The sequence below is a fragment of the Vidua chalybeata genome, chromosome 1, assembly GCF_026979565.1.
Source record: "Vidua chalybeata isolate OUT-0048 chromosome 1, bVidCha1 merged haplotype, whole genome shotgun sequence".
In the NCBI taxonomy this organism is placed as follows: domain Eukaryota; kingdom Metazoa; phylum Chordata; class Aves; order Passeriformes; family Viduidae; genus Vidua; species Vidua chalybeata.
This window is the reverse complement of record NC_071530.1, coordinates 20,179,918-20,294,881: the sequence shown is the minus strand read 5'-3', so window position 1 is coordinate 20,294,881 and position 114,964 is coordinate 20,179,918. Positions and strand designations below refer to the sequence as shown.

Genomic DNA, 114,964 nt, shown 5'->3' with positions numbered 1-114,964 from the left:
GTCCAGGAACTCATTTTCTCTGGCTCTGCTCTCTTTCTTCTAGCTATTTCCTTGCTTTGTTCCTACTGCTGTTTCCATTTTTAATGCACAGTTGTTTAAGCATGTTTTTTCAAGGATCAGTACCTCTAATGGTTTTTTATGCCAAATGATGTGGCTCGTGACAGAAAGCTCTTGACTGACTGATTAACGCTACTAAGGATCATGTTTCAGTTATATGGAGGAGTGATGCCAGGTAGAAATTTATGTGAAACAGACAGTGAAAAGCCAAGAGAGCCTGACTGGAACCCCAGCCTCACTGTGCTGGCTGTTGAGCAAACACCAAACAGGTGCAGTCCCACCTAAAAGAAGCTCAGTCCTCTTCTGGGCCCTGCACAATCTTAAAGTGGTATCTGTACACTGAGTCGTTCTTCCAGATAACCTTTATTCCCATGCACATATGCAAAGGTATGGTTGCAAAGAAGATAAAAATAGAGGGGATGTCTCATTTCTGGTTCTTTGCCATACTTATAAAGCACATCTACTCAAAAGTGTCAAGGAGGGAATCCAGCTACTGAAGCCTGGATAGTTCTGAGCTCATTCATTCATTTATTTTTCCTGAAATCCAGCATTATCTCTGAGTTGGAGAGAATTAAAAATGCCATGCTTGTTAATAGCTGGCAGTAGATGTAGGTGCTTCTGTGTCAGTTCTGCTCTCCTGTCCAAGCAGGTACAGAAGAAATAAAGAAGGTTCCAAATAAGAAGCTGTACTCTGAAGATGAAGCTGCTTAGCCTGCTCATTTTAGAAAAAGTGTAAGTTAAGAAGACTTGAGAGATTTTCAGAAGAGGGGAAAATTTAAGCTGCATGGCTTACAGTATTTCCTATTTCAAGACAATGGAATTGAAGCAAATTTCCCATTAAAAAGATTAATATAGTAGCAGTAGCATTTACAGCACAGGAAATCATTGCAGTTCCATGTCATGAGCAGATGAGCACTGATACTTTATACACAAACTATAACAGAAGTTTTTGAATAGAAGGTAGAGCAACAAACAAATTTAAACACTTTAAACAATATCTAATTAACATAAGATCAAATGGAAAGCTTTTACTTAGGAACAGAGACAAGTAAAATATGCTTCTCTATTTGACTGGAAAAAAATAAATGTATCTTACTGGAAATGAGTCATGTTCATATGGACACACTCTAATTTTATATTTTACATATTCTGATCCTTCACCAAATCTTTCAATCATTTTCTACTACTGACTGCTATTCATATTGGGTTGGTCAGGTGCCTTAAAATCAAACTGTTGCTCTTGTGATGTCTTACTTTGTCTTCCAAGTAGATGACACTACTTAGGGGAGGTCTCAGGCTGTATTTTGCATACATACATACATATACATACATACATACATATATATATATATATATATATTCATTCACAGAGTAATTGTGTTCTTGCTTTTCTGAAATATACTTACTGTAAAAACAAGGAAAATAATTCCTTGAAAAACAAGATGATGAATAGTATGGACAAGAGAATATGAATAGAAAAGCAAATAAATGTTTTAACGGATCCCTAATAGTTTATATCTATAATCCTCTGATGCCGCCACAATTTCTTACATTTGATCAGGTGGTTTAGAAAAATGAAAGGAAAAAATCATTCATTATATAGCATGAAAATAGAAAAATAGAAAGGTTGTTCCCTTTTTTTTTTTTTAGGCCAGAATGTTCCAGCTGAGGTTTAGAGTGTTTTTTTTTGAAAGAAATAAATTATTATAGCTTGGAAACTGTGATTGTCCTACATGTGGGGATTCTGAATGGAAGTCTTATATCAAGTTGTAGCAGGCTAAATGATCACAAAATTAATTTCATATTTTAATATAAGTGTTTTTTTGAAAATGAATGTAGGGAAGCATCCAGTTGAATCCAGATGGCCTCAACCATCCATTTCTGTGAGCACCTGAGGAATGACTTGATGGCAAAATTCAATAGTGTGTAAGGTTTTGTCTCTTCACATTGCTGTGCTTCTTGATACACTTGTGTTTAATTCTCGTTTCCCCTTTTCTCTGGAAGTTTGGACTTCAGAAGAAAGGTGGTGAATCTGCACACTGTGAGTGTAACTTCCTGCCTGGGAGCAGAGACTGCCAGAGGAACAATGCTGACTCAACACAAACCCCAGCAACTTTTGTTCCTCGCCACTTTTAAAACGTCAGGCTGTGCCTTGCCAAATGGCAGATCCTGGAACAGTTCTTCGCAGTCCTCTGGTTTTCTTTCCCGCTTTGTGGGCTGTGATGCAATCTGCTCAAACACACAAACACTGAGGTAAAGCTGAGTTTTACTCTTGTTCAGCCTCTCTCAACATATTATCAATACCAGTCCCTCACCAACCACTGATCTTTGTTCAGAACAGAACCAGTTTCTTTTTCTCTGTTGTAATTATCCTTGTTACACCCTGGTAGATTTGGATATACTGAGGTGTTTTATACAGCAGAACCACAAGCCATATTTGTCTTGCTCCTGAACAAGGAAGGAAGGAAAGTTGGAAAACTGAGGTTGCATGTTCAAACACTCTGGTGTTGGGGAGTACCAGAATGCTTGACTGCAGCCATCCTTACATATGGATCATAACTTACTGAGTAATTGGATTCTGTTGAGCTGCCCTCATTTCTTCCACATTGCTCAGGTCTCAGTATGCTTTTCAGGCTCTCTTCTTTGCATGGCTTTGCTGTAGCTGTGTCTGCTGGCCTTGAGGTCCCACGGCTCTCCCTCACTGTTGTGGCTTTGTTCTACTCCAATTCCCTGCATATGTTTTCAGATCCAGTCGTTCGTCTACATCTGAGTCAGAGTAATAGAAGCAAAATCCCAAAACTTCATGTGGGTGTCCAGGGTTTTCACCACCTGCAACAGCAGCAATTTTGCTGCAGATGCAATATTGGGGAAGGTATGCCATAACAGCCTCTCCTGGAGGTATGGGAAATGAAATTTTTCAAAGTCCATGTGCAAAAACTGATGCAAAGCTTCCACCAGAGTCCCTTTTCTTGTCCCTGTGCTCTAAGTTTTTTGAGCTCTTTAAACTATCATGGAGAAAGCTTTATCAAAGTAAACATCAGAATTTTGTCAGAATGCCTGTAGGGTGTACACTTTATGGGGTGCAAATTTTTGCAGACGAGTGGCATGAAAAATGAGGCAGTATTCCTCATCAGTTTAGTTTTCCTCACTAGCAATAATTGAAAATACAGTATTTTCCAGTTATATGTTTTTTTCTTCCTAGAATTGTGTGTTTTCTTTCCCAATTTTTTTCAGCTGTTGCTGTCAGTTGGGTAATTATTCCTGCATATAGTCAAGAATGGAGCAAAAGAAAGAATAGGTGTCTCATGAAGAATGCAGATCTGACTTTCTACAGCTTTTTTTTTTCTTTTCTGTGGAATTTCGGGTATGGAAAATTCTGTTTCTCTCTGACTCCAAGGTCATAGTTACTTGATTTGCGTGGTGTCCCAGATTTTTCACAATACTGCAGTGCACTCTGGGTTTTTTCATCATGTATTGATACAGACAAATCTTTATCTTCTTTTTTACTTCTTTTATTTATTTGTGAAAATGAGACAGTAATTTCACCTTTTGGTAAAAATAATGATTCTGAGTTATAAGGTATGTCTTAAAAAATCCATACCTAAATCTTACCTGTTAGATCTTATATTTCCATGGCAAACTTGGATACATTAGAAAAACTAGCTTAGGAAGCAAAGTTTACTCATTGATGTATTATTTCAAAATTACTCATGTGACATGACACAGTTCCTTATTTGACACTCAGAACTTCCCTGTATCTGTTTGGTCTTAAAAAGGGTTTGTTAATCCACTTCAGTGCAGTGGGGTTTTCTTGCTAGGCAGTGATTTGGTCTTTAGGATCAATACAAGGTGAAGGGAAGAAAGAAGTGAAATTTTTGCCATGTCTCTCTACTTGCCCCTGATTTTTCTACTCTTCATTAGTACATCTCTTCAAATGTCTGGTAAGTCTTTGTCCTCTGCTTAGTGTGGAGGTTTTCAAGTTCTTTAACATGTGTTCTAGTTATCTCCCTTAGACAGTGAATTTAGATCTAGTCACGGCATATAATTTGAAAATGTTATGTTTAGCTTGAAGTTTGGTGATATCTGCATAAGCATTCTTTTTCCTTAACCCAGGTTTATGAGTGAAAGGAATATGCCAACAGGTGTAGCCATAACGTTGGCAGTGCTGATTCTTGAGAAAGTGGACAAAATCTGATTTCACTTTACTCCATTGGAGGCTAGGAGAGTTCAGTACAGAGCACTGAACTCTCAGCATGCACAGAACTACCGGCTGATGTGTGCTTTGAGTTCCTTGACAGCTCATATAGACCATAGCATACTGATCAGTGCATATTAAAAACTTGTTTCCAAGCTGAGAGCTTTAGGAAGCACCTTAAAATCTCCCATCTATTAGATTTCACACCCTCCTACTTCTGAGAGGAAAAATAAATGACACTGTGTCTTTTCCATGGCAAGTTCCCAGCTAGAGAACTCTGGAAGTCCAGTACTATTGCTTGAATGGCAACAGGGACTGAGCAATGCACCAATGATCCAATCCACCACAGGACAATTTTTTCTTGGCATGCTTTTGGGTGAGACCAAGTGAGCTCTAACCCATCCTCTGCTAACCTTCCCAAGAACCACTGCAGCCGGAGAGCTCTGTCAGGGAAAATATTATCTGGCTTGATCTATAGCCTTTCAGAGCAACAATACCAAGGCTGTTCAACCACTCCCTGTCAGCTTTGGGAGGGGAGGGTTATGAAGGCCCTGTTAAGTACTCTGGCCTTGGCAAGAAACCTTGGGTAAAAGTTGATGGAACTGCTGAGTGAGTTGGATGATGTTGCCTGTAACCTAGAAGGGAGCAAAGGGATGCAAGCTGAGCTGCAAAAGAGTGAAGATTTGGAAGAGGCTTTTTGTTGAAACTGATCTTAAGAAACAAAACCCTGATAGTCAGTGTCTCACATTTGTATTTACAAATGTACTTATTAATAGCTCTTAGGATATTGGCTAAGTTTAACTGTTCTAAGAACTGATGATGCTGCAAGTTGTGGCTTCTCTCCTGAGAAACCTACAAATAAAACTCTGTGAAGAAATGAATTTTCACACAGATGCTAAAAATTTCCAAGATAATTAATCAAAAATGAAAAATACATCACTTTCTTGGCAAACTGAAAACGACAATATTATTCTGGGCCAAATATAAAAATTATTTAATTTTGAGTATGTAAATGATTTTTAATAGCTCTAAAGCAAAAAAAAGTCCTTGTACTTGTGGAATAAAAGCCCATTTAAATATGATTTTGTGGAACTTTGAAGAAACTATGAAATGTAATGTAATGAAGGTAATTTTTGACATGCTTTTTGAAACCACTGTGGTGTCAGAAGGGATATGAAGAAGAGCAATTTCTCTTGAAAGAACTGTATTTTCAGCTCTTGTATTTTTTCATTTTAAGAATATTTTCATAAATATCCTTCATACCAGTGTTTAACTTCCCTTGATTTATCTCTTTATGAACTCTATATACTGTTTTGGTTTTTTGTTTTTTTTTTTGGTTTGGCTTTGTTGGTTGGTTGGTTTGGGTTTGTTTTTTGGTGTTTGGTTTTTGGTTTTTTTTTTTTTTTTTGGTAGCAGACTGTCATATAGCAACTAATTGCTTGTATCTCCTAAGAAACCTCTCCTCAAATGTTTGCATTATCATTTTATTTTATAGGTAGGGGAATATTTTCAATCTATAATGAAGATAACAAGCTGTGTGCCCAAGCTCAGAACTCTAGCTCAGTCATAACCACCACTTGTGATGAGCATGATGAGTTTCAGAAGTTCAGGTGGGTCTCTCCCACTCAGCTGCTGAGCATGGCACTCAAGCTGTGCCTGGGAGTGCTTGCCAAGGACGACGAGGCTGCCGTCACCTTGGAATCCTGCAACAGGACAAATGAACTCCAGTGGTGGGAATGTAGAAATGAGACGCTAGCAACCCATGGCAAGGATTTATTTCTCAACTATGGCAAGGGGAAGGGGAAGAAAATGAGGCTGTCCAAAGTATCCAGCAAAGGGAGCAGGTGGAAAATCCATGGAAGTGGAGACAGCGTGTGCTCTCAGCGCTATGAGGGTGAGTACAGAAATTCCATTTCTATTTCTTGGTAACATGACTGCCCCTTCCTACCAAGCATGCCACTGCCTGCTTGACAGGCAGCAACCATTTTCTTAGAGTGACCTCTACAGAGGAGCTGATTATAAATAGGATGTAGAAATGAAAGGTGAATATATCTGTATACTTTTCAGCAAATATAGCTGTATACATTTCTGCATAACTTATAAAGTGCAATCTTTCAAATGATAGAATAAAATTACAAAGGCCCTTGACGTAAACATAAGGAAGAATGGGAATTCTGCTTGTACAACAATAGCAAAAGGAAATCTATGATTATTTTAAAATATGTCTGATCAATTTGTAGAAGAGATGATTGTGTTATATTTAGTTTTTATTGTTGCTTTTATTTGGTTTGACCTCTAATTATCTCTAAGAAGTGAATTTCTACTTTAGATAGAAGGAATCCACTATTAACATTATTTACCTAATGTTTTCTGGGCCTAGTAAAAACAAAAAGTAGAAAAAAACAAAAGGAAGAATGGTGCATAATGGTTTAGGATGCAATGTTTTATCATCCTGGAAAAAGACCTCTAGAGAGTAAGATCTCCTTTACCTACAATTTTGAGGCTCTTGGGCTATGTAGAGGGGGCATTCAGGATCAAGTAATCAATCTCCTTTCTGTTGAGGCACTGTTATGTTGGGAATTTAAATAACAATAGAATAGATTTTTGTTGTACACTACAGCTGTTGCATAGGAATGAAGTTTGTCATAATCTTGTACAGACAGCAGCAAATTAGACTGGAGAGTAATGGAAGGGTCACTTCCTAGCAGAGTCCTTGCAAATTTAAGATGTAGCTTCCTCTCATGAAGACTAATAAAAATATTGTGATACCTCATTTCCAAATTTTTTCAACTATGCAAGGAAAAAAAAAAAGAGAATGGATACATTATCTAAGGGCAAAAGTATGTATGCCATGGGAGAAGCTGAGTCACAGGGACCTCTGACACAATAGTCCAGAAAGCAATGGCATGACAAACTTAAACAGAAATTAGTTTGAGGCCCAGTTAAGTGTTTGAGAGTCTTGGTTCTGATTATTTTGCCATAGTCATACCTGATTGGCACAACAGCCTTTCAGAGGTTTGAGGTAACAAAGTACTGGTGTGTTGAGCCCTGCATGACTCAGCTTTGTCCATGGAAAACTGGCTATGAGTGTCACTGTGGTGAGCATCTGATGCCAGCTGACAGTTGATCAGTATTGATCTCTGCTTTTCTCCATAGATATCTATACACTGGGAGGAAATGCCTTTGGTGCACCCTGTGTGTTCCCTTTTAAGCTCCAGGGGAAATGGTATGCTGAATGCATCCCTCGAAGGGGTGATGCAGACTCTCTCTGGTGTGCAACTTCTTCAGATTTTGATAAAGACCACTTGTTTGGAAACTGCCCACGAAAAGGTAATTTATTTATAAAAATCTCAGGAAGGCTGTTAAGCAAAAGTGTCATCCACTGTCATGGTCAAGATGTTCTTGGGATGTGGAAGTAGCATTGGACAGCGAGCTGAATTCTGGCTTGCCTAGTTCACTGGTGAGCTGTGCAACAAGGACATGAGGCATCTGCTCTGCACTCCCACTGTCCTACAGTGTCCCTAAGACTGGTACTTACAGGGAGTATTCTGAGGGTGGTGACTGGGACTGATGGATAAACAAAGAGGAAACCCTAGGACTGGGTTTCAAGACAAGAGGAAGTGCAGTGGATGAGGAAGGTGAGATTTATCAGGAGACTGTGATGTATTATAGGATGGAGAACAGGAAGGCTTCAGTGAAGGGAAGGGTGCAGGGCACACTGAAGGCAGTGACCTTTACCTGCCTTCAGTGCTTCCATATACAAATTCCCTGCTCCTTCATCCCCACTTTACATGTGATTGTGTGGAAATGGTAATTTCTGTTTTATTGGGTGGTTTGGAAGAGCATAAGAGGGATTTGAAGGTAAGAAATGGGTGTGGAGACCAAAACTTCTATATGGTGATGAGAGAATTACTTGTAGAGGTAGAATTTATCAATGAGTGGGTTAATGTGGACTGAAATTTGAGAGAAGTAGATGAGTTACATAAATAAATAGGAACAGGGTCAATGTAGAAAAATTAGGTTTGTAAGGATAAATAATTCCTTATGTAATTTAATTATTTTTAATATTGAATGGACAAAGTATATCTATGTGAGGCAAAAAGTATGCAAAAATTATCAAATCACACAGTTATATAGTTTTAGTCTGCATCAGAGATTTATTTTCTGGGTTAGTAAACATGATTATCTTGTCAAATTGCTGGTATCATCTTTTATAGACACCACCCACAATAACTTTTGGAAAACAAATCCTGTGACAGAAACACGGTATCAGATAAACTCAGAGTCACTTTTGACATGGCACCAAGCAAGAAAAAGCTGCCAGCAGCAGGATGCAGAATTATTGAGCATCACAGACCTTCGTGAAGAAATGTATTTATTAGGTAAAAATACCCTAAAATAATAATTCATAAAATGCACTGTTTAAAATGTAAGTCAGATCCAAGGTTTTAACATGGATACTTATATTTATCTCATAAAAATAGGTCTCAGAGACATTCTTATAAGAGTTGTCCTTCTCACAAAACCCAATATTAAAGTAATGGAAATAATCTAATTTATGCCAAAAAAATATATCACTCATGCTTTAAAATATTATTCCCAGTTTTATTGAATAACTTAAAAAAAACAGAGACATTTGAAAACCTGACTGTTTTTAGGGCTCACTAGTGACCTGGGCATCAATGCAAAGCTCTGGATTGGTCTCTATGATGCACTTGACAGTGGCTGGAAGTGGACTGGGGGAAGTCCTTTCAGATACCTCAACTGGGCTCCAGGTAAGTTCACTTTTCTTAAATGATGATCAATATCTGGGTCAAAATTTCCTCCCCTTCTCTCTCCTCCTCTCCCCTGCCCATCACAGTGATGCTTCCTTGTCATGCCTCTTGGGATTTATCACTCTAAAGAATAATACCCCAGTGGCTTTGGAGCTGCAGAGGTCTTGCACATTCCCTCCTGTGAAGAGGTGATAAGTTTCACTGTTAGCAGAAGGATTCTGTTGCTCTTTTTTAAAGGAAATCCCTCTGTGGAATCTGGAAAAATATGTGGGACTTTCCAAGGTAGGAATGGCAAATGGGAAAACCAGCTGTGTGATCGGAAACTGGGATATATCTGCCAAAAGAGAAACACCTCCTTGGATTCTTTCACCATTGCCTCAGGTATGCTGGTCAAAAGCTCAGGCTAATTTTACAGGCAGTGAGAAATATTGTGAAGATGTCATATATGAAAAGGCAACATATTGTCAAAACAAAAGGCAATAGGTCATGTTGACCTGGGTCAAATACTGAGAAGACTTTAATTTTCTGGATCATTTTAAAGATGATGTCTAAATGTTATTCATAATTTGTAAAAGAGCACAGGTACCGAAAAAGGCAGGATTAAGTGTTTAGCCATGTTATCCAGACCATGAAATACTGATAAATATCCTCTGCTCTGATATATACTCAAACCTATGTCCTGCTAAAAGATGTGAGCCAGAGTTCATGCTCCCCTGCTCTCTGTGACACTTTTTGTTCTATTCTGAAAGGAAACAATCAGATTATGCATCTGGAACCTTTCCCCTGTTTAGTTCCCTTTTCACTTGAGGCAGACTAGCTTCTTAGCTATGTGAAGAAATTGGTGTGCAGTTGCTTAACAGGGAATTCTCAGCATGCGACTAACTTCACAGTACCTCCCCCCACTAATATATATGAGTATATGAGATTATACAGTTCAGGGGGGCATGCATATCCTGTACTTTCTGGCTGTATCCAGGCTGCTCACTTGGAAAGGTTTCTGACCCTGCTAACCTTCAAACCATGTCTGGATGTTGCTTAGAGGAATGCAATTTGCCCAGGTCCAAACCATGCCCGGGGAGCATCAGACAAAGCAGTTGACCGCACACCAATTCTGCGCACCCATCCTTCCCTCTTCAGTTTGCTCTGTAGTTGCAGATCATGGGAACTTTCCAAGCAGTGGAAGGTGGGCTGGCCATACTGAATTCATACTAAGGAATCAGTGTTGAACAAAGTGTGTGGCATTTCTGTGCAGCTGGGATGCCTGGTATAACATTTCTGGTGTAACATGGTTGTGTCTGGACTCTGATATATGATTTAGGCTGTGTAGGAGCTCCAACCAGCTCCTGAGCACCTGGTGTTTCCAGAAATAAAAACATAAAAAGCTACAAAATTCACCAAGATAGAGTCCCTGAGTAGGAAAAGAGGCCCTTTTCTGTAGAACTTGGCTGTTCCCAGAGCCTCACTGAGAGGGATTTAATGTGGAGTTGTGCCCTGCACATTTGCATGTCAAATTACTCAGTATTTACTTAATCCTGTAAAACAGTTTTTCGGGACCTCCAAGTACAAATAGGAGGAAAATTTTTTTCCTTTTAATCTTTGTACCTTCAGACTTTGGCTCCTCTTCTCTTTCAGTATGTGCTCCAATATTTCAAATTCATATCAGCACAGGTAATTTTTTTTTGATGTCTAGAACTGACTAGAACTTCTCATTAATAACATCATTTTTTTTTAGGTGATTCAAAGCATTTTAAATGCCCCAGGGAATGGGTGCCCTATGCAGGTCATTGCTACAGAATTTATAGAACACCAAAAATATGGAAAGAAGCCCAGTCTTCTTGTAGAAAAGAAGATGGAGAGCTGGCAAGCATTCATAATATTGAAGAGTACAGTTTTACAGTGTCACAGCTTGGGTACAGTGAGTATTCCTGAAGATCCCCTTCATTTTTTTTTTAATCCGGGATTATGCTGTTGCTATTATTCATTTAATCACTATAACTATGGGCTTATTTTTTTTTTTTAAGTTCTTCAGTCAAAAGTGGGTGTGAGATGTAATTATTTCATTATAAGATATATCCATACCTACAATTAATTTTGTGTTCCCAGATCCAGATGATGAGCTCTGGATTGGTCTAAATGACTTCAGGATTCAAATGTACTTTGAATGGAGTGATGGCACACCTGTGACTTATACCAAATGGCACCATGGACAGCCAACCCACACTTGGAATAAGGCAGACTGCATCCTTATGAAGGGACAGGTAAAAATCCCTTCCTCACTCTCATACTTTCTTCTGGCCTTTTGCCTCCTAAAATGAAAACATTCATGACAAAAAAAACCCAAAAAAAAACAAAAAAAAAAGGAATGCTGGTTTTAAAAATTTTAAAAATATTTATGAACTTGGTTTAATTTAGCATATCTTAGTGTGCAGGGATACTTGAGACCAGATCTAGGAAGCTGTGTGATGCACCAGAAGCAGTGCACTACATGGAGAAGTGGTCTTCTCTGAGACAATTCCCATCTGAAATTGGTTGAAACCACTCATCATCCACATGGAACATGACTGATCACAGACAAATAGATTCTTGGAGCACAGACTTTCTAATTTTTTCTCTAAAACTACTAAAATATATGGGTTTTAGTGCTACTTTGGAGGCACAAACCCAGATTTTATTTTATTTTCTAATCATTAAAAAAACAAAAGTGCAATGTTGTGGAAAAAGACTTACACAAGATATTTTTTCATATTTTATGTTTGGTTTATCCAGCATTTCCTTGCCATAGACATCTGGTTATATGAACATAATAGATGCTGTGCTGGTGAGAATAGAGAGGAGCCTAATGTTTCTTTCCTGCTCTCGTCAGAATCTCATCTGAATCTTTAATAGATACATTCTCACACCTCTAAAGAAATGGGGCCCTTACTGTATATATTTGGGAATTTTGGAGAAAAAACCAAGGCAAGGAAGAGAGCTGAAACAGTCTCAGCCATAGGAAGACAGAAGGGCTCTTTCTGAGAATGGATACTCTTTTTGGACCTGAATTGTCTCTAACTTTCACTTCTCTTTGTGGTTTCTTCTTACAATACTTAGGATGGATCCTGGGCTGACAGTGCTTGTGAAATGAAATTTGGCTACATCTGTAAAAGGAAACCCTTGGCTGAAGAACCAGGGGAAGCTGAAGTTACTTACCCAGGCTGCCAGAAAGTAAGTGTAAAACAAAAGCAGCAAAAGGTGATTGCGTATTACTTTTACTCCCATGATAATAACTATGACAGAAGTAAATTATTTTGACTGTTTTTGATGGAGCCTAGAAAACTTTTAATTTCATATGCATATACTTCTTAGACTGATAGGGAAACTTTTGCTTTATTTAACAGTAATGTAGATTGACTTATTTTTTTTATTCCCTTACAAGTGTATTTCACTCAGCTCTCTCTTACTGCAGAAATGATCACTGCACTCATAAAAGCCACTCTCTGCAGAGCAGTCTTTTCAGGGTGTAACACAAGTGTCAGGGGTTGCATGCCTCCTCAGTTCTATCAGTCTGCCACAGGAATATTTGAGCTGACTGTTTTGCAGGTTGTAAACTCTTGCAACAGCCACTTATGCAATGAGAAGGCAGAGCAAGCTTTACACAGGGATCTGCAAAGTGGCTGTGGCTGCCAGCCCCAAGGCATAACCACGGCTTACTGTTTGCAAAGACCCCTGGTGTGTCCTGTATCAAGGGACAAGACATGTAGTTATGGTCACTAAGCTATGTTTGATTATCCTCTTGGTTCCTTTCATGGCCTTTGGGATCAGCTTTGATTTGGGGTGACTTGGGGTGTGGTGCTTTTGGAGGTGCACAAAGCCATGCAATCTGACAACCTCTCTGCACATCTCTGCTTCTACACTGACAGGGCTGGATGAAGCATGGCTTTTTCTGTTATTCCTTGGTGCAGTTGCCAACAACATTTTCAGATGCAAAAAAAGTTTGTGAAGAAAACAAAGGTTACCTGGCTACTGTAAGAGACAGGTATGAAAACATAACTCTTGTCCTCTAATGTGTATAACCAGGATGGAAGTGTTAAACAGAAATTTCTTCTTACTTAGCAGTTATCCATAATGTCTATTAGTGTGACATCACTCTTTTCCAAGAAAATTTAAGGTAGAGCTGATGAAGTATTGCATAATACATCAGGGGCTTTTAGGTCACCAATACAAACATTCAGGCTATTGTTACTTCACACTTACACTGTTGTTACCTCTGGGAATTAAAAAATTGGGTCACCTGCACAACAACCCCAGACTGACAGATTGTTTTAAAACTTTTTGAACTAAAAATAAATAGATAAACATGGAACTATTTATTTCTCTTGGATTCAAGTTTTTCAACCTTTTTTTCTTTCTTTGCAACAGCCAGATCTGGAAAAATTTTAGAATAAAAGTAGATTTTTTCCCCCACAATAACAAGATTTAAAGATCTAGAACTTATAATAAATCTCAGTAAAACACGGTAGCTCTTATTTATACAGAATGAGAAATATATACACATTAACTTAAGCAGTTTGGCTTGTGTTCATTGCACAGTATAAAAGGTGAATAGAATCATCCTAAATTCTAGATATAATTTACATTAGCAAAATGTAAGGGAAAAATTATTTTGTATGATAATTAGAACTATAAAAGTAAGATAATTACCCTTGCTTCATTTCATATGTATTGACAAATCATCTTAACCTTACCAGATTTGCTACCATGAACTGTTTGAAGAAATGAATAAATTCTGATAAAATGTAATACAAAATGTGATAAAATGTGATACAATGAGTTTGGTGCTTACTCTTCACAGATATGAACAAGCTTTTCTGACCTCCATAATTGGATTCAAACCAGAAAAATACTTCTGGATTGGTCTTTCAGACATGGAAGAACAGGGGACATTCAGGTGGACTAATGGAGATCCTGTCACCTTCACTCACTGGAATGTGGGAATGCCTGGTAAGTGCCATGGGGCCATTGAGTTCCTTGTTCTGGAGAATGACAAAGTGAGGATTTGAAAGCTAAAATGTGGTTTGGAAACTCTCTGGCTAAAGCAGCAGAAAGGGTAATGCTGCTTTCTATTTGTGCTAAAGGGATAGGTCAGGGATTGTGGTAACTCCTAGAAGATCACTTGGAACTGCATGTGTCTGTTGGTATCATTACGTTTTTGTTGTTTGATGGGTATTTTGAAGTAACTCCTAGCATAATGTAAAAGGAACTTACATTAAAAAAAATCTTTTAATGATTTAATAGGAATGCATATGAGCTATTGTGAGCTACTGGTATCCAAACACAGTGGGAACGGGTTACTCTTAAATAAGCAGCAGATATTTTGAGAAGATGTAGTCATTCATAAGATTTAAATCTTTATATTTTATGAAGGAGAGGAGTCAGGCTGCGTGGCCATGGCAACAGGACGTTCAGCTGGCTTGTGGGATATTTTGAACTGTGAAGAGACAAACACGTTTCTCTGCAAACAGCTGGTGGAGGGAGTCACTCCCCCTCCTCCTCCTCCAACAACATCCCCTCTCCTGTTTTGCCCAGAGGGATGGCAGTCTGTTTCTCAGAGCAGCTTCTGCTTTAAAGTAGGTGTTTCATTTCTGAATGCAAATGTTGGCCATTTAAATAAGAATATATTTTGTTCATGCACGGAAGGTGGATTTTACCTTGACTATTTGACAGACAGTCTGTGGTAACGTCTCCAGCCATCCCAAAGTGGTATGGCTCAGAAATGTTGGAAAAACTGTATGTGTATGAACTGAAGTTTGGAGCTACAGGAACTCTGAGACGACAGGAAAAGCAATAATCAAATTTGATAGACAACCACAGGTCGAATGGTTGAACAATTAGTCAGTAATAGAATGAGACCAGAAAATCAGATGAAAGATAGAAGCCCATATTTGTGTTTTTAAATGTCTGTAATATCCAATACAGTATTTAATTGCCCACTTTCTATAGATTTTTCAGGGAGGAAGGGAAAAAATGCAAACGTGGTTTGAAGCAAGAGATTTTTGCAGAACTATTGGAGGAGATCTTGCATGCATCCACAGCGAAGAGGAACAAAACCTGATAGCTAGACTGTAAGTACCTGCAAAGCCCATCATTTAAATAGAAGAAGAAAAAAATTTTAAAAATGCCTGTCTGAAAGACATAAAGGATTTCTGGTGATCAATTTCTACTTTACAAAGATGGTGTAAAAAGTGGCAGAAAAAAATGGGTAAAAAGAGGTGAGCAAAAGTTTTCTTGACACACCTCTGGGAAGGTGGTGCTATGCACTGAAGTTGCCTGAACATAAACAAAATTGAGAGAAGTATCAAAATTGGTTTTAACTGAAGTTAATTCAATGAGATAAAGATCTTTTTACCTCATTTGTAGCTGATCAGTAGATAAAATACTCTTGATTAAAAGAATATTTTGTGACTAACAAAAGCCTGACCTATTGATATGCTTGTATAAATGTTTAAATCAAGTCCATGAGTGCAGGCAGGTCTGAATTTGAATGCCTAAGCTACTTAGTGGAACCAAGACCTTTAAATATTTTTTTCATTTAACTCAGTTTTTGTGGACTTATGGCATTTGTGATCTTCCCCATACAGTCCTGTGTTTCACTGTTTCCTGGAACATGTACTGCCAAGCTGTTTTTTCCCACATGACAATTGAATGATTTCTTTATATGATTGTCTCAAATTATACTTAGAGTATCAAGTGTGCTGACAATAATATAATGCTATACATTCCCCATCTGTGTTTTATGCTGTGTCTGATTCTCTCTATTTGTGTAATCATTCAGAGACAGAGGTTATATTCACTATTCTTACTGGATGGGTTTAAGTGCCTTGGACTCTGATAGTGGATTTACATGGAGTGATGGCTCACCAGTGAGTAAATAATTTATTATTCCAGCTTTTTGACTCTTTTTTTTTATATCTTTCTTGGCAGACAGCTCTCGTAACTCCTATATAAAACGCAAGTAAGCTTAAGTCTTTGGTACCTGATTCTTTTGTAGGAATTAGTCTTAAATCTTCTAATAGTTCATAGTAATACAGCATTTACAGTAATGAAAGGTGATGGAGTCTAGCTCCTGATTTAAGCAAGTCTGATTGTGCTAATCTCTATATTCCCATTTGTCATTTGCTGCAATAAATAATTTTGTATATCTACACCGGCTCAGCTTTGCTGCCCTCATTGTCTAAAGTAGATCAAGATCTGCCAGGCCCAAGGCCGTATGGCAACACCAATGGATTGTCTTGGGTTGGAACATCTGAGCAGGACAAACAACCCAGAAATCAGAGAACATATTTTTTTAGAGCTTGACAGGAGAACATCAACTCTCCTGGTAACAAATGGGGCAAGAACTTCTTGGTTTATGGCTTATAAACACACAGATGAATTATTATTCTATTCAAGTGTCGTGCACTTCTCCTTAAAAGGTCTGGCATTAAAGAGCAAGATGGACTATGAAATTAAGTACATTCTTCTTTAGCAGAATGATAGAAGACAATTGTTTCCTTAAAAAGGAAAATAGTAACAAAGTTGTGTCTCCACTACAGGTAAATTTTGAAAAATGGTCACATGGAGAACCAAACAATTACGATGGTAATGAAAAATGTGGTGTGTTTACTGGCTATCTCAATATGAACTGGAATGACTTGTTTTGTGAACACATGCTGGACTTTGTTTGCCAAATTAAAAAAGGTAAAATATCTTTCTCTCTTTAGCAACTTTTAGAGGTAGATAAGAACATCCTTCCCAGGTCAGATCACACTATCTGCATGTGTTAGAGATAGCTGTGCCATCAATCACAATAAAAGAGTTTATATATATAATTTCAGTAAAGGCAGTTGAAAACTATTAATTAATACATGAAATACACAGGCAAGTTTGGAAAGTACATGCAGTATGTTGGGGAAGAGAAAACACAACAGCCTAAAGTTGGGCAGTTTCTGTAAGCTTAACTTATGATGAGCTCTAACATGCTGTTTGCTGAATGTAGCTCCTTTTTTCAGATACTCTGAGAAATTCTGTGACAAAAATAAGCATATACTGAGTATCCCCTAAGATTATTACTTGTAATTAAAATGTTAAGTACTGTGTAAATATAATTGAGAGAGAGCTGAGAAACATAATATACTCAAATATTTATTTATATTGCAGGAACCTTGCTGAAACCAGAGCCTAATTCTACATTCAGTAAGTCTTGTGTTTCCAATGGAAAAAAAAATTACTTAACATGTAATGAAGTTAATTTCTACTATGGGTAATTAATGTTTTCATTTGCAGATTATGAATACGTTGTTGGTGAAGATGACTGGGTAATATACAAACACAAGGAATACTACTTCAGCAAAGAAGCAATGTCTATGGAAAGAGCCAGAGGCTTTTGCAAGAAGAATGGTGGTGACCTTGTTGTCATTGAGAGTGAAACTGAAAAAAATTTTCTTTGGAAATATGTAAGAAATATGTTTGCTTGAAAAATGCACCATTTTCTGTGAACTGAGGCACATTTTTTCAGCTGGTTTGTGAAATATAAGAAAGTGGTCCTCATCACAAAAAAAAAAATATCAGTTCCACCTTTCATCCTTTCCTTGGCTTATCTACTTAAGACCTTTATTATAGTAATTATTTTAATAACTTGCTATACATAGACAAATTCTCAGCTTCCTTTCAGGAATGCTCTCAGGATGCAACTTTCAAAGACTGCTCTGTTTAGCTGAAAGCTGCAATTACTAATTATGGGTTTTTTTCTAACTCATTCTTTTCACAGAATTCAATAAAAGCTCTTTGTCAAAGTAGATCTCATATTTGCAGCAAAAGGTTTAAGTAAGGATAGTGTCTTATAGGAAAAGAATGGCCTAGTGATGATATACTGTTTTGTAATCAAATCAAATCAAATTTTATTACATTCTTTCCTCCACATGAGTAAGTACAACCCCCCACAATTAACTGGCAGCTTTTCAGCAAATTCTCACTATGTTTTCCTAAAAATCTCAAAAATACTGTTATAAGCCTGCTTAAGAGGTCATTCTTGTCTTCTTAACACAGCTTTTTTCTTCCATTTCTTTTTCAGATAATTTGCACTTTTTCTTTTGGTTGTTGTTGCTGTTGTTTTTGGTTTTGTGTTAGTTTTTTTCTCTTTCCCCTAGTTATATAATGAAAATTGGAGGAAAATTTTGCATTTTTGCAGTTTGGGCACATAATTCCAGCAACTCCCTGCACATTATATACTATGCAATTGAGCAACAGAAACGACAGCATTTTTGGAACTTTTTAAAATTTTATTTGAAAACTGTTTTATTACAGCTAAGTAAATTTGTTTGTTTGTTTTAGATTTTCTATAAAGACTGGGGGAACAATTTCTATATTGGTTTAAGTGTGAGCCTTGACAGAACGTTCCGGTAAGTAAAAACACTTTAATTTTGTGAGACTCATAATGTATTCACATATGACATGGTTGGCTCTAGGAGATAGTTGAAATTCAATGACTGATACAACCTATAGACAGGTTTATGTCCTCATAAAGTTTTAAAATGGGATTCTGCTCCTCAGCAAAGCACTTCTTCCATCATATTTCTACTATCTATTTCTACCTCTTTTGCTTCTTTACCCTGCTTTTGTGTTCTGAGGCTGAGATGTTGGATCACAGTAAGTGAGGCGTCAGCCTCTTTTCTCTGTTAGATGAAAGAAAAAGTTGCTTGGAGTTCTCCAGCATATTCCAGACAGTACTTGCAGGCATTACTCAATGTTGAAATGATCAAAGAAAAAAGAACTCTAGAAACCTGCAGTGAGAGGCATCAAAGTGGTTTTTAGAGGTGAAATATCAATACTGGAGAGCCCTTGTCTGGTTTTCCAGATGTTTGTACTCTAAGGGTTCAGGCAGGACAGCTTCAGGTGACATGGAGTCGTTACTCTTCTACAAATGTTTTTGGAAACCAAGTGCCATCCTGGAATTATCTTAAACATCCCCTGGAGCCTTGGATGTGTTGCAGATACATCTCCTTGGCATTCTTCTCTCCCACTGCATCTTTTTGTAGTGCATTATTCTGGGATTCAAAGCTTGGTCAGATGAGTCTCAGCCTCTTCATTTTAGTCTTTCTTCTGTTGTCATAGGTTGCCTTTGTTGGCCATAAACCACAGAGGCTCTGTAGTCTCAGCTCTTGGAGATTCTGCTTTCTATATCACATTCACTGCTGAGATGATCATTGTTTTCCCAGTCCTCCCTTGTTCACTCACTAGTTTCATTCTCTTCCCTGTTGGATGAAGGTGCCACTATATCTGCTTTATATTCTTTCTCCTGGTTTATTATGTACTGGTTTTTCCAATTTGACTCAGGCGGTTTGCTAGCAGCTAGGCATCCTGATGAACTCCTAATCTGTAGTTTACTTCCAAAAACATGCATATAGTTACTCAGTCTCCAAAATTGGAAAAAGATTGGATTGTCCTGGAGGTGTTATTGCCTGAAGATTGTCAGTCTTGTCCGATTCATCACTTGACTTCCAGCACATTGAGGCCTTTTCCCTTTTTTCTTGGCTACTTTTTGAAAATAAATTTGTAAATCACCAAGCTAGGAAACAATTGATGCATGATTGGAAAAAAAATACCAAATAGGTATATGACATTAAAGATTTTCTATGCTTAACAAAATGGTTCCAAGCGGTTCCCAGTATATGGTTCAAGACTTTCTTACCCTACAAGATCTTATATTATTGCTTTTGACACAGGAAATTGCTAAAATAAGCTCAGGTGTCTGTTTCTGTGCTCCAGAGAAATCCAGGTCCAGTGCTAGACTGGTGCATTTCCAGCACACGCTCGGTGTTCAGAGACCAAGAGAAGTTGGGACCACCAGTAAAGATGATTTGTTCAGACCTGGTCTGAGTCAACACTGTAGGCAGTTGATATGAAAATATTTCTCATTAATTCCAAGTAGAAGGTCTTGGTTTCCTTTTAACAGAGAAAAGCATGCATCGTAGCTTACAAACATAAGCTATGATACAGGAAACTTAAAATACAAACTCAAATGTATCCTTTGCAAAGAAATATTAACTAATTCAACTTAGAATTATAATTCCCTCAAATTACTTCTTTCAGGTGGATGGATGGAACATCAGTGAACTATGTTGCCTGGGCTCCAAATGAACCCAATTTTGCAAATAATGATGAAAACTGTGTGGTCATGTACACCCATACAGGTGGGTGCTATAACAACATGCAGGATGTGCCTAGGCCTGGGAGGGCTGTGTAGGCAAGGCTGGGTGGGTTATCATACTAAGCAGGCTGATGTTTCATAGTGTTCAAAAAGCAAAGGAAAATGAATTGTAGTATCTTCTTTTATATATATATACTTTAAAAAATTGAACTTTATGTAGCTAACACATTGAATTACACCTGCAATTTTAAAAGAAAATTTCTAAGTGAATAAATCAGGTAACCATCAGACAATTGGCAGATAGAGTCAGTATTTTTTCTCCTCTAACCTCTGTCCATTTTATGCCCACCTCCCCAGGCTATTAGCTATCTACTTTCATTTGTGTGGTTCCTAAAAACTGAGGGTTTGGCCATGTCTTGGATTATTATTAAGCAATGTTATACAATATTTTAATTAAAATAAAATAAAATATAATATTTTTTAATATCCATTAACATAGAGAACTGGAAGCAATTGTGTTTATACTAGCCAAGAACTTCGTCTTTTTTTGGCTCAGTAAATCACTTCTACTTTTAAACATTTCTAGTCTCAAAATCTATAGCTGAGGTGATCTTCCTAGGCTCTCTTAGAGGTGAATGGAAGGATATGGACACTTTTGGGGAGTAAATATTTGGAGAGTATATGTCCTGTTTTGGAAACCTTCTTTCAGATAAGATGAGTCATGTCCTTAACTTCTCTGAATTAAAATTACAGTACCTCCATTTAACATTAGGTGTGAAAAATTCTGCTGTAGGTAGTTACCTGTAAATGTCTGCAGCCAATTAAACATATGTCATTTTCTTATTAATTCCTGATCTATAAAATGGGGATGATGATGTTAATGTTATCATCTTAAATTGCACTCCAATAGACAGAAAAGATACCAGAAAACTCAAAGACTGTGAGAAGCTCAGGTAGGAAGGTAACCAGGACTGACTGCCTTATATAGATAGAGTGATTCAAGAGACTTTACAGACCTCAGAGATTTAAGCATTTGAACAAAAACTCCCCTTTGTCAATGCAATGATTTTGCAATATTGAAATATCTCTGTTTCTAGACAAGTTATTTATATTCTGAATTTTGCTGGAAACATGAATACTTTTAAGAAACAGACATACAATAACTTATTATTCCTGAGGGAGAGAAATACAAATGTTGTAACCAGTTTTACTTCCTACAATAGATTTTCTTTAGGAAAGGACATTTTTTATCTCAGTCTTGGTTGCATTTTGTTTTTGTTTTTTTTTTTTTTTTTTTTTTTTTTTTTTTTTTTGGTTTTTTTTTTTTTTTTTTTTTTTTTTTTTTTGTTCTAATTCTAATCTGATTTCAGGTACATGGAATGATATCAACTGTGGCAGTGTTGAGTTATTCATCTGTGAAAGGCTTAACAATACTGTTCGTCCAACTGTTGCTCCCACTTCACCACCACCAAAGGGTGGGTGTATGGAAGACTGGCTCCTCTTTGATAACAAGGTGCAGTATGAAATGCCAGTACATTGTATTTTTAAAAGAGAAGAATGAAAAAAATATTTGAATCAGTTTTGCAATTGTAGCAGGGTTTTTAGTTATCACAAATTATGTTACATTTGTATGCGTTTAAAGACCTTAAAATTACAAATCCCGAAACAGAAATAACAGCCTGTGCTGGGACCACAGCAGTTATGAGGGAGATCTTGAGACATACAACAAGAAAGCTTGATCTTACAACAACTCTACACAAGGGAAGTTGCTCATCTATCTTTGGCAACACAAAATACTAGCAAAAATGTATGTTCTCATTCACTGTGCTGAGCTTATCCAGCTCTCGCATGCTGCCTGGACACTTACTCATCCCTTGCCTACTATGCCAAGGCACCTTTCCTTGAGCAAATTTGTCAGTTGTTTTCTATAACGAAACAACTTAAGGATTTTAAATACCAGTTATACGATTTGCTGTACTTTATCATGTGCAATCACTCTTAGCCCTCTTAAAAGACAAAACTTCAGGATAAGAGACTGTATGTAATAAAAATCCATAGATTTTCACCAATGAAGCTATCAAGGGCATAAAGCAACAGTGTACACTACAATACTACTAATTAGAGTACACCTAGTAATGAATATAATTCTCAATAACGTTGTTTTGTCTAGCTCTGTCTGTCTTCTCTTTGAGCAAAAAATATTTCAATTCAATAGAGATACTTTGTTTGAGACCCACTGGCTGTTGTCTTCCTTGTCCTTCCCTCTCTCAGTCCTGAGGAAAAGTCACAAACTCAGTGTTTTCCATTTCATGGTGCTCTCTCAAGCTAAAATCTCTCTCTCTTCCTCACCTCCTGGAAGAGGAGCTTCTAAGTCTTTTCCCTTGACTCTAACCTAAGTATTTATACACCACTTCTGTCCACCTTCCATTTTCCTCAATTTTTCCACAAATTAACTGCTTAACTTTTCAGTTGTGTGCTTTAGGTAGCACATTTGGGTTGCTTGACTCTGACAAAGCTGTCTAATGACTTAAACCTCATAAGATCATATTACAAGAAATGATAAATTCATGGCTTTCTTTACATTGCCAGAATAATTTTCTTTCTGTGATTATCCTGTGAGAACCAAATCTGGTTTGACAAATAGGGCAACAGAAGATGAGATATTTTGCTCCAATAACATATCTTATCCTTTTATGTTTTCTGAGGTCTTCTTCAACATTTCTCTCACAGTCACATCTCAGAATTATGCTCAGGTTTAATGCAATTTCTGCTGAGATCAATATACTGACATATCCCTTCTTTTAATTATATGCCAAAATATTGGGCTTTATACTAATTTTCTAGTACACGTCTTGTCATTTAAGCCTAAAGATAAGCTAGAAAGTATTGTTAAATTAGCTAACTTCCCCTTTTACATGAAATATCCAGTTTATTTTGTTTGTTACAAACAGAGACCTTTTCATCAGAAGTTAAAACAGCATCTAGATTCAGATTTGGCACACTTCTCTTTTTCAGTGTTTTAAAGTCTTTGGCTTTAATGAAAATGATACATTGACATGGCATGCTGCACGAAACAACTGCATTGATCTTGGAGGAAATCTGGCTACTATATCAAAAAAGGAAGAACAAGGTATAACCTACCAATGTTTGACAATGATGACACATTATATAACTCCTGATAAAATGATTTAAAAATATGCTAGAGCTTCTGCCATATATGCAGTTATTTATCCCATATTAATACAAATTTATGCTGAATAAGAAATTGCACCTTTGGAAAAATGCTTGCACAGGTTATAGTGTCTTGATTAAATATTAAAATAACAGTTTGGAGGTTAATATAGGACATATTGCTGAAATATCAAATTTTTTTGTTAGAGGTTTGTCATATAATTAAATGTCCACTTTTTTTTTTTTTTTTTAAGAAACTAGCTGATCCTTGAGGTGACATCCATCTCTGGTCAATCTATGATTCTATGATTCTATGCCACAATGGCACACAAAAGGAGTAATATCCAAACCCAAATCACTGGGCACCTAGGTGCTGAGCCAGATGCTGTGGATGCCAGTGGAGGACACATCCTCAGGCAGCAGAAGGCTCCAGTGCTGGAGTCCCAGCTTCCCCCTGCTCCCCTTGTTCTGCTGGACCTCAGCACCTGCTGGTCTTGCTGCTCAGCATGTTGCAAATGTTTTAAGAGGCCTCATGTTTTCTGGGGAGATACGCTGCCTCAGGTCCTGAGGGATGCACATGGACCATCTCCTACCTCACTCCATCAGTGCTAGTGGTTTAAATTTCTTTTTTGCAGCAGAGGAAGGAGATTATTTCAGTGGAAAGTCAGTCTTGGCAAGAACTAAGGAGAGCAGCATCTGGTATTCCACAAATTCATAAATACTTTATTCATACATACTTGGTGACTAAGTAAGGTTTATTTTGTGTTATGCCTGTTTAGAAATTAAGTTATTAAGTCAGGATAAAAAAGAATTAACCAAAGAAGAAAAGGGAGTGCACACTCGGTGGACTCATTTTCTATGTGCCGAGGCATAGTGTACTCATGTTAATTTCTGTAATATATTAGAACATCTTCCATGCTTCCTCAGATGATGAACAACATAGAAGAGTGTGCAAATAAATTCCTGTTTCATTAAAAATTCATTAAAAATTTTCCCATCCTTGAATTTGTATATACTTTCTTCCAATTTTAACTTCAGATGACTGATGTTAAACATCTATTAATATATATAAATTTTATATTTGTCATGAGATTGGTACCTTATTATAAAGAGAAAACTCATCATCCTGGTTTCAGGCACTCTAAAGTCTGTGGTGTTGGGGAAGAGTGCATTCAGTTTTCTTCCTTATACAATTTTTCTTTTTTCTTCCCTTCAGCTTTCCTTATGTCCCTCTTAAAAAATGCTGCAACTGATGCTTGGATTGGACTGAATGACATAAATCAGGAGCACACATACTTGTGGACAGATGGAAGCCCAGTAGACTATACAAACTGGGCAAAAGGTTCCCGAAGTTATTACAGTATGGTAAGCATCAATTTCTGTTTGTCACTTAAACATTACAACTTTGGTAAATGAACAAAACATATGTAGCTACTATTGTAATTCTGTCTTTTCCTTTATGAAGATTTTTTGTTGTCTCATTGCTTTTTAAAAGCAGAGTGTCCATGTGGGAGGTGTGTCTACACAATTTTTTTCAGCTTCTGTATTTGTCAAAGTTCTTTATGGGTTCAGACAGAGATTTGGAAAAATTATGCAAAACTCAGCCAAGTGAGCAATTTCCCTGACTTTACCATGACTCATCAGGAGATGCAAATTAACCATAGCATAAACTATATAATTTTGGGATGCAGTGAGGGTTATTTAGATTTGATGAAAATACTCAGATAATTACATGCATTGAGAGTTCTTGGCACTGAGCCTGCATACATTCAATACATGTATTGAATGAAATACTCAAAAGAGCTCCCTCTTTTGAGTATTTCTATCAATACATGCATCTTGACAAGGATCTGGGTCTTCCTTTCTAATTTTTCTCTTCCTCTAATTTTCATTTTGAAAAATCCTTTCTCTAGGTTTTGAAACTTCTGGCATCTCTAAACTTTTTGTGTGTAATTGTAAGACAAAAGTTAGTGTTAATCAGTAATTGTGAAATGGCCAATGTAGAATACTGCCCAGTAGTATTGTTTCTATACTCCTGTGCTAGCTCTACCAAGTTTCTCTCTTTTCATAAGAGAATTGCTTCATATTCAGTTAAAATGGAAAAAAAATTATTTGAGGTCTAGATACCATCAGGCTAGTGCTGAGTTTTGGGATCTCTGGGGCTTCCCCACCCCACACATGCCTATGTTTTCTGCAGAAGGCTGTGATGATTCCCCTCCAGAAATCACTGCATATACAACTTCTGTCTCTTGCAGACAAGACCTGGGCTAGTGCCAGAAGGGGGTTTGGAGGTAGCATATGGTTATACTGAGGCAAGGTGGGGACAGCTACTGCCTCCCTCTGCAAGAGGCCAAGCCACATCTTCTCATGCTGTGGGATGAAAGGAGGAAGGTAAAGGGTCCAAAGTGCAGGAGAAAGGGTGTTTGTTGTTTCTCCAACAAAAGGCTGTTTCTGACAAACTACCTCTACATTACTGCACTGTGGTGACCACTTTGCTTCCTAGTCCTGAACTGGGGCAGAAGGAGGAACTCAGCTCTCCTGGTAAGCTTCAATGCTGAGGAGCAATTCCCCATAACTTCCAGGAAAACAGCAACAACACACCTAGCAGTGGGCCAACCTAGCACACACATGTGAACCCACACACATGCACACGCATGCAGGGCCATGCACAGGGCTATGTACGTCCAGGTAGCCCCAGACACATCCTCCTGCCTCTGTGCTGTGCTTTGCAACTCCCTCTGTCATCCAAGGGCAGACTTTCCTAGGGCTGAGCTGCAAAGGCTTATTGTCATACAATGTGCCTGACCATTGGTTGTATGAGTTTTATGAACTTCATATTATTCCTCTGTATGTGCTTGTATGTGATACATGAGTCCATGTATCCAGAAGTAGGAATGTTTCCTAGCTATCCACATATTTTTTTTTGTTAATCTCATTTGTCTTGTAGGATGATTGTGTCTTTTTGATGAAGAACCCTATCGAACAGGCAGGGAAATGGAAAGATGAAGGATGTAAAGCAAGCAAAAGTTACATCTGCCAAAAAAATTCTGGTGAGTTTTCTTTCACCACTTTCTAGCACAAACTGGTGCTAAAAGTGACTTTCCTGTAATTCTGCCCTAACCTAACTGAAATTAATGACAGTATCACATGCATTTTAATAAGATGATCACACATTTCTGTGGAGAAAAGATCTTATTTTTTTCTATTTCAAAAACTAAACCAGTAAATAACAACAAGAACAACAAGAACAAGAACAAGAACAAGAACAATCTATGCTGTAGATTTACTACTTTTAGCAATTAAAGGTAGCTGAGTGCACTGTCTTTACATCTTCAAAACTGGAATTTTTAATGGTATACTAAAAAACCTGCAAGTTCTTTATTTTTTTTAAACTGCCTGCTTGATTTCCTTTACATTCTTTCTCAGACAATTTCAGCAGCAACATTCACATTCCTCTGCTTGCTCATGGTGTGTTTATCATACCCTGTTTCAACAACAAATGCTAATATATAATGGAAAAATGGAAAGAACTGTTCCCTTTAATGCCCTACATTGGTACAATATGATTTAGGTAGGTCTGTGCTTAAAAGGCATATTTCTGGGCATGATACAGATACTTATGCTAAAAAGTCATTCTGACAAGCATTAGAAAATTTTGTCACAGTACATGAAAATGTGTCTTTCATCACTGCAGGGATTTTTGGACATATTTTAATTTGTTATTGCAGTTTCTCTTAATTACACGACAACTCCAGTATACTAGATCTTCTCTCAGTGTTATAAGTCTGAGGCAATATAAAGTTAGATTTTTGGTTGTTCTTTTGTTTGTTACAGACCCCAAACTGCTGCACTCCCAACCCACAGTTCCGGTGTTTGGCTTTAACAATTATGGTGATGACCGCTATGAAGTCATCAACTACAAAATGAGCTGGGAAAAAGCAGAGAAGAACTGCAGGGACCAGTCTGCAGAACTGGCCAGTATCCTGGATCCTTATGCTGAATCTTTCCTGTGGTTACAAATATTAAAGCACGGGGAGCCTGTATGGATTGGTCTTAACAGCAACATGGTGAGTCCACCAAATGCTTGTGACAGTCATAGCATTATCTTAGATGGGCTATTGGTCAGATCCATAGATGTGTGAGAGGAATCAAAATCTTGCAGAGGTTCCTGACTTCCCTCCACTCGAGGGGATTTACGTATTTAAATATTTGTCCATATTGTGAACAAGAACTGCCACAGTCCACACTTCAAAGACCACCAAGGATGTAGCTGCAGCCCTGAGTAGCTTCAGTGGTAAAAGCAGCAATGAAGCTCTCACTTCCTCCTCCATGGTCTGCCACATGCTACTGTGGTGGAGCAGTGCTGTTTCTGAAGGCACACTGTAGAGCACACCAAAGAAAAAAAAATAGGTTAAAAATAGTTCTTTCTTTGTGAGTTTAAACTTTTGTTTCAAGTCACAACCCAGCAGTAGGAGAGCTCATGCTGGGCAGCAGTGGAAAGAGCAAGGCTCTGGCAATGGGGACTCCTTAGGCTGGCCTTTGGAGCTGCAGCTGGTGCCTTGCGTAAAACTGCCAACAAACTCAGCTAAGAGTGGAAAGGTCTGAAATAGGAAACATCAGCAGAGGCATGTCAAAAAGTACACGGATAAATGAAGTGTAGCTGGATGTTTTTGGAATTGAATCTGGGCAGAAATCAAGTGGAGAGAGGTAGAGCAAGAGCTTGGTGAGACACAGGTCTGAGATAGGGCACAGGTGCTGAGGCGAGAGGAACTGGAGCTGCACCCCAGTGAGAGCACTGGGAAAAAGGGATTAGACAGGAATCTGGAATGAAAGATGGCTAAGGGACTTAAAGCAGACAGGAAAGGAAACTGCACAAAGAACAGGATGGGAGGAAGGATCTAGGCTGCGCAGGATGGGGTAACAGAAGCCATGGGTGTGACTAATGTCAGTCATCCTCTGCAAACACTGGTGAAATCCACTGACAAAATACACACTTAGTTCATCTCTGGTAGCTGGCCCGTGCAAGACCCACAAACTTACCACAAGCCCAGTTAACATGGGTGGCAAAGTGCTGTGGTTCAGCCCCAAGGAAAGTCTCATCAGTTTTTCTCTCTCCTGTGAAATCTCAGATTTTCCTCTTTGCTTTCTGAATACCTAGAGAAGCCTATGTTAGGGGAATAGTTTCTCTGCAATCTTTATTTGATCTGTGTGTATATGTGGACTCATTTGATGAAATCTTCATCTGTATATTCACATTTATTACCTCAATACCCTTTGCCCATGTAGGGCATGAGATGAATGGTGTGAATTGAATAATGTAGGCTGCATGCTAAATATCTGTAGGACCACAGCCCTACCTGCTGTGGAGAGTGGGAGTATGGACCAGTTTCTTACATATTCATTACATAATCTTGTGCAAGAAACCATGATTCTCATTTTTTCCTAACTTTTGCATGCATTCAAGTGCAATCTTAATGTTCTTCCAATCTAATTCTTGTATGTGACAAAATCATAATTATGATTTGCTTTTAGACTGGTGGCCAATACGTATGGTCAGATAGAAGGAGGAGCAGGTATCTTAACTGGGGCAGTGGAGAACCAAATAAAAACAAAGCCTGTGTATATTTAGATGTGGATGGTTTTTGGAAGACAGCATCTTGCAATGAAACATTTTTATCCCTCTGTAAGCAATCCAATGGTAAGTTCCAAATTGGACAAAGGTGATTTGGGAGGTTGGAATTTGATTTAATGTCTTTATTTGAATTTAGATTTTCCCACATATGCAAAGGTTGTCATAGACAGTGTATGCCTTGTGATAAACTCTTACTTCTTTTAAGGAGTAGATGCAGTCTGATCCAGTCTGGACACTTCATTTCACAGGCCAGTCAACACATGTACGTCATAAAGACAGCTGCAATATTTCATGCCACATGCCATAGTGGTTTTTTGCATCCATGTTTGTCAAGAACTACAGAATCAATCAACTTAACCTAACTATAAATATATTAATGATATACATTCACATTTAAAAGTATCTTTTGAAATATTGTGTGTTAAGAAACATCCATCAGTGTAGGAGTCAAATTAATTAGTTTGTTGCTTCTGCACAAATACTTTAGTGCTCAAATATTTCATGCCATTTTCAAACGTGTTTCAAATTAAATATGAAATTCATAATTTCTGCACCATAATTCACAGCAAATTTTGTATTAATTTAAGCTCTGTTTTGGACTTAATCAGGTGATGCAATAGGCTATAAATTCTGCTTTTACATTGATTAGGATGTATGATGTACAAGGGCAGGTACAGACAACTTCTCTGACTTTTCTAGAAACTGGCTAGACACAAGTCACAGAGTTGTGGTCTTGGGATCCCTTATGTATGCTGACTCATTCCTCTTTCTGTTTCACAAATTTTAGGTTAAAATTGCCATGTTGAATTCAATTGCAGTTAGACTGGTGTAAGCCTCCTTTAGCAGACTGGGGAACCAGCTCCAATCAGGATAGTTTATTACTAGTTTGTCAAGCTTAATTCAATACTTTATAATTAGTTAAGTCTATGGGATATTCCTTTTCCTGGAATAAATGTCATATTTGTAGGGTTGATGCATGGTTCAGGAATATATATTTCCCTCAGATTTTAAAACTCCACTGAAACTTATGTGTCTTCTTAATAGAGTTAATTCCTAGTGAACCACCACAGCTTCCAGGGAAGTGTCCTGAACCAAAGCGTGGTAGATCTTGGATTCCCTTCCGTGGGCACTGTTACTATGTTCACACCACTTCTGAGGAAAGTTGGCCTGATGCTTCCATGATGTGTATTCAAATGGGTAAGTGCCCTTTTTTTATTAGGATATTTTACAGGTTGTTTGTGTGTTTGGTTTTTTTAATCAAGAACCAAAACAATAATACTTAATGTGTGTATCAATTATAAGCTACACCTTATTTAAATTTATTATCAAGCATTTTTACTGTATGTCAATGCTGATCATGAAGCATGTAATGATTTTTTACTGAGATAATTAATTTATAACAAAAAATCTCACTGAAATTGTATTATCTTTAATTGTATATCTTTAATTGATAATTTTAGGTGCCTCTCTGGTTTCCATTGAAGATTCGGCTGAAATGAATTTTCTCTTACTTTACCTGTCTCCACTTGCAAGTGACTTCAGAAAGTTTTGGATAGGATTGTTCAAAAATATTGATGGTAATTATTTCACAATGCATAATGAGATGAAAACAGATACTAAGTAAACAGAGTGAATACTGAGTACTACTAATGCACTAAATAATATTACAAATATGCTAAATATTTAATAAATAATAAAACATATAAACACTCAATAGCTTTTCTGCTAAAATATGTAAAAGATAAACCACCAAGAGATCTATGCTTTCTGGATCTTTGTTGCTATTAGAGTATATTTGCCTGTAGAAGGTTTTAGCTTAGCACTGCAGTAGTTCACTAAAAATGTTTCCTATTGCCCTTTTAAACTCAAATTACTTGACGTTTAACCATTGTAGTATTTTAAGCAAAATGTTTTTTTTTGTCATTAAATGCTGAGTTAAATTAAGTTTAAATTTATTTCTAGGCAATACAGGGCATAGAATCTCATATAAGTGGCCTAGAAAAATTTATTAATCTAAATTTCAGCATTTTTCCCATTTATTTTGGGTAGAGCCTTTCATTTTAATCCAAATATATTTAATGTGGTTGTTTGTTTTCTTTTTTTTTTTTTTTTAACTGCTGTAACTGCAAATTTGATACTGTATTCTACATCATCATAATTCTGAACCGAGTTTTTCTTGGCAGACTTTGAGGGTAAACCTCCAGGCTGAGTCTAGACTGGGCTCCAACTTCTGCTCAAGTCTGTGTCTCTCACCAGCAGGAATGGTGGGCCAGGTTGATCTGTTCTAGTTGAAAATGAGCACTACAAAAGCAGTGACTTATTCCTGACCTGTCCCCTACAGTGCCACAGTGCTCCACACTGTGCAAGCGGGGGAAGGAGGGAGGTGCAGCTGCAAGGGAGCGACAGAGGAAGAGGCACTGAGGCAGCTGGATATGCTGCCACAAAAGCACACCCTGAGGGAGAGAAGAAAGCTATTATTCCTCCATGATGGGAGATGCTTGACAGTCAGCAGATGAGATGATTAAAGAGAGAGCTAATTCAATTTGCAAAGATAATGAATTAATCCAGCTCTAATAAAGTAGTTTTTCACTGATCTTGAATATACACTTACAGAAAATCTTCTGAGCCTTCTATATGCTTGCACTGCTGATACTGGCTTGTACAGGTGCTCTGCTTTTCTTAACATCCCCAGGCACAGTCCTGGGTGCAGGCTTCAACTAAAGGTCCCTGGGAAGCTGGACAGGTCTTCCTTACATCAGTGACAGCTGTGAATTCTAATGAAGTTAACTTTTTGAGCATTTGCATTTGGTACACTCCCACCTGAAAAGTTCTGGCTGTTAAAAGAGTGAGCAATAAGATCTTTAGAGAGAGAAACAGGTGCTCTGAGATACCAGTTCAATCAACTAAAAAATCTCAGATCTGATCTGTCACTAGGACCAGTAGACTAGAAGTTGTTCTCCACTTCATTCACTCACTAGGTAATGAATTTGATTTTAGGAGAATGGATCTGGATGGACAGAAGTGCGGTAGAATATGTCAACTGGGAGAAAGGAGAGCCTACAGTACTTTTTGATGAACACTGTGTTGACATGGACGTCTCAAGCGGAACCTGGAGGACCTATTACTGCTCTGTTGACCAGAATTTTATTTGCAAAATCCCCAAAAGTAAGTTCTGAATTTCTGTGCATTGGGTTATTTTCAAAGTAGTGGTTGATATAAATAAGGCCATGAGTGTTTAGGCACTGGGTACACTTCATGCATTGATGCTGATGCACATGCATCTGAATCAAAGCCAAGAATAATTTCTGTTAAAAATGGTGAGAAATGTTGGGGAATAATCTGAGTCACTGTTCCCTCCCCTCAGTTTAAAAGCATTGACTTCTGGGCATTTACTGGGCCCTGGGGTAGGGAAGGACATATCATCTGTTGAGAGTGCAGAGAAGATTAATGGATATTATGGTTAGAGTGCAAGGGGCAGTAGATGATAAACAGATGATTAAACTGGAGAGTACTGAGAAGAAAGGCAGATACTCTTCTGATCGGCAGGCTGAGGGGAAGCAGTGCAAAGTCACGAGCTCCTGCAGAGAGAAGGTAGGTGCTGCTGGTGGGGACAGTACCACCATGGTGAAGCAGCTGGGATTTGCTGGATGAGCAAGGAGAAAGCATCAGAGGGTGGGCAATGGGTCCCAATTCATTTCTCTGCTGACAGAGGAGCAGTGAGACATGTCAGGACAACCAAACAGCATGGTATGCTTCATTTGTAATGGTTACTTGTGGTCCTGTGGTGTTTTAGATGAAAACTGATGAGGAACCTGAGTGTCACAGGCAGGGGTGAGTCCTGCTTGTGTGCACAGCAGTACTGCATAAAACATGAAGGACATAAATCTGCACACAGGCAGCTGTCATGGGTCAATGTATGTGCACAGACCCAGCTGCATTTGCACACATCAGCTGGGAGACAGTTTGGAATAGGTCACATTTGCCACTGGCAAACAGATCCACCACACAAATGTAATTGATGTAGTGGGGAACCAATTCTGCCTGTGGATCTTCACATGTTGGCGGGTTGGCAATGGAGTCATCCGTGAACTTTTTAGGGCCCAGCCAGTTAGTCCAGCAAGCAATTAACTGAATCATACCCCCCAAGCAATGGAGGGAGGAAAAGGAATCTGCGTAAAAATACAGCTAAAATGCTAAGTGTAACTGTGCTTTTCATTTTTGCAAGTGTAAAAAATGTAATTCTTTAGTGTGAAGCGTTAAGCTTTACACTGTGGAAGAGTAAAAACTTTGAACACAATCTACCTTATATAAAAATTGTTCAAAGTAATGAATTGTGAGATGACAGTTAGTGTTGAGGTTTTCTTCTTTTACAAGTGTTTTTAGGAAGTATATTTCATGGATTTGGCATAATTTGTCAAAACATATTTTCATATATTTTTCATGTACACATACTTTGTTCAGTTCTGGGGGCCCCAGCACAAGAAAAACTGGGTTATTTTTAAACCATTTGAAATAACCTACTTTTAAAATAGCCTACTCAGCTTGGTTCAGAGAAGGACTTTGAAGATGGTCTGAGGGCTGGTTCACCTCCCATACGAACCCAGGTTGGGTGAGCTGGGATTGTTTAGTCTGGAGTAGAGCTTATAGCTCTTTCCAGTTCCTAATGGGCCCACAAGAGAGCTGGAGAGGGACTTCTTTCAAGGGCATGTAGTGACAAGACAAGGGACTTTGAAACAAAAATGAGTAGGTTTACATTATATATTAGGAGGAAATTCTTTAATGTGAAGGTGGTGAGCAACTGGAACAGGTTGTCCAGGGAAGCTGTGGATACCCAGCCCTAGAAATGTTCAAGGCCAGGTTGGATAGGGGCTTTTGAGAAACTTGGTTTCTGGAAGGTGTCCCTGTCCAGGACAGGAGTGTTGGAACTCAATGATCTTTAAAGCTCTTTCCAACCAAAACCATTCTGTGATTATTTAAAATTGGTTTTGAACACAAAGTAAAAATTATGTATGCAGTATTTATTTCATTGAACTGTTGCTTTCAAACTGTATAATATACATATTTTTTAATTTTGAAGTTGCTGAAGTTGAGCCAACCCATGATTCACCTGTCAATAATGGTAAGTTAGTTTCTTTTAAGCCAAATAAACAGAAATTTCAATAGGTTTATAGGCATTCATTATTTACAAGTGGAATTTCCTCCAGAAAATTTCATTTAAATACCCATTTAACTGTCATGATTATTTTATTTTAAATCTGTTTAAAATGAGAACACTTCTCTCAAACTGGATGTCTTTTTTTTTTTTTTTTTTCCTTACAAGTTGTATATGTAGTACAACATAATGTTCCTTAGAACAGATTAAGCCAAATTTTGCATTATTTGGCTGGAGCACACATCAATTTTAACTGCTATTATGATTGTTCAGTACTTTTGTTTTAACTCAGATGCTTACTTAGGGAGATATTTGTTGTATGCAACAGCAGTCTCTGGGCACTTGTAGCAATTGTTCTGTTTTTTTCTTCTACAGCATCAAGAAACAAACCTGCTACTTCATCATCAAGTGGTTTAGGTGGGATGATTTTTGTACTGATCTTCCTTCTGCTAACTGGCACTGGCCTCACGTTGTATTGTTTCTATAAAAGAAGACGTGATCGACAAATGTTTACAGCTGGGTTTGACAATGCCATATACCGTGGTGACCTTGGAACTCATGAATCAAATTGTCTTGTGACCAATATTGAAGAAAATGAGCAGGCAACAATTTAATAGGCTGGGTAACCTTGGGCTTGATATTGAAAAGAATTAAAGTGTTGGCATACAAGAATTCTTAAGGAAAGCAATTTTCTCCTATGGAAATTCTATTTAATTTTGCATGGGGTACTTCTTGCTTTCTCTGCTAGCAGGAGCAAGCAAACTTGCAAGACAGATGCAGACATCTGCTCACAAACTTTAGTACCTGGGAAGGTTGTTGAGCTTTCACATGGACCTGGAGCTATGTTGTGTCAGCCAACACTCAGGCAGCTCCAGCTGCCGTGCACATCCAGCATCATCTTTAGGCACAAGAACTGCGTTCAATACATTCAGTTGTGAGAATATGGTCATTAGCATGTTCCAAAAAGTATATCCAGACCTGTAGGTACCCTGAAAGTGTTCCTGTTGATGTCCAGCACAGACTGGCAAAATTGCACAGGTTGGACAGGATGTCCAAGCTCACATGGTGCAGATTCCTGTTTGAAGCAAGACCGGGTCCTAGCCTCAGCCAGGCAACCTGCTCCAGTGCTGTGGGTCCACGTCTTCTCTTTGCTACTGAGGTACCACAGAAACTCTTTGTGTTGCTGATAATATCAGAATTAACATAATTTCCTCCTCTGTTTATGATTGATGAAAAGCAAAGTGTAAATTGTATTTCTTCTGCTGTAGTTCTGTAATATATGCATTGAACGATGGACTCTGATGAGAGGTGGGAATGTATTGTAAATATAGTGGTTTATCATAAACAGTCAAGTGGTTTAAACAGTCAAGTAGGGATCTCAAAGGATGCTGCAAAAGGGCGGGAAGGAAAGAGAAATTATACTTCACACCTGAACATTTATATAAAAAGTATTCTTGATATCTCCAGTGCCAGTGTAGATTTCATGAATTTTTAGACCATTTTGTCAAAGCCTAATGAAACTTATCTTTAGAAAGTCTTTTCTAATTTCTAACCAAATTCTCCCCGTCCAAGTCTGTTTTAAACCTTTGAGTCTCTTTCTAGACTTCCATCATGATGGAGCTGATGGCATTGCATCTCTTACTTGTCTACTGGTATAGTCTCAGGCTTCATAAACCCTAAAATAGGCTCACATACACGTGTTTTTCATTTTCACTTTCCAAGCGTCTTCTATGCCAAATGCAAGCAACCAAATGGCTCCAAGCTCTTAGTGCAGTGGATGTCCTTATTTAATTTGATACTTTTTGATATTTTAATCCTTTGACAGGTTTTAATTGTGTTTAAGTTAAAATATTTTGTGTGTGTATGAAATACATGTAAATAGGTTTTTATCCTTCATTGGTTCACTAAATGGGAATTAAAAAGCTGATTCTAAGTAAAAGTGTGTGTTTCTTCTTAAACAGAACAATTTATCATAACAGTAAAAAGAGAAAGAAGGGATGGGGCTCTTAAGTTTTTATACACAAATGAGCATCCACTTTTCCTAGTCTAGCATGTTCTTAAATGCTCTTTACCAATCTGTGAAACTATGTCTCATTGCTTCTTTATCTATAACATTTGAAGGTTTTACTTGTCTAATGAAAGTGTTGTAATGTAAGACTACTTATGTGCTGTTCTGCAATAGTAGTTTTTGAGACAGATTTTATATATTGATAGCTCTTTCATATCTCCTCTCAATATTTGCTGATAGCAATACTAGCTTTTCCTTTTGCATTTCACTAGCTACATCTTCCAGGTCTCTCATCCCTTCTGCTGTTCCCTTCTAGACCCTGTGCTGTTGTATGTAGGTCCTTCTGACAGTGCACTGCACCAATAGATAGGTATTTCAGCTGAGATCCTCACAGCACTGAGGAGATTGAAAAGATTTAATCTGCTCTTGTAGCAACTTCCATAAAGAATCCTTCTGTCTTGCACATCTGAATTGGTTCCACAGATGCATAATTTTGGATAAAGAAGTGGCTACCAGAAAACAATAGGCTAAATCCAGGAAATATGCCTAATGAGAAGTTAATTAGTGAAAGTTCCCAAGGACTGATAAAACTCAGCAGTCCTGTTGCATTTGTGAGAACTGAACCCAGAGTTCACCAGGTCTGTACAGAGTTTCTAGTGCCCATGAGCATCAGCAAAGAGAGAACTACTCAAACAAGCAGAACAACTTGTTTTAAGAAATGCAGTTTATGATCTGCATTTCTTCCCTATCAATGTACCAGGAATTTACAAGAAACTCTAGTTTTCATGCATCCTAATTTGATGGATTTTCTTCTCAAACTTCATGGTTACTTGTAGGTTTTTTATTCCAAATTAGTCTCTTGCAGCTAGTTTTCTGAAGGAAAGCTGCCATTGCCACTATTTCCTACTAAATCCTAGCTAATAGACTAACTCCAAGAATGCTCATCAGATAAGACAGGTCCAGTACCTAGTTTAAAGACTACTCATGTGGAGGTAGTAGGAAAGAGATACTCATCAAATGCTTGGACACAGAATTTAGTGGTAAAAGCAATCTTTCTACCAGGCCTAGGAACCTTTGGCGTTACACTGCTGGAAACAGAAATGTGGGAAACACAATTTGTCAACTTGTCCTGCTTCCACATAGATTCTGGATTTGGTCTTACAGGCAACAAAATAGCATTTGTAAAATGCTTCTCCAAAGAGATTTACACCTACTTTCTCAGTTGCTTGCCCTTGCTTTCTCTATATTAGGATGGTATTTCAGAGAGAATGTCTTGCCTTTTCTCACTATTTTCATTATATCCCTAGCCTATAACATGGATGAAAAAGTAATTGATTCTCTACTTGAAGTTATTATAATGTAAGAAGTAGTAACAGCCTTTAAGGAAGTAAAAGCTGTGGAAAAATTCACAATTATAACTTTTTCTAAGATTGGACAGTTATAGAGCCATGGCAGACACATATACAAAGAATGGAACATCCTTCTCCTCCAAAATAATACCAGTTTACAGAGAAAATTTGCTAATGTCATTTATCACTACCTATTAAATTTAGACCCCTGGCTAAATATGAGTCCAAAAAGAAACTGTTGACTACAGGTCTTTACTTTTGTCATTTAATTTTCTGAAACTAGGGGACTGAAAAAGGAAGTGAAGAGTATTTTGGACCAAAATGTAAGGAAGTTCTATAAATACAAAGAGAATGGATAGTTGTGAAATAAGCTAGTGCCTTCAGGCCAGATTCCAATGGGCAAGAGCCAGATTTTCCCGGGTCAATAGGAAAGGTGTGAACTGTTCCATGAGCATAACGTTGTCCCAATGTCACTGTATCCGGACAGAGGAAGAGCTAGTGTTCATTTTGTCTCTTCTCAGCTGTGTCCTTATCTAACATATCCAGCTTTCTGGGCACAAGTTTTTGCTGTGCACAACTGTTCACTATCTGTTATATAATCTTTTGAAGGATTTGGTTAGTGTTTTAAGGATGTGGTTAGTGGTTCTGGTTCCTCTGAGGAAATATTTACTCTAATTTCTGGAGAATGCATACAGTGCAACCCTTATACTGGCTTTTTACGCAGATTATAGATCTAGACATCTAGATGAAATCCATCTCACCTACTTTTAGAACTGACTGACATAATTTTGTTTTATAGTTGATAATCAGGAATATATGTGGAGTATTTGCAGATTTTTTCTTGCCCACCAGAAGAGGCAAATGATGACAAAGAGGTTCTAGACATAGGAGGGAATAATATTTAGTAATTGGAGGAATAAGGATTTGTGCAGTGAGAAACATCAACTGAGCTTGCTAAGAGGATGGCAAACAAAAATATGATGCAAAGTGTCCAGACAAAGGAGATTGAAGTGAAAGGTCAAAGTAGAAATGAAGGAGTTTGAATTGAGTCAGAAATGCTGACCATTCGTAGGAGAGACAGGCTAGGCTGATCATGGCAAAGCAGAGGTCTGGGAAATGCAGATGCTGCAGGGAAAATGGAGGAGGATAGGACTGGTTGTGGGGAAAGAATAGATGGTTGAATATACTTTGCATATGAGAATTGAGAAAAAAAAGCTGATGTACCTGAAGTGAACTGTTGCCTCAGGAGCACTGTTCAGACCAGTAAAGAGAGTGTGTGTGGATGGGGAAGGGCTGGAGAATGTATGTCTGCTCCTATTTGCCTGGATATTATTGTGTTCTTTGGAAAGGCCACAGCTGGGGATCAGGGATGAAGGCAGGATGCCTCTCCACCTTGCCCTGGCTCCTGATGTCTTTCACAGGACAGAGCCACCTAGAAAAATGAGGAGATGGTTTCTTTCTTGAGAGTGGTGAGTGTGCAAAAGATGTGGCTGATGCTTCAGAGCATTGTGCTAGAGTGCAGAGAATGGGACGGAACCCGGGGTTTTCCTAAGAGGAACAGAAAGTGGACCTGTGGGGAAGCCTCTGGGGCAATGGAAAGGAAGAGGTTTTTGCTAGAGTGCTACAGAGGAACTGCATGGGTTGTTTTGCAACCCAAGAAGCCACTGAGAGAAAGCTTACAGCAAGCACTTTCTCTGCAAAGATACTGTGAAAACTGGAGACATTTGTTTTTAAACAACTTGTTAGAGAACAAACACCCCCTGGTGTTCGTTCCCTCTGCAACATATTCAGTTTGAAGAAAAGGTGCTGATATTTCAACGTACTGGATCTGTGCCCCTTGGGGTTGACTCTCAGTGGGTGTTGAGAAGTGAGAACAAAAGGCAAAAGAAAAGGTATATTGGCCTGTAATTGGTGAGGAGAGTGAGGGGGGTGAACAATCTGTCAAAGGGCAAGTAGAATAGTAAAAATGAGGCTTGACTACATATCTCCCATCTGCCCAAGGATTTATTATCCACCCCATGTTTCAAGAAAATATTTTTTTTTTCATTCTAAGCAGTGGGAATAGTACAGAACAGAACTTTCCTCCTAGTAATAGTTCTTTTCATTTCAGAGCCACCACACGAGATGGTCATGCTTGTCAAGCTGATTATGAAAGTAAGCTTCTGTCAAAGGCACCATTTGCTGTGTACATTGGCTTAACCATACATTTAAAAGTGCACAAAATTTAGGATCTATTTAGAGTTAAATCTGTTTGCAACAAAATTTTTACAGGAAGTAGGAAATTAGAAATGTACAATCTCCATATGTTGCAAAGATAACAAAAGTTTGGAAAAGAAGAGGCCATTTATCTTCTTGACTGTTTATTTGCCAAAGCAGATTCATTTAGTTCATATAACAGTGAAATTGTTATTCTTAGTTGGATTACAAATGAAAGGGAATTGATTATGCCACAAAGAAAAGGCTACATTATATTTACTTCACTGAATATGTGAAATTCAGTGATATAGAAACTATCACTGTGCTATGTCAATAGCATAGTGACACAAATCGGGAAGGGATTTTATACAATTGAGGAAGCAAGATAAAAAGGAAGGAAATCCTTAAATTTTGTTTGAAAGCCATTTGCATTCACCTAAAGTATCACAAGAGAAAACCACAGCCTATGAATTTTCTTCCTTTAGCAATTTTCCATTGCTTCTTGTGCACTTTTATAATTCGACTAAAACTGCATTGGCTACTATCAATTCCAGAAGTTTAGTATTTTCTTATAAGTCCAATTATTCATAAGTTGTTTTTTTTTCCCTCAATTATTCATATGGTGTTTGATAATTCAGACAAATAAAGTGTCATTCAGAGTGAATTTCATAAATGGTTTCTGCCTGTTCTCACATTTAGTGTGTTCAACATAACATGACATGCTACTCTTGTTCTCATGCCAACATAGCTTGACTCATTGTTTTTCAACTGATGACTTCTAAAAGAAACATCTCTGAAGAACAACACACTTTTTTTTTTTTTTTTCTGTAAATAGCCTAGTGGTAGACTATTATGATTTAGTTCAGAGGAATAAAATGTAGATTCACTCTTTTTCCATGAAGAGCAATGGTAGGTCTGTGTGTGTATTTTTTACTATTACTTTCATTAAAAGAAATTTTCTCTGATCAGTCTTTCCTTATTTTGGAGTCTTCAATTTCACATTTAATTTCTCAAGCCAGTTACTGTATATTCTTTATGAAGTTCATTCTGTATTTTAGTCTTTGGATACTTCCTGCTGCCACTCTGTGCCCTACTATTTGGACTTTATCAGGAAGTGTATGTGCCCAGAAACTGCAGAACTGGACATCTTCTAAACAGTGGTGAAAATAGTCCACATATGTTTTCATATGTAAAAACGCCTGAAATGAAAAGCCACATTCATTCTGGGTGACTTTTAAGTAAAGTTACTGATAAAGAGTAAGAATGAAAGACATTCAGAAGAGCCAGCCTATTTTGTGAAATAGTCTGTAGACAACATGACCTAAAGGTCCTGTGGTAATGCTTTAGGAAAAGTCCTGCAATTGCTGAAATAGGGATGGAGGTGGTAGTGAAAGAAAGGAATTCCTTACTCTATGCTTCAAAATATTCTCATGATTTTCACTGTATTCAGGGGAAGCTGTCTGTCTGTTCTTCATTAGTGACTGAGTGATTTTGCTGTAGCTCTGAGATGCCCATGAGATCAGCCACGGACATTCCCAGCCTCTCCTGAGGCAGAGCAGGTGCAGGGACAGGTCACAAGGATATCTGGCACCTTTTTTTGCCCTTTGAAGCAGGTCAGCCTGAGCACAAGGCTTTGTTTGCAGACAAGAGTGAGGTGATCCCAGGCCAGCTTGGGTCCATGGCTCTGGCATGTGGACCCCAAGCAGATTCCCTGAAATGCTGCTGCACTTTAGAGATGCAGAATCTTTTATTTACCACTGAGTGGAGTCCTTAACAAGACTACAGATGTGCAAGTCTGGATTCCCCAATTGCTGTGTGACATTTTGCTCAGAGCAGCTTGGCAGTGAAGCTGTGCCTGGCATCGCTGCCAGACTGCTCAGGGCATGGGTGAGTGAACTTGTCATCAGGGTACCACAAATAGAGGGTTATCTTTTCCACCATTGTCATCAAGTATTGTCCACCATTTCTATAAAGTATTTGATACAGATTTTTGTTTTGTTTGTTTAACAACTGAGAGAGATGCTTATAAAACAATATTATTTTCAAAACTTGTGTATCTTTACTCATTATAGTTCACTGGCCCTTTCTTTGGACAACGTCTTATATCAGATACTCACCTTGAGTCTCTTCCTGTGGCTGCGTTTACTACATTAACCCACTTGGAAAGCTGGGTTGACACTCCCATATAATCAAATCCCATGGTCAAGTAGCTGAGTGCTTCCAGTAGGTTGTAAAAGTTGCATTCCAAATCAAGGTCCAAACCAGATGTGAGCTTTCAAGAAATTGATGTCTCAATTCTTCAAGAAATTAATTATATTGCAAGTGTGAAATAAAACCACAACAATCAAACAATCCAAAGAAATCAATTGTGAAAATAAAGTAATAAATAGGAGCTAAAAGCAACTATTTTCCTCATCCTCATATTTCTGAGTGGCTGTGGGTGCCTGTTTGTCATTCTGCAGTCTTATATTGAGACAATACTTATATTGTCTCCCAGTATCAGATTCTCTTCCAAGACTTCTATCTGCCTTTCAGTACTCTGCTTCCTGTTAGTACCTTAACCCCTGCAATTGCCTGTTTTCCTCAATCTCTTCATGAAGAGACTGATGTGCAGGGTCCCTCAATGAGTGCCCACTACCTACTGGTCTCTGCAAAAGCAAATTGCCATGGAGGAGCACATATGGATCCAGTCTCTTCCTTCATATCACTCCTGTCTGTGTGAATAGACAGAGGAAGCAGAGGAAAGCACAGAAGATGCTTCACCTGGTGTGTGCAGAGAAGCTGGTGATGATGCATCACATGGGAGCATCCTTCTTCAGACATACTAGAAATGCGAAGTTCAGCAAGGCAATTGCAAAAATAACAATTATAATTCCTAACAAACAGCAAAATCTTCCATTGCTTACAGGCCTCCTAATGAAGTGTCTGACAAAATGCTATGGAAATGAAGAGCAGGCTTTAAACACGGCATGCTATGTTTTGGTAGGAAGTATTAAGCTCATGAGTGCAGTAACACTGCCTCATGCAAAATGAGAAGAATTCCTCAGTATTCTGCACTGAAGCTTTCCAGAGCAGACTTAAGTGTGATAGACTGTGATGCTGCCAAGTAAAAGTGTGAGATTATTGAAAATGTGGGCAGGAGCTCCAACTCATTTTAAATGCACATTGGCTTCATAATATGGTAAATCAGCTAATTTAAGAGTATTCTGTACATTCACTGATCTGAACAGCATCCAAAAAGAAAGTACTTTGGTGGATGATATGCCTACTTCAACGAATATTTAGAGAAAAGTGGCGACTGAAAAAATCATGGCATTGGCTGCAGAGAATGTGGCCTTGGATAGTCCTTTAGTTGGAAGCTGCCTCTGACTTGAGTTTGAAGGATTGACCAAGTCACACCAGCTTTCTAGAGGCAATTCAGATCATCCTAGCCGTTTTTAATACAGTACACTATGACACAAGGTCTTGTATCTGAAGAACTGAAAACATTTTTCTAGATGTCATATAGACTTCACCACACCATAATTTTGTGTAGATGCAAAAATTAGAGGATTTATTGCTTGACTATGGAAGGGAGGAGCACCTGATAGGTGGCACAAGGCAGAGCTGGGAACAGATACACTAACCTTTAAATTTTTTTTTTTTTGTTCCTGCATGCATTCAAAATCAGGGCAGCTTTGGGTAGTGCTCTGGTCTGATGAAGTATTTTTTAAGGTGGTTACACATGGAGGTTTTAAGGTGCTAGCAGTGGCTGCAGTTTACTGACTGTCCTGTTCACAACAGTCAAGGTGTTGTAGAGTACCAGCCATGGGTAAAGGAAGATTTTCTTTGCTAATTCTCGCAAAATTCCTGAATGTGGTGCCTGGTTTACCTCAGGTGAGATCATTCCCCACCCCTTTTTTTTGTGTCCATACAGCAAGGAGTAGGTGAGAGAAGAGAAAGAGAAGTGTTAGGGAGTGACTGGTCTCGCTGGATGCCCATGGCTGGTGGCTGGGCTAGCATGTGCCTTGACTCCCTGTAGCACGAGTAGTTTGCATTGTCAGCACTAACAAGGTAAACAAAACTTGTCCTGAAAATGGGATCTGAACTATAAATCCCATCCATGACCGTCACCCTTGTAGCTCTTTACCACTCAATTGACTGTCTTCCTAAATATGGATTAATTTAGGGAAAGGATAGGTGCCTTTCTCTCCAAAACAGCCAATCCTGCACAAATGGTGTGACCAGCATAGTGTGCCCAGGGCATGTTCAGGCTAAGTAAGGTGATAGTTTCAGCATTAGACAGTCCTGAGAAGTACGTAAACTGAACTGATGACTGAGCCATAGGCAAATCACTGTCTGCTCCTACAGAGCAGGAAATGACATTCAAATGACAAAAGGAAGTAAAAAAGAAGAAAATGCACTGCAGTGATATTACAATGCTCAGACTATGCCTGGAAGAGCTGTGAGAGATTTAGATGCCCTTTATAACAAGGAAATCTGGAAACAATTTCAGATTAGAGCCAGCCCTTACGGCTATTTACAGAACTCCTTCTGCTATTTTATATGAACTAGTGTGGGCAATTTACCAGGAAAAAAAAACAAAAAACAACAAACCAAAGAAAGCCACAAAACCTAAGCCCTACATATCTTTTAATAGTTTTACAGTTAAGAAATTCCTTTGGTAACATTCCATGCGGATCTCTGTTCTCTCTCTGCTATCTCCTTCTGTGCTGTTAATTATGAAATTTCCTTCCTCTTTCAGAAAATAGGCTTGATACAATTGTATTTGGAAGGTTTGTGAGGAGGGGAAGAAGTCCAGTGTCTTCTTTGCCAGAGAATGCAAAGAAACTTCAGTCACTCCCCCCAAGAGAGACTGACAGATAGGTCAGGCCATGAATCTGTATTGGACATTAGGACATTTTTCAGATATGGATTTTTCACACACCCTTGTTACCCATCACCCATGTCCTGGACCTCACCAATCCACAAGCACTGGGGGAAGAAAATGTTTTAAATACATTTTCCTGCCAACTTTCCTGCTTCAGCATGTTTCTCTAAAGTATTCAAGTCAAATTTGGTGTTCAAATTTGGTAGGGAATTCTACAAAAAGAAAAGGATTTAAAATTTTGTGAAAAAAAATCACAGAATAGAATACCTTCAGTTGGAAAGAACTCATAAGGATTATCAAGGACAATTCCCTGTTCATCATAGGACACCATAACACTAAACTGTATGACTAAAATAATTGTCCAGATGCTCCTTGAAGTGTTTGCCCATGGGAAAGTGGTATACAATTTTTTTATAAGAAAGGAAACAGTGATAAAGCAAAGGAAGAAAACAAAGACTAATGATAGAGATAATATAAAGAACATGCATTTTTCCAGTTATTTTTAAAGCTATATACTGATATCCAGGAAGTATGACTGGACTAATTATTTTTTCTTCCACTATCCATTATTAAACAATAGTCCAAAAATGCATGTTGATTATTTCCAATGATTGCTAAGCTCAGTTAACAAGAAGCAATTAAAGGATAGTACAAAAGGTTGATGAGTGTATCTGTAAACCAGCATTCATGGAGATATGCTTGTCTGTTGTGCCTCAGCCAAAATCTTGAGGTTCAGGTGCTTGTGTCATCAGGCAGGCCTATGCAACATCTGCAGCTGTGATGTGCACCCTTGGGTGCAGTGTCCTAGATGGGGACTCCTCCACCTCTTAAATGTGGCCCCTGTTGCCAATGGTATTTTTCATGATCTTTTAATTGAATTATGTAATCCACAACCTTCTAAAAATTAAGAAAATTATATTTATTGTTAAATATTATTTAAGCATGTGTAACATTCTTAGATGTTATGCAACTTGCACATTTTCCAGGAGGCTACATTAATAATTTAGCATTGGTACATTCAATTTTTCAAAAAGTTCAGTCTGAATTTAAGCCCATAAGGCAAAACTGATTTAATTTACTAATTAAATTTAATTAATTAAATTAATTTAATTTACTAATTAAATCAGATGTATACTAATTAATTAGTATACATCTTTTCCTTGCTGTTTTCCCCCAAGTTAACATAATTGACACTTGTACCACAAAAGGCTTATGGGCTGAGATGAGAACAGGGAGAGATTACTGTCCACCAATTACTGTCACAGGCAAAATAGATTCTGCTTGGGGAAACTTGTTTAGTCTATTACCAATCAAATCAGAGTAAGATGGTGAAAAATAAAAATATTTCTGCTTAATTACTACATGCTTTGTGGTTGCTTTCATTAGGTAGGTACAGTAGTCAAGCAAATTAATGCAATAGCCACAGTACTTTCAGTTTCATGGTTTATTTCCCTAAATTAGTTCTTATTTTAATCTGTGTGGATTTCATTTGTCTGACCTTGTCAAAACAACTTTAAACTGTTACCTTTATCAGCCTGGTGTATAAGGTGCTGTTGAGATTGTGCTTTTCCCCTTAGAGATAGTAGAAGTTTCATGAACTTGGTGGGATTCCAGAGAATCCTTAACAGCTCAACTTTTATGCTATCAGTCTTCTCTATAAGAGACTAGTGTTGGGGATGTTGGCATAAGAACTGAATTTGAAGTATCAGAGAATTGTCTAAACCCATACTGGGGAGTACATCTTTGTTGTTAGCCCAATTTCTGACCTTTCAGATCAGGACTGCACTCCATGGCTGGATGCAGCTTGGGCTGAGATTCACCTGTGAGCAGTGGCTAGGGGCAGGTGCCTGACATTGCCAGATTTCACAAGTGCAAAGGAACAAGAAGGCAGTGCTTCCACGAGCTCCACACATCTCCTTGGCAGAGACAGTGGGAATGTAGTGAGATATAAACTTGGGACCATCAGCTTTCCCAAGGAAACATGGTTTGCCCTCAGTGAGATGTCATTCTTTTTTGAGGGTAAAATTTGTGCTGCGTGGTCTTGTTTTTTAGAAATGTGGCATGTGACAGAATGTTTCCTTATTTAGCACTCAGAGTTTTTACCCAACCATCCAGCCCACAAAACCGAGGAGGACCGGCCACTGTCCTCTCCTCAGCAGGACTTTACCGCCAGCAACTCTCACCATCCAGGTTTTGCTGAAGGGAAGGAGACAAAACAACATTTACAATTATGTTCTCTGGGCTCTTGCTTGTTTTCTCACTTGTTCACAGTTCTTTGCAGCTGGCGGGTAAGTGCCTCCTGCTTGCTTCCTGTGAAGGTTGTCGTGAAAGTTCTTCCACTCCTCTGGCTTTTCTGGGTGATTGTAGTTCTGTGGCACTGCCAATATGTACATTATTAGTTTGGGGATGGGGAAACTATTAATAGCAGGCAAGAGACCTCATAGAAAAAAAGAAATGGTTAGAGAAGGAATCAGAGACTCAATGGTTTTATTCATATATAGTGGCACTATCATTTCAATAACCCCAGAAGATCAGACCTAAGAAAATAATCCTACATGTTTAAATGCCTTTAAAAAAATTAATTTTTTACTACTGATTTTTGAGCTGTTGGTGTCTGGGTAATGGTTTGCAAAATCAGGCAGGGAAAATCTCCAGGAGTGGTGAAATGCAGAAATATTGGTAGGACATTAAGATATTCACAGATGATGGCTGTAAAGGGGGTTTTATTCACTGTTTTTAACAGACTTGTTGAATTCACTGGCATTGATAAAGTGGATGGAAGAATTTTTTTAAAATAAAATCAGATTAAGTTTAGGAAAACTCCTGTGGCAATGCTATTCCCTTAGCTGCACTTCTCTTGTAAGTATTCTGCAGATCTGAATGTTTAAAGTTAAATCCTTTCACCTTTCTAACGCCTGAGGATTTGCACAGATTCTCTCAGAGCATATGGTATTTTTTTAATCACCACGGTCTCCCTGCATACCAGAATAATTATTTTCAGTGTACATTATCAATTACATTGATTTCATTTTTTTTTGCAAGCTTTTAAGGAAATGTCTTTAACCTCTTAAATACATTTTTATTAAATATGACACCCGCTGCTCAAGACAAGTATCAGGGACAAAAACTGGTTATGAATCTCACAAGCTTTGTCAGGAAATACAACCAGATGGGTTACAAAGTACAAGACAAGGCAGCAGAGCAAAATTCATAGGCACAGTTCAGAGCTGCTGCTGATAAACTCATTGCAGGACTGAAATTAGCTCCCCTGCTTCTACCTTACCTTGAAGCCAACCTTAGGCATGCTCAGGTAAACTGCCTGGAGAGCTGAGGACCCAATTTCTGGTGCAGGTGTTCCTTCTAACTTCCACCAGCCTTTACACACTGGCAAGTGCCAGATGCTACTACTCCCCAGTCTTTGCTACTTTCTCAGACTGCAACTGACTTCCTGAAGTAATTCCTAGTTTTATAGTCAATGGCTCATAGTAGGGGATGGCAGATCTTATAGTCAGCAAGGCTGAGGAGCCCAGAGTGACCCCTGAGAAGCCCAGACTGGTTCACGCACATTTATATGATGAAAAGGAAAGGATTGATGAAAAGGTGGATTTGGGGGAGGGAAGGCAAATGGCTCAGCAAAGGTGGCTGTGTACCCACTGGGAGACCTGTAAGATCTGGAAGGGTGAGAACAGTTCGTAGAGGTCAAAGGTCTAAAAGGCCATGCCTCTGAGGATAGGTTGGATGGAATAAGGTAATGGTAACAGCAGTGTGGCTGAGGAAACTCACTGATGTAAAACCATCCAACAAGCTGTGCTCAGCTGCTGCTGCTGCCCACCACTGATCCACAGCATGCTGATGTATACTCATGACATACATTTTCTATTGTCTACTTTATTTTGAATCAGTAGAATTGATGTTGCTCTGGACCCTGTTGAAAAACAGAATGTTTTTATCTGACATGAATGCAATGACTTCATGTGAATGGGAAATAGAATCATATCACATATCCACTATACGTATATTCTATAATCACTATTTGCTATGTGTTTTGTTTTACAGACATTAAAACATTTTTACTGTATAATAAAGTCAACAGACTCTGTCTTGAGGCATCTATTGCACAGTCAGTTAGAACTGCCACTTGCAATCAAGACAATGAATCACAAAAATTCAGGTGGATCACAGATCATCAGCTTATGAGTATGAAACTGAAACTATGCCTGGGGGTGCCACTGAAGAAGGATCAGACCATGGTCACCCTGTATCCCTGTAATCAAAAAAGTGAGCTCCAGTGGTGGGAATGCAGAAATGAAAGCCTCCTTGCAATCCAAGGAGAAGATTTATTTTTCAGTCCTGGTAATGAAGAGCATGATAATGTTTTGTTAAAGAAGGAGCTGAGTGCAAAGAATAAATGGAATATCTATGGGGCCATGGATATTTTATGTTCCCAAGGATATGAAGGTACAGAAACTTGCTTCTTTCATCCTTTGCATTAATTTCTTTGTGGGTGTTAGAGTGTGTAGGATCTTTGGCTCTGGCTATTCTGACTCCTTCAGTGACCACCAGTTTTAGAAAATCCATGCACTGAGGTACTTAGCCTTGAATTTAGTGTTATATTTATGTCCAAGCATGTATTATACACACACACTTTTTTAGTCTATGCATTATAGTACATTAGTATTTCAAGTACTATGAGTATTACATGCACTCTATATTCTATAACTACATATTATTAGTGAATATATATATACATACTTACTCTCATACTATATATAGTATTCTATATTATGTAAAAGTATTCTCTAAAGTCACTAGCGCTCACCATACTGTGTCACTGCATTATTAACAGAGCACATAAATACTGATAAGTTTCTTATACAGTCACAGGGATACGAGATTTCCCCATGAATGAAGCACAATATGAGTGAGCTGAGAAAGGTCTGAAAGTACTGATTTAAGCAGAGGAAGCATGGCTTTTTTGACTCAGGAGATGAAGATGTTCATGAAATAATTACAGTCACCAGTGCCATTACCTTTTTTGATTAGTTGAAGTCTGATTGTTCTGAATGGCTTTCCCACATCCAGAATGAATGCTCGAAAAGCCACCTCACAGCATATTTGAACACTGAACTCTTAGCTTTGCCTGTGGGAAGCTGCTTCACTGTACGAGATACTTAAAATGGTCACTGGAATAAAACCAGAGAGATAGTCTAATGTATGTTTACTTTTTTTTCCCAGGAATCAAGACATATAAATATTAGTTCCTGCTCTTGCACATGTTATATAAATCTTAACATATTTTAAAATAGAAGTATCTTAGGGTAGAGCTCTGGATCCTTATTAAGATTGTAAAATCATCTTGGTCAGAAATTTAATTATAGACTGTCGTCCTGATTTTTTTAAGATTTTCTAAAGCCTTCTAGAAGTTTACATTCTTGTAACAAACTTTCTCACACAACTTTCTGTAAATAACTTATTGTTTTGCATTCCTTCATAGAGGCGGAGAAATTTGTTGGAGTAGTAGTGTGTCCAGTGTCGTTGGAGAGGTGGCACCTTCACCCTCCAATCCACTGTCACCTTTAGAAAACTATAAATGCTAGAGTCAAAAAATAAACTTACCTTTTTTACCTTTACAATAATAGCGGCTCATGTTGTGCTTTTTAGTGTCCTATAGTGACAATAGATCCCATCTATGATATATTACTTTACATCAGAATAGCACTGGTCTAAAACATATGTCAGCAGCTGAAGTCTGAAAAAGTGCTGAAGCAATTTTTTTAATGATTATGGGACAGGAACCATGGAAAGCACTTCGAGATGCAGTTCTGCCCCAGACCTTACTTTTTCCCTAGTTTACATTCATTTGTTACTTTTCATATTCATGTTATCATTTTGTGTTCTCAGAGACTTTCACGCTGCTAGGAAATGCTTTTGGGGCCCCGTGTGTTTTCCCTTTCATGTACCAGCAGCAGTGGTGGGCGGAGTGCACAGCCGTGGGCCGCGCCGACGGCTGGCTCTGGTGCGCGACCACTGCCAACTACGACACGGACCAGCAATACGGGTTTTGCCCGTTCGGAGGTAAGGTACCTGTTCCCTCCCAGGTCCCCTCAGCGTGCCTTTGGCAAACCAGCACGAGCAGAAAATGATTATCTTTATAATAACAACTCATAACTTACAAGAATATATTTTAGTATATGATGCACTGGCACAGGCTACAGCTCACTACACAAAGAAAGGACATGTTGCACAAAGATGTGAAGAGAGTGATTGAAGAGTAAAATAGCATTCAGTTCCCACTTGCTGTGGGGGTGTTGCTGAACAGCACAATAATTCTGAGCTCCTTACTGCTTCCCAGCGGTGTCTGCTGTCACTGTAGTACAACCCTTCTCTGAGGACTCCTGTTGTGATGGATGTGGTCACAAAAAAGAGCACTGTAGGAAGACTGATGTTGAAGTTAATGTTTCAATTTGCATGATTCTCATGTGAACGTATTTTTTTACTAAAGTGGAACGTGTCCTTTTATCCATGCTTTTAAGCCCTGTTCATATTGTCCAGGAAGCAGCCTTTCCACCCCGTTGACATTTGCCTGGCATTTCTCTGCAATTTCAATCACTTTCTTTTATTTCTGTGGTCACTTCCCCCTCTATCTCCCGTTATGGCCTGGAGAGCTTTCCATTCATGATGTTGAAATCTCCACCTGACACATCTCATCTTTTCTCTATGTTTTCTCCATGTCTCCTATACAGCATTGTCTTTTTTTATTAAAATGTCCCTTTACTCTACTTGATTGAAAGTGGACTTTCAGTGTGGCACACATCCCTAGTCAATTGTGCTTTCCAGATTCCTGCAAATATACCTCACACACTGAGCCCTGAAGGTGTGACATAGGGTCATTGAATAATTTTCAGAGTTTTTGAAAGGTAGTCCCAGATTTCAGTTATTTTTTAAAATTCATCTTCATACTGATTTTTGGGAATGAGCAAATACCTGATAAAATTTTGTATTGTGCTTGATTGAGCGTGTCGATATCTTCAACAAATCAAAGCTGCAAAGGTAATCAGAGAAGGAGCATGGTGCTGCTCAGCACCATTGCTGTGTGGCAGGCACATCCAGAGGCTCTTTGAATGGGGATGGGAGTTATCTGTGAATTTTTTTGATGATAAATTCAGGTCTATAGCTAGTTCTTACAGCTCTCAGTGGGAGCTGCTGTCCAGAGAGAGAAGGAGGTGCTGCACAAATATTTCAAAATTTTCTCCTGGGACTTCTGCCATGTACTCCACGCAATGTATTTTCCCGTGCAATCACTTTCCTGGTGGCAATTCCTGACTTGTCTCTCTTCATGGAGCAGGAGGCATTATAGGCCAGCTTTACCTGTCGGTGTGCTGGCCTTAATTTTGTCCTTCCCCATCTGCTTTTAACATTTTCAGTGATCTTGAAAGAGCAGCCCAGGTGAAATTGAAGGAGACAAATGAGAACCTGCTACACAGAATGAGAACCTGGAACTTACTTTTCTGTTCAGTTACTATAACCTCTGCTGTTATTATTGTTTCCACAGATAAAGACAGCACATGGACTACAGATCTGTCAACAAATGTTCAGTACCAAATAAATTCTGACTCAGCTCTCACATGGCACCAAGCCAGGAAGAGCTGTCAGCAGCAAAACGCAGAATTACTGAGTATCACAGACATTCATGAACAAACATACCTTAAAGGTAAGGCAGTAAAGCAAACCCTGGGTTACATTCAGGATCTGTTCAGGCCATCAAAATAGCAAAGGATTATTTAGTATGATTTTGGCCATTGCCTTTGGACCTAAATAAGTGTGGACAAGAAAACAAAATATTTTAGAATTTGCAAGTTCATATCAAAATTGCTGCCAATTTACATAGAATTCTAGCATCCTGCAAGTAACAGTTTGACTTCATATTTACAAATCTTATTTTATTTATATATATATTTTTTTTAATGGAGGAAAGAATCCTGAAAAGTAAATGAAAGACTTACTTTTGGTCAAAAGGAAACTTCAAAAAATTTTGAAAAGAAAGAAAAAAAGATCAATCTTTATGCCAAAGGAAGGAATTGTTTTCTTTCAAATGCTGTTTTGACAGCTGTTTTTTTCATTCACTTGGCAAACTGAAAAATATCAGTTATTTACAGATATGAAATTGCAGCCTTACGTATCCACATATAGATGAAGAAATGATATGGAAGAAATACTTATTGTTGGTTTTAAGGATTAATTTAACTTCTAACAAAATTTTTATTATTGTTTATATTTATATTCTACCAATAATTCTACTTAAATGTACAGAATTTAGCCTATTCTGCAGAAACAATTTTGTTTTGGATATACTCTGTGGATATAATCTGTGTTCATTTTGCATTAGTTGACAGGATAAAACAGGGAGTTTCTGTTTGTTTGCTTTCTTACCGTATTCAAACTTCGGCATATTTCAATGTATCATTGTATCTACAGATATGTGCAATTAGCTATTTAGGAATACAAGTCTTCCTAGAGACATTTTTAGTGACCATTGTTAATACAAAAGAGATTGATAAAATAATTCCTCTTATTTTTGTAACTTAGAATTAACAGAAGGTACAGATTCTGCACTGTGGATTGGACTCAACAGACTGGACTTGAGTAGTGGGTGGGAGTGGATTGGAGGCAGCCCTTTCCAGTACTTAAACTGGGCTCCAGGTAGATATGACTTTGTTTGATTTTGTATTTCCAAAGAGAAAATATATATACCTCAAATACTGCTGTAAACTTTATTATCAGATAGTTATGCCATGAGATAAGTATTTTACCTTTTCTTGCTTTAGCTTTAGAAAAATCTCTTTTTCTATAGCAATATAAGACAGAAACCTTCAATGTATTGCAAAAGTATTTTAGCTGTGAAAGCAACACTTGTCTATCCCAAAAATATTCAGTCTTCCATTTCTTGACTAACAACTAAAGTATGAGTTTACATGTTTTTATCCACTTACCTAACTTACACACATTTCCACTACTGGAAACGTACCTTAGCTCTTACTAAAGCTGGGAAAGACATGACCTCCATCACTTCATCTAGGAGTGGTCTCTCATGTGCATTTTAGACCTTAGAGCTCTGTTTTTCATTCAGAGAAGTTCATTTTTTTTTCTCTGTACTTTTCCCAAAGGAAGTCCGTCTCCAGAATCTGGAAAGCTCTGTGTGGTTTTGAATCCTGAAACAAAAGCTAAATGGCAAAATTGGGATTGTGATCAGAAACTTGGTTATGTTTGTAAGAAAAGGAACTTTACTTTGGTTCCTTCAGGTATGTTGATACACATTGATAATTAAAGTAGAAGCTATTATCTGAATCACTTGACATATAGACAAAGATGAACAGAAGAATTTTATTAGAAATAGAACTATTTCTTGTTTCTCTGGTTTGCTTTTTATAATGATTGCAGCCTTTCTAGTCTGATCTCCAGTTCCGCAACACACAGACTGAAATAGATAAAAGCAAAGAATTTCCAACTAGTCAGTCCTGCCTGTCTTTCAGGGGCCAGGTCTCCCCTTGATGTACACAGACTGCTGACTATGAAAAGGGAGAACAACCCAAAAATTATTTTTCAGAAGTGGGACATTATTAAATATAAGCCCAAGAAAGAAAGATACATAACTTAGTGTGGTTCTAAATCATTCTCCACAACTTGTGGTCAACCAGAACCTAGAGAAGAAATTTCAGAGTTCACTGTAGAAGTGGTGGAAGATTGGGACAGTGGAAGATCAACACATTGAAGTGAGAAAAGATATTTGAAGTGTATGAATATTTCCCTGAAAGTGTATTCATCTAGCTATAAATTTGTCTTGATGGCTTGTACTCTATCAATATACTTAATCCTTTAAAAATTCATAAACCTTCTATGTTAGCTGCAGATGTCTGATTTCTCCTATCTGACAAGTAAGTACTAGGTGATACAGAAGCTAATAAAATTAATGAATTACAAAACTAATACCTTTGATTAATACATTACAAAATTAATATATTTGTTGCAGACATTTGACTAAGCTTATATATTAAAAAGCTTTCCTTCTCCAAGCTAAAAATTGCCTGGTTTAGAGAATCATGTTTATGTGTATTGCATTTTGTGTTCATCATTTCCTTATGGTGAGAATTTCAAAAGAAAATTCTTAGTTTAGAACTTTTGCACAGATGAAGTGGAAATATTTTCAGTGTCATGTTCCTTGCATGGCAATTGGAGCTTTAAAGCCTTGGGATATGTTCCTAGGTGACCCTGGGCCTGTTACCTGCCCAGATGGATGGGTGCCATATGTGGATCACTGCTATAAGATCTTCAGGGACAGCAAAGGATGGGAAGCAGCTTTGAAGTCTTGTCAGAAGGAAGGGAGTTGCTTGGCCAGCATCCAAAGCCTTGAGGAGCACAGCTTCATGGTGTCTCAGCTTGGGTACAGTGAGTATTTCCAGGGGGGTCTCTTGCCTTTGCCTGTATGGAAAACAAGACATTGATAGTTCTTGATGAATTCTGGGTGTTGTCAAAACTCTGATTTTATTTATTGCAAAAATAATCGATTTAGGTCTGGGGGGCTGGGTTTAGGGGCTTTCTGTTTTTTTTCATTTTGTTGAAAGAAGCTTAAAACATTCATGCTCCAAGTTACATAAAAGCAGTATTCTAAAATTTGACCAGTGCAATGGAATTGTAAAGTAACTATTCAGACTTCTATCCTACCATCATGGCCTATCAGTATTAGGCTGGTAATTCACACCCACTCTTATGAGGAGGAAGAGCAAAATTTTTTCACCCAGTGCAAGACTTTCCTTACAGCCTAATTTTCCAAAGCATACAGTCTTTATTTTTATATCTATATGAAAATATTAATTTATAAAACTATCATAGAACATGCTGCATAAATTTGTGAAAGGAACTATATGTCCAAAGCCTGATGTTTAGTGCTGTGAAAAGGGTGGAGTGCCAAAAGAGGTCTTATCTCTGTTTCCATCTTTAGAGCCAACAGACAAGCTGTGGATTGGGCTGAATGACCGTAAGGTTCAAATGTATTTTGAGTGGAGTGATGGTACCCCAGTGACATACACAAAATGGCACCTGGGAGAGCCATCCACTACAAACAACAGGCCAGAAGACTGTGTCCTGATCAAGGGCCAGGTGACATTACTCAATACATATTGTACTTTCGTACTAAAAATAACTACTTAATAAAAGAATAACATGCTCTGTTATTTCAGCAAATGGCTAAAGCCAGAAAAAAGGGATAATAGGGATTGAATTGAATAAGATTGAGAATGAGATTGAATGTGACCTTAAAAAAAAAAAAGGCATTACTGCATCACTGGTGAAATTTTCTCTTTGAGTACATCTGAAAGTCACAAACGAAATTATTAGGGCTACAAAACTGGTCTCTGAAGGTATTTTGAGTACATTTTCTCCTTTTCTTCTGGTGGTAATGATGGTATATGGGGATCTCTGATTCTTGCTGGCTTCTCTTTACCTGCTTATTTGCCATTCAATAGCACAACTACCTGTGCAGGACCCAGCACAACAGGTCAGGGAGCATCTCTATGAACACTTCTCCCTTCTTACCACTGCCAGCTGAGGCTATACTGCTATAGCCTAGTCTACTATTTCACAGAATATGAACAGATTTGGTCTTGATATCATGTAGGAAAATTGGATAAGGAAAAATTCTCCATTTAAAAATAAAGGAGAAAGAAAAAAAAATCATTATAAAGAAAGAAATTATTTATCTCCTTTAGATTATTCAACTTTGTATGTTTTTTATTTCAAACTTTTTTTTCTGACACAGAATGGCTATTGGGCAGACCATGTCTGTGAGAAGAAGGCTGGCTACATTTGTAAAAGAAAAGCTACATCACAAACAGCTGGAGAAAAAGAAAGTAGCCTGGCAGGTTGCAAAAAAGTAAGTATATGAGAATGGAATGTCATTTTCTCAGATGAAATAGGTACACTGAGAATCCATTAGAATTATTTGAATGATTTGAATTATTTACGTGGAAGGGTTTTTTGTTTTATTTATTATGAAGTTTCTCCCTCTCTCTCAGTTACTCTAAATTTTAGAAAACCATTTACAGAAACCACTTAGGAATTTGTAATTTCACTGCAAAAAGTTTCTAATTCATAATATTCATGATCATTGTGCTTCATTAATTTTAAAATGCCATATTTCACTTAATACATGATACCACAATTATTTAAAATTTGTATGAAAATCCTAAAATCATGTTACAGGGCTGGAGAAGATATGGGACCTACTGCTATTTTGTCGGACATCTTCCAGCAACATTTTCAGAAGCAAACACCACTTGTGAAGGAGAAGAAGGTTACTTAGCCACAGTTGAAAGTAGGTATGATAATGATTTTTGATTGATTTTTAAATATCTAAAGATTGTATCTTATGAAATATTCCTAGAAAAGCTAACACAACACCAAGCAGCAAAATGGTCAAGTAACATGAGGTCTCTAGTTGAATAACAAAAAAGTCTTGCTTTTTTTTGTTGTTAATATGGAATCTTAATCCTATATAGGGTCTTCTGACCCTAGCCTGAAGCAAGGAATAAGAGAAAAAAATTCCATCATCACAGTAGACTAGCAGGATTTGGGTAAACGACTTTGTTTTCACTTGCATGTTGATGATGTCTTTTACAGGTATGAGCAAGCCTATTTGACTAGCCTTGTTGGGCTGAGGCCTGAGAAATATTTCTGGCTTGGCCTCTCTGATGTGCAGGATCAAGGCACTTTCAGCTGGGCCAATGGTGAAGCTGTCTCCTTCACGCACTGGGATGCAGGAATGCCTGGTGGGTGCTGTGGTGAGGGGTGGTGGGTGCTCTTTGACATTTAGATTTGCGTTGGTATAATGTTTTATGTTTTATAACATAAAACATAAATTTTATGTTTTAAACTTTCAGTATATTTTATAAGTACGTGCACTTTTCAAATCCCATATTCTAATTTCAAAGGGAAAATTTTAAACTGCACTTTTATATTTGGACATCTGATATATTTACCCATAAGATTAACTTTTGGCCCATCTTCACAGGGAGATTAAAGGAGTTACAAATGGGTCCTAAAACTATTCCACACATGTCCCTCTAGTGAAAAAGTTAGCCTGGGAGAAGAGTTTGAAACAGAGCGACCGTAATGTGGATTTAAGTTAGAATTCCAAACTCAAAGTGTCAAAAATCATTGTGCCATTATTATTTTTATGTGTGATACTAAGAAAACTGCATTCATGGGTTCATACTGTGCAGAAGCACAGAAAACAAGATTTCATGATGCCATGAGGAAATCTCTTCTCCGTGGGATATACTATGTTCCTCTTAGTGATCATTTGTCTGAAGACTTTACTGAAAACCTTCAGTGAGGTTATAAAATATAAAATAAAAACAATAAAAAATTATGAAAGACAAAGACTAATAAAACCTTAGCAAATGCCATAAGAATGCTTGCCAGGGAGTCTGTGCTGTCAGAAGATGATCAGGGCATGAAGAGAGCATTTGAAAGTCATGTTAAGGAATCTTCCCTCTCTGACCATCCAAGTGCCACTCTGGAGTCACACTCACACCACCTGAGCTGGGACCAAGGTCCCTCCCCAGCTACACCCCCACACTCACACACTCAGACAAAGTTTCCTTAACAGCTTGAACCCAGCTTTCCCCAGATTTTTTGATCCCTAAAATAATTCAATCATGGTGTAATAATAAAATACGAAGCTTGAGCTGGGTGCCTCCAAGGAGGGTCCATGAACAAAGGAAACCCTGGGCTGTTTTAAAGTCTAAAAGCAGTAATGTCTGGGGTCCTTGGCCCCTGCTGAGTCTTTGGGTGTCCAGTCACCTGGCTGGACCACTGGTGCCTATGCCCTTTGCTATGCAAAGGGTCAGTACCAGTTCACAGCCCTTTGCCTTGGGTCCCACCAGTCAGAGCTCAATCTCTAGTTGGCACTGCAGCTTGCAAACCAAAGTACCCACAGCAAATGCATTCCTAAACAATCAGGCTGGAACAATAAAGAAAAATCTGTTTCTTTGCATTTGTGTTCCCTAAGAAGAAAATGGACTTTCTGTGCTGGAAAGTTTCTTTGTGGGAGTATCTTTGGAGAGTCTATTTCAAGCTGAAATATCAAAAAAATAGGTTATGGAGGAAATTGATGGCATGAAGTCAGGACTAAGCATGGCTGCAAAAGTATCCAGGAACTGTTAACACTACATGAAATAAACCTTTCTCTTTAATATGTAAAGAGAGCATTAGCTTTCCTGCTAAAGCTGCCTTGACATCTAAACTTTGCTAAAAGACAAATTTGGTGCCAACATTAAAATGGTTACAGAGAGATATGGGGAAATACAGATGAATAAGTCATTAGTAAATGAACTGAATCTGTAATAAAGATATAGTGGGAAAGATACATAAAATCACTTCTGGAAAGGGAGGTTATGCTTATAGATCTCCCAGAGCTCCACACAGAAGGTGAAAGCATATGAATGAAGGAAATCTAGTAAGTGTGGTCTATCTCAATTACCAAAAGCCTTTCAGTTAATCTAACATAAGACAGAAAAGCTCTTACATGAATAAAAATATTGATAAAAAGGCACTGATGGGAATGTGGATTTTTTTTTTTTACGGGGGCTATTTTTTACTGGGGAAGTGTGTTCACCAACAGAACCCCATAATGACCATGCTGCTCAATATATTTGACAGAATTAAATAATTCACACTTTAGAAAATATCCAACATGTTTGTTTGTTTGTTTTTTTATCATAAAGGAAATAATCCAGGATGTGTAGCCATGAGAACTGGGAATGCAGCTGGATTATGGGATGTTCTTGACTGTGAGACAAAGCAAAAATATATTTGCAAGCAGTGGGCAAAGGGTGCAACAGCTCCACCTATTCCAACTACTGCTCTGGTCCCCACATGCCCTGAAGGTTGGGTATCAAACAACCATAGGAGTTCCTGTTTTAAAGTAAGTGTCTAAATAGTTAAAAGAAGCAGCTTGAGTGGGGGAAAAAAAAAACTAAACAAGAAAAAAAAATAAAAAGGAACTGACATCTTCATTTTGCAATATCTGAGATTGGAATAGAGCAAAAAACAAAACCCCCAAAATTCTTCTAAGGAAAATATCCATGAGAGGGGAAAAACTAAGGAAGAAAAGGTGGAAGGGAGGGAAGGGAAGGGACGGGAGAAGGGCACAGGAAAGAAAATGAGGAAGTTTGTGTTTCAGGGGTTGAAGGAACTGGAGCAGGAAATGGAAGAAGAGGAACATAAATATTAAGGCCCAAAAAAGACATAAAAAAAAGAAACGAAAAAGAAAAGAAAAAACAGAAAATAACTCCATATTAAAATTATTAAAAGGAAAATGTCAAAATTCTGTATTAAACAGCAGAAGCAGCAAAGCTGGTTTGTCAGTGCTGCTCTTTATGTCTGTTGTGCAAAGATGTGGTGTTTGCCTGAGAAGTGTGGCAGCTCAGAGAACAAACAGAGAAAAAGTGATGTGTAGCCTACAGCAGCACAATGCCTAAGGCTGGACCTTGTTAAAATCAGCACATTACTCCACAAAAAAAAAAGGATAAAAAGTCATGTGAAAGGTTAATTAAACCAGTGTTTATGAAGGACATTTACTTAAGAGTTTCTGGTGCAAAGCTGCAGATAACTTGTGTTTGAAGTACAGTCAGCTGTATCTTAGCAGGCATAAAAAAGGAGTTTGAACAAGAAATGAGTGTAATGTGCAAACAGTGGTTTGGGATCATGCAAAGTTGAAATGTGCTAAGTGTAAGTTGTAAATGTTTTTTATCACTTAATTGAATTAATGAGTCCTTCTCTTTTTTTTTTTTTTTTTTTTTTTTTTTATTTCTTTCAAATTCATCTGGAATGCTATGCATTTGGGCTCCTTTATCCCCAGATGATAATTTTAACTTTGGTCAAATCTGTACTTGTTGTCTCTTAAACAAGTTAGACATCATACTGCAAATGTAAAGTGAGAGTTGTAAATTACCATGAAGTCGTTCTTTTGCTTGAATCTTCAGACTCGTCCCAGACCGTTTTGCCTCTCAACCACAGCTACTCTTCTTTCCCTTCATATGGAAGCTGATTTGGGCCTTTCTTCAATTAAAACAAATTAAAGGGAGTTGGGGAGTTGTATTCCTTTTTCCCTTCTAGCAATTCATTTTTTTAAAACCACTATGCTAAATAGGTAGGCAGCTCTAGTGTAAAAATTCTAGGAACAGAGTGGGAAACGTTATTTCTCTTCTGGACTTTTACTCAGCTCATATGAAACCTCATTTATGTTTAAGCAAGACTATAATTATTTTATTATTGTAACATGTATATAATATGTTTTTAATTAATTTCTCCATAGTGTTTTTGCAGATCAAAAAATAGAAAGAAATCATGGTTTGAAGCTCGAGATTTTTGCAGACAAATAGGAGGGGATCTGGTCACCATTAACACTAAGGAGGAGATGCCATTACTAATCCAAGCAATGAGGTTGGTATTTGATGTGTTTTTATCTTACTGGATTCAAAAACTTTTCATATGAACTATTATGAATGATCCTAGATGACTTCTAAAATGTATGGATTCCTCAAAAGCCAAAAGACCTGTGATACTTTGAAATTTATCTGTGCAGTACTATTTTAAACTTTTCATGGAAAAAAACAGTGATTTCTGTCAAGATTTTTTTTTTTAATCTCCACCAGTATCATGCTTGCTAGATATAGTTTAGAAACACATTAAATTAGCAGTATTTCTACAAGGGTAGAAAATATCATAAATGTATCTACTGTTGATGTAGATATGCATCAACCTTTCAGTGGTCAGTGCTGAAACTACTTTTTGAATCTGTGAAGGTTTTCCCTGATTGAATAGTACATTAGGGAAATACGTGATCAATACTACTAATAAGTCTGATAACTAAGCTGCTGACACTGAACCACAAAAATATGACACATTTCTACGAAGAACATGTGTATGCACTTCACCAAAGGTAATAGGGAAATTTGCAACTTCACTGCTTTCACAATGTGCTCTAGAAAGTTCACCTATGTATTTCTGGACTTTTTTTGTGCTGATGTTTACTCACTGCTCTGTCCTGTGCTTTCTTTTAGAACCTCTCCCTGTATGTTTGAAACAGTTTGGCTGGGTATATTTTCCTTAAATCCAGATGAAGGATTTGCCTGGAGTGATGGCTCTCCAGTGAGTATCTTAATTTTTCATCATATTTGTTTGCTTAAGGTACTTTGGGATTTGTACATATACTTTTTGACTTTTTCCTGTTTTCCTCATTAAAGAAACCACCAATCCTTCAAACATTCATGTAGCTGCTAATCTGTAATCTGTATTGTCATGACTAATACCACAGCGAAACATTTGAATACATGGAAATTATCTGTGTCTCATCAGATTCTGTAGGTTTCTGTGTAACACTCGAATTTATTTTCTCTTCAAAGAAGATAATATTTCCACCTAAGTTCAAGACATAAAAAATTCATTATGCTATATCATGTATCCTGTCTCTCATAGTAGCCACAAGCATCTAAAAAGCTAATCAAACAACAAGCATGTTTCCCAGTATACTCCTGAATCCTCCATTAAGTGATAGCTCACGGTCTTTTAAAGCTGAAGCTCAGATCTGTAATTTTAATTTATTTATTTCTGGGAATTTATCCAGTCATCTCTTGAGCCCATGCAAATATCAACAGCTGTGAAAAACATTCCTACAGTATTCTACTCTTTATTCCCCTCCATTTACTACTACTCCCTATTCTTTGGGTTTCTTTAACACAAGCAAGGATCTTTTATCTTATCCTGTTCACATTACTTTCCACAAAAGTTTCATAAAGGGACATTATCAAGAATTCTTGATAATAATAGGTAGGTTGTATCACATGTGTCTCATTTGGATGTCAGTTTCTTCAGAGGTACCTCCTCTAGATTTGTAGGACATGTCTTCCCTCTCAAAAGTCACACTCCCATCCTCATTAACCACAGGGAAGGGAAAAGGTAATGCTCAATTTATGCATGACATGGTCACTGCCACCAGACAGATGTTGGACAGTGTAATTTTGAACCAGGTCAGATGTGGAGTGAAAAGTACCCTGTCTGCACATGATTAGTGATATGTGGGTGAAATTCACAGCTAGGTAAAGTTCATTACAAACAGTTCCTTTGCCTGTTTCTCTTCTGTCTGTCTATGGCTCAGGGCACAAACAAAAAAGCCCTCCATGGCAAGACAGACATGCCTGAACACTGACTTCATTGGCCCACTCTAAAATCCTTCTACCTATAGCTTTCCCTATAGTATTTGCAGTGCTTTTTAGATAAAACCAGAATCTTTGAGACAAAAGCAATTAGTTTCCATTTTCCAGTGGAAAGTACAGCTACTGAAACACATGAAAAGAGTAACAAAGTTGATTTTTTTCTATAGGTTAGGTACACAAACTGGGATGATAGTCCAAGGAATTCAGGACGACTCCAGTTTTGTGGCTCATTCCGTCGTACAGGATATTCTCAACCATGGTCTCTTTCGGTCTGTCAAGTACAGCATAACTGGGTTTGCCAAATAAAACAAGGTAGATTTCTTCTTTTTCAGCAAGAAGATTAAAAAACTTCAATAAGTAATTGCTTTCTAAGTTAAGTTACTGGAGAAAGACACAAAATTTTGAAGAACTACTTTTTCCAAATGGAGGTTGAGAGTATTAAGTAACGTATTATGGGCTGAGATTTTTCAGTTATGAATGGTAAGAATGAATTGAAGGTTTGTTACATAAAATAGGGTGTATAAATAATCCATATATGTGCAAGATTACTATTTTTTTTTATATTAAGTAACTTTTAGTTTTATTTTTGTAATGTTGGAGTTAAGGAGTTGTAAGGGCTTGTATTCCTTACAATACTCGTTTTTATACTAATGCAGGTGAAGCTAAAAATCAAGTGTGACATTTTTGTCGGATTTGTTGGTACTTCAGGCTCTCCTGTAGAATTATTCAGGATTCAACTGCTTTTGGAAAAGCAATGGTTCATAGCTGTGCTATTTCTTTTTCTATCCAAATCAGAAATAACTCACAGTCCTCATATGTATCTATATCTATCTGTATCTATACCTAGATATATATATATGCACATACATAAAGTCATATTTCCTTTTGCTTATTAATATTATTCAGAGAGTTTTCTTGATAGAGCTAAAATAAATCTAGTGGAAATTCTCTCCCTCTTGATGAAAATACCCCCAGGTGAATTACAGAATATCTACTTATGGATCGGTAAAGGAGCTGTAGGTCACAGTTTAAAATGTTTCAGATAAGTCTACTGTGACTTACAGGCCTGAAGAGCAATTTTCTCTTGCCTTGCTCTGTGCAGGAATGTGATTCAGCCAAAGCTATGGCTTTTCTGAAGTGAAGCACTGCTTATGACACAAAGTTAAAGTAGATGACCTTGCATATTGAGCAGCATGAAGCTGGACTGCGTGGCTAAACCTGCTTGCTAGTCAATGGCAAAGGGGTGAAGGATCCTGATCTGCTTCTCACTGCTTCTTGCAGTCAGTCACAAGCTACATCATAACACATTCTAAAGACATGCATCATGCCTTCTATTTTCTTCCTTTGCAGGAGTGTCATTAAAGCCTGAACCAACTGACACATATGGTAGGTCTTTGTATATATTTATTTTTATTATTAATAATTTTTTTCCTAAAATTGTTATTCTACAAAAAGCTTTTGAGTTCTACACACATAAAATTTGAAGGTACCTTATTTATCTTCCAGAATATAAAACCACTGCAGATGGATGGGTCATATATGAAGATACGCTCTACTATATCAGCAAAGAACAGGTCTCCATGGAAAGAGCCCAAGAGTTTTGCAGGAAGAATTCCGCAGACCTAGCTGTTGTTAGTAGTAACAGTGAGAGAAGGTTCCTAAAGAGAGCACTAAAAGAAAATGTAAGAACCATTACAAACGGGCAGCCTAAAGTAGAAACGCTTTTGACAATCTGCTTGTACGACTTGAGTTGTCCTAGAAGCAGAGCCATCAGCATTTTCATTAATGAAATATCCCCAGATTCACCCTTTGATCCTGTGGGATTTGGCCTCCCCCTCCCCTGCTGATGCAGTTGACAGGAAGAGTGATGTGGGAAGGTACCAACTCTTTGGGAAAGCAGCTGGTCTTTGAGGGAGAATAAAAAAGGAGTACAAGTTTCTGATTCAAAATCTGCTTCTTTTCTACTCCATCCTAAGGGCCTTCAGTTCTGCAGGTCTTGGCTCGTGTCCCAGATAAAAACCTGACTTCTGTGCCTGGGCATATAAACACATTGCTGTGGTTAACTGCAAGCACGTGCTGTACTGCTATGGACTTCAGTGGCCGCTCTGTGGACCTAATCAATGGTGTATCAATTTCTGCTTGTTTTGCTTCAAATATTTATTTTTTTTTAATTGAAGTAGTGTCTTTCTGATTTAGGAGAGCTATAGGGGAGAGCCAGTAGGATACTTCATTGGTCTAAGAGTGAGCCTTGATAAAAAGTTCAGGTAAGTTAAGAAGATTGGTGCAGCTTCTAACATGTAGAAACAAATATTTTATGAAGCTTCAGGGACTGAATATGTTCTCTTGAAGGTCTGAAGGATGTTCCACATACCATGTACAAAGCAAAATGGAATAGTCCTAGAATATTCTAAAGTCCAATAGTTTCCCCAAAAAATAAATAGTAAAAGAATCTTTTTTCCTTGAGTAAGCACTTAGCCAAAGAAAATCTTGGCAGCTCTACTCTCCATACACACTTTCTCAAGTTTTTCCAGAGATTTGCCCCATAAATCGGAGTGATACTTCACTATGCTGAATTTTATACCTATAAACATACACACATACACTTAAAACATGCTCTATATCATAGGGTTTGGATTTCTTATGCTTGTTATCTATATATCAGAGGGATTCTCCAGAGTTAGGAAGACACAGGCAATGAGTACAAAAGGTAGTCTCTGCAAACTCCTATTCCAGGAGAAAAGTCAGCAGTAATTTACAGTACAGAAACAGTAACAAGTATTCTGAAAAGACCAACACACAAATCAACACAAAACTAAGCTAAGAGATACCGAAGAGCACGATACACTGTTTACCTTCCTACCTGCTAGTTAGGATGTGCCTGGGAGGTGAAAAGGAACTGCTTCTGAGCTTGACCTGGAAAAAGTTAGAGGAGATTTGACTTCAGCCTTTCTATTTTAATGCCATTGTTTTAATATATGTAAATCACTTACCTTGAGAAAGGCAGAAGAGAAGTGGGGAGAGAAGCTGATAAATTATTTTAACCTCCTGATTTAGGAGTCAAATTAGGGACATATAGCACTCCATGGATCCAGTGAGAATTTCCTTTTGTTTAGATCAATAGTATCAGCAACAGCAAGACACAGATGATACAGCTGAATTTTTTCCCACTTCAGTCTTAATGATCTAAATTCTGAAATACTGATTAAAACATGGTAAAAACATCCTCTTCCTCCAATAGTAATATATTAAAGTAAAAAGCAGGCAAACATTGAAAAAAAGTTGCAACTTTGGTACTTTAGAAAGGATGGTTTTAAAGTTGACACAATATCCTTTAGTTTACAGGAAAATGGAACACTCCCCCCTACACCCCCCACAGAGCAGGGTAAATGCAGAGAAAAGTATTTTCATTCTTGTTTTCACCTACAAAAACACCAGGAATGCTCAGACTGAAAATCATAGTATTACCTAGGAATAGTTATTGTAATAACTATTAAGATAAAAATTACTATTAAGACAAAATTTTAATATCCTTCTCTGTATTATGAACAACTGATTTTGATTTCTCTTATTAAATGTTGTCAAAAAAAAGTGGCCATTAAGAGAAAATATGCTTGGTGTATTCTTTTTCTAATTTGCAACCAGAAATATTTTACAGCAATTTCTTCAAATTAAAATAATCAAGTAAAGAAAGGGCAATCTCTAATAGTTCTTCCCATTATAGTCAGTTCCCATGAATCCTCATAGACATTCTTACTCATGAGGTGTTCATTAAGACTACCATATCATAAATGAAGGTATTAATTAATAACTACTCGTATATCTTTTCTTTAAGCTGGGTGGATGGAACTCCAGTAACTTATGTGGCCTGGGCTCCTAATGAACCCAATTTTGCAAATAATGAAGAAAATTGTGTGGTAATGCTTTCAGAGCATGGTAAGTGGCAATACAAAACTATTGGATTTTATTTGTCTCTGCTTGGATTATAACTGATGCTGTCAAACATCTGCTGTCACACAATCTTTGGTAGCTGTTTTCTGCAATTTCTTTCCAGTGACAAACCAGCACAATGCAGTAACTCTTCCCAGTCGCAGGACCACCAGCCATGGAAGAGGCTATGCCCTTAGAATGGGGACATTTCAGTACCATAATTTAATGCAGATATTTCCTTCTGGGTTTTGTCCTTTTTACAGGGCTTATCACTACTTCTTTCAGTAAAAATTTGTATAGTCTATCTTCTCTACCATGAACTTAAGAAAACATTTATAGCAGCTCCAGGAAACAGGAGTTGAAGGTACAAGTCAATGAGGAAAGAAACAAATACATCTAATGTCCTAAGATATGTTTTTCCTCTTGGGTCTATTTCTGTTACTTTAATGAGGCTAATGGAAATTTAGTAAGCACATGTTGATCTCTCAATTATGTTTTACAAAGAATTCATGCAGTATGTTTGAACACTGTATTGTGCCATTAGATTGACTTAGTATTTCCTATCTCATCCATTTCTGATCCATTTTCTTTTCAAATTTGCTTACTTTCAAATTTACTTACTTTCTTTTCAAATTTGTATTTCCCCTGTTGCCTGCAATGTGATGATGCCAGAGCTCAAAAAAAACCCCATAAACAGGTATAGACAGTGTGAAGAGAGCCCTGAATGAAGAGCAGGTGGGTCAGGGAGCTCAAATTAACTACAAAGGGCTACAGTGACTAATTAGAGCTTATTTGAAGGTGCCATGGTTACTTTGCCTTTAGATCAAGCCTGAAGTACAAAACAGAGAAAATGGTGTTAAAAAAAAATGAAAAATTGTTATTACTAAATATTAAATACTATAACATATTGAATCTTTATGTTTTGTTTTTTCCAGGATTGTGGAATGACATTAACTGTGGTTCTGCCAATAAATTTGTATGTGAAAAACATAACAGTTCTATTAATTCAGCATTACCTTCTCCATTGCCTCCCGGAGGATGTCCAGAAAGTTGGATTTTTTTTAACAACAAGGTATGTTAACAAATATCTTCAGTAAATTGTGTAAAGCAGTAGAACTGAAGAGAAAATCCCGAAAACCTCACATTTTTAATGAATATTAAGTAAATCTGGAGAGTAATTACTTAGTCAAAATGTGCAGACTGGATGGCTGGGCTTTTTTTTAGGTGACTTAGACACTTAACTTTGCAGAGAAATACAATAACAGTAGATGTATGCTGAATACATTTCAGACAACATAGTTTGTGCAGGCTTAAAATATACTGTTACTGTTTAAGAAAACCTGTCCTTCTTTCTTTGTGTACATTATTTTGTTTAGAAATGGAAGTTTGTAATGGTCAGTCTTGTAAAAAGTTGGAAAGGTTTAGAAAGAATGTATTTGAGTAATCCCTTCGGCCTGTAGGGGTTCACAAAGCTTTGAATTCAGAAAGATGATGCTGAACTACAATTGTTTTGAGTACAGCTTTGCATTCAGACACAGTCTGGAAGTCCTCATTGCTGTAAGAGAAGAGTTTGTACTAATCTGAGTTGAAGCTCCATCCACCACTGTGCTGGTATTGCACCCTCAGAATGTTAGGTCAATGTGCCAAAGGATATTTCACACCCTTTGGCAGGATGAACAGTTGTAACCACAGTCATCAGAAGGAGGACAAAGCACAGCAGAGATTATTCCCTGCAGCCAAAGCCACATTTTCTTGGTTTTAAATGATGCCTCTATTCCTGCAGGAAGAAGGCAGATGAAAATGTGAAAAGTGATTATGTACTTGACCTTGTTACAATCACTTCAATTGATACCAGATTACACCTTGTGCAATGAGGGAGGAAAAGTGTATGCCTGGCTGGGCATCCAGACTTTCTACTCCTGAGCTCTGTCACTCATTCTAGCCCTGATTTCTTTTTCTGCAGAAAAGTACATTTTAGAGCTAATTATCTAGAGATAATATTCACATAGAATAGTTCCAGTCTTGGCTAGTTTGAAAAAAGTGCTTGATTTTTTTCCAGTGTTTCAAAGTATTTGCTTCCAATATAACAAGAAATCTCACATGGCATGCTGCACGAGATGTTTGCCTCAATTTGGGAGGAAACCTGGCTACTATACCAAATGAACAAGTACAAGGTATGTGTATAGGCTCTATTGAAAGAAAAAATCTCAGTCTCTCACTAAAGAAACTTCTATACTCTCCAATATAAAATATGGGATTACCTGATGAAAATTGCTTATTAGCCAGGTGAGTCCATGGTTCATTTTAACTTCAAACTGCAAGGCAATACCTAAATTATTACATATAAGAAATAAAGTTTGTTTCTAGTTCTTTCAGGTGCTTTGTTTTCATGAAACTTCCAGTGGGTTCTAAGGGTGGTTGCACAGATCTCTCATAATGACAGAAATCTGTATTTCCTGTCTCTCTCACTGGCAATAGGATTTTCTGAAACCCTATGTATGTATACACATGTGGGGAAGGGATCTAAACATTTAATTAATAGCAGATGCGCTGTGTAGGGGAAAGTGTTATCCTTTTATTATGTCCCCCACTATGGGTTTTTGCATATTTGCTCTCTTTTGGGCAAGTCACGATGAGCTTTCCTTAATGAGAAATCTTTGCTTTTCTCCAGCTTTCCTTTTCTATCATTTGAAGTATGCCATAACTAATGTTTGGATTGGGATGAATGATATCAACAAAGAGTCCACATTTCTTTGGACAGATGGAAGCACTGTTTCCTACACCAACTGGGTTAATGGTGCACCAGAAAAGCAGCAAAGCTTCTTTGACTTTTATGAGTATGAAACATTGACAGATGATGCTCTGGAGGTACAGGAAATTTATGTAACCTCTATCTATACCTTGGGCAGCTAGTTGACTTTCCTAAAAGAAAAGCTACAGCAGCAATAATAGGATGCTGAAACAAGTCCTTTTGTAAGCACAGTGGGGTTTAGCAAATTGTCTGATAATTATTCCAAATACACCAAAGTGTTTGGCAAAGGTTCTGTAGAAGAGGGATTTTAAGCCTTCCATTGGAACTATTGCAAAAAAAACAGCTCTGTAAAAGAAGCTTGGAGAAACTTATATCAGTTTATCCCCAAACTGCATTAATGCAAATACTAAAGCTGCAACACCAAAGACAAAGTATGATAAACCAAAATTAAGATTTTTTATGCAACCATAATTTGTTGTGTGTATGTCCCACTTCTGGCTAATGTGCTCCCACACTACTTTACTCATTTCTGATGGTACAAATTGATATCTTCAGTGAAATTACTCTTTCTCTGTAGAAACTCAGGCTCTTTTCCAAAGGTGGTAATTTCTGAGGAAATGATTGGCAGTTACTCACCCAAGATTTTTAACATTTGCCATCAGTCAATTTTAGCTGATGACTAAAACTTATTTAAATCAGCATAAAGGAGAAACTTGGATGACATGCCAAAAGACTGCCACGGCCAATCTTGAAATCAGGGGAGTCTTGAAGGAAATACTGGAGCAAGTAAACATAAGGAAGTAAAGAGAAAATACTTTGTTGCATCTGATAATGGTAACTTGATAATGACTATAAAAAAAAGCAAAGAGTATCTGCTTTCTGCAAAAGAGCTTGCTTCAGTTAGACTAGTGTAGACAAGAGCATTTAACAGTAGTTCTTATATTGTTTTTCTCATTGATAAAAATATTTTGAAACAGATCTATATAACTGTAAATAAGAACAGAGAAGATTTATTATAGGTACCTTAGTCATTTATAGGGTTCTTAATAAAACTGGTAAAATGAGTTTTAATTTACTTCTTTCAGACCTTTACTGGCACCTGTGGAAGCCTGGTTCAAATTTAAGGGGTCAGGTCAATAAACATCAGGTCAAGTTGCTTGGCAGAAACCTAGGAACTTTGAACTAATTACACAGGTGTTCAATGAGCTCCTCTCCTCTCTGCCATCAGGCCTGCACTAGCAGTACAGGAGCTTCAGCTCACCCCTCCCCATGGCCTCTTGTAATGGCTGTGACTCTTCCCCTCCCCTTCAGACAGATTGCGTCTTCATCATGAAGTCAGATGGCAAGTGGAGAGATGATAGCTGTGACAATGAAAGAGGCTACGTGTGCCAGATGAATTCACGTGAGTTCTGTTCGACCCAGTCTCCTAAAGAGGAAGAGTACCTTGGTTAGATAAGATGAATATATAACCTGATGTGATTTCTTCCAGCTTTGAGTCTCATTCTGAATCTCAGGCTTTCAGAGCTCCATCAGTGTCAAGCCAGTGCTATGTTTAAAGTACAAATTGTTTCACAGAAATTGCTGGAGAGGAACCACTATCTTAATTGGAGTTTTGTACCTAATAATGAGTAATACTAGAGAATAATAAATGAAAATGGCTTTTTTTTTTCTCAGTGAAGTATAAGAGGTTTAAGCATCCTGTCTAAGTGCAGTATAAATCATGTTCTTGCAGTGATCTTCCCATTCTCTTGGATGAATCTGAGCAGAACATTTAATCCTCTCTCACAATTTCTACTGAATGCCATCATATGTGATGTAAATCAAATTGTACAGCTTCTTGGATGTATCTTTATTGTAGAAGAATATTGTTATTTTTTACACCAAAATGAGTAATGAATGTTGACTCTACTCCTGTAGAATTTTAATTATACAAATCACAGCTGTCCAAGCATATTATGGGAGTAGAGAAGGTGAAGCACTGATAACAAAACAATTTTGCCTCAGCTTTATTAAAGTAAAAATTATTCCCTGATCCCTCACTTCAGTCAGTTCCTGCAGCCTGTTCACTCTCAGCACAGCTAACATGTTTGTAAGAAGACCCCCTCCCTGCACAGCAAATATATAGTTTTATGGAGGCATTTTTAATTTTTTTGATCCCAGTTCCAGCTCTTCTGAATATATTTACAGTCTCAAGGGTGGAAATATACACTGCCTGACTCAAGCATGCAGGCAACATTCTGGCAACCCTTACCGACAGGCCAAGAAGTTGGAGTGAATAGCGAGTGGTGATCAATTAACACCAGGTCTCAAAGTCTTAGACTGAGACTAGAGATTACAACAGTTAATGCCTTAAATGCCTCATCCTAAGTTCTATCCACCAGTGACCAGAAATAAATGTATACTCAGATATTCAGATTTAGTCAAATAACTTAAAGCACAGAATCTGAAATATGCAATCTAGGAGTCTTAGACTGGACCGGTCAAGTCTGTAGAAAGTATACTCTACTTCAGGGCATCCAAGATTTCACTCATCTTATTACATTAACAAACTTGCTCCATGTCTTGAAAGTTATGTTTGACATTTTTTTGGGGTTTGGGGATGTTTTATTTAGTTTGTTTTTATTTAGGTTTTTGTTGTTTTGCTCATGAGTTTAAACAAAGATTTTGACTTTTATTGACTTGAGCCTTTTGACTAATTTTTTATAGCTTGAGTGCTACAGAAGAGCAATATGTTGTAAATTCATCCATTCAGTTTTTCCTCCATAGTTCCCTCACAGCCTGAATTGCCAACAACAAATCCAGCCTCTGGCTTTACTCGTTATGGTGACAGTAGCTATTCAATCATTCCATCTGAAATGCAATGGGAAGAGGCCAGAAGAAGTTGCCAAGACAAATCTGCGGAACTTGCCAGCATTTCAGATGCCTACATCCATTCATTCTTGTGGATCCAGATGCTGAAAAATGGAAAACCTGTATGGATTGGTCTTAACAGCAATATGGTGAGTGCTGGATAGATGGGAGGGGTAGGTGCTGAGGGAACTTTCCTGCTCTAATCGTCCTCTGGACAACCAGTTTTGAACAGTGGAGCAATTGTATTCTGAATGGCTTCACTGTGTAAATGCACAAAAATCTAGGGGTACTGTTAGAATTAGTCAAGAATTTTCATCCACCAAACGGAGTGAAGAATCACAGAAAATGTTAGGCAAGAAGCAGAAGATAAAAGTAGAAAGTTCTAGAAACAGAAACAGAAGTCAAGCTGCAGACTGAGAGTCAGTGTGGCTGTCATGAAGTGACTGCTGGCCATCCTGAAAGTCAAATGCCCTGCTATACAGGGGGATACTTAGAGCTATTAATATATTAATAGAAGTTACTGTATTAGGGAGATATTGTAAGATTTAAGCTGACTGTTTAATGTTTAATATCAAGTAATCTTTATGCACAAATAGCTCCAAATTTTAATTTAAATAAGGCAGAGCAGAGAGGACAAATTCTCGGTAATTGCTTCTCTTGATGTAGGATTTACTAAATGACCTAAGATGGCCTCATCTGACTTTCTTGCCATATTGTAGAAGTTTATTGCTTCAGAAAAACCCTCCCAAAAGCAATGCAGTGTTGAACACTGTTCATATGTAGCTCTTGTATAACTCAAATTGCCTGGTGACATTGCTTAGAACAGTGAAAAGGGTTTTTAAAAATGGCTCCTTTTTTCCCAAAAAAAATAAAATAGACATATATTTATACTATATTTATGTGACAAAACTTCTAATGTTAATATATATATATATATATATATATATTACCAGAATTCCTTTGTTTTCAGACTGGTGGCTATTACAAATGGACCAATAACTGGAAAACCAGGTACACAAAATGGGCAGCAGGGGAACCAAAGGAGAACAATGCTTGTGTTTACCTTGATCTTGATGGTGGTTGGAAAACAGCATCTTGCAATGAAAGCTACTTTTCAGTTTGCATGATATCAGATGGTAAGCAAAGGCATGTAACAATTTTAAAGACATATTCCTAATTCCATGAGACTGTCTAATCCTGGAGATTTTGCTCTAGCTTGGGCCACCCCTGCAGAGGACTATGTATCAGGGTAGCATCTAACTCCCAGCAGAATGTGGATGTTTGCTATTAGATGATGTATGAATTTAGGCACAGGAAAGGCCCTTGTGCAAATTCATATGGCTGCACTGCTATCATGGTAAAACTGTTTCCATAAAATGAAGCTCTATCTTCAAGGTATATCTTGCTCTTTACAAGACATGACCAAAAATCACATGAGCCTGTGTGCAATATAAGTGTCTGCTGGGTTTGTGCACTGACTGTATGAACTTCAGCTGGGGAAGGTCACACATGAGTGTCACTCAGCCAAGACTTTCACTTCCATTCACTATTGCTAGAGGTAAAACTGTAAGAGCCTTGGCAATGTGAATGTTACCTTAACTCTTTTCTGATATATGCAGAGGCATGTTTGCATCTAGATTTTGTAGAATCGTGCTGTTTTCCCTCCTTTATGTTTTAAGTCTGCATACATTTGGTCTGCTTATGCAGTGCAAGATCCATCAAAGTGAATTGAAGTTGCACCCATGATCAGAAACAGAGTCTGATTTGGCAGAGGCATGCTCCACTGATGGCTTTTTTTTTTCCCCATAAAGTGACAACATGAAGAGACCAAGCAGCCAGACAACATGGGACTGTGGCATTAATGATTCATTAGCCTACAACAGCTTTCTGTGTTGTGATAAGGCAAATTTGAGATTTGTATCATCCCTCAGGGTTTGCTTTGTGCCAAGAAAGTACTGCCAAGGCAGTTAGTTAGATGTTGCAGGATGCAATTTGATTCCTTGTCCTGAGAAATGTGATTTGAGAAATAAGATGTTTAACACTTTTGACTGCTTGGCTCTCCATGTTGTCTGGGTTGGGGGAATGTGGGGATAGTCATGAGTAGATGTTGAGACAAATAAAGCCGGGTGAGAGAAATCCCACACTATTTACACACGTGTCATAGAATCAGAGATGACTCACAATGCAATACGAATTTCATACCATATGGCTTCTTTAGAGATAGCTCCTACTGACCCTGCTGAGCTGCCTGGAGACTGTCCTGAAGGAGATGAACTCCAAGCTTGGATCCCTTACCATGATCATTGCTACTACCTTGAAGCATCAGCTGAGAGAACCTGGGCACTGGCCTCCCTTGAGTGTGCTCGCTTAGGTGAGAGCCTTCATTATCAACTAAAAAGATTTGTACCAATGTTTATAAAAAACTATCATAAAAAAGTAAATATATTGATTTTTTTTTTTAAAAAGGAATATTTTTTTTTTACCTACTAGGCTGTTCTAAAGCTGGCACAATTAAAATAAGCTGACACGAGTCACTTTGTACAGCCTTCTGTCTTAGATCTACAGCTTCCCTGTGCATGAGTTCCCCATTATATCCTGGCTTGTGGGATACCATCCTGGAGGCAGCAGTGAGGGCCACAGTCTTTAAGTACCTCCAGGTCATTGTCTTCTGCAAGAAGCAGTGGAGACACCAACAGAGCAGCATTAATACAGGAGCTATTGTTTGTACAGACTGAAAAACGGAGGTCATTACATGTAGGTTATGGTTACTCATGTAGGTTATGGTTATTTGCTTATTAATGCATTTCAGGAGCTACCTTGGTTTCAGTAGAAAACATGGATGAATCTCACTTTCTGACTCATAAAATTCAACCACTTGGAAATAAAGTAGGAGGCTTTTGGATAGGACTTTACCAGAATGTGGAAGGTACGTCTAAATTTCAATTTTTAATGGAAAAATGCATTGCTAATATGAGAAAATTGAGGATTACAGTACTTTTACAAAAAAAAATGGGATTCTGCTGAAGAGTGGCTTACAATGGATATTAAAAGTAAATTGCTGAGCTAAGGAGTTAAAATATTAATGAAATAGATATGTTTTAATTTTTTTTTACTCTTCGAGTTGCTCTGTAGGCCAGTGGTTGTGGCTAGATAATGTTGTCCTGGACTTTGTTAACTGGGAGGAGAAAGAATTGGATGTGGAGCATCGGTGTGTGGAAATAACTGCACCATCTGGCTATTGGGACAAAAGTGATTGCTCTGCAGAAAAAGGATTTATCTGCAAAAAACCCAAAGGTAAGTCCTCAGTGTGTCAGCCCTTAGTGACAGGACAGATCTGTTCACTAGTAACTGTTACAGCCCTTCACCACAGCTGTGGAAGTAATTCCTGGCAGTTTGGTTTGGCATATTCCACTTCTCTAACCATTTGTAGTGGCCTGTTTTTGCAGACTACAAGCTCTCCAAATCACTGTCTACATGGAAATGCAGTAACATCCTGTACAGCCTAGGCTGAGAATGAAACTTTCAGAAACTTTTGAGTACCTAACACAGGTGTTGATATGGTACCAGTCAAACACCTGTGCAAGGGTATGACTATTCCAAGAACTGATTATTGTAACAGTTATTATACCCTTGCAAGAAGGAATCAATGTGAATAACCAATCTTCATCTTCCAGCTTGTTATTCTCAAAAATATATTACGTCCCAACATACCAAACTGGCTTCATATTGGCCTGATACAGTAATGCCTCAGGGATCCTAAAAGGTCACCTGTTTGTATTGCAATAATGGATGATATGAGGTATATTTCCATTCTAAATGAAACCTTCAAGTCATTAGAGAAGCCGTCTCATCAGCATTTCTGGAAAATTTCACTCAATACTGTATATACCAGACTAATGCTTCAGAGATAAAATACTACATAAATTATTCCCAAGTGGAGATACAAAGGAAATTGTCTGCAATAAAGCAGTATAATTTTATTCTTCTAACTTAGATGTTAAAAGTCAACTTATCTAACCTAAAAAAATGGTAGGTAGCCATCATTAAACCTTTGCACTTTCTTTTGTAGTAGCTGTGGGATCAGGTTTAATTTTCTAGCTTTTTTTAAGATTCTATTATTCAGATGAAAATTTGAAAAAATTTGATTTTAATGCTAAAGACATCTCAAGACATAGTAGGTGGTGAAAAAGTAACTGAAAATCTGGGGTTAGCATTTAGTCATTTTCCAAGTAGTCTTTAATTAGAAAAAGATGCTGAACTGTAGCCAAGAAATAGTCATCTCCCATGCACTGTTAATTTCTGTGCTTAAATCAGCACATGCCCATGGCAGTAAATCAATTAATCCTTATTAAAGACTTACTAAAAACATCCAAAACACATTCCATCCTACATAATACTAAAATAATAAGGAATCTCTAAAGTTCATCCATTGAATCATACAGAGCTCCCATACATACTATTTCCTGCCTTGGGAGGGTTTACAGTTGGTTTGTATCTATTCATTTTGCATCCTGCTTTGCTTTCACTTTATAGTTTGCCTTTAAAAAATTCTCCTCTCGTAATCAAGGGTGTTTGCAAACTGTAACGTACAAGAGCCAAGAGGAAAAATATTTTCATGATAATTTAGAACTCTTTAATTCTATGTGTATAATTCTTCATTTCTGTTTTTTTTTTTTCCGCACTTCTTCAACAACATCAAAACAATGTAATAAAGGTTTTTAAATTTTCTCTGTCTCTATCTTACACAGAGGCGAATAGGAAGATTACTCGTGTGATTCAGTAGGCGTTTTCTTGGGAAGACGTTTAGGAACCAAAAATTTTATAACAGTTAGACATGCAGATCTTCCCAAAATATGCCATTTAAAACTAATCTCCAGAGTGATACATCATGTTCTAAGTACATCAAAATTAATATTTCAGGAAAAATATGAAAAGGTATTTTGAATGAACATAGAAAAGAGTCAGTATTTTAATGTTGGTAATATAAAAACAATATAAAGTTTCAAAAGTGAATAAAGTAATGTTAAGTAGGAAGGTGAAAGCTTAGCAATGTATTTTTTGCCTCAATTTGTTGTCTTTTATAGCAGACATATATGTTACTAATGTGATGGTAGAACTTCAAAAGGTTTTGTTCCTGTGCTATTTTTGCAAACAGTCAAACATACAGATTCTAATAAAGTATCATATGATTTCTCTCTGAAATTTATTGAAGTTGAGCCGAATGGGAGTCCTATAAAGCAAAAAGGTAAGAGCTTTCATAAGAAAAATAAGAAAAATCTAAATAGAGGAAGAAGTTAAAATGCGTTTTCCCAAACCACTCTCTTTTAGACAACAAGTCCTACTGAGAGTTGCACAGTTATCAATCACTCAGGGTGACCCCATGGTGCCTTTCACATGCACAGGGGCACTCACCTGTTCTTGGTCAGTGGGACTGCTGCAGGGCTAACCCTGAGCTGGCAAGCTCAGCAGTGACCAGACTTGAGAAGAACTTTAAGAACAGCTACAGAATGCTTTAACTTGGCTGTTGGAAACTATGTAGAAGTATAGGAAAGTTTTTTACAAAGATTTTATCGTAAATCATGTAACAAAATATTGTAAAACTAATTTCCAATAATTAGCTTCCAACATCCATCTAAAGAGTACATTTTCATTAAATTTTAAAGCATCCCTTTCATGCATTGTACATTACTGTACTCCAGATCCACTAAAACCATATTAGCTTTAGGAACAGATACCTAACTACTGATTAGCAGCAATTCAGGGCTCAGAATTAGAGCCTTCAAGTTCAGGCAGGAGAGGGAATCTCCTTCATGCTTTTCATGTTGTATGTGGAAATAAAAACTACTATGGTTTCTCACACTTATATGGATTCTTTTCAGAAAAGGAAAAGAATGAAGAGACTCACCCACCTGTTCATGTCTCTGTTTGGCCACTCATTTTCTTGGCTGTTTTAGCTGTTTTTGGAGCTGGCATGACAGCCTATTTCTACAAAAGAAAAAGACAAAACCAGCTCTCAAGAGATTCTGGCAATGAAACACTATTAAGATGATGTTTTGGTGACAGAAGAATTGGTGAGGATGGGTCCTGTGGCAGGTTACTTGGAGCAGCAAATTAGTCACTGAAATTAAAGGATGTATCTGTTAAAAGTCTGTAGTGAGATCTTAAGTGAGATCTAGTGTAACCTTACATTAAATGTTACACACATTAAATCACTTTCCTCTTTAGCACTAGCTGATTTTTTTTTATCGTGCATATTTTTCAAAATCAGGATTAGAGTTTGATGTTATAATTTTGTAATGGTCAAGATTTTCTCAAGTGCCTTAGCAAGGAGGGTCATGCAAAAAAAATTGTCAAAGACAATCATGTGTACTGAAAAAGGACTGTGAAAGTCAACTAGTGAGAATGAATGTCTAATAAAGTACAAATGGCATTTAGAACTGCATTGCTGTGACATGGTGGACACTAAAAAATCTCAAAAATTAGAACCTGTCTAACTCTTTTGCAAACTTGAACTCATCTAACTCCACAAACTTCACTGCCTCAGACCAGTACTTTTATTGTTCTTTATGGCTAAATCCTATTACACTTATAAAACTGCTTCATATTATTTTCTTAGAAAACTTTGGGATAGAAAACCTTGTCATGTTCATTTTCTGCTATGAAAAACACAGCTCATGTCAGCAAGAATATTAAGACCAGGTATAAGTTGTAATAGTTTTTCAGTTCAGTGATGTGATTTTTAACTGTATTATGTTCACTTACATAAATGAAAATACTCTTACCGTGACATTCTTGCTTCTTTTTTGTTAATATTTTTAAATAAATAAATAAACAAATAAATAAATTTTCTATTAGTATAATTTTCAGCTTCAACATTCCCTGTGAATCAACTGAGGGAAAGGGGAAGGGGGGTGCTCCTGTCAGCACAGTAACTCTTCTGTCAATAACAAGAAGGCCTTCTCTCCTCACCACTTTGAATTCAACTTGAATGAGCACCAACTTCTCATTTAAGAAAAAGGAACTGAAAACCAAGGAATGCAGCAGATGGTTTTGTGCTAGAAACCTGCAAGAGACTAAATTTTAGATGTCAGAAAAACAGTAGAAAGCACTGTAAGATGGCTTTTAAGTGAATTGTAAATACAATTAAGAAACTAAACACTTCATGAGAAAGAGTGCTTAGTAGATATCCCCAGGAAACAACCTGCCCTCCCCAGGCTGCACAGAGTCTATTGAGCAAGCTGGAAAGTTGGGAAAAAGATAAAACCAAAACAAACCAAAACAAACCCAAAAAACAAAACAAACTTATGAAGCTGCATTCCTAAGCACTGAACTCCAGTTTTCTTGGTGTAAATACAAGCAAGAGTGTAGGACACTGCTGAGAACAGGTTATTGCATAATGTGTTACGCAGCAAACAAGATACTGACCCCAAAAAGTTTGCAACTGGCATGAAGCTGGTTGGTCATGTCAAATGGGGAACTCTGAAGAACTCAATTCCTCTTTTAGCCTACCCTAGTGTTTGCATTAATCTTTCCCCACCACTGTAGCCCTGGATAAATCCTCACAAGCATCCATTTACACAAGAAAGATAAGAAAGCCCAGTTTGAACTAGACCCAGGCTGGCACTTAGTGAGGAAAAGAGAGAACTGGGCAGGAATTGTTTCCTCCAAATATTTTCCCTTGAGATTTCCTTTGTCAGAGAAATTTCATTTTGTTATTTTAGATGTATCTAAAATATGATTTCACTCAGGAAAGTCAGCTTCTATTTGTGCCCCACCACATTGGTGCCTGTGGCACCATTCAGCTCTATGACTTAGAGCTACCCTTGCGGGCCAGGCTCATGCTAAGCCCTCCCTTAATGCGACCTGCAAATAAAATAGTTATTATTAAGCAAGTAATTCAATTCCTAACTTTGCTGTAATCCAGACCCTTTTTTTCTGATTTTTTTTTCTCCTACTGCTTTCTACTGCCAAGTCAACAAGTTTGTCTGGTTCTTGCAATAATTTTCCCCAACACTCTTCTAAAAACAAAGCAACGATAGTTGCTCTCCTCCTATGACATCTACTGTTCAGCTTCTATATATATATCTCACTATTGGCTTTTTCACTTCCTGATTTTTTCAGTTTTGTTATCACAACTTTTAATTTCACTCATGTAAATAAACAGAAGGAATAGCAGGACTTGTGAACATTTGCAGTAGGGCTTTGCAGCATATTCGTACAAAAACTGCCATGCCAATACAAGTCTTCAGATGAGCACTTTGCTCACAGGTTAAAAGGATCTTTTCCAATTTAGCTTGTCTTTGGCTTTGTCTTGAAACAGCCTCATTAGGAATTTCTCAGATAGATAAACACATCCTTTTACTTGGTAAAGTTTTAAAGTATTCCAGGCAAAAAGTTTCCTTGCTGTTACAAGAAAGCTTATCACTAGACTACAGTGTTGAACATCACTTTTTTCTTTGACAAGCAGTTATGAACAGGCCAGCCCCAAACTGGGATCAAATAAACCAGCGTATTCATGCTAAATTTGCCTCAAAGTGAGCAAGAGCTCATAATGACCAAAACCTGCAGTTTCTGCAAAGTTTGCTTTCTTTCTTCTACATATATAGTGCTGTGACATTATTGCAATGTATTGAAGTACTGGGATTTTGTCTCTGTTTGTTTCTGAGATGTAAGGGCTAAAATGGAGGGCTTTAATTGATATTTCAGTGCGAGTTTCTTGTCCCCAGTTCTCAAGTTGCTTTTCCATGTCTGTCCTGTGTAACACCCCAACAACTGACCTGAATTAACATTAGCTATGTCACAGAAGATGACAAATGTCTCCACCTCTAGTTACAAGGATGGAGACTTCAGTTTTGGAAGGGACTTGTTCTTCAAAGCGAGCAGTGTTTACAGTGTGGACTCCAGTTGTTTCAAAATACCATGTGACAGGACATTTCCTTATTTAAAGTACAGAGCTTTATCCATCAACCCGTTGACACAGAGAAGGACCCATTACTATCTGCAGAGAGAAGGATTTTTATACATTGCCAATCTTCTAATCCAACTTTTGGTAGAAGAATGAGGAACAAGTTACATTTGCAATGGTTTTCTCCAGGTTTCTAGTTTTCCTTTCCCTCATGCAATGCTCACTACAGTCATCAGGTAAGTTTCCTGTTAGTTTTGTATTAAACTAGATATAGAAATGTTTTACCTTGGGCAGCTTTATCATTTTAATGCATAGATTGATTATTTTGTATGTTTTATCAGATTTGATACATGATCTAAAGAGTATGTTAGGTACCCTGGCAGCTCTTGATTCACAGAATAAAAGGGGAGGGTGTAGGGATTATGGAAAAATTGAGGTAATAAGAAAAGGATCTTTAAACTGGAATTTCTTTCTGTGGAAATATTAAATCAGATGGCATTGTGTGGGATGGAAATGAAAGATGAGGGAGCATGGACCTCTTTCCATTTACCTTCCTCATCATAACCTATGGTGCAGTGATCAGTCAAGGGATTTACATATTTACACAATAGTTGTGTGAGTTTCTATTTCTGCCCCATGACATGAGGTATGAGAAGGAAGAACTGGCTCCTCCCCTCCAGTCTCACCAAATTAGAAGAACAGTTCTACTCTGAAGATGTTTATCAGTCACTGGGTATAGTTATAGGGAGAAATGGTAAAGCAGTAATGTGTGGAGAACTGAGTGGAGGAACGAGTTTGCATGAATGTGAGACTGAGAGTCTATATCAGACTCCTGAGAGTCTATATCAGAAATTTCACTATAAAAGAACATTCCCATTATACTGTAATAGTTTAAAAATATGAAGCATTGCTAACCTTAAAAAATCTGAGTTTAGGATGAATCTGCAAGAGCTCTCCAAGTGGAGAAATGTGCAACTGAAACCTAAAATTTTCACAGTGTAAATATGTTCATGACAATCTGGTCTGTATTTTTTCTGGTCAGTCAACCTTTTTTTTTCAACAGGTAAGGAATAGGTGAGGTGAAAGAGTGGTTAGGGATAGAGTAATCAAACAAATAAAGCAAATTTATTGAGCTGTGCAGAAAACAAAAATGCAGTGAACTCACTGTTGTTTCAGTTCTTGTAGTTTTTCACTCTTCAGGAAACACAATGTATCACCAACTTTTCATCACAGAATTTGACCTGTCTACAGTGTATATGTATCAAATTCTAACCACGGTATTTAAACTTCTCATTTAACTAAAACATTTTCTTTAAAATCTGTAGCTAAGCTATGGAGGAAATGATAATAAAAATAAATTTTAAAAGATTGCATAACTTCTCAGTTTAGATAGAAAAATATATAATAGATAGATCCATTACATATATGATTTTATTATTATTTTCATGTCCTTTAACAATTTTTCCCCCCTAGTTACTTTTACATTACGAGGAAATGCCAATGGACAGCCTTGTGTATTCCCTTTCAAATACAAAGACAAGCAGTACAATGAGTGCACAGATGCTGGCAGGTCAGATGGGCTGCTCTGGTGTGCAACAACTGCAGATTTTGATGCTGATAAACTCTATGGATTTTGCCCACTAATAAGTAAGTTTTGCATTTTATTCATTAACTTGTTGTGAAATGTTGTTGAGCAGACCATCTCCTGAGGTACCAGGCTTTTTATGAGCCACCAGTTACACAGCTGCCTGACTGACCTTGTTAGAGTAGCCCAAATGAAAATCACCTCAGTGGACACTAGAGCCAATGGTCGAGAGCTCTCTCTGTAAGCAAGAGGTGCCACTGAAGAGTGGCTCAGCCCAGAAAGATTCTGACTCAAATGCTGCACCTGACTGTTTCCCTCAGTGAACCAGAGGGGTGAAGAGGCTCTTTTATGAGACTTAAGTGTATGGCATGAACAGCATGAATTTAGACATCTATCTTACTATTTATATGTTCACCTTCCTTTCAAAAAATTCCTATTTCTCTTCCTTCCTCAGGCATTCCCTGTAGGTCAATTCTCACTTAAACTGCTATTTTCTAGTTTTTTCCCATTAATTGTCTACCTTGTTCTAGTTTCCTATTTCCAGCCTACAAAAAAGTTCTGCTGTGAGAATTATCTTCCTCTCCCAGCTTTATTCTGTCTTCTACACTGAATTTATGTTTGGATCCTTCCAGTTCAGGACACACTGGTCTCACCAATGCCCTTCCCAATAACATAGCAGTTTCACTTGGTTTTGTGAGTTGCTCTGAAAAGACCGCAGCTGAGCTGTAAATTGGTGTTACACAGAGTTCTTCTGTTGTTTCTCAAGCTGTCAAAGCCCACCTTCTGTCATTTTTGGAAAAACTGCTTCTCTTGATGGTAAGCTAAGAGGAAGTTCCTACTCATTCCTACCCTGGAAGCATGAAGAGCCTCCAGGGTCATAGTTCACCAACACACTTGCTTTTCTCCTCTGACTTTACCCTGGAATCTCTTTATTTCAATCAATAGATATGTCTGGTTTACCTAGAATTGCATTTACAGTATGAGAAAATTCAAAAGCAAGTACTGGGAAAAAATTCACTCCTTTCTAAAAATATAGAGATTTTAAATAATATTTCTAATTTAAAAAAATATTAATTTTTCTAATTTGATGCCTAGACTTATTTCTTTTTTTTTTTTTTTCTGATGCTTGGCATGCATCTTTAGAGATTTTGCATTATTACACATTTTACTTTCTTTTAGTTGGTATATGTAAATCCACTAGAACAGTGCTCTATGTCACTTCTTCCAGATGACACAGAAAGATTTTGGACAGAAGATGTTTCAACTGGCATTCATTATCAGATAAACTCAGAATCAGCTCTAACATGGCACCAAGCAAGGAAAAGCTGTCAGCAGCAAAATGCAGAACTACTAAGCATTGCAGAGACTCAGGAGCAAGCATATGTAGGAGGTAAAAGGATAGAGAACAAGACTAAAAAATGCTGTGATGAAGTGGGCTGCCTTGTTGTCTGCCTCAGCAAAGAAAAAGGGCAGGGTGTCAGGGGTGGCTGGGCAGCCACCAAAGGGAGATGGTCTGAACGGCCCTTCCACTGCCTGGGGGTTTTTATGAAGCATTGGTCACAAACCTCTTTGGGAGTGAAATGTCCCCATGCCAGCGTTGTGCTCCAGATGGGAGCTCCTGCAGCTCCTGCAGTCGGTCCCAGGGGAAGGGTTTCCTCTGCTCGCCTTTGTGCAAGGGCACTCAAACCTGACCACGGCTATGGACTGGTCCTCTAATTTACCTTTTTCTACTGTGTTTCAAGGACAATTAATATTTTCAGGAGAACATATGATGATGGTTAGATTGGTCCGAGTGTGGATGCATTTGCATACATAAAATCAAAATAACTCCAGTGGATTTCAGGTACAGGTGTCATGGCATCTGTTTGGTTATAAATAGTGTAAAGGAGGCTTTGAAAGGATTCCCCCCCCCCAAAAAAAAAGCTCAAAAAAAACTTACTGACTTTTTCTTTTACACCATGAAATCTGTTACAGAACACTTTTAGCAAAATTCCTTTATGAATATCAGGCTTTTTTACATGTCTTGTGTTTTAATAAAAGCAACTGAGAAAAATAAAATCTTATTTAAATAATGAAATAAGATGTTGATTTGCCCTACTAGGATCTGTGATAAATCAATAAAGATTCATTTACAAATTTTACTTTTTGCAATCAGTGTATCTCAGTAATGCAGAAAGTACTGGTTTGGGGCTGGTTTAAAATAAGAAATATTAATTTCTTACTTTACACTTAATTTCTTTTAGATGATCTTACTATGAATAAGAATAGAGAGATACAACTGAGAGATTTTTCTTTTCTAATTTAGAGCTAACAAAAGAATTTGGTTTTGCCTTCTGGATTGGATTGAATGCTTTGGATTTCAACAGTGGATGGCAATGGGCTGGGGGCAGCCCTTTCAGATATTTAAACTGGGCTCCAGGTGAGGAGTATCTATTTTGTAATCTTTGAATTAATTCTGATAAGACACCAACTAATAAAAACTTCCCTACTTAACTTTATTTCACGAAAGCCCATTCTGATTTATAATAGCTCAAGATCTAGATCCCTGTTTTAAGAGTAACACTTTCAAATTACAAAGTTCATTGTGGATATCAGTTATAGCATATTAATCTATTCTCTTATCTAAACAGAGAGCTTGTTTATGAAAGCAGAGTGTCATTTGGAATGATACATAACCCTACACATCAAAGATCAGAATTTTCCATAACACGTTGTTCACGAGTGTGAATATAAGTCAAATCTTCCAAAGGTAGCAAAATATTTAGCAAATAGTGGCTCTGTGTTGTTTGGAGAAATTCTAAACACTATTGAGAAGCTTAGGGAGCCAGCTTATAATTCCTCAACAGTTTATGCAAAATTGCACTGGGCCACTCCAGGAAGGGAAATGGGGTGGGTTTGTGATGTTCCAGAACAGGGTGAGTTCTTCTCTTTGCTTTTTGGGTTTTTTTAGTTCTCTATTTGCTTTGTGCCATGAGTATTCCAAGCTGTCTCCTGATCTGGAAAAGTTTCAAGGTGTCAAATGAAAAATTAAACTCTCCTCTAAGTTTTCAAGAGCTGTATCAGGAAATTTCCTTTGCTGCTAATGGAGGTTTGTACATACTGCAAAAAAAAAGAAAAAAGCCATTTCCTAGGAAAGCAGAACTGTGAAACTCTTAAAATATAGGAAGGATAATATAATTTAAAACTCAATATTCAAAAGTTTGGAAGTTTTAAACACAAGATAAATGTCCACTTTTAGCAGTTCTTCCCATAAGAACCAGAGTGTCAGGTAAACAATTAGACATTTCCCAGTACTATCCTGAGAACAAAGTCAGTGGATGGTCATTAATTTTTCTTTCAGGATATTGACTAAATGTAGCATTGTAAAAACTTCAAGGCAGTTATCCTATAGGGAAGGGCTTCTTCTTATTAGTGATTCAAGGAATCATAAAAAGCAGATGTTTCCACTGGTAATATGATGTTTCTTTTAATATTTTTATTAATTTCTTGCTGTGAGATTCTGTTTTCTCTCCTACTTAAAGGTAGTCCTTTCCTGCTCCCTGGGAAAATCTGCGGACTGTTGAATCCCAGAAAGAATGCTAAATGGGAAAACCAAGCATGCAATCAAAGACTAGGCTACATTTGTAAAAAAGGATCCTTCAGTTCAAAGCCTGACATTATGCCCATAGGTAGGTTAGTCAAATAAAAAGAAAGGTTTTTATGATTTCTAGAAAGAGAAACTTGTATGAAACATTATTTTTCAATGAAGATATTAGAAACCTTCAAAAAACACAGCTATACATGACATACAGACTTTTATATGCTGCGTTTTTTCTCCATTTGTATATTAAACATTCATAGGAGAATATTTTGTTCCATCACTCTATCATTCATTCTTGCAAGACAGATTGTAGATGCTCCATCATGGTAGCCAGAGCCAAAAGGCAAATTTGCATAAATATGGTAGAAATATTATTCTCATTTGCTCCAAATGAATACCTGCAGTTACTTGTATATCCATGAAAAAAGTCCTCCTCTGTCTGATGACTGCAGTTTGCAGTGCTTTGGTTTCATATGAGCAGAGCAGGAGCAGCAACAACACTGACACAGACCCTGTTGCATCTGTAGGCCACCCCAACTCACCAGCATGGCTGTGAACATGCCCCATGTGAGAGGGGTCCACTGGACACGTTACCTGGGAATGTCGTAAATTTTACTTTTAAAAAGCAAGTTACACTAAAGAAAGTAGACAAATAAACTCAGAGAATCTTTACTCCAGGAATAACATTAAAAAGAAGTACAGGATTCTATTTTTAAAGCAAGACCAAGTTACGTTTTTAAGAATATAAGTTTTAAAAATACCACTGAGAGGATATGCAAAGTCCCCAGTAATTTACAAGGTTTACTGACCTGCAGTTGTCAAAGAACTGCTTCATGCTTTTGCATACCTGAAAAAAAGTTTGTTTGTCAGAAACCATACAGCAGGCAGAGCCAATGTGAGTCACCACAGTCAGCACAAGGCTGAGTGACAAAGAGAGGAGAGGCTGATGTCTGCTTTGTTCTATCTTTTCTCACAGATTATTATTTCAAATTGCATTTCTGAAACAATGTGGGCATTTTTAGTGGTTCCCTGTTTAAGGAGAATTCAATCTATTTACATCCTGTGCCTTAATGATATTTGCTTTTAATTTGAATATATTTTGCATTGCCAACTACAGCTTTATGTTTATTCATATAGTTCAATTTTTGTAAAGAGTACTCAAGAGACCTCATTCTAGTGTCCTCTATTTTCCTCTTGTTCTGAAAAATTGTGTTCTGATTTTAGGGGAATTGAGGCCTTTTCAGTGCACAGATGGCTGGTGGCCATATGCAGGTCACTGCTACAGCATTCACCGGGACCCCAAAACATGGGAAGATGCTCTGTCTTCATGTAAAAAGCAAGATGGAGATTTGGCAAGCGTGCACAACATTGCTGAATACAGCTTTCTAGTGTCACAGCTTGGTTACAGTGAGTATATATGTAGGCCTGTATTGCATTTGCTCCATCTGTGACGTAAAAGCTGAACTTCATATTAAAGTTTAATGCTTTCTCTGAAATATCAAAAGTTAAAGACTGAATGCAATTTACCATGCTCTTCTATGTTTTTGCTGTTGCATAAATACAGAACTATATCTATGTTTATCAAGGAATAATTCATGCTGTAAAATATTATTAAGGAGGAGAAGAAAATAATAAAAAAAAGGTATTCTTTCCAGAGACACATAAGGATCTCTAATGATTGCACTTTTGGCACTTAAATTCTATGTACAAGGCTTTAGAACTGAGCTACAAACCTAGAAGATAAGCTTCTTACTGAGATTCAAACCTCTGGCTGATGCTAACCTCTTGCTACATATGCCCCTAAGAAAACAATATATTTTCACTTCTGATATTCCTTGGATCTGTAGTAACCAGTCCTGACACTGCAGATGCTGTCCTTGGTGAACACAAGTCCTCTACCTCTGGCAGGTGTCTTCATGGCTTGGGCTCAGAGTGATCTCCTGAGAGGTGGGACACCTATGGCCATTCAATGTCTTCATGCTCAGGACCATTTTGTTGTTCTGAATCACAGAAAGCTTGCAAAAATCTTCTGTCAGCTGTAAAGAGCCTTATGTTCATTAAAATCAGCATTTCTGAATGGAATCTGATGGTTTTTCCACAACACATTTCTTATAGAGATCTGAGAGGAAACAGCATTTTTATAAAAGCACAAAGACCACCTCTTGTGTACTACATGCCAAATTTATCACTCCCTGCTCGTTCTGCGTGTGGAAGCATTCACTGCACAGTGGAGAGTAACCAAACCTGTTTCTTGTCATGCTTCAGAACCAACAGAAGAGCTGTGGCTGGGTCTGAACGACCTGAAGTCTCACTTCTACTTCGAGTGGAGTGACGGGACCCCTGTGACATTCACCAAATGGCAGCGCCGGCATCCCACCTACACCAAGGGTCTGGAGGACTGCGTCGCTATGAAGGGGCAGGTATAACATGCACTCATCTTACAGCAATGCAAATTGCTGACTGCATCCACCCAAAATCACTTATGTGCCCATTCAGGTATCATTCCTTATATTATCTTGAAATAGTTTTGCTCCAAAATTTGGTATCAATCACAAGGCAAGTTCAGAGTTCAGGAGATATCAGAAGGAGAGGAAGCATTTTCCTAGTACCCCTTTCTGAAATTTCTTGTCTGGTGAAAATGCTGATTCAGAATTTTTCCATTAAATTCTTTCCCTTGGTTTCAGCAAATAAAAAGTTTAAGCTCTGGGAGAAGAATAGGGATGAACTAGTTAATACCCTGTGTGGGTACCATAGGTGCTATTTGCCTACCTCATATTCCAATCAGATAGACAATTTTGTCCCTCAGTGTCACATCACCGGGACATGGCATGTAGGTACAGACACCTGGCACTAGGACATATTTCTTCAGCTGTCATCTACCTGACAAAAAAACTAATGTAAAATTCTATGGTATTTCTGACTGCTTGACTCACAGATGTGATTGTTTGATACATTTACCTGTATGTGCATGCACATGTATGCACACACAAAAAGTGTCATGAATTTTGAAAGAAAAACATTTAAAATGCTGGTATGAAATGCATGCTGTTATTGAGAGAACTTTTATGTCATAGAATAATGTTAATGTTTGTCAGTATTAGGCACCAAAAGAATTGATCCTAAATCAGATTTTATGGGGGGATGAGGGAAAAGTTCTTCTTAAATAGGCTATATTTTTTTTAAAGCAATCAGTCATATTCAGATTCTTAGATGGATAAAATAGTTAGATTTACTGCAACCCTAGCAGATGTGCATTAGTTTGGTGTAATTAATCTTTTTTCTAGCAGTGTAGTGAAATAATCCTGCTCCAAAAGCAGCTGTAGATGAGATGGGTCTTTACAAACCCTTTCATTTAAAAGTTGTGATAAGAAGTAATATTGAGACTTCAAAATGTTAATTTCCTTCTTTCACCTCAAAACAGCATTAAATGCATCTTAAACTAGTATACTTACAGATGTGTCTACTTGTTTTAATAAATCTCCAGCTGGCCTTGTGAAGAAAGGGAAAAATCACTACTTGTGTTTATGAGTGCCCTTCCTTGACACTTGCACCTTCTCCCTGCTATTCTAGGATGGATACTGGGTAACTGACGTTTGTGATAAGCAGCTTGGTTACATCTGTAAGAAGAAGCCTTCATCACAATCCTCTGAAAAAGAGACAATTGAGGACCCAGGCTGCCAGAAAGTAAATGCTCTCTCATAAATAATAATCTTTGAAAAAGTGTACAGGAATCAATTTACTAGTTCTTGCTTCTTTTCAATACTGTCTTTGTATCTTATAGAAAACCTACTGTTGAGGCAATCTGGTCTTTTCCTGCTAGCAGTTTGCTAATAGATGTGCATTTTCCATCTTTGTTCTGAAAATTTTCAAGAAAGCTGAGATTCATGTACGTGTAATTGAATCCTGCCTTGCCCTCCAATCCCAGATGAGCCACCCTGTGATTCAGAAAAGCACTGTGTCTGTATTGGTCAGCAGAGATCTCTGTAAGAGCAGGAAGAATTGGGGTTGTTTTACTGATATTCCTCCTTTCTGCTCTTCCTGAAAACAAGCACTTCTAGATTCCTCTTGGCTCAGAACTCCTTGTACTTGGGAGTGACAGGGACAGCTTTGGGGGCTGTGCTTGTATGTGAAGTCATTTCTGTATTGCAATGTTTTGGTATTTCATTATGTCTGATTGTGCAGTTTTGGAAAGCTGGAACTGCAGGTCCCTCTGAATAAATCACAGGCTCCTTATAGACTCAGTTTGCATAATCTCAACCTTACAGAGCACTGGAAAGCCACAGCAAACAGCAGTCACAATTTTCTTTGAAAAGTCATGTAAGCAAAAAAGAGATGAAAACTGAGATCTTAATGTCATCCCTTAATAAAAAGGCCTCCTGTAGGAGTGAACAGCATTAAAAAAGCACTTCTATTTACTAACAGATCAGCCCAGTCTCATCTTAGTTTTAAACTCAGCTGCAACAAATTGAGCATTTAATATTTATACACATAAGAGCAGAGAAATACCTACATTGAAGTATCTTTCCATTGCACATAAAAAATTTTATGTTTGCCACAGGGTTGGAAAAGATATGGTTTTCACTGTTACTTGGTGGGTTCTGCACTTTTGACATTCTCAGAAGCAAATAAGACATGTGAACAGAGCAAAGCTTATCTAGCTACGGTGGAAAGCAGGTGGGAAAATAACTTCTATAAAAATCAATGCTTTTAATGGAGAAACTTGCAAGAATTTTCCATTTTTTTAATTCATCAAAGTGTTTTATCAGCATTTTTAAAAAATATTATTGTAGCAAGGCATGCAAAGAGAATCCATGCAGGAAAAATAAACCCAAAGCAAACACCTAAATGTTGTAGGGTTATCTACTTAATCCACTATAGCAACTCTCAAATTTAGGGGCTTCTTGAACTAAACAGTTTCCTTTTATTTTTGAATTCATAATTAAAGCAACTCCTGGCTTTGGTGGGGTTTTTTTGTTTTCTTCTTGGTTGTTTGGTTGGGTTTTTTGGTTTGCTGGGATTTTGGAAAGTAGGTACTACAATTTTCATCTACTTACTGCCAGGTGGTCTCTCATTATGATAGGAAAGCTTTAATAAAAATATTTTCCTGAACTACTTTCTAAGTCAAATTCTGATCAAATGTAGGAAATCTTCCCCAGAACCTGCCCTCTCCCACAGCCAGAATGTATCATCTCTAATCTGCCTACAACCCTGTCAGGCTTCAGAGGCTTCTTGGCCCCTGAGGAACATGACTGCCTTCAGATGGGTAACAAAGCTGACAGCTTGCTCCTGTCTTAATGGTCTGTTTGAGGCACCTCAAACATTTGGAAAGACAGTGAAAAGAGTAAATACAACTAGAAGCCCATGGGAGCAGTAATTTGTGATGTTTAAGATGCCTTCAGCTGTACAGAGAAAGTTGTCCCTCATTAAATGCTTTTGACTGCAATTTAATGACTAACAGGGTTTTGCCTGGACTTCACTGAGGAGCTGCTGTTTTGGAGCCATGTTAAAACTCCTCTGTTTTTATCACTTAGGTTAATATTGCACACTAACAGGCTGCAATGTTTCCCACTGCAGACATGAGCAAACCTTTCTGATTAGTCTGACGGGGCTGAGGTCTGGAAAATATTTCTGGATTGGTCTCTCTGACACAGAAGAAAAAGGGAGTTTCAGGTGGACCAATGGAGAAACCGCTCATTTCACACACTGGAACACAGCCATGCCAGGTAAGCTCTGCATGGGCTCAACTCCTGCAGCAGGAGTGCAGCTGCAGCTCTCACAAGTTTGTGAAGTTTGTGCTTTCATTCCCCTGGTTAGAAATTAGAGTGGGCACTATGTTTTGTGCCTGTAGCTGTAGGTGGCCAGCGCCACCACTGTGTCACTGTGTCTGACACCAGTGCAGCCAGCACTGTCACAGCTGAGCTACAGGTGTTGGTGTAAGTCAACCTCCTTCCAAGGTGTGCAGAGACAGATTTTGATGGGTTAGACTGAAGGCATCTGACACCAGTGCAGCCAGCACTGTCACAGCTGAGCTACAGGTGTTGGTGTAAGTCAACCTCCTTCCAAGGTGTGCAGAGACAGATTTTGATGGGTTAGACTGAAGGCAGTACTGTGTAGGAGTTAACAAGGTCCATGGAATAATTATTTTTGCCATTTTTAACACCAGACCAGTTAACAACGCCTCATCAGCTTTAGAAAAAATATTCTGGAGAGTTTTTTTGACCCACAATGTGCATAGGTGAGAAGTGAGAAGTGAACATGCAGCTGTTTGGCATTTCAGCAATACAGCTTAGCAGCTACCTGTGAGCTCTTGCCTTCACACACCTAGTTATGCCTTAAAAGAAACCTGTTGTACTTGACATCACCCTTCTTGAAACTGATACTCAAGATATTGAGAACTCCAAAGTACTTGTCAGGTCATCTATTACATATGTAAATTTAATCAAGGGCCATTTTCCGTGAGATTTCCCTGGGGTGGCAAGATAAGCAAGATTTGTTTTCTGAAGCTGCAAATCTCTGGTTTTGGTAAAGCTGTGTCTGTGGGACTCATTGGCCCATATCTGGCCTCTGACAGTTGATATTAAAATTGTTTTATATCCAGGATATTTTTAATATTCATAATCTGTATCTTTCTTTTCATAATTTTCAATAAATAAAAGCAAAGGTCTCATTCCTTAGACAGCAATTAAGGCTTTGGTTTTACTAATTTCTTTTCCACATCACAAAGGGAAAAAGCAAGGCTGTGTTGTCATGGGAACAGGAATTGCAGCTGGATTATGGGATGTTGTTAGCTGTGAGAAGACATCAAATTATCTTTGCAAACAGCGGGCAGCAGGAGTGCCACCTCCTGCTCCTCCGGGACAGGTCCCTGTGGCCAGGTGTGCCGAAGGCTGGGACAGAGCCTCCCAGGCAGACTCATGCCTCAAAGTAAGTGTGTGTCCACCTTCACTGGGAACCTCAACAGGGGCAGACCAAGGGACAGTGCCCTGGTCACCAAGATGCTGGGACATTATTTGGGAATGATCTTCTCTTTGGTATTCACGGCAAGAAAACATGGGGGAAAAATCCATCAAGTGTAACGAAAGTCAACAACAGAAAATTATAAACACAGACTGCTAGAAATATGCTTTCTTTTATCTAAATATCAGGTGAGAACCTCATCTAAATTATTTGCTTCCAGGAGTTTGGAACTTCAGGAAAAACATAGTATTACATCTCAAGAGCTGGCAGTGTCATTTACAGAAAACAATGTTTCTGAGAGAAAATATACCCCTCTAACAACCTTTTCTCACACAGCATGTGATACTCAGAGCAATACTTTTGGATCTGGGTTTAGTCAGTGACCCTTTACAACTTTTGAGCCTTCTCTTGATTTAGCTAAAAATGCCTTTAAAAGCTCTCCTTTTTGCAAAGTAAAAAAGGAAATAAAAGGCAATATAGATCAAGTAAACAAATATGCAGCATTGTTCTTCCATGTCTTTATATAAGTCTACTGTCACTTTCTTTCCTGAGACTCTCTGCCTGTTGGGAGACCAGAGCTGATTTTATTCCTGTATTTACAAGGGTCTGAGCTTCTATGTCACATGTAGTTATGATTAAATTGGTTCTGCCATTTACCAAATTGTTAATCATAATTTCTGTAAAATGTCAAGTACTTAGTCCTGTTAAACATATCCTTAGTCCAAGAATGTATGTTCCTCATGGCAGAAAGTGTATTTTGTGTTTGTATGCTTGCACCTCAACACAAAAAAGCTCTTCCTTAGCTGGTGTCCACACTTGGCCAAACAACATTCTGTATCCATTTTATCTTTTGCAGGCCAGCTCACTGACTTACCCTTCCCCTTCCTTTTCTCAAAAATCATTTGCTTTCTACTGCAAAATGCCATGGTTGAGTTTTTCCATCTTTTTTTGAATGTTTCAGTGGACAAAGTTCTGATTAAGTTACAGATTAGTTTTTTCTCCTCCTGCTTACATTATGATACCTTTTGTTCTCCTCAGATGCCTACACTACTTTTGCCTTATTTTAAAGAAAAAATATTTACACTTTGTATTTTTAATGTTTAATATTAGAGGCTTGGACAGGTGTCTCACTCAAGGATAAAGGTGTGTTAAAATTATGCTGATTTTAATTGCACGTATTTTATAAGCTTCAAAAATGTACTAATTTATTTTTACTTTTTGTTCTCAATAGTTTTTTGTGAGAGAGGGAAACCAAAAGAAGTCTTGGTTTGAAGCTGAAGAATTCTGTAGAGAAATAGGTGGAAATCTGGTCACAATCAATACAAGAGAAGATCAAATTTTACTATGGCAATTAGCTTCGTGAGTACTTGCCTAAGGATTCTTTTTCATGTTCCTGCTAGGTTAAATAAAAATTACTTAAAACATATCTGGAACTGATCAAGTGAGTGAATAAAAACAACCAAATTTAAATTACATTGATACAGTATTTTCTTCTGGAAATAGCATCCTGTAACATTGCATTTAAAAAAAAAAATCTTGGGTATTTTGAAAAAGCTTAATATTTTGGTTATTGTCATCACAGGTTTTAGCAAGGCTGTTTTCCAGATCTTATCAATTTTTTACATGTTAGTCCCTCTCCCTAAAGGGAGAAGATAAAATATTGATCTCTAACTGCATTGTAGATGCTATATCTTGTTCATGATGTATAAACTGTGACATTATTTTCCCCTCAAATTAGACCAATATTCTGATTGTATGCCATAATGTCAAGACATGTTAATGACACATAACGTACAGCTTTTTAGCCAAAATTGTTTCACATAGTGGAGAATTAAGGTTTACTTCCTGAAACTGATTTAAAACTTTGCTACTGAGAAGTTTTTGTGATCTTACCCTTCTTAAATTTAAATATATTTCAGTATTGTGAACACCTGAATGTAGTTTTATTTGTCTGTTAAGTCTCTTTGCTTTAGAGTATAAAATACTTGTGGAAGGAAATCTTCGTGTTATGCAGTGACTGAAATAGAAATTTTATTTGGTCCATAGGCACAAGATAAATAGCATGAAATATTAACTAAATTACTTAAGAAGTGTTAAGAAGCAAATGAAAGCAGTTGAAAATCATCAATTCTTACTATTTTTATTAATTAAATAAACATCTATTTATGTTTTACTTTTGCTAAAGCCTTTGTCTTTGAACTCATACTACCACTAAGATCCGTGCTACATCCACAGGGATGGGAACCTGAGCTGGTTCTGGGCCACATCACTTTAACTTTTTTTTAAATATGAGAACTCTTTAAATATGATAGTCACAGAGTACTATCACCTCCCTGACAGAGTGCAGGGAGTGAGCTTGGTTTTGGGCCACAGCTCCCAGTTCAGGTGTGACAGAAAGCAGGATATTTCTGTGCTTTTCAGGATTTATATCCTGGCTTCTCTTTCTATGCCTTTATATCTATATTGTATAAATTATTTTAGGGACAAAGGACTGAACACTCAGGCTTTCTGGATTGGTTTGTTTCTCTTAAATCCTGATGAAGGATTTGCCTGGATTGATGGCTCCCCTGTGAGTATTTATTTGCTGGATATTAATTTACTTTCTGTCTTTTAGAAAAGATATAGTTTAGAATATATACTGAATAGATGCAGTGCACTGTCTTAACACATCATTGCCTGTGTTTCACCCCTGGTACCCAGTTATATCCCACCTTCAACAGTCTGTGCCCTTAGACCTTCACAGCCTCCCAAAATGGGCACTGCTGTATGGCAGTGTATGGTACAGGGAAGTCCAGTTGCCAACTTTCACAAAAGAAGATAAATGTGACTCCCTCTGTCCATCAGTTTTTCTTTTATCAAACACATGGTTTTCTATACCATGTAGTCTCTGCACCTTCTTCAGGGGGTGGTGGGGAAAGTAACCTGACCAGCATGACCTTCACAGCCCTCTCAGGTCTGTTTGAACTCCTACTGATCCCATAAAAAAGGTACTTGAGATGATGAGATACTGAAATTGTGTCATGATGGCAATCTCAATTACTTCTATTCAGCTCGAACCACACAGTAATTGATATGCATTTCCAACACAGGTAATTTATGAGAACTGGGAGGAAAATGAACCCAACAACTATGAAGAACTTGAACATTGTGTTATGTTTAATAGATCACCCCAAATGCGCTGGAACGACTTGCGCTGTGAACATTTACTTAATTGGATTTGTGAAACAAAAAAAGGTATTATTATTTCCCCATTTAATTGGAGCAATAAACCCAAGCTTAAAAAGCAAATTTTATGGATTTAAACAAATTGAAAGGAAGAAAGACACTGGGAATTGTTCATTTTAACACCAGTTGCAGTGACGGCAACACATAAAACAGGCAGAATGAATTGAAATATTTCTCTTGTCCTTGGGTGCAGGAAGTTAGAGTATCCCTATTACTTCATCTGTAGTTTTATCTCTTTCTGGCATGGGTTGAATAAATTTGTGAAGCAAAGGTACTTATCCCCTCTTCTTTTTTCTATTCCCTCTATTTCTATCTGCTTCAGGCTTACTCAGGATAGCTGTAGATGCAGGACGCTAGAGTTCTCTTTACAAAAGTGAAAAAAGCTTTGCTTCCCACTGTGAAACAACTAATGGGAACCAAGAGAGGGATCAGTTGCTATAGGAACCAGCAACTCTGAAAATGAAATCTGATCAAAAGTGGAGGCTGGTGTAACCTTGATGGACTCCTGCATCCACCAACTTTGCCTGGAAAGCAGGGCCCCAGTGCCAAAACTCCCCCACCTGGTGCCGGGCTCACAAAATGGATCTGACAGATGTTGGGGTGCCTCCCAGCAGGAAGTGGAAATGGGGTCTGCGTGGGCTGAAGAGATGAAGTGACAGCTGACAATGAAAGAACTTGATTTGTTTATTCAGTCCTCCTTCTACATCCCTGCTTCCTGGTGGTAAACTGAGTATTTGTGTGCATCTCCATGGAGAAGGAGATTTTCAAAACCTTCTTGAAATGAAAAGAAAGATGGATGCACACAGGGAACTACTAGGAGGCACAATAGGAAGGGGAAGGGATAAGCAGTTACATAGAAATACTGAGTGTATCTAATATTTGATGACTCTGCCAACAAAACTCCTGAAGGGTGAATAAGGCACCATGGTAACATTGAAAAATTGCTTAACCAAAAAGGTAGAATCACGGTTCCCTTTTGGTAAATTAGTCACACAAATGCACCATCCAAGCCTTAATTTCTGCCTACCAGCTCAAAGCAGCACATCCTGTGCAGCCCTTTCTGGCACACTGAGCATGCTGCTTTGTGTGGATATGTCTCTCTGCTCTTGGTGAGATTACTCAGAAGGAGCTCAGAAACCATGACACAAAGACTCTGATCAGTTTATCTTGATCCTAGATCTCCTTTCAAAAGCAGGAAAAAAAAATCTAGAAATTAATCTTGTAATTGTGAATCTAGAATATGTGATGATCAACATGACAGAAGATATGCTCAGATGTGAATTCCCTCACATGCACTTAAGACATCTATTTACAAAAGATATTCCAGCTTTCCAAAAACAATGAATGTTACAGTTATGTTAGGATTAAACAATAAATAAAAATGACCAGAACAATATGAATTAATAATGAAGACATTGAAATAATTTTAGTTCTATTGTTCACTAAATACTTCAGAAGAAAGTGTTTAAATGATACCAAAATAATTTTACCTGATTTTTCTTTTTTTTGGTTGTTGTTTATTTCTCATCAAACTATTTCTGTTACTTCTATAATACTGTGTTTCTGTCCATCAAACCACAGTAGAAATGTGAGACTTAATAGTCCAGAGGTACAAAATAACAGGCATTCATGTGAAAGCAGAGCTTCCTTTGAGAGGCTATAGATGGCTTTGTGAATACAGCTAATTTGCTTCCTCCTGGTTCAACCTGTAATCAGAAACTTGGGTTTGATATCTATTGGCTCGTCAGGACTCTTAAAAACAGACTGTCCTAGTAAAAGCCAAGGCATCAGGAAAGGAAGAATTCATTGACACACTGGAAGTTACACCTGACATTAGCAATAAACAAGCATTAAATTTTCAGTACTTGTGGATAGTCTATTACCATCTAGGTAAGCTTTAGAATTTACTATATTGGATTATGTTGTTTGGCTCTAGTCCTAAGAATACAAAAAAAAAATTAATCATAGAGTATCAAGTGAAAATGCTAAAACAAATTTTCAAAGTAATTTTTGTTTAATCTACTACAAATTTACTGTGAAACATGAATTTTTTGACACAGTGTTTTTGGATATACATTACTCTAAAGAACATATTTTTCACTAGCTAAATGTGTCTAAATTATACACTTACTTAAATATGGCAGAATGTGCTATAAATTCTTGAAAATACATTATCTGATTCATAGTTTGGTGGGTTTGGTTTTTTTCCCGCTCTATTTTACAAAGCATGTGAAACTACTTAAAGCAAATATCCCTGATTTTTTTTTTTAAATTTGGGATGTTGCTTATGAAAATCTTCTATTTTTCAGGTACACTGATAAAGCCTGAAGCAAATTACAAACTTGGTAGGTTTTTTTTCTCTTTTCCAAAGATTACTGTATAATTTTCAGACTTTGTACTGACCAGATAAGAAAACATTATATATGATTCTTTATCTTTCAGACTATCAGCTCACCAATGATGGATGGATTATATATGAAAATAAGCAGTACTATTTCAGCAAAGAACATGTCCATATGGAAGAAGCACGGAGGATTTGTCAGAAGAACTTTGCTGATCTTGTTGTCATTGAGAAAGAAAGCAAAAGACGATTTCTGTGGCAATATGTAAGCAGAAAGCCTATTAATTATATGTAGTTGAATTTTGAAGCACAGCAGGTGATAAAATACAGGGAACATACTAAATATTTAGTAAGGCTGGAGTCCTGAGCTATTGTCCTACATTACTTATTTATAAAGCAATAGATTTGTTCAGGACCTGTAAAATTGCTATTGTTTTTAATAGGTAGACAAAAATGCAAATATTAAAGGTGCAGCAAAGGATAGTTCAGGCCCAGGTTGCTCATCTTTTCTAATATATGTAGTGTCCAGCACAGTGATAATTGCTTTTCTGTCCAGTGGATTCCTCACTCCAGGATGTTCCACATATCTCTGTTGCCTGCTTGAAACCTGAGTCTGAACCTACCATATTCTTCTGTGAGGCTCAAATTAAAAAAAAAAAAAAAAGAAAAATAAATCACAGGCATGATTAATTTGCTTTCAGATTTTTGCTTGACATTGAGGAGCAAGTTAGTGCGCAACTGTTAATTACTTCTATTTCAGATTTACAAAAAACACAGAGGAAAATCATATTTCATTGGCTTAGTTGTCAGCTTTGATCAGAGATTCAGGTGAGTAAAGAAAAACTGGTAATGGACAACAAATGATGGTAGCTTCATCTCACTCAGGGAGCATTTCTGTGTGCTTTCATCTTACAAGTTAAAAACTGTTGTACAACTGACTTCTGGATAGTTTTCAGGAGATGTCTCAGATCCAAAGTATTCTATATTTAAGCAGAGAAATGCATTTTTCTTCCAAACTTGGTAGAGCAAACCCAATAAAAATTCATAGCTAAGGTGCAGCTCACTTAATGCCTTACACTGCGAGAACTGTCACCCTCCATAAGTAGTGAGGAGAAGCAGGTAATTGTAAGATGTTATTTACCTGATCCGCTCTTGACATCAGCCTAAGGGTGAGATTAACTCTGACCACCAATGGCTACAGAGAAAGCCCAGGAGGTTTTGATAAAATATACATGTAAGTGTTAAATCAAATTAATCCCAAGTGGTTCAAGTTATATGAGATGGAAGCTAGAAGCATAAGCAGCACCTACTCCAACAACTTTCTGAAATTTCTGGCAGGAAACTTGTTTTAACAATCCATTTGTAGAAGCCTTTCAGGAGGCTTTCTGGCATGTGAAGGATGTCATCCGTGCCTTGAATGTGGTAGTACTAAACAGAGGAGAGGCAGCAGTAGTGCTGTGGCTATGTCCTCTCCAGGATATGTAGAGCCTTTGCCCTCTGGTCACTGCTAATACCTTGTTTAGCCCAAAAGCCCTTGAGAGTAATGACTGCTGCTGGCAGCCACTGTCCCCTTGTTTTTTCCAGATGGCTGGATGACAGCCCAGTGAACTACGTTGCCTGGGCTCCAAATGAACCCAATTTTGCAAATAATGATGAAAACTGTGTGATAATGTCCAAAGATTTTGGTGAGTAAAATAGCAGCAAGAAATATTTGGGTAAAATTTAGCATCAAAATCCAAAATGTTTGGTACATACTTAAATCTGAGGCTACCCCACAGAGAGGTAGTTCAACAATACTGACATTTTTTCGTAACATGCTCAAGTTTGAAACTGTCATCACTTAGAAAAGAAACATGTTCAGAAGAAGTAGGAGTGCATTTGGGTAAAAGTGTTTCATTTGTGCTTTATGAATGCCACCTGAGCCTGACTGCTGTAGTGGTTGTACAAGAGTTTTTTCTGTATTCTGTAATCTTTACAACAATTATCTATATTCCAATTTTTTACAGGCTTATGGAAAGATGTAAGTTGTGCTGTGAAAAATGCCTTTATCTGTGAAAGGCACAATTCAACTTACTCAGGATTTGCTCCTACTGTGCTTCCACCTCTGGGAGGATGTCTTGAAACTTGGCTTTTGTTTAACAATAAGGTACAGCAATAAATCTCAGCCATATTTAGGAGATTTGTTCTAGGTGAAGAAAACAACTATCGCTTTTATTTCATTAAATAAATTCTCTCTCTTTAAACACCAACTTACTAAGAAGTATGCTAGTTAGCAATGCAGTGCATTTTCAGGTTGGAAAATTTGTAACTAAATATAAAGAAAAAGGTGATTTGAATGTTTGAAATTATAATTTTTGTAAATATCTGTGTGCCTTTAGCCATAGCTACTTTTCTAGTTTCTAGATACGTCTGCTTATTTTAGGCATACTTACTGCATGGAAATCCTGATCCATTATCCTTATCTGTAAATGTAACACTGTTTTTCTGAGAAACAAAGATGAAAAAATGAAAGGTCACACTTTTCGTGAGTAATCAGCCATCACAGGAACTCATCTTAAGCTGAGTAACACAAACAGCAATAAATGTCAACTCAAATATTTGACAATATCAAGCATTGCTTTCTGCTAAGTTAAGCAAAAAAACCTGGATGTATGAACTTTAAAAAAACCCCCAAAAACAAACAACAGAGGAAAACTGAAAATCAATTCCACAATGCAATCAATAGGAAAAGTTTTTATGCATTCAAAGGGCATGAAGAGGGAGGAGCCATGTCTTCTGTCCCTCAGAAGATGCACAAAAAATATTTTACACTGGTATTCAGGGAAAACACTCAATCAGAAGGGCACTTCTTCCTGACACTGTTCCACTCGTGTGAGTTCTCACATGAGCTGAGGTTTTAGCACTCCATCTGTGGTATATAATTGAAAAAACTTGACCTGCTCCAAATTAAGTTCATAATCAGGAAATAGTTCCAGTCCCTCAAAAATTCTACTTTTCAGTAATTTAATTCCTCAAAAGCTTTTGGTGGTTGTCTGCTCTTTCCCAGCAGTAACCCCACATGATTGTAAGTGCTCTGCACATATCACAGGGATTGGTTGGGTCTCCTTGCTGGCTGACAGTATTTGTGTTCCAGCAGATCCCCCATCTGCAGCTCTTTGCATGCAGGGACTAGCACAGAATTAATCCAAATCAATGGTTTTAAAATTCTTTGACACCCAGAAGTCTGTCTAATCCTTTACTCTCTCCACAGTGTTATAAAATATTTGGAGCCAGAGAAGACGAGAAACTAACTTGGCACTCAGCACGAAGTGTTTGTAGAGAATTAGGGGGAAATTTGGCCTCTATACACAATAATCAAGTGCAAGGTATGACACCTGAGCCTTACAGCACTATGTATGAAGCCACATATTTCACCATCTAATGATGAGGCTGAAACTACCTTCAGACCTAAATAACCTGCAAAGGAAGACCTGGAGGTGTTTGATCCAGAGGGCGGACTGCAGTGAGATATTATGACACTTCCCAAGTTTTAGCAAGCATCATCTGTGGAAGGATTAGAATAATCTATTCCCCATGGTCTTGGAAGATGGGATAAATTGTAATAGTTAGACATTAAACAGACACCCATCAGAATATTGAAGTTAGACATTAAACAGACACCCATCAGAAATCACATATCTGCAGCTGATGCTACCTTGGGAAAGACAATTGTGTTGAAGTCACTTCTGGCCCTGATTTCTATAATATTTCCAAGAAGCCTAAATAATTTTTATCAAAAAATGATTTCCTTTTTCCCCCCCCTTTTTTCCCTGAAATCAAACTGCTTCACTTTGATTACCCATTATAATTTTTTTCTTTTACCATTCATTAATAGCCTAATAATACTGAGGTTGGTATTTCCAATAGATTTAGAAGATGATTGGTTGTTGTTTTATCTGTAATTTGATTTACATGGAATTTGAAGAAAGGAAACTCCTCAGGTACTTTTTATTTTATTTTATTTTTTTTAAATCTATTTTCTCTCAGCTTTCCTCACCTTCCACCTAAAGGATGTTGCCAGCGAAACATGGATTGGGCTGAATGACATTAACAGTGAGGATACCTATCTTTGGACAGATGGAAGTGTTTTTGACTATTCAAATTGGGCCCGAGGATTCCCATTCAGAGACAAATACACAGTGGTTGACTGGAAGTATATTACAATAGAGGTAAACAGAAATAAATCAAAAAATGCATAACATAAATGACATACTAAATGTTTGAGTGACCAGCCTGAGTTCTGTCTCAGCGAAGATCTGATCTTTAATAGCTTAAAGCAGAAATGAACTGAAATTTCAAAGATCAATTTTTTAAAACTTTAATCAGAAATTAATAGGCCTGTTTAGAATCTAGGCTTACTTTCATTCCTTTGTCAAAGTCTAGAAATGCAGAAAAGGAGTCTTTACTGCTAGAATTAATTACACTTTTTATAATTATTATATTTTAGTGAAAATATTCAGTGTTACTAATTGAGATTTTTATTCTGGTTTATTGTTTTTCCTTGTATAATGCAAATCCAAATGAAACTCCAACAAATTCAGTACAGATTACCATTAACTCCATAGTAAAAATAACTACAATTTGAGGAATGAGGAATTTCAATTAACTGACAAAAGTTCTTGCAGCAATTTGCCAGTGAAAGTACATTTGCTTAAGATTTACAATAGAATACATTTAATTTCCAACAAGCAATACATGAAAAGAGCCAGAAATTAGAAAAGAAAGCCATTATTTTTTTTCTCCTTACATCTATTTCTATTATTTTGCTGGAAATTTTGCATTTTATCAGCAACAAGTCTATTTTTCATTTTTTCCCTAGACTGATTGTATTACAATGACAAAAAGGTCTGTAGATGATGCAGGATTATGGGAAAATACTGACTGCCAACATAAAAAAAGCTATATTTGTCAGATGGAGAGCGGTAAGTTTTATTTTTCATCTTTTTTTTTTTTTTTTTTTTTTGATTGCAAAACATTTACTGAACAGTCTGGTCATTACAACTCAGAGAAGATGACCTTGCCTACCCTGCAGACATCCACACCGAAATCAGGTCCTTGGCACACAGACACTTTGAAGAACAGGATTCACCTTCTTAATCATAAGAAAAATGTAGAAACCAGGTTCCTAGAAGGTCTCTGCCTTCAAAATGTCAGTTTTCTCTATTAACAGAAAAGTGTAGCCATCTGTGCTTTACCCAGCTACCACAGATATAGGTGCCTGAATGCAGTTATTTTGCAAATACAATACAAAAAGACAAATCCCTCAGTGACTTCCAGCCAGGGGTCAACCGAGGCCAATTAAACTGATTAGTTTGCTCATCAGTCTCTAGAGAGGCCTTCATATCACAAGAACAGCAATACTCAGAAGGGCAAAAGTTCCAGTTTTCTTCATGGAGCCTTAGGGTGGGAGACACATCCGGAGCACAGCTACACTGCAGAGTCTGCAGGAACAAAAACAGGGAACTGCTGAGCAGCAAGTCAAAATAGAGGAAGAAGCCACAGCTGGATCAGATGATTCACAGCTCTGTCCCATGCAAGTGCAGAAAGCTGCATGAGGATGGCACAAGCAAAAACAATTGCCAGGGCATCCTCAACAATGACTGAACACAAAGTTGATGTCTTTTCTTCTGTCCCCATCACTACCTCTAGGCCCTTGCCTTCTATTTTTGCATACATAATTATAGGTACAAATACAGTTTTCTTTTTTACTTCATCCTACGAGGAAAAGCTGTAGCAGCATGGTCACAAAATTTGCTTAGAAAGAACTTATTTTGAGACTGAAGTGGTGTGAAGATCCTGTCCTGTGGTCATGCCTGGGAAAAACTTCACCTGCACTGCGGCAGGGGACACGGAGAGCTTTGGGGAGAGGATTGTGGTGGAACCAGTATTGACATAATTTCATCTGGACAGTCTCTGTCTATAGACACACACAGCTCATGCTCTGCCTCTCTCTAATCCCTAAATGTGTTTTTACACCATAGTTTAAAATAATTCCAAATTGCCATTAAAATATATCTCTTTGGTTTTATATAAGAAATGCTGTTACTTGATGCTTGTGCTGCCATGCTATATTCATCTGTTACTCAAAAGCAATACTGCTATCCAGCAGCTAGTAATTTTTCACTGTTTTCTCCTCTTCTTTTCAAATTTGTATCTCTTTCCTACAGAGCCTGAACTGTTTCACCCCACAAGTGCTCCAGATTTTGATTTTGTCCATTATGGCAACAGCAGTTATTTAATCATTCCTTCTAAAATGAATTGGGAAGAAGCAAGAAAAGCATGCAAGGAGAAATCTTCAGAGCTTGCCAGCATTTTTGATTATTACAGTAATATATTCTTGCTGCTGCAGGCAGTGCAGTATGGAGAGCCCTTATGGATTGGGCTCAACAGCAATGAGGTAAGATTAAAAAAATAATAGTTGGTAAAGTTAAATGCTGCTACTATTAGCGCAAGAATTGTAGCATGAACAGATTTAGAAACCTAGGACTGGTGGACATTCTCACATCTTTTGACTTCATGGATCTTAAATCATTAAACGCCATTTTAGGCAATGGAGAAAGATGAGAACCTTTGGCCCTGCTGGACTCTCTTGACTAGTTCTGCGTGAATTTTGGAAACTTAGGTAAAAATACCTGGCAAACTTTCAGATGGCCATTTTTAGGACAGGTGATCCCTACCCAAAGGCTCCAAGATGGTCAGGAGGGCTAGTGCCTCATGATCATTGGCAGCTGTAGCTTTTCCATTACGTTTTGGTTCAGAAGGGTTCCTAGGCCAAACCACACACCTTTGAACACACACTCTTTGTTATACCTGCTAGGTCCACCACTTCATAAGGGAACACTCAAGTGATAATCAGCATTATTAGCTCTGTGACTGAGTGACAAATTGAGCTTCAGCTTCTGCACTGAATATGCAGCTGCTAAATGCACTTAATTATCATGTTTCTATTTCACTGTTCTTTGATCTGACTAAACCACTTAGATAATAAAAATGAGCTTTTTCATCAGTAATAATCATCTTAACTATTCATTGTTTTTACTAATTGTGATCGACACTGATGTATAACATAGCAAAAGATGTCTGAAATACAGTATCCCTAGGGACACTTGTAATAAGTATTGTGTAAAAATAGAATTTCCACTTATATGATGCAGCAACAGTCTGATAAAGCCCTCAGAAGGTTGAAAAATTGTCCGAAAAATGAATTTGTTGCTAAACAATACATATTTTCACTACTCTAACAGTGTCGTCCCTGCCTCCACCAGAAAAAGTGCTCACATAAGTGATGGGTAGTCACCAACCTTAAAAGAAATCCTTCCACTTGCACAAGTGCACAGGGCAACTCTACCCAAACCAAAATAATAATGCTTAAGTCTGCTTGATACCAAAGCTGGTTGGTTTCAGACATAGCAATATGATTTAGAAAGCAGCTAAAATTCCATTTTGATCAAGCTTGAATCACCAGACATTCCCCTAGTACTTATAAACAAGCCATCCTTGATCTTGCAGAGTCAAGCTTTGTGGTTCCTTCTGTTTCCCAGGCAGTGAGTGACCTTGCCCTGTTGATGCCAGGTTCAGTATGACCTTGTGCACCTGGCATCTCTCTTGACACAGCTAGACACTGGAGTGAGATCACATCTTATCCCCCTCTTCTTAATGGCAGCAATATATTGTCTGTGTCTTTTTGCTTTTTCTTGTAATTCTTCTGATTCTTCCTGGAAAAGACAAAAGGGGAGGAAGAAAGACTAAACAAAGACTCAAGAATTCCCGCTCAACATATTTCTTATTACAAAGTAATAATTTTCTCTGGTTCCTCATAGTGATGGTGCAGTTTGCTCCTGAATGTTTCTTCTCAAAACTGCTGGAGCTTAGAGTCCTTGTTTAATAGCCAACTCTGAGGCCCATTTCCACCTCAGCTTTCCACAGGTTTCTTTTTCTTGTAGTTTTGCTGCTTTTTGTGAAGATCTGACTCTTCTGGGATGGTGATTCCACCTTACAACATTGTCTGACAAGGGACTGAGTCCCCAGGGAGCATTATTCAGCCTTCAAAACACTTCCATAGGCTGTTCCAGCACGGGAGCCATACTGCTGTGTCTGGTTTTTATGTTGCTGTGTCCTGATTCAACAGGACAGTATTTTAACAGTATTAAACCAGTATTTTAACAGTACTAGCACAGATACACAAACTGAGCTGCTTGTATCACTTTGAAAATGTGCTTCTGTGCGACTGCATTTAGCTGAAACAGCAGATGAGAGTTTAGAAAAGTTATGTCAAATGTCTGTTTCAATTTTAGAATTACGGATATTATAGATGGACCAATAAAAGGAAAGTAAGTTTTTCTAAGTGGAACTATGGAGAACCAAAACAGAAAATAGCCTGTGTCTATCTAACACTCTCTGGGAGCTGGAAAACAGCACGTTGTAATGAGAAATATTTTCCTGTCTGCAAAAAATCTGAGGGTAAGCAATGGCAATGACTTTTGGTGTTATGGCAGAAACCTTGCTTTATCTGCTTTGCCTGAATTACAAATTTCTAAGTATATATCAAAGAATAATAAGGCTGAGTATGTAATGTCAGTACCTTTATTTTGCATGACAATGTTTTATTTTGATGGAGTTGGCATTCACCAGCCAAGATCTTGCCATTTTACTGGACTGGAATGATAGCTGCCATGGGAACAGGGAGACAGATCACAGAGGTTATGGGAACATCAGGCATCTCACATTGAGTCTAGAGTGAAACTGTTTTGCTAACAGAGGTTTTATGAGAACGTCTGTAATCAATTAATTCCACTGAGTATAAAATAAAATTCCTTTCTTCAGCATAAACACATCATTCTTACACTGGTTGTTACTTTATTGCTATTAGATTCCGAAAACTGGATATAGGAGAAAGAGTTGTATCTGATAAAAAGGGTCTGTTATTGGCCCCAAAAAAGTTCATACTTCATAGGGTTTGTATGGGTAGCACTGAGGAATACTACACAGTAAAACTACAGGCAAACCTCAGGATGGGATTGAGTTTTTTGCTTTCTCATTTGGATTAGAATAACATCTGTTAACTCTAGCGACACACACTTAATGGAAACTCAGAGTTTATTTGGGGACTTTTGGGTTTGTTTTTGTTGTGGATTGGGTTGGGCATTTTGTGGGTTTTTTAATCGGTTGGTTGTTTTTTAATTTCTTTTCTGGGACATTCTCTGAACTTCATAGCTGTTAATTTGCAACTTTTCTTTTAAAACCACGAGTACTAAGTGACAATGTTGCCTTTTCATAATGTCATTGCTTGTAGGAAAATGAGGGGTTACTACATAAATTATCAATGAGCCTCAGATTACTCTATGCTTTGTCAGATATAAAGATGTTCAGAGATTTTATGGTAGGATTGTTATCTTGAGGAAAATATTAAATGGGAAATTTCTATTATATGATATTTCATTTTAAATAAAACTTATTTGAATTTTTTGAGAGTTTGGGAGTTTTCTAGGGGTGTTTTTTTCTGCTTTTTAATGCTTCTTTTATTTATATAAATTTGTTGATTGTAACAAAACAAACTAGACCCAAATTCTTGAACACTCAAATATCCTTGAAACAGTCCAAGTTTGATTTAGTTAGTAACACAGAAGAGCACAGATTCACACTGAGTCATCCTCTCACAGCTGACCAGCTCTGATCCTCATTGTCACTCTTGACTTAGACACTGATAATTCTAGCACTGTGTGCCAAAGAATACTTTAAATACTTTTAAGAAAAGGTTTTAATGTATGATTTCAGATATGAAGAACTGCAATCCTTACTGAATGAAATCATTTATAATTTCTCATTTCTTCTAGATGTACTTCCTTCTGATCCCCCCCAGGGTATTGGACAATGTCCTGAATCTGATCACATATCTTGGATTCCTTTCCGAAGCCACTGTTATAACTTCAATGCCAATGAAATGAGCTGGGCTCAGTCTGTGACTCAGTGCATTCAATCAGGTAATTATTATTTTTACCCAAATATAGAACTTCAATCTTGACATTAAAAAGAAGTCTCAAAAAATTCTTAAAAAGTAATAATGCAAAATCTGCAAATATTGAAAATAAGGAATAAAGGTCTCATTTATTTTTTACTGTTATGTGCTTTTCAGTTATGTTGATTTTAAGGTGATTTCCTTGTTCTATTTTTCCAGCTGTGCTTGTTTCTTGTAATATTTCTTCATTCACAAAATGTTTTTAGTAAGATCTCTGGTTTTAGTAAGATCTTAAATTTTACATTATTATAAAAAACCCCACTTCTTTCTGGCCTTATCCCTTCTTTTCCATATATTTCCCTACACAATATGCAAAGTGAATATCATAATAACAATCACTCATTTTTAACACGGGCTGTGTGATCCAAAAGGGGTTGATCCAAAAGGGGTTGCATGTGCTGCCTGGTAGCCCTTGCTCTATCAGCAAGGCTCCCTGGCAGGCTGCAGAGCCTGGGGAGGGAAAATGCTTCCCTCCTTCTCCTTGGAGACATCTATTCCTGGCCAAGACCAGGAGCAGTACCTTGGCACTCTTTCACCTTTGCTGCTGAGTCATCAGCTATTTCATCCATGTCTCAGGAGGCCAGGAAAGAGAAAATAAATGGATCCTTTGTTTCATACCTTTTTAGATCCTCTTAGCCCTCTTACGCTACCACCACTGCCAAAAAAATTAATACATTGGTTTGAACTGCGGATTTGTTTGTTGTGCACTATTTCATGCTACATATTACTCTGTCAAACCATGAAGAACAGATAAATAATCACTGATAATTCCTATGAACAATAACATCCAGTCACTTGAAAACATAGTGCACCTTGCCTGGTGTTTAAAAGCCATCATCTTCTCAGAGCTTTTGTGTCTTTTACTTCAGATGACATCTCTCACTGTCTGTACTGTTCCCCTACAGCTGGGACACTACCTTGTGGTGTCTATTTAAATTCTTTACTCTCTATCAGTGGGAGAGGTTTTTTTATTAACCTTAACCTGTCTCTAAAGCTGTAACTATGTTGGGGATATCTCAAATCATCTTCCTTTGTTTTTTTTATAGGTGGTATGTTGACTTCTGTAGAAGATCTGTATGAATCAAACTTTTTAATAGAACATGCAGATTTATATGCAAGCAAGACGAGTGGCTTCTGGATAGGAATATATAGAAATGTAAATGGTAACTATTTTAAGTTCTATAAATAATCATAACCAGACTTCATTAAACGGACAAAATTATTAATAAAATTAATAGATTTTAAGCAACCAACTGAAGTACACTTGGAGTTCAGACCTGAGTCCTCTCAGAGGTTGTCTCCTATTCCTGGTCTCTGAGAAAACTTTTCCTGTTGGGGAAAAAGTCCTGACGGGCTCTCATCTTCTCTTGGCTGGGGAAGACTCATGTGGGACCTGTGGGAGTCCAGCCAGAGCCCACGGCATTGAGCTCCTCTCTGACTCTATGGAGAAAATCAGGCTGCTTGCTAAAGCATGCAGTAGAAAACATGCATCTGGAAGAAAACACTGCTATCAGACGACAAGCAGTCAGAAAAGGTTTTATTTTAGATTATTTTCAGCCCATTGAAACATCAGAAGTTTTTTTTTAGAGTTTATAAAAAGAAGTTTTAATTTTAACTAAATGCATGATTTAGCATTACAGTAAAAGCTGCTTGATTTTCATTGAGTGCTAATGAAATAATAATTGAGACATTTTTTATAAAAATTCTGAATTTATTTTTTTTCCGTTTGAAATTTTAATATCCTAGGCAAACATACAGAGAAATATAAATTAAAACTGTGATATTATTATAACTGAAAAATCTGTGAATCATAATTTGGGAAAGCAATTATATTGTTTTTGAGACAAGAATCAAATGAGATAAAATGCATCAAAAAAACAACCACAGATGGAATTTCTGAAGAAAGTAGTATTGCTTTATAGGCTGAAGAAAGTAATATTATGTCAATATACACCAAGGTGAAGACCTTTCCTGTGGATCTATTAGTATTGATGCTAACATTTGCCACATCAGGGCAGCTGCTTTGGCAAGACAACAGTGCCTTAGACTTTGTCAACTGGGCTGAGGGGCAGCCCTCGGGGGACGAGCTGGCTTTCTGCGTGGAGCTGTCTGCGGCCACCGGCTGCTGGAGTGTCCTGCCCTGCTCTTCCCAAAAGGGCTTTATTTGTAAGAAACCAAAGAGTAAGTGACTTCTTTAATATTCGCTCTTTCCTTTGATGGTTTTATTTCAGTAGTAATAGCACAATATGAGTGTTGCAAAGGACTGACACAAATGTTTAAATGTTCAGACAAAAATAACACAAGTGTATGTTTTTTTGTTTGCCCTGTTTATGATTTCTTGCTTCATAACCTCAGCTTTTCTTACACTACATTTTCTTACATAAGTATTTCCTGAAAATAACCCCAAATTTCTTTATTTTTTTGTTCCCCTCCAACATAAACACATTTTTTTCTACCGACATTCCTATTTTCTTTCTATGGAACAAGAGAGGCATCAATAATTTGCTATTCTTCCTTTTGCTGTACTATGATACATGCTGTTCCAACAAGAGATGGATGAAGCAATTCTATTTAAATAGGAGCGGAAGTGCAATCCAGAGAGCATATAGTGACCTTTGAAAAGAGTAGAAGTGTTTTGGTTAGCTTTTTTTTTTTTTTTTTTTTTTTAATATTGTATTTCTGTATAACTGAGCACCATCTGCTTTAGTCAGGAAGCAGAAATATCAGAATATTGTGAGCCAAGCAAGCATGTGGTATTTTGGAGTTTAACTGTTAATTCTGCAAAAAAAGTCCAATTTCCTGCCCTGTTTCACATCCCCAAAGTTCAGGATGTTTCTGAGGTTCAGTCCTTTCCCCCACCAAAGCAAACCTGCAGCTGGTGGGGGAAGCAGCAGTCACAGCATTGTTCAGGGCATGTTCTCAAAAGGAAAATTCTGCTTTTAGGACAACACCCAGTTTTGTTTGCAGGCAACAGACACTACTGAATGATAGTGCTCTGTGCCAGACGTCAGAAAGCAGAAAGTCACTATCACCACACACTTTATTGCACGGGTTTGACTGCGAGTGGCCCTGATGCGCAGTGCCGAAGTACGGGGGGCATTTATTCCCTGACACCGGGTTCCCCAGCAGAACGGCGTTTCAGCACAACCAGGTGTTTATTCCATTACAGCCAGCTCTGCGCCCTTTCAAGAGACAAATTTAACAGCTGCTTCTCCCTCGTGCTCGCAAACACACCGGAGCTCATCGCATTGCCCTGCTTCTGCTGCAGCAGCCCGGCTCCCGGCGCATCCCCCGCTCCCCGAGCTCCCGCTGCCCACGGGGAGAGCCGTCCCTGCCATGGCCATCACCCAGCAGCTCCCAGCAGCTCCCAGCAGCTCCCAGCAGCTCCCAGCAGCTCCCAGCAGCTCCCAGCAGCTCCCAGCAGCTCCCAGCAGCTCCCAGCAGCTCCCAGCAGCTCCCAGCAGCTCCCAGCAGCTCCCAGCAGCTCCCAGCAGCTCCCACCCAGCCGGCCGGGAAAAGCCTTGCAGACGGCGCCCTCTGTGCACAGCCGGGAAAAGCTGCACAAGAAAGCTTGAGTTTATACGTGTAATTATAGATGCAAATAAACTGTGGTAAATTAAGGCCTGCTGGGTCTCAAAAGAATTCTGTGTGATACAGGAAAGCTCAACTGTCCTCAGCAGTCGATCAAGTTTTCCCAGTCTCCACAAGAAACAGACCTGGTGGAAAGGGCAAGATTAATTAATAGCGGAGAAGAGTCCTCTGAAAACAGTCAGGAACCATTACTACTTAGCTTGGAAATATTCTGGTTATTACAAAAGAAGCAAGAAGGGGGATTTAATATGCAAAACACTGTCGTTTTATTGAAGGGAATATGATGTTAAAAATCCTTCATGCCTTTTCAGATCTTCTAATTTAGCAGATGTGTTTCCAGAAGTGATGATGATGTGCAGGTTACCAGACCTTTTGCTAATATGAAAGTGTCAGGAAGAAAATATGACCTTTTTAGATTTTGACTAACATTTGCCTTTATCTTTGACAGCTATTCTTAAAGCAGCTGGAAACGTGGAAGGTAGGATTTTTTCCCCTTCCAATTAATTTCAAAGAGATGTGCTTAAATTTAATATTATTTATTTAGTGTGTATATATATATATATATATATGAGCTTAATTTACTTAATTGCTATTGATTTTTTTTCCAGCCTAATTTATCAGTACCTGTAAGACCCTTAGGGAACCCCAAGACAATCAAATGCTTTGTTAAATCACTCCCTCTCTGGTTCTCCTTTTGTAAGGTCCTCTTTTGGTAATATCTATGAGAAAGACTGACACAGAGACATTGTAATAGATTTTCCACGTGGTAATTAAGGAAGAAATTATAGTTTTCAAAAGTCTTATATTTGTTTGTGACTACAGTTCATTCTAGTTCATTCATTTCTATTTACTTTTTTTTTATTTACAGATGCCAAAAAGGACAAAGCCAGTGGTCACCTGAATATATGGATACTACTTACTCTGATCATCATAATTTTACTGGGGGTGGGCTTCATGATTTATTTCTTGTTCAAGATCAAAACTGGAAGTGGAACTGGAAGAGAGGTGAGGCAGAGCAGCAGTCAGCTAGAATACAGCCGTGCCCTAACTGCAGGGGGCAATGGAAGTGATGCTACCAACAACAAAGAAAAAAATGAACAGAGTGTTGTCTGATGGGATAACAGAGCCAAAATAAACGGTTAAGCTGAAAAACATATAGCTGAACTAAAGGAAACCTTAGTCTCTCTTAGGTGCATGTAACTTGTGCTATGAAGTAAAATTGGCAGTTATCCCTTTGGTAAAGATTAGGAACTATTGTTGTATTCTCCTCAATAAATACTCTCAGGTATTTATTGACTTAGTACTGTACAACATTACTAATTAAGCAAGCAACAAAAGTAACAGAACTAGTGGGAATTTAGATTTAAAAGTTATGGGCTACTTATTTAGGAATTTGTGACAGCATCACATACAGAGTTAAGACTAACACTGAGCACTCTTTGCAGAGCGCTAAACCCTAATGCCTGCACTTTGAGAGTATCTCACCATACTGTTCTGAAGCCTCCACACTGTTACTTAAGTGATGTTTGGAATAAACAGAGATTTAAATGAATTGTTTGTCCTCATTGCTGCCCTTGTCTTATACCCTTAACACAAATATCTTCCTTGTGATAGTATTATAAATGCAATGCAAATACTTGTCCTTCATTCATGGCTTCAACTTGAATTTTGCAAAACAAATATATCTTTACATACAGTCTTATTCTATGACTTTGAATGTTTTTTATCAATTATGAACATGAGACTATATAAATAAACAATCTATATATTACATAATAACATTTCAATTATTTCAATTTGCTTAATTAGCATGTGGAGATGATACGTGGTTTGTTCATCTAATGAGTCTTCTTCCTGAAAAAAGAGGCTGACAGGAGGAGACACAGAAACGTGAACAAGCATATGACTAAAAAAGCCATAAATAAACTATAAAATAAAGTAGTTGCCAAGTAAATTTTGAAAGAATGCATACTTGGTTTTAGTCTACTAGGATAGCTTTGCTTACTATCCTCCACCTCTCTGATAAATGAACTGATAACTGGGCACAGTGTCCATGATTCAGGCCAGTAAAAGAGTGGGACACAAAACAGTGCCTTGCTAGTGAAATGGTCTAGAGGTTTACTGAGATGTTTAAGTTTTCTAGGAATTCTCTGTTGTCTATGGCATTCTGAAGGGAAAAAGATCTCAAGGATATCTGGGAATTACAAACCTTTGGAAATTGCCTAAGAACTGCAGAGGAGATGTTACATGACATTGGATTGACAATTTATAGATAGGGCAATTAAACAAAACATATTGCAAGGGATAAGGAATAAAGGCCATTTTTTACTCAAACTACTTTTAATGACAGTCCTCT

General features: G+C 37.6%; 3 protein-coding genes across 3 annotated transcripts; all 3 read left to right on the top strand.

The window, feature by feature from the left end:
* Positions 1 to 3,937: 3,937 nt before the first annotated feature.
* LOC128792724 (macrophage mannose receptor 1-like) lies at positions 3,938 to 36,085 on the top strand. The gene is made up of 30 exons (XM_053951385.1): positions 3,938 to 3,998; positions 5,748 to 6,146; positions 7,409 to 7,582; positions 8,470 to 8,634; positions 8,911 to 9,027; positions 9,265 to 9,408; positions 10,760 to 10,942; positions 11,131 to 11,285; positions 12,118 to 12,231; positions 12,927 to 13,042; positions 13,859 to 14,007; positions 14,431 to 14,633; positions 15,007 to 15,128; positions 15,839 to 15,926; positions 16,599 to 16,743; positions 17,203 to 17,238; positions 17,329 to 17,498; positions 18,376 to 18,443; positions 20,134 to 20,234; positions 21,562 to 21,704; positions 23,207 to 23,321; positions 24,579 to 24,727; positions 26,310 to 26,412; positions 27,197 to 27,429; positions 28,895 to 29,060; positions 30,039 to 30,191; positions 30,455 to 30,571; positions 31,992 to 32,159; positions 34,072 to 34,113; positions 34,522 to 36,085. Exons 1-30 carry the CDS (start codon positions 3,938 to 3,940, stop codon positions 34,758 to 34,760), a joined length of 4,338 nt encoding a protein of 1,445 aa, XP_053807360.1. The 3' UTR covers positions 34,761 to 36,085.
* A 10,713-nt stretch (positions 36,086 to 46,798) lies between these two features.
* LOC128792736 (macrophage mannose receptor 1-like) lies at positions 46,799 to 79,152 on the top strand. Its single transcript, XM_053951409.1, has 30 exons — positions 46,799 to 46,857; positions 48,626 to 49,027; positions 50,471 to 50,644; positions 52,122 to 52,280; positions 53,156 to 53,269; positions 53,734 to 53,868; positions 54,830 to 55,012; positions 55,566 to 55,723; positions 56,382 to 56,495; positions 56,825 to 56,940; positions 57,242 to 57,390; positions 59,350 to 59,549; positions 60,942 to 61,069; positions 61,690 to 61,777; positions 63,009 to 63,153; positions 64,192 to 64,227; positions 64,348 to 64,523; positions 65,038 to 65,105; positions 66,674 to 66,774; positions 67,704 to 67,840; positions 68,828 to 68,942; positions 69,440 to 69,636; positions 70,832 to 70,922; positions 72,287 to 72,519; positions 73,341 to 73,506; positions 74,589 to 74,741; positions 75,180 to 75,296; positions 75,503 to 75,664; positions 77,583 to 77,615; positions 78,250 to 79,152. Exons 1-30 carry the CDS (start codon positions 46,800 to 46,802, stop codon positions 78,417 to 78,419), a joined length of 4,278 nt encoding a protein of 1,425 aa, XP_053807384.1. The 5' UTR covers position 46,799; the 3' UTR covers positions 78,420 to 79,152.
* A 2,211-nt stretch (positions 79,153 to 81,363) lies between these two features.
* On the top strand, positions 81,364 to 114,347 carry LOC128792743 (macrophage mannose receptor 1-like). The gene is made up of 29 exons (XM_053951422.1): positions 81,364 to 81,511; positions 82,749 to 82,922; positions 84,089 to 84,250; positions 85,166 to 85,279; positions 86,382 to 86,528; positions 87,665 to 87,847; positions 88,706 to 88,860; positions 90,011 to 90,124; positions 90,999 to 91,114; positions 92,015 to 92,163; positions 93,165 to 93,364; positions 94,629 to 94,756; positions 95,879 to 95,966; positions 96,487 to 96,631; positions 98,932 to 98,967; positions 99,065 to 99,228; positions 99,724 to 99,791; positions 100,548 to 100,648; positions 100,970 to 101,109; positions 102,214 to 102,328; positions 102,990 to 103,171; positions 103,822 to 103,924; positions 105,170 to 105,399; positions 107,297 to 107,462; positions 108,836 to 108,982; positions 110,064 to 110,180; positions 111,031 to 111,198; positions 113,057 to 113,086; positions 113,477 to 114,347. Exons 1-29 carry the CDS (start codon positions 81,451 to 81,453, stop codon positions 113,719 to 113,721), a joined length of 3,948 nt encoding a protein of 1,315 aa, XP_053807397.1. The 5' UTR covers positions 81,364 to 81,450; the 3' UTR covers positions 113,722 to 114,347.
* Positions 114,348 to 114,964: the final 617 nt, after the last annotated feature.

Excerpts from the sequence above, each read along its gene's own strand:
- LOC128792724 (XM_053951385.1), top strand. The coding sequence starts at position 3,938 with ATGTCTCTCTACTTGCCCCTGATTTTTCTACTCTTCATTAGTACATCT. Across the intron at positions 12,232-12,926 it reads CTTACCCAGGCTGCCAGAAA|GGCTGGATGAAGCATGGCTT; the intron begins GTAAGTGTAAAA and ends CTACACTGACAG. Across the intron at positions 32,160-34,071 it reads TATTTGCAAAATCCCCAAAA|TTGCTGAAGTTGAGCCAACC; the intron begins GTAAGTTCTGAA and ends TTAATTTTGAAG.
- LOC128792743 (XM_053951422.1), top strand. The coding sequence starts at position 81,451 with ATGGTTTTCTCCAGGTTTCTAGTTTTCCTTTCCCTCATGCAATGCTCA. Across the intron at positions 108,983-110,063 it reads GACTCAGTGCATTCAATCAG|GTGGTATGTTGACTTCTGTA; the intron begins GTAATTATTATT and ends TTTTTTTTATAG. Across the intron at positions 113,087-113,476 it reads AGCAGCTGGAAACGTGGAAG|ATGCCAAAAAGGACAAAGCC; the intron begins GTAGGATTTTTT and ends TTTTATTTACAG.
- LOC128792736 (XM_053951409.1), top strand. The coding sequence starts at position 46,800 with ATGTTCTCTGGGCTCTTGCTTGTTTTCTCACTTGTTCACAGTTCTTTG. Across the intron at positions 56,496-56,824 it reads GCCTGGCAGGTTGCAAAAAA|GGCTGGAGAAGATATGGGAC; the intron begins GTAAGTATATGA and ends ATCATGTTACAG. Across the intron at positions 61,070-61,689 it reads TTACTAATCCAAGCAATGAG|AACCTCTCCCTGTATGTTTG; the intron begins GTTGGTATTTGA and ends GCTTTCTTTTAG.